Source organism: Silene latifolia, chromosome 1, assembly GCF_048544455.1.
Source record: "Silene latifolia isolate original U9 population chromosome 1, ASM4854445v1, whole genome shotgun sequence".
NCBI lineage: Eukaryota > Viridiplantae > Streptophyta > Magnoliopsida > Caryophyllales > Caryophyllaceae > Silene > Silene latifolia.
This window is the reverse complement of record NC_133526.1, coordinates 68,771,068-68,915,246: the sequence shown is the minus strand read 5'-3', so window position 1 is coordinate 68,915,246 and position 144,179 is coordinate 68,771,068. Positions and strand designations below refer to the sequence as shown.

The following is a 144,179-nucleotide window of genomic DNA, read 5'->3' as shown; positions in this document are numbered from 1 at the left end:
GAGTGAAGAATTCGATCAATGACGAGTTCCTCGAGAATCTCTACCTTATGCATTTTTAGAGTCTCAACATGCTCCATCAACTTGAGCACATGAGGGCTAACTTTTTGGCCCTCCTTAATGTTGAGATCAAAGAATGCGGATGCCGCTTGATATTGAATGATCCTCGAAGCTCGTGAAAACATGGTCACAAGTTTCGTATAGATCTCATGAGCGGTGCTAATCTTTATAGCACTTCTTTGGAGTTCAGCCTCCATTGCAAAGATCAAGACATTTTTGATCGCGGTCGACTCCTTTTGGTAAATCTCATAGGCTTGCCTAGTGGCAGTCGTAGACCTAGCATTAGGTTCGGCGGGAGCGGCCTCGGTAAGGTAACAAAGCTTGTCGTCACCCTCCGCGGCCAAGCGAAGTTGCGCGTCCCAATCGGCGAAATTGGACCCATTCTTTTCTAACTTACAACGATCCATGAAGGATCGGAGCCATGAAACATTGGTGAGCGTGTTGGAGCTAGTGGTCGCGGATGAAACTGGAGTTGCCATTGCAATTGTGAAAACGATTTTGACTACAAAAAATAGTAAGTGAAGGAATTAATAAACATCTATCATTTTAATAATAATACTTGTAAACATTTTAAACAAGTTTTAAGTATTTATATAGTGACCTCTACCCAACTATTATAAATGATCCCGAGATCCAAATTCATATTAATTCGGGCACGGTGAGCCGATTCATCCCTTATTAATATAACTCGGTGGATTAACCTCTTAATCAATTATACTTCTAGAACTCTCGGTCGATAAAAATTACTTTAATATTTATCTTTAGCCCGGAACACATGCGACTACGGTCACGAATACTTCCGTTGAACTCAATCCAAATTTCGATGTAATAACATTTTATTACCCACTTAGCCAACGTAACAAGTTTAGTACCCCGGTGAGCCGAGCCTACTTCCTCATGAAATTGGGACTCATGGTTTCTACTATTTGGTAAGGCTAATTCTCAATTATTATTTAGTGAGAGGTCTTGTCAATTTATTATCTATCACGTTTTAAGTGAACTACGATAATTATAATTGACACGGTCGATAACTCGATATGATATGGATGTGTTGTTATGGCGATTTGGCAATGCATGCAACATATTAAAATAAATGCTAAGCAATAATAATAAATTCCTAGTATGGCCTTCCTAAAATATAAAATTAAATAATCTATTACATATTCGGAAACCAACTCCTTTGGTCCCTTGAATCTTCAAGTGGCACGCCTCCCAAGAACACCGTCTTCATCGGAACACCTTTTCGAATGGCACCGTCTTGAAGAAACTTCATGATTACAAATAATAATAAAAATACAAAGCTATTCCTATTATACATTAGTAATATGAAAAACTAGTAAAAATAAAAGTGATACGAGATCACATTAAATTACAACCGAATCAATATTCCCTTTTATTACGGGTAATATTGATTAAAACGAAGGCCATACTAAGATAAAATTACATAATTCAAAGTTATATAAATAAAAAAACATTCAACAATTGAAATAATCAGCATTATAATATGTATCTATCATGCCAAATTATGTGCCAAATCGCCCTATTTAACTTATATCGTATATATAACCCGGTTTTATGGAAATGCATGATAATAACTTCTTAAAATCACAAATTAATACTTAAAACCAATTTAAGCTCAAATTAATTATCCTAACACTCTTAGGACTCAAAAATTAGTCATCACTCAATTTTTGACAATAATCCAACTTGATTTAATTTTATGCTCATTTTTTACCTTAAAATCATAACATTTATGAAATAAATCCAAGTTAAATTACAATAATTTCAAAATTTGAATTTTAAATTTTTGAACATTCTGGAATAATTCCATGACACTCATAATGTCCAAAATCATGGTTAAAATTTTCGAATTTATTTCGGAAAAATATAGTTGTAATTTATGGGTTTTATCTTATAAAACATCTAAAGTATCCAAAAATTAATCCAATCAATTTTACAACTTTAGATCTGATAAGTGGGATATTTATGCAATCTAAAATAATTTTCTCATGCCATGTAATTCGTTTTAGCTATTTATGCTAAAATAGTCACTATTTATGCCATTTTTACACTAAAATTCATAAATCATGGTAAATGAGATCATTTCTTCTCAAAATTTACATACACTGTGTAAATTATGCATGTGACAACATATTAATGTTTCATGGCGTGGTTCGAAATTTAACTATTTTTAACCATTTTACCTCTTTTAATCCATTTTTCTATCATAAAAATCATAAATCATGCAATATTAATCAAATTAATACGAGATTTTACACATAACTTGTAAAATATGCATGTGAGGTCATATAAAATTTTTAAGGTCAGAAACTAAATTTAGCCATTTTTAGTCATTTAACTTCCATTTATTCCATTTTTATCACATAAAAATCATAAATCATGAAATATTAATCACATTAATAAAAAATTTTACATGCAATACATAAAATATTCATATGAAGTCATACTAAAAGATCACGGTCAGTAGTGATATTTAACTATTTTTAGTGAATAAAATTCCATTTACTCATAAAAATGCAATAAAATCACTAAAAATCATTTAAATGAGCAAGGGCAAGGTGCCGAAAATTGGCATCTTACTTTTCCTTTTGGTCTAATCCATGATATAGGTATGTAAGGCTAGATGTAGGTTGGCATCATTATGCTATTTTATCAAATAAAATAAAACAACCATAATCCATCACTACTCCCTCCATTCGGTCCATATCACATAAAATGGACTACCATTTTATTTTGTCAATTTGTCATTCAACACACAATATGTCACATGTAGTATGTTACATGTTATTAATTAATTTAATGCATATTTATCACATAAATATTATTTTATGAATTAATTAAATTATATACAACAAATTGACTAGTGATACTTGATCGCATAAATAAAATGGGTCATATAATTATAATTCTCAACATCTTGTAATTATAATTAACCATTCATTCTTATCTCTATTGTTTTACAGACAATAAACAATTTCTAGTAACAAAGCATTTTAATTACTAAAATAAATCTTGTTTAATCCCATTACAATAAGATATAAATATTCTCTCTCACAATTGAATTGTTCAATTTTAAGGAATTGATTAACTTGTATCATCATACAATTAATCAATTTGTCTATTAAGGGAATTGTGCTTTAGGTGTGACCTTAAGGGATCAACTGATCACCACCGTCAAACGACAGTAATGTCAAACTCTAGTTAGCCAATCATTACCGATTAATGCTGATCAGTTGACTATATAATGAATCATCCCTTACGTATTCTTAATATGAGATTTAAACATGCGATCGCACTATTGTTGAGGACACATATTCCAACAATGGGGAGTGTTTTTTCTTTCCTTTTTATGACCCAATGAAAGTGTGTCTTGAATAGAATAAAAGTTAATTGGGAAGAACAAAGTTTAGTGGAAGAAAAAGCATGCATGAAAATAACTCATGATCCTTTCACTCCCAACTTTGAAACGTGTAATGTGCCCTCACATGGGTCCATTTCGATTTTACAATTTGTCTCACAAATCGATATAAATCTTTCGTCTTTAGCATCTTTAATGTTAAAAACGTTTCCCAATTATTTCCGTCTTTAGCACTCCGTAAATATGTCTGTACAGCTACACATATATTTACGTACTAATACTAATCACATTAGTCAATTAGTACCAATTTAACAATTAACTGCTTAATCATTAATTCCCGTCTCAAATAATTTATTACTCAATTATCGCATAATTAAATAATAATTTCCACGCCTCGAGTTCACAACTCGATATCTCTCTAAATTAAATAATCGACTAACTCTTAGTCAGTTTATCAAGGGACTAATTAAACTGTATCTCATACAATTAATTAGCTTTCGTGTTGGGGCTCGTTCCTTTAGGTGTGACCGAAAGGGATCAGCTGAACACCGCCGTCTCACGACAGTAACGTCAAACCCTAGTTGGCCCACCGTTACCGATATACGTTGATCAGCTGACTAGTATTGCTAATGAATATCCCATGCATATTCCTTAATGAGATTTAATGTGATCACGCACTATTGTGGAGGACAACTACTCCAACAAATCGATCACTATCTTTGATTAATTTGTTAATTAACTTTTATAAGTCGAGAGGCACGAAAATTTATTAGACTAAGCATGTTTTAGTAGACCGACCTAGTCATAGCGAGAGCTCGCTAGGACCCGTTCTATGGTTGACAATAAGGACGAGAGGTGGTTGTCATAAGACCTAAAACATTGAAAATATTATCTATTCCGAGTTTACCATGAACATCTATATATTTACATGTGTCACACGACTCCCCTAGACTCTTTTATCATATATATTTTACAACATTTTATTTGCAAGTTATCAAACCAAACCAAATAACCAATTGAATCGACCTAGATAGATTTCTACTCATAGCATTTCATAACGCAAATCTCGTCTCCTTGTGTTCGACCCCTACTTTACTACATTAATTTGTTAGCCATGTTTAGGGTATCTTTGATTAGGTTGCGACATCTTATCAATAGCAGAAGGATAGTTTGAAAAACGTCCTAAAACGGCCAATAAATGCCTTTACTTGATCTTTTTTGCAGAGGATATACCTTCTACTTCGGAGCGAGACCCTATGCAGGTGGACTTCAACCCTCTCTCGGCTCTCGTAGTTCACACAGGAGTTGTAGAGGAGATGGAGGAGGAGGAGGAAGAGGCGCCCAGAAGGGCCACTGTGAGGAGGGGGGGCATCAGCTTGTGCCTGTGCCTGACTGGGCGCAGAAATGGGATGGTCGTCATCTCATTTAGGCAGGGGAGAGTCACTTATCGTACCGTACGACAAGGGGTATGGTAAACTTTCAAGATGACCTTGTACCGAGTCATTTCTTTTCACTTCATCTACTTTACTTAGGTTAGAAGCTTAACAAATCTTTCAAAATGCAGGAGGCTGGCAACATGAGTTCGGTTTCTGGATATATGACCATGATGGAGGCTTTCGAGAGGTTGTCGGAGGAGAAGAAGGCAATCATCGAGCGTGGGGCCTTTGGAGATTTGGTGATGGGCTGGCGTGAGATCATGAGGAAGAAGATTCAGTCCAACATGTGCCTGATTCGAGCTTTCTTGGACCGCTTATGGGACACGACCACTACTTTCTATATGCCTTTTGTAGAGGTCGGGGTAACCTTGGAGGACTACGGCATGATCTTCGGCTTGCCTTGTGGAGAGGACTCGGTAGTGTGGCCTGCGATGGCCATGAGAGTGGACTCGGCTGAGGCCAGGGGCTTGATCAGCTGGAACCTTGCTATGGCCACGGCTAGGGTACCCGGCCTAGTTCCGAGTACTTACATCAATGATTACTTTGATGGTAAGGTTCCGGCGAGGGTGCAGATAACTGCGGGTGGTGGCACGGTGCCTCCTTCACCGTGCACGACTGAGCAGCGGGCGCGGTTATGGTTCTGGTGGTTTCTGTCTTCGATTTACTTTGGAGACAAGGGGGGAGGTTGTCGGCAAAGCTTCTTCATTTTCTTGCTGACTTGAGTAGCCTAGGCCATCTTGAGTGGGTTACTCCTAACTTTGTGGTCCTCATTCGGTATATGAGGGCCATGGTTCATTCTGAGTTGTGGAGAAGGGGACTTCTCCTGCTACTATCGGTCCAGGTCTCATTTTGGAGGTAAAAACCTTCCTATAAATTTCTTTATTTTTATGAAATTAGAAATGGATAAAAATGACAGATCATTTATACATGAAGGATCATATGGAATGAATAAAATGAAAGATCATTGTGAAATAAAATGAATTTTTGAAAATAAAATATGAAGTGAATGAAATGTATGATCATTTTAAATAAATAAAATGAAAGATCATTTGAAATAAAATGAAATATCATTTGAAATGAAATGAAGGTTCATTTTAAATAAAATAACTTCTTCTTTTCTAGGCATGTGTGTACTCATACTTCCCCGGATTTGCTCCTACGAGGGTCGCGGACGTGGCAAGAGAGTACCCCGTGGTGAGAGACTAGATCATGTGCTAGCAGAAGAGCCAGCGGCCTTCTTATGACACCTGCAGGAGGGGTGTCAATGTCGTTCAGCTAGATAGTGTAAGTACTCTGCCTTAAATTCACTTTTATTTGTTTTTCCTGATTAATAACGATCGTATGAATGACCCCTGGTATCCATTTCAGTGGGTGCCAAGACCCTAGGAGGACTACTCTGGTGCTCCAGCCTTTGTGGCCGATGTTTTCTGTAATATCTGTCCTTTTAGAGACCTGTTGACCATCATTGACTGACCTTAGACACCTATCTAGACCTTCGGAAACCTTACGAGTTACCCTTGTGACGTAGTAACCCTTTTAGTTCTGGTAACGCGATCTAGCGGACGCTACTCGATCGAGTAGCTTAGTCACTCGATCAAGTAGAGGCCACTCGATCGAGTAAGTTGGATATTCGATCGAGTAACGGGAGTTCAGCGGGGGAATATAAATCGTGATATCGTGAAACCCAAATAATTTCTTTTCCTTTTCTCCTAAACCTAGATGCCGTTATGTCACTTCTCCTTCACCTTGATTCACCTTTTTGTAGCATTAGAGAGTTGAGACACCATGGGGATGTTAAGCATGAGTCGGGTAGCGGTCTTGTTGTCGGAGTGCTATGTATAGGTATGTTGTCATCATCATCATCATCATCATCGTCTTCCTTGGTTTCATTCGTGATTGCGGTAGTATTAATAGATGGTCATGCTGTTTGTTATAGGTGGTTATGGTGGTTGCTTGTCGTCTTATTGTCGTTTGCAGAATCGCTGTGGTTGCTAGAGGTAGGTTATCCTACTCAGTACTGTTGGTTGTCTAGTGTGTCGAGTGTAGTCCTTGATTGTGTTTGATGTTCTGATTGGTTGAGTAGTTGGTTGTGTTTGGTTGGTGTTGTTTGTCTGTGGTTCTCGAACCGTGTCCTCGGCTGAGTGGAGTCACTTGCGGAAGTGGCTTCACGCCCTTGATTTATCCTCTGTGGAATCCGCCACAGGAGGGGATGTGCACATTAAGGAACATGGGTTATCGCTCGGGATTGATGAGCGGGGATTTGGTGGTTACGGCTGCGGTCCCTTATTGGCGGCGTGGATTACTGGTTGCGATTGGTAATCTGGCACGACTGGTTCTTCGGGCAGTCAGAGGAGTGTGGGTGATTGGAGATGGTGTTATGTGTATGTTTGTTGTGTCTGTTTTGTGTGTTCCTTCAGTTACTTACCTTGTGTGGTGTTGTTGTGTTTTCTTCTTGTGTTGTGTCTGCCGTGATCCACTATGGTGAGCAGTCGGTCTTAGCAGGTTGATATCTGGATCATAGCTGGGTGCTTGGAGGGACGAGTCTACCACGAGTCATGACAGAGATAGTCTCACATAGTTGATAGATGTTATGAGTTTTACCTTTTTATTTTGTTTAATCACTTGTAATCTATTTTAATAGTTCTTTTATCGACATTTGATTATTACTATTTCTCGGGCAACCGAGATGGTAACGCCCTTATCTGCCGGGGGAGGTCTTGTTAAGGCTCCTTGGTAGATGGGGGTGTTACAAATGTTGGAGTGTCCCCGACAATAATGCGATCACAATTGTCGATCATGATGATCACATGTTTAAATCTCATTTTAAGAAAACGTAAGGGATGATTCATTTTATAGTCAACTGATCAATATTAATCGGTAACGATTGACTTGCTAGAGTTTGACGTTACTGTCGTGGGACGGTGGTGGTCAGTTGATCCCTTAAGGTCACACCTAAAGGATGATGCCCTAATCTGTAAAGTTGATTAATTGTATGATGATGCAAGTTAATCAAGTCCTTAAAATTGAACAATTCAATTTGTGAGAGTGAATATTGATATCTTATTGTAATGGGATTAAATAAGATTTATTTTAGTAATTGAAATACTTTATTACTAAAATTGTTTATTGTTTGAGAAACAATAGAGATAAGAATGAATGGTTGATTATAATTACAAGATGTTGTGAATTATAATTAAATGACCCATTTAATTTATGTGATCAAGTATCAGTAGTCAATTTGTTGAATATAATTTATTTAATTTATAAAAATGATATTTATGTGATAAATATGCATTAAATTAATTAACATGTAACATACTACATGTGACATATTGTGTGACAATTGACAAAATAAAATAGTAGTCCATTTTATGGAGGATGGACCGAAAAAGGAGAGAGTATTAGTGTGTTTTGGGTGTTTTATTTTAATTGATAAAGTAGCATGATAATGCCTACCTACAACTAGCCTTACACCTACTCTTACACATTTGTCTTGTGAAGACAAAAAGTAATAAGAAAAGATGCCATCCCTTGGCATATTCCCCCCTACCACCGGTTTTCATATAGAAAAAGAGGTGGATTTTCCTCTTTCATTGTATCATTCATTTTTATATACACATGCAACATTTTCACATGTATTCCTCTCTCTACTCTTTCATTTTTCTCTAAAACCTTGAGAAAAGATGATTCAAATTATTCATAAACATTACTAATATTATTAATGTAATATATGAGTATTAGTAATCAATTTTAAGGTAAATTACTAAACATATATCTAGCACATATTATTTAGTGGGGATAAGGGATAATCTTGGGTGCAATCAAGAGGAGTGGCTTCTATACTTGAAGTCTTTGGAGGATCATCCTAACATATTGAAAGCTCAAGAACAAGTGAGGTAGGAGACCTCACTTGTGCCCATAAACCGAAATATTCAATGTAAGGAACCGGTTTTCCTCTACACTTATTTATATGTTTTCCATGCATAAGATCCTTAAATTTTTATGACTAAAACATTAAACTAAAATATGTGATATTTAAAATATGATTTCCAACAAGTGGTATCAGAGCATTATGGTTGTTGCATGCAAGATCGGGATCGTTTTTCGGAGATAATACGATTAACGAATAAAACATGAAATTTGTGTTTTATGTTGATAAATCACGAAATAATTTTGCATGTTCAAGGTTTCTGGTCCTAAATGGATTTTAGGTCATATAGGATAATTTATGGATTTTAGTGTTCATTTTATATATTATTGGCATTAAAATGTGATTTTTATGATAAAAATGTCATTTTTTGGACGAAAAAAAGCTAAACTTTGAATTTTTCAGTGGTTTTTGGATATGTTTTCACATATGTTATCTACTGATGGCCTGTAAATTTTCATGTTAAAATAAGTTGTTTTTCTCGAAATATGAATTTTATAAATTAAAATCGCATTTAAATGCGTAAATAGGTTAATATGAGTTATATTTCGAATCTGGTCATGAAAATTTAGTATGTTGTCACATGCAATTTTACAAGATGTGTGTAAAATATTTGGCTATAGTGAAGTCTTTTTGCATGCTTTATGAATTTTTGATGAAAAATCACATAAATAGTGACTAAAATTAGTAATAATGCTAAAACATACTTGATGACTAAAGGAAATACGTCACATGTTGAATTTTATCATATATTTCAGATCTAAAAGTGAAAAGTTGATGAAAATAATTTTCCTAATATTTTTATGGTCATATTTGTTAAAACCGGTAAACCGCAACATTGTTTTTCTCGATAATTTTTCGAAATTTTTAACCTAAGTTTTGAACATTATGAGTGTCATGGTATTTTTCAAGAATGTTCATGAGTTTAAATTTCAAAATTTGAAATTATTTGAAATTTTTATGATTTAATTTGAAGTTTATAGCATAAATTTTGTATTTTTGGTCCATAATGAACAATATTAAGAAATCAAGTTGAATTATTGTTAAAATGTTAGTGGAGACTAAGTTTTGAGTCCTAAGAATGTTAGGGTAATTAACTTGTACATAAATATGAATTTATGTAATTATTGTGATTTTAACAAGTTATAATCACGCAAATCCATAAAAACCGATAAAATATACTCCTTCCCATTCAAAATAAACCTCCCTATTTCCTTTTCCGTCTATTCACAATAAACTCCCTATTTCCTTTTTTGGTAAGTGTTTGTGTGGTCCAAATTTAATTGTATGGTGGGGTAGTGTATTTGTGTGGTTCAAATTTAATTATATGGTGGGGTAGTGTGTTTCCTTAATATTTGTGCCAAAATGAAATGGGAGGTTTATTGTGAATGGGAGGGAGTACGATATTGGCTCTTTAAAGGCGATTTAGTATTAAGCATGTTCATACATATTATAATGCTGCATTTTATTTATGATTGTCATATTTTAATTTTTAATGTAATTTTTGAAATTATGTAATTTTACTTAGTATGGCTTTTGTTTTTAATTGGTATTACCCGAAATGTATGGGAATATCGATTCGGTTGTAATTATTGTGATCTCGTATCACTGTTTTGTAATTTAATAGATTTATTTTTATTTTTAATTACAAATGTATAATAGGAAATTATGTAATTCATTTTGTAATTTAATTATTCCGGACTTCCTTGAAGACGGTGCTATTCGAGAAGACGGTCCATCAAGAATGTGTTGCCTCGAGATGCGTGCCATGACCGAAGTTCAAGGGACCAAAGGAGTTGGTTTCCGAATTTGTAATAGTTTATTAGATTTATTATTTTAGGAAAGCCATACTAGGATTTTATTTTTTATGCTTTGCCTTTTATTTATATGTTGCATGCATCGCTAAATCGCCATAACTAAACATCCATTTTACTCGAGTTTATCGACCGTGTCAATTACAATTATCGTAGTTCACCGCTTTAGTTCACTTAAAACGTGATAGATAATAAATTGACATGACCTCTCGCTAAAATAAACAATTGAGACTTAGCCTTACCAAAAAGTAGAAACCATGAAAACCTATTTCGTGAGGGAGTGCGCTCGGCCACACCGGGGTACAAACCTTGCTACGTAGGGAAAGTGGGTGATAAATGTCTATCCACCGAATTTATATTGATAAGGGATGAATCGGCTACACCGTGCCCAAGTTAATATGAATTTGGATCATGGACACATTTATTCGAAATTTGGGTTGAACTCAACAAAAGTATTCTCGACCATAGCCGGATGTGTTTTAGGCTAAAGATAAATATTAATGTAATTTTATCGACCAAGAGTTCTAAAAGTAGAATCCATTAAAGAGTTAATCCACCGAGTTATATTGATAAGGGATGAATCGGCTACACCGTGCCCAAGTTAATATGAATTTGGATCTTGGAATCATTTATCAAGTTGGGTAGAGGTCACTAGATAAATTCAATAAAACTTGTTAAATTATTTACAAGTATTATTATAACGATAAATGTTTTGTTTTCATTATTTCGTTAATCATATTGTTCCAATTCTTTACCTCAAATTATATACGATATCATTTCGATTTTAGTTCAAATCTCCATTAAAACATCGTAACTAAAGTCAAAATTTGAATTTTCTTCTAAAAACCTCGTATTATCCATTGTAAGGATCTCTTGTGAAGAGTATAGATAAAAGTTATTCGTGATCAAAAGGGTTTTTGATTCTTGACTAACATGTCTACTTACAATGAATTGTTTCTCATATGCTTAATTGAGTTAAGTACTTTGAAACGTTACATCATTTTGGTAACTAGATTTGTAGGAAATCAAAATTGACCAAAATACCGCAACCACTTCAATGAAAGTTTTAAGACTAAACAAATGAATTGAAGAGTAGTCTTCATGAAATTCAATTTTGCTTCTCTAAGCAAAGACTCATTGAAATGAGTGGGAGCATTCTCTTAACCGTTAAGATAAGGACGAGGTTCAAAGAAGTAAAATTAGAATGGAATTGATACAAGGTAATGTTAAAAGTAAAGTTATTGAGAATAACGATACTAAACCTATCAATCACGACCAATAAAGTTTCCATTGTCGTAATTGTTGGACGCTAGAAAGGAAACTACCCCAAATTATTGAAGAATCAGCAAGTTAGTTGTTGGACATCTAATGGGATCTTCTTCTTTTAATGTTTATTTGATTAACATAAATTTTGCTAGTACTACTTCGTCAATATTAGAAACCGATGGTGGTTTTCATCATTGTATTCGATATATAAGATTATTATAATATGACGACTAGCATCAAATAATGTCGAGAGATAGAGTCATTGTGTAATCAATCTAGTTTTGGGTTTATAGTTGTACCTTAATTATGACTATTAAGTGCATAAACTCTGAATAAGAATATAATCTTTTTAAGATACAAAAGAGATTTCACTTTTGTGACCCTATACACCACGATTTGATGTATGGCTAGCCCATTATCAAGGTGAATATATTCTAAACCAAACTAGAATGATACATCATGTAGATGATACAAGACTCAAATTGGTAACCCAAGATTAAACCTTAAATTTTGGAATGATGAACGCAAAGAGTTATCGAGTACTCTTGGAACCATTTGATTGTTAATCTTATGGTATATGCGTATCTTATATTCAAAGCAAGATGTCTCGTGCCTTTTGGTTGAAAAGGAGATCGAGGTTGTAAATCATTGATCCAAAATAAGTTAATCACTTTCTTTTACCAACGATTAAGTTGACGCTAATGTGTTCACTTAATAAGGTAAATAGAGAAATCTTTGAAGAAGTTCAAAGAGTTCAAAGAATCACGATTTAGTCGTGATGGGATTATCAAAGTGAAGACTTTGATATAAGCCAAAGGAAATGTGATATAGTATCACAAATTAACCTCTCTTAGCACGCATTATGGGATAATATGTGGTTGGATAAAGAAATCAAACGCTATTCGATATGGTTTGGACTTCAATCAAATTACTTTGAGTTACTTGATCCTTTTGGGGATTTTATCATTTTGTCTAAATTATTTTTCCACTAAATCTAAAACGAATCATATGAGATATGAAATGGTAGGGTACCATGTTTGTAAGTTTTCAAAAGAAACAAATGCTCATTTTTCCTTACTATGATCACGAGTACAACGGGTTTGTGGCTCGTGAAGCTGTCTTTCTAGAATAGAAGTTTATTTATAGAAGACAGAGTGGGAGAAATTATTCAAGAGCCACAAAGAGTGTTATGTCGCAATAAACTGGTTTTTCTTGGCTACATGAGACGTTTTGTGTAAGACGTTGTTTCTTCAAAACCTAGGAGGTTAAAGTCATCACTTGTTGAAGATGATGAATTAGTGTTACTCTTAGAAAGTAAAGAGCTTGCAACTTACAAAGAAATTGTTTGATTCAAGTTGATTACTTCTGGAAAGTAATGAAAATATGACTTACATGAGAGTGTTTAAGTCACAACTCAATACAAGGCTTAGAGCCATGAAAATCCGAAATAAATTCCAAGTGAATTGTTAGATATAAAAGCTTGATTAGTTGCAAAGGGTTTTGCACTAGTTGAATTGCTTAAGTCTATTTGGATCTTCTTAGGGATTGTGTTTCATTATGAGATATACATAGCGAGTGAATCAAAAACCCACTTCTTCAATTGGAAGGAATGTATTTGATATGACCATAATTAGAGCATATTTAGTCCCCGAATTAGCCTTGTTCCCATGCTTTTTAGTGCATATTTGGGTCATTTATTGTCTTTAGTTCTTTGTTTTGCATATTATTTGAGGTTTTGTTTCCTTGGTAGGAAAGGAGTGCAAACCTTGCATTTTCATGGCAAAATAGAGCTAAATTGATTGAATTCAATGACCAAGCATCAAAGAGAAGACAAGACTAGAAGGCCTTTGTACATACTATAGTAGATGGGCAATGATGAGAAAAGATCCTTGCATCCCCGAGGAAATCCTCAAGGATTTTATAAAGAAAAAGGAAGAAAAGAAGAAAGAAAGTAGCTGTAAGACAATCTGAGCGGATTGTCCACAAGACGCCCGTCCAGCAAGGGCAACTTGAGCGTCTTCCCCCAGTGGACGCCCGTCCAAAACACCCCCAATTCGCCCGTCTTCCCCAGCTGGACGCCCGTCCAGAATCACCACAATCCGCCCGTCCCGTGCCCTGGACGCTCGGATTGTATGTCAGCCATTTCGTCTTCTTCAAGTTTCAAGGAAGGATGAGCATATTTTTCTAAGACCGGCAAAAAGGAGACCGGAGTCTCCCTTGAGACTGGCGATTCCTCAAGGACTTAATCGTCATTTAAGCCCTTAGTAAACCCTAATTTATGTAACTAATCCCCACTATAAATACCCCATTAGGCTAATTAGAAGAGCATGTTCTTCTTAGCAATCTTTAGGGTAGTTAGTATCAATCAAATCTCTCTTTAATCTTGTAATCAACATTTAATCAAGTTTTAATACAAGTTTCATTTCCTTAATCTCTCTCTTGTTCATCCTTTGTTTTGGGTAATTGAAGATTATTTGGGTTATTATTGGGAGATTGACAACCTTCCAATCAATCATCAAGTACTTCTATTATTCTTTGCTTTATTATTGGAATCATTAGTAGGTATAATTCTCTTAATCCCTTTTTAATTATTATTAATTATCTTCATTTATTCATCATGTTTTACTTTGTTGGTGTGATTGACAACCTTGCTAGCATATTCAACATGATAATGAGTGAGTAGTTCCTTAGCTAGGGTTAATGGATAATTAGGTAAAACCAACATGGGGGATGATTCATGCTTAAATTAATATGTTTTCATAGTTTATTTGCTTGCTTGTTGTGATCTCAACTTATGCACATGTTATGTTTGATGAAATGCGAGCCTATGAATCCTTGCATTTTTTTTTACCCATCACCTATCTTTTTAATGAGACTTGTAAGACATAAAACAACTCGAGTCTCATTAGACCATGCATATAGTCGAGTAGGGAAGATTAAGTCGACTTGTAGGTGTTGTACAATCTAATCGATTCGGCTCCGGGACCCAAACTTTCCTAGGATTGTAAGATATAAACCAACTCGATCCATCACAACAATAATTGCTTGCTTATAATTTGAGAATATGTTTGTATGATCAATTCCCATGAATCCCCTATGACCACATGACACCCTAGTGCCTTTTATCAATTGTTTACACCCCTTTTTAATCATCTTGCTTGTTTACTTTTATTACTATTTAGTTTAGTGATCTTCTACTCCAAACCCCAAATTGTGACACCCTTAGACACCACTAGTTGCAATTGAAAATCTCATCTCAATTCCCGTCCCTTGGGATCCGACCTTTACTTGCCTCTTTAATAATTGTTGAGTTGTTGGTAGAGTTATAAATTGTGTTTTGGTCTAGATGCTCCTAACGACAAGTACCGAAAACTAAACCTCCATCGTGAGTCCGACCAAAAATGGCGCCGTTGCCGGGGACGGTGTTAATTTGATTTAGATTTTCTTATATTATTATTAGTTGTGTCTTTCTTTGTCTTGGGGAAGTAAAACTCCTCAAGGTTTGTTCTAACTATTTTCAAGTTGTTCGATATTTTGCAAGATGGACCTTATAGATTGTTTTGTAGAGGACCACTTAAGTATACCTTTTTTCAAAGACCCCATGCAAGCATTGGAAGCCTTGGAAGCAAGTGAGGCTAAAAATATGTATTGGGAATTGGAGGTAGATGTTTTCGAGGTCGCTCTAGCTAACAAAGAACTTACTCATGCACAATCCGAATTAGTACATAACATCCTTTTGGAAGCATGTCAACCTATAGAAGATGAGCAATCCATCCTAGAAGATATCTTACAAGCTCAAGAGCAAGAGGCATTCGTCATGGAATTCGAGTGTGATGAGATTGGTGAGAACGAAGAACAAGTTGAATATGCAATGAGAATGGAATGTCTAATGGAAATGGAGCAAATTCTCAATGAACCTTCAAAGGAGGAAAGTGAGGTAAAAACCCCTAATTTAAAACCCCTTCCCCCAAATTTGAAACATGCTTACCTTGATGAATCAAAGACCAGACCCGTAATTGTTAATGATAGACTTGATGAAAGCCAATTGGGAAAATTACTTGATGTGTTGAAACAACATGAAAAGGCTATAGGTTATAGTCTAGATGACCTTAAGAGGATAAGTCCCAACTTTTGTATGCATATAATTCATCTAGAAGAGGACCATAGACCTACCATTCAACCTCAAAGGAGATAAACCCCCACATGCAAGAAATTGTCAAGGGAGAGGTTATGAAATTACTTGATGTGGGAATCATATATCCCATGTCGGATTCTTTGTGGGTTAGCCCCGTTCAAGTGGTACCTAAGAAAGGAGGTACCATGGTGGTGACAAACGAAAAGAATGAGTAAATACCCACAAGGAAGATCACCGGTTGGTGTATGTGCATTGACTATCGAAAATTGAATTCCGGAACAAGAAAGGATCATTTCCCCCTACCATTCATTGACCAATTCTTGAGAGGTTAGCCTCCAACAAATTCTTTTGTTACCTTGACGGGTATTCGGGATTCTTTCAAATCCCTATACACCCGGATGACCAACATAAGACCACCTTCACATGCCCTTATGGTACTTTTGCATATAGGAGGATGCCTTTTGGCTTATGTAATGCCCCCGCCACTTTCCAAAGATGCATGATGAGTGTCTTCTCCGACTACCTAGAGACCATAATGGAAGTTTTTATGAATGATTTTAGCGTTTATGGAAAGGACTTTGACTCATGTTTGCATAATCTTTCTCTTGTATTGCAAAAATGTGAAGATGTTAGTCTTGTTTTAAATTGGGAAAAGTGTCACTTCATGGTCAATGAAGGAATTTTTTTGGGTCATTTAATCTCGGAAAAGGGCATCGAGGTCGATAAAGCTAAGGTTGAGGTGATAGAGAAACTCCCACCTCCCGTAAATGTTAGAGGGGTGAGAAGTTTTCTCGGTCAAGCAGGTTTCTATCGCCGTTTCATAAAAGATTTTTCAAAAATAGCGAAACCCCTCACTCAACTCTTGCTTAAAGATGCCCAATTCCATTCCACTGATGAGTGTGTTGAAGCCTTTAATATAATCAAGGAAGCACTAATCTCGGCACCGATCATTCAACCTCCAAATTGGGAACTACCGATCATGCATGATGAGTGTCTTCGCCGTTGGAGTAGTTCTTGGCCAACGGGTTGGAAGAGCTCTTCATGCCATCTATTATATAAGCAAGACTCTTGATCCCTCCCAAGTGAACTATGATACCACCTAGAAAGAGCTTCTTGCCATTGTTTATGCTTTGGACAAATTTCGTTCCTACTTACTTGGATCCAAAGTGATTGTCTTTTCGGATCACCATGCTCTCCGACATCTCTTGATAAAGAAAGAGGCCAAACCAAGGTTGTTAAGATGGATTTTTCTTCTTCAAGAATTTGACTTGGAGATAAGAGACAAGAAAGGAGCCGAAAATGTAGTGGCGGATCACTTGTCAAGGATCCGGTTTCATGATGAAGAAGGAGAAACACCGATCAATGACTCATTTCCCGACGATATCTTGATGGCCATTCAAACACAACTTGAAAGGCACATCACCCCATGGTTTGCCGATTATGCCAACTATATCGTTGGAAGAGTATTTTTGGGATGACCCAAACCTCTACAAAGAGTGTAGTGATGGGCTCTACCGGAGGTGCATCCCTCAATGGGAAGTCCAAGGAATCTTGGAAGGATGTCACTCATCACCCTACGGTGGGCACCATGGAGCAAGGAGAACCATTGCAAAAATTCTTCAATCGGGCTTCTATTGGCCTACAATGTTTCAAGATACAAGGGAGTTCATCATTCATTGTGATGCTTGCCAAAGAACGGGGAATATCTCTTGGAGGAATGAAATGCCACAAAGGGGCATACTAGAGGTAGAGATCTTCGATGTTTGGGGAATCGACTACCAAGGTCCGTTTGTGACATCCAATGGGAATAAGTACATCCTTGTGGCCTTAGATTACGTCTCAAAGTGGGTGGAGGCAATTGCCACTCCAAACGATGATGCAAAAACGGTCACCAAGCTCTTCAAGAAAATAATCTTCCCAAGATTTGGAGTTCCTAGAGCAATCATAAGTGATGGAGGAACGCATTTCCATGAAAAGAAAATCGCATCTCTTTTGACCAAGTATGGTGTTCAACATAGAATCGGCTTGGGATACCATCCTCAAACAAGCGGTCAAGTTGGAGTTCGAATAGAGAGATCAAGCAAATTCTTGAGAAAGTGGTGAATAAGACCCGAAAAGATTGGAGCACAAAGCTTGATGACGCTCTTTGGGCTTATAGGACGGCCTATAAGACTCCCATAGGAGCCTCCCCTTACAAGCTTGTCTATGGAAAAGCATGCCACTTGCCAATCGAATTGGAGTACAAAGCTTTTTGGGCAATCCGAGCCCTTAACCTTGATCTCAAATTAAGTGGTCAAAAGAGGATGATTCAAATTCAAGAGTTGGAAGAATTCTGACTGCAATCTTATGAGAATGCCAAGATTTACAAGGAAAGGACAAGATTGCTTCATGATAAGAGGATTAAGCAAAAAGCCTTGCACAAAAGGGATAAAGTCCTTCTATTCAATTCCCGCTATCGACTCTTTCCGGGAAAATTGAACTCTAGATGGATGGGTCCCTATGTAATCACCGAGGTTGGAAAATATGGGGATTTTAAAAACAAGGCGGAAGATGGAAGCAAATTCAAGGTCAATGGTCAAAGATTGAAGCCATACTACGAGGGAGCATTTATTGGAGAGGTTGAGGTCACCTACCTCGGGCCCCCTCATCCTTGAAGGAATCATCAAAGGGAGAGTTTGGTGGAGTCCTCCCTAAACCACCACTTGTAAATATACTAACCCTCTAACTTGTATTTATAATTTTGTTGCATTCCTTTTAACATAAACATAAATTCTTTCCATGAGAGTAAGTGAGGGAGGGTCACTAATGAATTTTGAATGAAGGAAGGAACCAATTTTCAAGTGTGGGGAAACTTTTATCGGAGTCAAGGAAATCAAAGGGAATCCGCAGCAAGGAACCCGAGCGTCCAGAGAGAGAATCCGCTCGGTTTGTACAAAGACGTCCATATTTTTGAGAATCCGCTCGTCCTGCTCCAGAAAAGACGCTCGTCTTGTGCTCGATCCGCTCGTCTTGGTTGCGTCAAATTTTTGCAAAAATTCGCTGTAACAGAATCCGAGCGTCTTCCCTGGAATCCGCTCGTCCCAGAATGACAGAATCCGAGCGTCTTGTGCCCGAATGCGCTCGTCTTCCTGCGGTCTGCACTCCCGATTTCCCAATTTTAAATTCACCCCACCAGACAATTTGTGACACATCACCCTTCCTTCCACTTGTATTATAAAAACCCACCTCCTTATGACTCCAAAGCATATCCCAAACACCTTTTTATTCTACAAAATCAAAAAGCCCCAAATTTCTAGGGTTTCAAAGGCAACATTCAATCCACAAAGAGCATCTTCATACTTTAACAAATCAAAAATTCCAACCCAACAATCAAAGAATGGCACCAAATGTTGGAATATGTGTCCTCCGACAATAATGCGATCACAACTGTCGATCATGATGATCACATGTTTAAGTCTCATTTTAAGAATACATGTGGGAAGTAATATTTTACTGTCAACTGGTCCACACATATCGGTAATGATTGGCTGACTAGAGTTTGACATTACTGTCGTGCGATGGTGGTGATCAGTTGATCCCCTTAGGTCATACCTAAAGGGTAACACTCTTAATTGAATGTTTAATTGATCGTATGACGATAAGAGTTAATTAAATTACTTAAAATAGACAGACGATTTTGGAAGTAATATTTACGTGTCTCATTGTAATTTGATTAAATAAGATACGGTCTAAGTAATCGAATTGTTTTATTACTTAGATGAAATTATTGTTTACGGAAACAATTGAAACGGAATGAATAATTTATTATAAATACAAGATGTTGTGATTTATAAATTACTATGTGAATTACTATGTTAATTTTTACTATGTTAATTTTTACTATGTAAATTACTATGTGAATTACCTTTTTGGTACAAGTAATTGTGAATTACTATGTTAATTTTTATAAGTGACATATTTTATTAATATGTTGATTTTTAATGGTTAAAAATACATTTTATAAATAAGATGTCATGAAATGTGTCACATGTGACATATTGACAACATCTCAAATAAAATGGACTCATCCATTTTATGTACGTGTACCGAAATGGAGGGAGTATTTAGGATAAAATTGTGTTGATTATTTATAAGTGGAAAACATAATGATAATGCCTACATATAGCCTTGCATACATAGCTTTCTCTTGGGAAGAAAAGGTGAGCATGCATTGGGTTATCTCCTCTCCCCATTTTCGGTTTTCTCATAAGAAAAGAGCAAAATATTTTTGCTTATTTTTCACTCACACATTACATGCAAAAGCTAGTGTGTATTATTCATTCTCACATCATCTAAAATATAGAGTTTTAGAGAGAAAAATTACTCCATCTTCTCCCTTTTCTTAACCGAAAATAAGAGACAAAATTCCATATTTTGGGTCAATTTTATTTAGATTAATATTGTTCTAGTATTGATAATATTAATCTTTTAAGGGGTTACTTTGGGTATAATTCCTTGGGAGAGATTCTACTCTTGAATCTTTATTCATCCATTTTAGGAGAGCTCAAGAACAAGTGAGTAGGAGAACTCATTTGTGCCCAGTAATCCGAAATTATCATTGTAAGGGTTGATGATTTCTTCTCTTTTTAATTTAAGTTTGCATGCATAAGATTTGTAATTTATTTTATGACTAAATAAATTTGAACATATTTGAATATGTTGAGTATAATGAGATTATGTTTTCTAACAAGCGGTATCATGAGCCTTAGGTTGTTTGCATGCAAATCGGTTATAGTTTTTCCGAGTTATACGATTAACATATAAAACTTATAAATTCGTGTTTATTATGATATATCACGAAATCAATCATGTATGTTAAAGTTTCTGGTCCTAAAATGTATCTAGAATATTTTGGTCAATTTATGAATTTTTAATTGTTCATTTTATATAATAATGGCATTAAAATGTGATTTTATGATAAAAATGTCATTTTTGGACTAAAATTAGCTAAACTTCGTTTTTTCCAGTGGTTTTTGGATATGTTTTCACATATATTATATTTTGATGACCTGTAATTTTTCATAATTTTATGAGGTCTTATGCTCGAAATATGGATTTTTAAATATAAAAATTGAATTTAAATGAAAAATAGGTTAATATGAGTAATATTTCGAATCTGGTCATAGAAATTTAGTATGTTGTCAAATGCAATTTTACAAGATGTGTGTAAAATAATTGACTATAATGAAGTCTTTATGCATGATTTATGATTTTTTGATGAAAAATAACATAAATAGTGACTTTAATTAGTGAAAAATTGCTAAAACATACTTTATGACTAAAGAAAAACGTCACATATTGCATTTTATCACCTACTAAAAGTGAAAAGTTAATAAAAATAATTTTTCTCATATTTTATGGTTATAATTGATAAATCCGATAAACCGCAACATAGTTTTTCCTTGATAATTTTCGAAATTTTTTAACCTAAGTTTTTGAACATTATGAGTGTCATGGTATTTTTTCAGAATGTTCATGAGTTTAAAATTTCAAATTTTGAATTTATTTGAAATTTTTATGATTTATTTGAAGTTTAAGGCTTTATATTGTAATTTTAAGTCCTTTTATGAACAATTTTTAGAAATATAAGTTAATTATTGTCAAATAGTTAGTGGAGACTAATTTTGAGTCCTAAGTTGGTTAGGGTAATTAACTTGTACATAAATAAGAATTTCTGTAATTATAGTGATTATTAAGGATTAAATCACGCAAATCCGTAAAAACCGATTAATATACGATATTGGCTCCTTCAAGGCGATTTAGCATAAAATTGGGCATGTTCATACATTTTATAATGCAGCATTTTATTTGTGATTGTCAGAATTTTATTTTATGTAATTTTTGAATTATGTAATTTTACTTAGTATGGCCTTAGTTTTTAATTGGTATTACCCAAAATATATGGGAATATCGATTCGGTTGTAATTTATTGTGATCTCGTATCACCGTTTTGTAATTTAATAGATTTATTTTATTTTAATTACAAATGTATAATAGGAAATTATGTAATTTGTTATGTAATTTAATTTATTCCGGAGATCCTTGAAGACGGTGCCACTTAAGAAGGCGATCCATTAAAGATGGTGTTACCTCGAGATGCGTGCCAAAACCGAAGTTCAAGGGACCAATGGAGTTGGTTTCCGAATTTGTAATAGTTTATTAGATTTACTATTTTAGGAAGGCCATACTAGGATTTAATTTATGCATTGCATTTTATTTATATGTTGCATGCATCGCTAAATCACCATATCTAAAACATGCATTATCATTTAATCGAGTTTATCGACCGTGTCAATTACAATTATCGTAGTTCACCGCTTTAGTTCACTTAAAACGTGATAGATAATAAATTGACATGACCTCTCGCTAAAACAAACAATTGAGACTTAGCCTTAGCAAAAAGTAGAAACCCTGAAAACCTATTTCGTGAGGGAGTGCACTCGGCCACACCGGGGTACAAACCTTGTTACGTAGGGGAAGTGGGTGATAAATGTCTATCCACCGAATTCATGTTGATGAGGGTTTCATCGGCTACACCGTGCCCAAGTTAATGTGGGTTTGGATCATGGACACATTTATTCGACATTTGGATTGAGCTCAACAAAAGTATTGATAAGGGATTTATCGGCCACACCGTGCCCTTGTCGGATGTGTTTTGGGCTAAAGATAAATGTTAATGTAATTTTATCGACCAAGAGTTCTAAAAGTAGAATCGATTAAAGAGTTAATCCACCGAGTTATATTGATAAGGGATTCATCGGCCACACCGTGCCCAAGTTAATATGAATTTGGATCTTGAAATCATTTATCATAGTTGGGTAGAGGTCACTATGTAAATGCTATACTTGTTTACAAGTATTATTATAACGATGAATGTGTTGTTTTCATTATTCCGTTATCGTATTGTTCTATTTCTTTACCTCAAATTATACGATATCATTTTGATTTTTAGTCCAAATCTCCATTAAAACATCGTAACTAAAGACAAAATTTGATTTTTTCTTCTAAAAACCTCGGCTTATCCATTGTAAGGATCTCTTGTGAAGAGTATAGATGAAAGTTATTCGTGATCAAAAGGGCTTTTGATTTTCGACTAACATATCTACTTACAATGAATAGTTTCGCATGTGCTTAATTGAGTTAAGTATTTTGAAACGTTAAATCATTTTGGTGACTATATTTGTTGGAAATTGTAATAGACCAAAATACCGCAACCACTTCAATGAAAGTTTTAAGACTAAACAAACGAATGAAGAGTAGTCTTCATGAATATAATTTTGCTTCTCAAAGCAAAGACTCATTGAAATGAGTGGGAGCATTCTCTTAAACCGTTAAGAAAAGGATAAGGTTTTAAAGAAGTAAAATTAGAATGGAATTGATACAAGGTAATGTTAAAAGTAACGTTATTGAGAATAACAATACTAAACCTATCAATCCCGGTCGATAAAGTTTCCATTGTCTTAATTGTTGGACGCTAGAAAGGAAACTACCCCAAATTATTGAAGGATCAACAAGTTAGTTGTGGGACATCTAATGGGACCTTCTTCTTTAAATGTTTATTTGATTGACATAAATTTTGCTAGTACTACTTCATCAATATTAGAAACCGATGGTGGTTTTCATCATTGTACTTGATACATAGGATGATTAGAATATGACGACTAGCAACAATGATGTTGAGAGATAGAGTCATTGTGTAATCAATCTAGTTTTGGGTTTAGAGTTGTACTTAATTGTGACTGTTAAGTGCATAAACTCTAAATAAGAATATAAACTTGTTAAGATACAAAAGAGGTTTCACTTTTGTGACCCTATACACCATGATTTGATGTATGGCTAGCCCATTATCAAGGTGATTATATTCTAAACCAAATTAGAATGATACATCATGAAGATGATACAAGACTGAAATTGGTATCACAAGATTAAACCGTAAATTCTGGAATGATGAACGCAAAGAGTTATCGAGTACTCTTGAAACCATTAGATTGTTAATCTTATGGTATATGCGTATCTTGTATTCAAAGCAAGATGTCTCGTGCCTTTTGGTTGAAAAGGAGATCGAGGTTGTAAATCATTGATCCAAAATAGGTTGATCATTTTATTTTACCAACGATTTAAGTTGACACTAATGTGTTCACTTAATAAGGTAAATAGAGAAATCTTTGAAGAAGTTCAGAGAGTTCAAAGAATCACGATTTAGTCGTGATGTGATTATCAAAGTGAAGACTTTGATATAAGCCAAAGAAATGTGATATAAGTATCACAAATTAATCTCTCCTAGCACACATTATGGGATAATGTGGGGTTGGATAAAGAAATCAAACGCTATTTGATATGGTTTGGACTTCAATCAAGTTACTTTGAGTTACTTGATCCTTTTGGGGAGTTTATCATTTTGTCTAAATTATTTTTCCACTAAATCTAAAACGAATTATATGAGATATGAAATGGTAGGGTACCATGTATGTAAGTTTTCAAAAGAAACAAATGCTCATTTTTCCTTACTATAATCACGAGTACAACGGGATTGTGGCTCGTGAAGCTGTCTTTCTAGAATACAAGTTTATTTCTAGAAGACAGAGTGGGAGAAATTATTCAAGAGCCACAAAGAATGTTATGTCGCAAGAAACTGGTCTTTCTTGGCTACATGAGACGTTTTGTGTAAGACGTTGTTTCTTCAAAACCTAGGAGGTTAAAGTCATCACTTGTTAAAGACGATGAATTAGTGTTACTTTTAGAAAGTAAAGAGCTTGCAACTTACAAAGAAATTGTTTGATTCAAGTTGATTACTTCTGGAAAGTAATGAACATATGACTTACATGAGAGTGTTTAAGTCACAACTCAATACAAGGCTTAGAGCCATGAAAATCCGAAATTAATTCCAAGTGAATTATTAGATATCAAAGCTTGATTGATAGCAAAGGGTTTTTGCACTAGTTGAAATGCTTAAGTCTATTTGGATCTTCTTAGGGATTGTGTTTCATTATGATGATATACATATAGCAAGTGAATCTAAAACCCACTTCTTCAATTAGAAGGAATGTATTCAATACATGTCTTGAGTTTTGGAGATTCTTGCAATCCTAAGATAATGTGAAACTTAAGAGAGGGTCTTGAGTAGGACATTAATGAGTTGGAATCAATGTATTGATCATATTATAAAACTTTTCTCAATAGGTTGAGAAGTTGTGTTTATACATGGAGTTTAGTGGGAGTTACAGAAATTTTAATTAGTCTTATATGTGGATGACATATTGATCATTGGGAATGATTTAAGACTTGGAGAAATATAGTACATCTTTAATATCCAGATTTATGGAGATAAATCCACATGATATTAGCGTCAAATAAGAAGTCTTATGTTGATAAGATTCATGACTAGTTCAATCAAGTTGAACATATTTGATTGATTCCATTTGCTTGCGCTGCCGAATCAATTAAATAGGAAATGATGTATAACACTTCATATACTTTGAGTATGATGAATTCTTTCGAATCGAATTTAAGTAATAATTACCAAGTAAGCCATAAAGATTACCCGTAAGTGCTTGCAGAAGCAATAAGGATGTAATGCAAAGTGTTTTTTGAAGCAATTTTGTGTAAGGGTGTTACACAAATGACAATTGACAATTGAGATTGCGCATGGTTTCCGACAAAACCATAATCAAAACACATTAGGATGGTTAAGATACCATATTGGCCATGTTATTTAAGAAATGGATTTGTTAGAATCGTTCTAAGCAATAAAGAACAATGAGGATGCTCACAACGGAAATTGAGTACACTTGCAATCATGAGATGTGCGAGAGGGATGGGTCCCGCACACTGTGAAAATAGTGGGAGCTATTCTAAGGCCCTTATGTCTTGATTGGATCTCGACACGTACTCAGAAAGTTTCGTAATGCAAATGTATACATTACAAAGGAAAACGAGTATGTAGTAAGGTTGAGTAAGGTATAAGAAGTTGATAAAACCTACTAACCAAAGCCTTCTCATAGGCTTAACATGATTAGTCATGTCATTTCAATTGAATTGAGATGAACAACTACATTCAAGATCAAACTGGATTATAGAATATGAAGTAGTAATCAAGTATTGACTACTCATATGATAATCACATTTATCGTTCGAGTTTTTTAAATCTGAAAAACTCCTTTATACTTTGTTACATCCAAACGGGTTGTAGAGACAATATTGAACCCCGTTAAAGTAAACCCGGATTAACATGGTATTCGCCCATAGTCACTTATATAAGGTGACGTCTCAAAGTGACTAGAGTGTGATGCGATTGATGGCAAGTTCAAGTGTCATAGGGTCATGTGAGATGACTAGTCGATCACATAGGCAGACTGTTAGGAACATTTTGTCGGGCCTTATGACCGCTTATAGAGTTCTGGCAAATTTATATAGCCTGGTCGTGGCGAGAGCTACTATAGTATTCTAATGAGTCGATTCTTTTGACTAAAGTCTGTTCGCCTAAGGTGGCACAGTTTCAGATTAACTTTGATTTGTGTTACTACAACCTTCGTAAATGGCGTCAAATGGGCATATTTTGGGTTATGATGGCTGTGGCTAGTCGAAGGGAATAAGTGCGATATGAATTGTCCACCCCCTTGTCAGGGTTAAAACAATATCTCAGGGCCACTCGAGGACTAATGAACTGGAAATGCGCGGCCACGCTCGGAAGGTATCTATGGTAGATAAATCCGGTCAATCAGTTATTCTCCAGATCGAGGAAACCACTCTCGATATGATCACTTGCAAGTACGACCTGAAAGACGCCTTACATTGAGTGGGAGATAGTAATAGGACAAGAGAATTGGTGACGCACACTTGTCGAGGACAAGTGGGAGATTGTTGGAATATGTGTCCTCCGACAATAATGCGATCACAACTGTCGATCATGATGATCACATGTTTAAGTCTCATTTTAAGAATACATGTGGGAAGTAATATTTTACTGTCAACTGGTCCACACATATCGATAATGATTGGCTGACTAGAGTTTGACATTACTGTCGTGCGACGGTGGTGATCAGTTGATCCCCTTAGGTCATACCTAAAGGGTAACACTCTTAATTGAATGTTTAGTTGATCGTATGACGATACGAGTTAATTAAATTACTTAAAATTGACGGACGATTTTGGAAGTAATATTTACGTGTCTCATTGTAATTTGATTAAATAATATACGGTCTAAGTAATCGAATTGTTTTATTACTTAGATGAAATTATTGTTTACGGAAACAATTGAAACGGAATGAATAATTTATTATAAATACAAGATGTTGTGATTTATAAATTGGTAAACCTTTTTGGTACAAGTAATTGTAAATTATTATGTTAATTTTTATAAGTGACATATTTTATTAATATGTTGATTTTTAATGGTTAAAAATACATTTTATAAATAAGATGTCATGAAATGTGTCACATGTGACATATTGACAAAATCTCAAATAAAATGGACTCATCCATTTTATGTATGTGTACCGAAATGGAGGGAGTATTTAGGATAAAATTGTGTTGATTATTTATAAGTGGAAAACATAATGATAATGCCTACATATAGCCTTGCATACATAGGTTTCTCTTGGGAAGAAAAGGTGAGCATGCATTGGGTTATCTCCTTTCCCCATTTTTGGTTTTCCCATAAGAAAAGAGCAAAATATTTTTGCTTATTTTTCACTCACACATTACATGCAAAAGCTAGTGTGTATTATTCATTCTCACATCATCTAAAATATAGAGTTTTAGAGAGAAAAATTACTCCATGTTCTCCCTTCTCTTAACCGAAAATAAGAGACAAAATTCCATATTTTGGGTCAATTTTATTTAGATTAATATTGTTCTAGTATTGATAATATTAATATTTTAAGGGGTTACTTTGGGTATAATTCCTTGGGAGAGATTCTACTCTTGAATCTTTATTCATCCATTTTAGGAGAGCTCAAGAACAAGTGAGTAGGAGAACTCATTTGTGCCCAATAATCCGAAATTATCATTGTAAGGGTTGATGATTTCTTCTCTTTTTAATTTAAGTTTGCATGAATAAGATTTGTAATTTATTTTATGACTAAATAAATTTGAACATATTTGAATATGTTGAGTATAATGAGATTATGATTTCTAACACCAAAGGGATCCTCCTTTAGGGATAGAAGAAGACCAGGAGTAAGAGGAAGCTCTTCTACCTCCCATATCAACACCTTAAGGAGGGAGCATGAAGAAATTGTGGATCTTACAAGGCTTGATGATTTCTCAAATGTTGAATTCGTCAATGATGTGCAAAGGCTCATTTTTTCACAGGCTTCTTCGTAAGAACATTCTCCCTACTATGTTTTTATGTCATAGAACTTTAAGGAAACTTGGGATTTATTATCATCAAATGGAAGCTCTTTTTGAGTTGTTTGGTCTCTCTACCCTTTTCCACATGCACGAGCAAACTTACCGATCCCTTGTGCTTGAATTTTTAAGCTTCTTGAAAATCACAACCTTGAATAGAACGATATGCATAGAATTTAGGTTGGAGAGTGTTTCAAGAATGATGACTCTAGTGGAATTTGCTAATATGCTTGGTCTCGATGTCTCGCCTACCCGGACATCAAAACCGAAGAGATATAATGTTGCACCCCTATGGGGGGCCATGACCGGCCGATATTTCATGTACATCAAGGAGTGTCTAGCTTTCCACATTCAAAATCCTATTTTGAGACTTACTTACCGGTTCCTTTCCGGCACTCTACTTGCTCGCCGAGACTCGGCAATAGTGAACGAACTTGACCTTGTGTTCATGGAGTCCTATCTCGATATCCAAAGAAGGGGTGGGTACCACTTTAATGCGCCTCTTGTGCTACTAGAAAAGTGGGAAAAGTTTAGGAACGGTGATGATGATGGGATGAAACACATTGTTAATGGAGGGCTCATTACAAATATTCCAAAGCATTTCAATCCAAAATTTAATGAGAATAATGAGTACACTCCTCTTACCGGGAACACAAGGATAAATGAAGACCTTCTTCATGTACATCATCATTGGATAACCCTTGAGGGAGTTGATAAAAGGGTCAAGTGGATAACAAAAGGAAGTGATCCAATCTACCTACCAATGACCGGACTACCAAGAATCTCACCAAGAAGGGGACCTTTATCACCAATCCCATCCTACCTCATCCCTCCAAACCCAACCCAAGCAAGGCAAGCACCACCACCTCCAAATCCCCAACAACAACAACAAGAGAAACAACCACAAGATGAGAAAATCAAAGTGCCTCCCTACCCTTTCCCATATCAACCGTACAACCACCCCAACCCCTTTATCCTTCCCCGTGATGACTTTGTAATGGGAATTCTTCAAGATTTGAACTTCCGACAATATGAAGCTACCGTGGACAATTATTATGCACTTTACCCTCAATACCACGATATGATTCAAAGGGGGAAGATTAGTGAGGAGGGAGCATTTCCCTCTTGGGCACAAATGGATTTACTCTTCCCCAATTCGGAGAGGGCAAATGAAGGGGCAAACGGGCGACCAGAGGAAGGGAGCGACAAATCTTGCGGTGGGGACACGGTGGAGCTTGGTAGCAAAGAGGATGAGTTCATGGACCCGAATACAAGTGAGGCATCCAAGGAAATATGGGATAGTGATCTAGAGGGAGATGACGGCGATCTCTAGAGGATCTCTTCATAGCTAGATGGAGCGGGCGTGAGGCACCCATCTCAAGCTTAAGTGAAGTTTCCTCATCTCTTCTCTTTATTTTCAATTTTCATGAAAGAAGTTTATATTTTGTTAACTTGTACAATTTTTGACATTGTCTTTGGTTGGAGAGTCCTAGCAACATGAGGACTAACACCTCGGCCCCATTGAGGTGTTCTTATTTTATTGTTCCCATTTGAAAAATCCAAAATGACAATATATAGTTTCATGCATTGCATCTTGTGTGCATGAAATACCCCAATTTTAAGACATTAGAAATAATGTCTATCTCGGTTTGGGGAAGTACATGCATACGCAACGGGAGGTAATCTAAATTACGCTCTCCGTCATAAACAAAAACCCATGCATCATGTAGTGTAGATTAGTGTAGCTTGCATTTAGTATAGAATTCATGCATCATGTTTGCATGATTTCCCATCATTTTGGCCATTGAGGACAATGCCCATATTAGTGTGGGGATGGGAAATTCTAACTTAACTTTTATTCAAAAACCCAAAAAAAATCAAAAAATTCGAGAAAATCAAAAAAATTGAAAATTTGGAAAATCCAAAAACAAGTTCATTTCCTTTGTAGTGTAGACTTGTATATATTATTGTATATATTATGTTTGTTTTATCCTTGTTCACATTGATCGACTACGCCACATCCGAGACATGAGGATATTGAAGACCGCATGGTATGATCTTTCCAATCTCCTTTTTCCTCTTTATGTTAATGACTATGTGGCTTTATTTTGATTGATGTGGTATAACAATGTGAATTTAGGACTTGCATTTAGATTATATGGCATATTAGTTGGTAGAATCATTTGCATTAGGATGTATATATGTTAGTTGCATCATGGCATGTAGTTGCATGTTAGAAAATTTTGCGAAACCATCTACTTGGGAAGCTTGACAAGTGTATATAGGCCCTAGTAGATGCTTTTTCTTCTTAAGACTTTGCTTGTTAGAATACCTGTAAAACACCCTAGGATGTGTCATGCTAGTATCCTTTGACCCATGGATTAAGGCCTAGTCAAGAGTACCTTGTGGTGTGATAACTCCTTGGCTACCGTTTATTCCAAGGTGACCCTTGAAACCATGCATGCATCCATCATCCATGTTCTACCACATTTTTGTCATCAAAGGGAATGGGCACAAAAAAAAATTGATTTGAGTTCAATGAAATGAAAAATAAAAGAAAGTTTGCAAAATGCATCAAATGAAAAGAGGAGCAAAAATAGACTCCTAAAGCTTCAAATATAAGGCACCCTCACTACATATAGGGTGACTTTGAAAATGTTCAAAAAAAGAAATGCAAAAAGTTATAAAGTTGTCAAGTGTTGAAAAGCCAAAATCAAAGAAATGGCAAAAGAAAGTGTTCTCAAATGTTATATGCCACAAGAAATTGGGGGGAAAACAAAAACAAAAGCAAACTCCCAAATGAAACTCAATTATCTATCGATCCCTTTATCCATCGTATCCATTTTTGTGCATGGTAGAGAGGGGACGACCCTTCTTCTTGTCTAGGCAAGAGGGGGAATTCCGCAATCCTCCAGTGTTTCTAACACCATAGGGAGTCTACTCTTGACAAAAGCATTTAACGATTGAGGACAAAAGTATCCTAGCTTGACACAATTTGGAGGTGATTTATTGGTATCCTTCTAGGCTTAGTAGTTTGAAGAAATTGCATCTATGAAGGAGTGTATACCCTTGAATTGCTTTCCTTGTAGATAATTTCCGCCACTTAGATGAGGAAAGTGGCTATTGTTTTGTAGATGCATCCATTACTTGATTTTGTGTGCTTAATGTTTGGATGTGTCGCCATTTTGGCAAGACCCACCTTGCCTTGCAAGAATGCATCCTACCTCATGGTTGTCTTGTTGTGAGACCCGCTAATTGTCTCATATCGGCTATGCTATTAGGTTAGTTTAAATAACGGTCCTAGTCTTTGTCACCTCTTTACTCGGGACGAGCAAAGGTTCGGTTTGGGGATATTTGATGTGACCATAATTAGAGCATATTTAGTCCCCGAATTAGCCTTGTTCCCATGCTTTTTAGTGCTTATTTGGGTCATTTATTGTCTTTAGTTCTTTGTTTTACATATTCTTTGAGGTTTTGTTTCCTTGGTAGGAAAGGAGTGCAAACCTTGCATTTTCATGGCAAAATAGAGCTAAATTGATTGAATTCAATGACCAAGCATCAAAGAGAAGACAAGACTAGAAGGCCTTTGTACATACTATAGTAGATGAGCAATGATGAGAAAAGATCCTTGCATCTCCGAGGAAATCCTCAAGGATTTTATAAAGAAAAAGGAAGAAAAGAAGAAAGAAAGTAGCTGTAAGACAATCTGAGCGGATTGTCCACAAGACGCTCGTCCAGCAAGGGCAACTTGAGCGTCTTCCCCCAGTGGACGCCCGTCCAAAACACCCCCAATCCGCCCGTCTTCCCCAGCTGGACGCCCATCCAGAATCACCACAATCCGCCCGTCCCGTGCCCTGGACGCTCGGATTGTATGTCAGCCATTTCGTCTTCTACAAGTTTCAAGGAAGGATGCGCATATTTTTCTAAGACCGGCAAAAAGGAGACCGGAGTCTCCCTTGAGACCGGCGATTCCTCAAGGACTTAATCGTCATTTAAGCCCTTAGTAAACCCTAATTTATGTAACTAATCCCCACTATAAATACCCCATTAGGCTAATTAGAAGAGCATGTTCTTCTTAGCAATCTTTAGGGTAGTTAGTATCAATCAAATCTCTCTATAATCTTGTAATCAACATTTAATCAAGTTTTAATACAAGTTTCATTTCCTTAATCTCTCTCTTGTTCATCTTTTGTTTTGGGTAATTGAAGATTATTTGGGTTATTATTGGGAGATTGACAACCTTCCAATCAATCATCAAGTACTTCTATTATTCTTTGCTTTATTATTGGAATCATTAGTAGGTATAATTCTCTTAATCCCTTTTTAATTATTGTTAATTATCTTCATTTATTCATCATGTTTTACTTTGTTGGCGTGATTGACAACCTTGCTAGCATATTCAACATGATAATGAGTGAGTAGTTCCTTAGCTAGGGTTAATGGGTAATTAGGGGAAACCAACATGGGGGATGATTCATGCTTAAATTAATATGTTTTCATAGTTTATTTGCTTGCTTGTTGTGATCTCAACTTATGCACATGTTATGTTTGATGAAATACGAGCTTATGAATCCTTGCATTTTTTACCCATCACCTATCTTTTCAATGAGACTTGTAAGACATAAACCACCTCGAGTCTCATTAGACCATGCATATAGTTGAGTAGGGAAGATTAAGTCGACTTGTAGGTGTTGTACAATCTAATCGATTCGGCTCCGGGACCCAAACTTTCCTAGGATTGTAAGATATAAACCAACTCGATCCATCAGAACAATAATTGCTTGCTTATAATTTGAGAATATGTTTGTATGATCAATTCCCATGAATCCCCTATGACCCCATGACACCCTAGTGCCTTTTATCAATTGTTTACACCCCTTTTTAATCATCTTGCTTGTTTACTTTTATTACTATTTAGTTTAGTGATCTTCTACTCCAAACCCCAAATTCTGACAGCCTTAGACACCACTAGTTGCAATTGAAAATCTCATCTCAATTCCCGTCCCTTGGGATCCGACCTTTACTTGCCTCTTTACTAATTGTAGAGTTGTTGGTAGAGTTATAAATTGTGTTTTGGTCTAGGTACTCCTAACGACAAGTACCGAAAACTAAACCTCCATCGTGAGTCCGACCAGTATTCAATACATGTCTTAGGTTTTGTAGATTCTTGCCATCCTAGAATAATGTGAAATTTAAGAGAGGGTCTTAAGTAGGACATCAATGAGTTGGAATCAATGTTTTGATCATGTTATAAAACTTTTCTCGATAGGTCGAGAAGTTGTGTTTATACATAAAGTTTAGTGGGAGTTACGGTAATATGTGGATGACATATTGATCATTGGAAATGATTTAAGACTTGGAGATATATAATACATCTTTAATATCCAGATTTATGGATGTAACACCCCCACACTCCAAGTGCCTTACCAGGACCACTCAGGTATAAGGATGCCACCATCTCGGTTACCCGAGGCATGATATTCATAAGACAATAACGAAACAACTTTAAAAGTAAATAAAGTTTAAAGTGATTACATAGCAATACCAAACTGATAAAAAGAAATACAAGATCCTCGACGGTCTCATTGCTAAAACTATCAAAGCTATAAAACATCGTCGACACGGCGGAAGACTTCTAAGCGCCACGTGATGACTCATCCCGGCTATGCCATACGCATCACATCATACCTGCTCAATAACTGCTCACCACCCCCGAATGGATCACCACAGTTTTTAAAACATTTAAACGGGGTCAGTACTAATCACACAACTCAATATATATATCAACAATAAGATAAACAGACAGCTTAACCGTCACACACACAACCACACCAATTCCAACAATCTCAATCACCGACCGTCCCTTTGGACCAGACCACGCCGATGGGGGACCGCAGCCGTACCCACCAAATCCCCACTCCTCATAATGAGCGATAACCCTGTCCATTAATGTGCACATCCCTTCTGTGGCGGGTTCCACAGAAGGCGAAACTAGGGCGTGAAGCCAATCTCGCAAGTGACCTCACTCAGCAGAGGACACGCCTCGAGAACCAGAGACCACAATCACAATCACAATCACAATCACAATCACAACCGTCACAATACAATTACTATATCAAACAATCAATCTCAACACATCAACAATCATCCCATTATGGGACTAATACTGAGTAGGAAATCCTACCTGGAACAAAGAACACAATCGACGGTCTCAACAATTTGTATAAAAAAGCCTCTTCTACAAATCCTTCTCCTATCATACATACACATAATCACTACCAATCATTATCTACAACAAAACCCCCAATCCCAAAATTAGGGTTTAACGAAACTTGACGAAATACTATAAAATTGGTATGTAGATCTTACCCTCGAGGGAAGGATCACAAAGGTATAAAGAATGATGGAATCCGACCTCTCAAGCTCCGGGATTTGTCAACAACACGGATGAATGCGAAGAACGTAACTTGAATCTCCCTTTTAATGTTATTAGGTTTGTAAAGGTGTATTATGAAAGTGACGGAAAGATTTATATATTAATCCGTGTTATTAACAAAACCCGTCGAATTATCACCTGCTAACCGAGCTACTCGATCGAGTAGCTAAGGTACTCGATCGAGTGCCCCCTTACTCGATCGAGTATCCTAGTTACTCGATCGAGTACCCAACAGGTCAGAAACTATTTTAAAACGCAACTCACCCTTACTCGACAGAGTAAGGCCTACTCGATAGAGTACCCAAAGACTCTTAAATACGGAGTATTACAGTCTTCCCTCCTTAAAAAGAACTTCGTCCCCGAAGTTCAACCCATACATAAAAACAAACATACTAACTCGGTCAAGACGCAACAAAGCTACTAAGAACTCAAAACAAAACCCCAACTTACAGAACATGAAACCATGAACTCTTAACACCAACTCTACCAACTATTCCTACCTCCACACCTCGCTCACGATGTCGTATCAACTACATCATAAACTCTCCCGACACTAACTCCATACATAACCAACTACATAAACATCAAACGGAATGTTACATTCTACCACCCTTAAAAGGAACTTTGTCCTCGAAGTTTACTCACACTCATAACCTCATCATCCAACTGTCAACACTATCGAAGTATTCTCGCATTCCTAACATCGAACTACTACAAGCACGTCCATGACCTTTTAACACTATCAACCACAACATATACAAATCCATATCTTATGCTACACCGACACTCTACTTCCAAATATACTACCATATGTACAACCATCAAAATCTCTTTTATCGCATCCTACTCCTCTTAAGATAAATGTTACGTCCTCGTAACTCACTAATTCTAAATCCTAGATATATCTTTTCATTATCCTCATCACCACCGCATGTCAAAGATAACCACCTAGAATCTAAACACTCGCCATGCACATATCCAAGGCTCTCTTACTTAAACAACTCTCATACTTCACTTCACTCGTCACACCACATAATCTATACCACAAAATCCTTAACTTAATCCAAAATTTCACTTGTTCCCTATTACCGCAACATGACACACCTCTCTATATAAACTACATAAAACTCTTATCGTCAAAAGCATAACTCACGATCCACACTTGTTACGTACACTCACACTAGATCCTCAAGTTTATTTCTTTATTACCGCAAAACTCATACAAAACTTAACATGACACTAATTCCCAACACCCTACACTCACTGTCCCAAAATCTGATTATGAACCACCTGCAGCGTCCAGATCAATACAACACATGTTCCACCAATCACTTACCATGACTATGTCTAAAGCCTCATCTTAAAACAAAATCAAAAAATCAGTAACAACCGACGATGCGTCCCATCATCGAGAATGTCACTATACCATGACAACAACGAAAACATATACAACTCTCTTCATATCATACTCTACTCTCATACCAAAACCGAAATCGGTAAGAAACATCAATAAACAAGACAATGTCTATCTCGCACCAATCGAAACTCGCAGGGAGCAACATCAAACAAAACAACAATCTATGTATAACTGGTATGTACTTTCGAAACTCGAATCATAAACATTCTGCCTACTCCACCACATCCGGTGACGGCATCACAACACCGCCACCAACAGCCACACCGTAGTGCGAAAATACCCGCATCACAACACTAAATATCGTGCCCGGATCACCACCCGAGGCACCACAACCACATCGATAGTCATCACAACTTACACAATCCCATAAGTACTGGCTTAACATAACTTCTCGAACAAGAAAAACTTACTCAAATCCACTTTACTAAATCACAAGCAACATATTATATGAATTAAACAGATAATAACCTCGTGAATATCATCCTCTTACCATATCACTGTTTGACATGTATCATGAATACATACAAGTATAGCCAGTCATGCCAGATCACTCAAATTATTACCTTTTTGAATATCATTCAATTAGATTAGCGTACTCAACATGCATTACAGAACATTCAAATAACAACTTTATGATAATCACACCATACCACGTCTTTTGAGGTCAAAACCTCACACAAACATTTATATATCACGGACCGTAATCACATCCAACCGGTCAATCCCGATCACGTAAGTTACCACTCAACAAAGGTTACCTGTCGCCCGAGCTTAACTCTTTGCCCCTCATCACATTCTTCCATTCGCATCACCCGCACCTTCTGCCATACATAACCATACAGCTAACACTCATTATGAGAAACCACCTCCTAAGACTATGTCTTATACTTCCTGACAACCATACTTTTATCAATTCAGTCTTTACAAAATCAGCCTCTTTAGAATTGTCACTTTTCTAATATACCCTCACCCTTAACCACTAGTCAAAGACCATAACACTACCACTGTCCGGACATCAAACCTCTTCACTCATCTCTAAACATCATGATTTCTTTTCTATCTTTGGTTAACATCCCAAACAACGAACATCGAATCCATGAACAAAATTACCTCAACATTCTTCCCAATATTTTCCTTAATTGAATCATCATCCATTTCTCCACCAAAATCTCATGTCATGCAGATATTCTACTAACTTCTTACTTTCCTTAATTTCTCGAAACTCATTATTAATCATGTTGTCCTGAAGCTCCCATATAACCATTAACTAACATCCTCATGATAATATCACACATTTCGATGATTCCTTACCTTTATATCACATAACTCCGGTGAAAATTTTCCTTAGCTTACTTTTTACTCTCCTCATGCTTTTCTTTTTACACTCGACTAAAGCAATTGACCATTCAACTCCGTATTACTTCTTCCTAACTTTTTAGTGCTCCGATCACCTTCTCAGTGCTCCAAAATTCCAATCCCATTATTTCTTATCGATATTATCTCACTCTTCCTTACCATGTGTCCCCTCTCATCACTCCACTCACTCACACTTGTCGTTAATTTGTCCATAAAAATCAACATTTAAAGTTCAAACAATTACATCTCTAGAAATTTTTACCGTTAATTGCCCAAGGAAATCACACATTAGTTTCGTCTCTCGATAACACAAATTTCCAAACTCAGTCACTATCTGCAAATCCACGTCGCGACATGTCTCCATTAAGTTCACTATAAACCACTCTTCTCAATTCCTCTAAAACAACCTTTCATTACATATATTCTTACTCAACACTATTTCTAACCATCTCCTTCCATAATTCGTTATACATCTCAGGTTGCTACTATCCACATCCTTTCTTTCAATTTTTTTTTCATTCTCACGTTCCTTAAGCTTACATCACTCTTTGCCCACATTCACTTACTCTTACATTACTCAACACACAATCATATCACTCATCCCGTCTCACAAAACATGCTCTATGCCTCAATTAAGCCATACCAATCTCCCTTTTCTTTTTCCACTATCTATCACAACACATAGAACTCATGTCCTCCCACCGAACTCCTACCCACCACAGGTGCCACTCACTACACCATAAGATTGGGTAACTTACGCATCAGGATCAACATACATGTAAAACAATGCTTAAAGAAGTAAAATAACATCTTTGAATTAAACATAATATGCAACGAAGTCAAAAGATAAGCATATGACCCAAAACAGGGGTCACTAGATCGAGTACAGGCCACTCGATCGAGTAAGGGACTTACTCGATCGAGTAGGTGAAGATCAGAAGCACGTAAAACAAATCACCAGGGCTACTCGATCGAGTAACTAACGTACTCGATCGAGTTCCCCATTACTCGATCGAGTACCAAGGCTACTCGATCGAGTACCCCAATTCTCAAGACTTTGTCCAGTTTTTAAAGCCAGTCATAACTCACTCATTACTTGGTCGTTTTGGGCGTGTGACCTATCGTTAGAATCGTAAAAGGACAAGCTATCACCTTCAATTAGAATCACATCAAAATAATTTATGCATCTCAAGTTATAACAGTTTAAAGACAACCTCTTTATAAACGAAAAACACAACTATTGATTTTTACTTCTCAATCGACTTAAACAACAACAAGGTAGACAAAACGACTCAATACTCATAAAACCAGTATTGCTAATCTCATGTTACCATCATCAAAAATCAAACAACAACATCCATCATGCACATATATTATTTAACTCATTAGTCAAGTACTAACCGCATACTTTAAATTTTATAACTTTTCGTAACACAAAACATTCTCATACATTACAAATCCTATTTCCATGTTACTAATACAACAACATTAAAAATACACTTCGTCACCTAAACATATTCATAATCACAAAATTCATATTCTCATGCAATTGCTACTCCATCTTTTCCAATCAATTCATCCATTTCCAACACATTACTCATCATTCTCATACACTTTTCTAACAATTCTAACCAACTATCATGCAACATGCTTTCAATCAACAACATACGAAATCACATCATCACCATCTTTTCTACACATTCCCCACTCTCAACATACATACATCCACTGATTCATGCCACACATCACTACATAGGTACACAATACACAAGTTAAATACATAGCGATCCCGACTCATATCCCATAGTGACCAGTTCAAAATTGTAAGGCGAGTTCGCGACTTTAGGACGTCTCCCAAGTCTTTGCATTAGCTCCTACAACCTTTACCCCGGGTTCATTTTAATTGACTCCCTACATTCATTGGATTCATTGGTTACAGGTTTCAGGATCGTCGCTCTGATACCATTTGTAAAACCCCCACACTCCAAGTGCCTTACCAGGACCACTCAGGTATAAGGATGCCACCATCTCGGTTACCCGAGGCATGATATTCATAAGACAATAACGAAACAACTTTAAAAGTAAATAAAGTTTAAAGTGATTACATAGCAATACCAAACTGATAAAAAGAAATACAAGATCCTCAGACGGTCTACTGCTAAAACTATCAAAGCTATAAAACATCGTCTGACACAGCGGAAGACTTCTAACTGCCACGTGATGACTCATCCCAGTTATCCCATACGCATCACATCATACCGCTCAATAATCGCTCACCACCCCGAATGGATCACCACAGTTTTTAAAACATTTAAACGGGGTCAGTACTAATCACACAACTCAATATATATATCAACAATAAGATAAACAGACAGCTTAACCGTCACACACACAACCACACCAATTCCAACAATCTCAATCACCGACAGTCCACTGGACCAGCCCTGCCAGTGGGGGACCGCAGCCGTACTCACCAAATCCCCGCTCCTCATAATGAGCGATAACCCTGTCCATTAATGTGCACATCCCTTCTGTGGCGGGTTCCACAGAAGGCGAAACTAGGGCGTGAAGCCACTCCCGCAAGTGACCTCACTCAGCCGAGGACACGCCTCGAGAACCAGAGACCACAATCACAATCACAATCACAATCACAACCGTCACAATACAATTACTATATCAAACAATCAATCTCAACACATCAACAATCATCCCATTATGGGACTAATACTGAGTACGAAATCCTACCTGGAACAGCAACACAATCAGACGGTCTTAATAGCTGTATAAAAAAAGCCTCTTCTACAAATCCTTCTCCTATCATACATACACATAATCACTACCAATCATTATCTACAACAAAACCCCCAATCCCAAAATTAGAGTTTAACGAAACTTGACGAAATACTATAAAATTGGTATGTAGATCTTACCCTCGACGCAAGGATCACAAAGGTATAAAGAACGATGTAATCCGACCTCTCAAGCTCCGGGATTTGTCAACAACACGGATGAATGCGAAGAACGTAACTTGAATCTCCCTTTTAATGTTATTAGGTTTGTAAAAGTGTATTATGAAAGTGACGGAAAGATTTATATATTAATCCGTGTTATTAACAAAACCCGTCGAATTATCACCCGCTAACCGAGCTACTCGATCGAGTAGCTAAGGTACTCGATCGAGTGCCCCCTTACTCGATCGAGTATCCTAGTTACTCGATCGAGTACCCAACAGGTCAGAAACTATTTTAAAACGCAACTCACCCTTACTCGACAGAGTAAGGCCTACTCGATAGAGTACCCAAAGACTCTTAAATACGGAGTATTACAATGGATATAAATCCATATGATATTAGCGTCGAATAAGAAGTCTTATGTTGATAAGATTCATGATTAGTTCAATCGAGTTGAACATTTTTGATTGATTCCATTTGCTTCCGCTGTCGGATCAATTAAATGAGTAATGATGTATAACGCTTCATATACTTTGAGTATGATGAATTGTTTCAAATCGAATTTAAGTAATAGTTACCTAGTAGCCATATAGATTATCCTTAAGTGCTTGAGGAAGCATTAAAGATGCAAAGGTAAGTGTTTTTGCAATTCACAAATTTGTGCAAGGGCTTACACGAATGACTGTTAAGATTGTATAAGGTTTCGGACAAAAACCGTATTCGAAACACCTAAAGATGGTTAAGGAACCATTGTGGCTATGTTATTTAAGAAGTGGATTTGCTAGAATTGTTCTAGGCAATAAAGAACATTGAGAGATGCTTACAACGGAAATTGAGTACACTTGCAATCATGAGATGTGCAAGAGGATGGATCCCGCACACTGTGAAAATAGTGGGAGCTATTCTAAGGCTAGAGAGCTTATGTCTAGATTGGATCTAGACACGTACTCAGAAAGTTTTGTAATACAAATGTATACATTACAAAGGAAAACGAGTATGTAGTAAGGTTGAGTAAGGTACAAGAAGTTGATAAAACCTACTAACCAAAGCCTTCTCATAGGCTTAACATGATGAGTCATGTCATATGTTAAAAAAATATGAAGTAGTAATCAGGTATTGACTATTCATATGAGATAATCACATTTGTCGTTCGAGTTTTTAAATCTAAAAACTCCTTTTATACTTTCTTACATCCAAACGGGTTGTAGAGACAATATTGAACCTCGTTAAAGTGAACTCGGATTAACATGGTATTTGCCCATAGTCACTTGTATGAGGTGACGTCTCGAAGTGACTAGAGTGTGATGCGATTGATGGCAAGTTCAAGTGCCATAGAGTCATATGAGATGACTAGTCGATCACATAGGCATACTGTTAGGAACACTTTGTCGGGCAGTGACCGCTTATAGAGTTCTGGCAAATTTATAAAGCCTGGTCGTGGCGAGAGCTACTATAGTATTCTAATGAGTCGATTCTTTTGACTAAAGACTGTTCGCCTAAGGTGGCATGGTTTCAGATTAACTTTGATTTATGTTACTACGACCTTCGTAAATGGGGTCAAATGGGAATATTTTGGGTTATGATGGTTGTGGCTAGTCGAAGGAAATAAGTGCGATAGGAATTGTCCACCCCTTGTCAGGGTTAAAACAATATCTCAGGGCCACTCGAGGAGTAATGAACTGGAAATGTGTGGCCACGCTCGGAAGGTATCTATGGTAGATAATTCCGGTCAATCAGTTATTCTCCAGATCGAGGAAACCACTCTCGATATGATCACTTGCAAGTACGACCTGAAAGACACCTTGCATTGAGTGGGAGATAGTAATAGCACAAGAGAATTGGTGACGCACACTTGTTGAGGACAAGTGGGAGATTGTTAGAGTGTCCCCGACAATAATGCGATCACAATTGTCGATCATGATGATCACATGTTTAAATCTCATTTTAAGAATACGTAAGGGATGATTCATATTATAGTCAGCTGATCAACATTAATCGGTAACGATTGGCGTGCTAGAGTTTGACGTTACTGTCATGAGACGGTGGTGGTCAGTTGATCCCTTAAGGTCACACCTAAAGGATGATGCCCTAATCTGTAAAGTTGATTAATTGTATGATGATGCAAGTTAATCAATTCCTTAAAATTGAACAATTCAATTTTTGAGAGTGAATATTGATATCTTATTGTAATGGGATTAAATAAGATTTATTTTAGTAATTGAAATACTTTATTACTAAAATTGTTTATTGTTTGAGAAACAATAGAGATAAGAATGAATGGTTGATTACAATTACAAGATGTTGTGAATTATAATTAAATGACCCATTTTATTTATGTGATCAAGTATCACTAGTCAATTTGTTGAATATAATTTAATTAATTTATAAAAATGATATTTATGTTATAAATATGCATTAAATTAATTAACAACATGTAACATACTACATGTGACATATTGTGTGACAATTGACAAATTGACAAAATAAAATAGTAGTCCATATTATGGAGGATGGACCGAAAAAGGAGGGAGTATTAGTGTGTTTTGGTTGTTTTATTTTAATTGATAAAGTAGCATGATGATGCCTACCTACAACTAGCCTTACACCTACTCTTACACATTTGTCTTGTGACAAAAAGTAATAAGAAAAGATCTCATCCCTTGGCATATTCCCCCTACCACCGGTTTTCATAAAGAAAAAGAGGTGGATTTTCCTCTTTCATTGTATCATTCATTTTTATATACACATGCAACATTTTCACATGTATTCCTCTCTCTACTCTTTCATTTTTCTCTAAAACCTTGAGAAAAGATGATTCAAATTGTTCATAAATATTACTAATATTATTAATGTAATATATGAGTATTAGTAATCAATTTTAAGGTAAACTACTAAACAAATATCTAGCACATATTATTTAGTGGGGATAAGGGATAATCTTGGGTGCAATCAAGAGGAGTGGCTTTTATACTTGAAGTCTTTGGAGGATCATCCTAACATATTGAAAGCTCAAGAACAAGTGAGGTAGGAGACCTCACTTGTGCCCATAAACCGAAATATTCAATGTAAGGAACCGGTTTTCCTCTACACTTATTTATATGTTTTGCATGCAAAAGATCCTTAAGTTTTTATGACTAAAACTTTAAACTAAAATATGTCATATTTAAAATATGGTTTCCAACAACAAAGTGGTATCAGAGCGACGATTTTGGAACCTGTAACTAATGAGCCTAATGAACGTAGTGAGTCTAAAAAAATGAACCTGGTGTATGTATGTTGGGAGCCCCGGCAGTTGCTTGATTTAGGGTTAGAAGGCGCCCTTATTTCAAAATCCTAGCCCCAATATGCTTAAGCTAGCCACTTCGTATGGGAAATTGAGTCGGGAATTGTATATGTATAGTTGTGTGTGGTTTGTAAAATAGATATGGTGTGTTTGAGTCTGTGGTAATGTCTGGTGCGTGCAAGAGGTAGTCATGGATCGTATAAGTGTGTGAATCGCCGGGATTGTGTATGGATGTGATAGAGAATGGTGAACGTGATAAGCGTTGCATACGAGTATCTGGTAATGTGACGGTAATAATGGGTTGTGGATTCTCATGTGTTTTAGTTAGTATTAATTGACATGTAATGCTGTGGAATTTAATGGATGAATGTGGTTGCGTGCTCTGGTGAATAGGCATAGTTATGTGAGATATCTGGCGATTTTCGGACTGTTGTAATATGTTAAAGCTTTGAGCAAACATGAGTGGTAAGTGATAACTATATTGCTAAATGGAATGTTCATTATAGTGCAATCACATGTTGAACGATTGAATTTGTATATGCGTAAGTGAACGTAGAATAGTGTGTTGATTGTATATATGTTCATGTGAGTGGAAGCTAGACGTAATTGAATTGCTTTATACAGTGTTCGATATAGTATGGAGTAATATGTGCAATGTTCGGATGAGTAATTGAGTTGCATATGAGTTAGTATTAATGGATCTTAATTGGGTGAAATAATCAGTGACGAGTTCCAAATACACCTTGGACTCGGAACGAGTTGTTGTTTTGCATGAACCAATAACCGAACTGGTAAATTTTGACCTCGTTCGTAGCCTTATTCGACCGAGTACGAGTGCCTACACGACCGAGTAGGCCTTACTCGATCTAGTTGCGGGGTTATTAGATCGAGATCGTTTGGACTGTCAGCGAAAACTCGATCGAGTAGCTCCAACTCGATCGAGTAGAGGCCACTCGATCTAGTAGAGGCCACTCGATCGAGTACCCGAGTTACTCGATCGAGTAAGTGCTACAGTACCCGTATTATATCGGGATTCCTATGCTTTCCCTAATTCATTCTTCTTCTTATTTCATCTCACTTCAAACCCTAATTCTCTAAAATCCTCTTTTCTCTCAAAAATCTTGGTGAAGTTTGTGCTTAATTCCCTTGTAATCTTCTTGTTAAATCATTCAATCCCTTTGCAAATCATTCAAGGTAAGAATAGTACTCTTTCTCTTTGTTTTAATAAACTAGAAACATATAAAAGTGTTAGTTTTTATAAAAACAATTCAATTTATACTCATGGATTTTTGTTTATAGTTGTTGTATTTTGGTAAAATTGCTTTAGTCTGTTGATTATTGATGCTAGAAGTTGCAAAATCAAACCAATTTGGGAGTATTTATGGACCGAAATTTCTAGGCTTTGGGTTACAAATTGAATTTTTCTTTGTCTTTTGGGGATGTAAGAGGGAAAATAGAGTATAGTGTTGTTGATCATATTTGGTGTTGATTTTGACTAATTTCACCTAAAATTTCGTCTTAAAACTCCATCTTAAAAGTGCCCCAAACTGAAATTCGCCCCAAATCTTTATGATAAGTACCTTTTTGTGGAGCTTTTTTGAGGGATTAATGCCCCAATTTTTCTGGTTAGTGTTAAAATTTTGTATTTTGATAGCCTTGAGACCGTCTTTTATGAATTATGGGAGTAACATGTTTTGGAAATTGTTGGTTGTTTTGTGAAAACTACTTAAAAATTGTTGTTTCTCTACCCATGAGTATACTTTGAAAAGTTCATTTTGTTTAACAGATGCCAAGAGCTGCTGGTGTGACTCGTCAGAGTAAGAGGGGAAGGGCTTCCGAGCCCGAGGTTGGAGAGGGGAGTCAGGGACCTACCGTCCCACCGGTCCCCGAGTATCCTAGCATTGTCTTTTCTAACTTTTAGCAAAGGGATGCCTTTGTTGAGTTGCAAAAGCGCCGGATGAAACCTACTCGATGTATAGACACCACCATCCTTGAGGACCTGAAAATAGAGACGGACGTGAGGCATATCTTTGAAACCTTGGGTTTGACGGGTTTGTATCGTTTTAGGAAACACTCCTACACTTTCTTGACTTTGGAGTTTATGAGCTCTATTTCTTATGATGTGGTGGCTAAGACCGTAGAGTTTCGCCTTATGAACAACAATTTTCTTTTGTCTATGGACCAGTTTGCTTCTCACGTTGGCCTTGCTCGACCTGAGAAGGGATTCCTTAGGGACATCCCGACTGAGTGTGGGGCTAGTAGTTATATGCCCTGTTTCACTGGTAAGGCTGCTCCTACTTCGAGTAACATGTTGATAAATGACGTTCAACATGTCACTTTGAAGATCTTCCTTCGTGCTTTGACCTGTCTGTTGTACGACCAGAGGGATGTAAGTAAGTTGAACTCACATGAGGTGATGTTGCTGGTTACCTATCTCAACCCCACCCGGATGAAATGTAAAATGACGGTATCGTCTCGAAAAGTGAACACGCGTTGGAATAGTTTCCGCAGCGAAACAAGAGTAGAAATTTTGTAGGGAAACAAAATTTCCGAATTCAACAATTAAATTCCTATACGAATAGGAAATATTAAATCAAACGGGAATAGGAAAGATCCTCCGCATAAATTAGCAGAAAAAAGAGCTGAGGAAGGGGCGCAACAAGAGTTGCGATACTTCTAAGAGGCGCAACTGTTGCTGCGTATTCTTTAGAGCCGGTCTCTTCATGAGCAGAATTAGGAAAGGCCGAATAGTATAAATAGAGGCCTCGGGTTAGCTTCTATTCTCACAATTCTCCCTACTATTAATCTGTAGCTTATAGAATACATAATACCTCTCTCTAAAAATATAATTTTTGCAAAAAATGGATGCCTTTGAATCCCGACTCAAAGAATGGACGAACGAGTTTTCGAACGCAGAGAAACATGACATGGGTATTTTTGGATCGATCATTAGTTTTAAGCAAGTAAAGTGGTAAGATCGTTTCTTGATTCTTGTCTTGAATATTAGGACCCCAATTTTCAAGTATTTGCCTTTCCCGGAGGCAATTCTGTCCTTTTCCCGAGGAATTTGCAGCGATTGGAAGGTGGGATGTAGAAAATCTTCCGGCCTTACCATCTAACTCCCAAGGATATAAAATTAAATTTAGGGACCTTTTAGGACTGACCAAGGCTGAGGTGGATCGACTTGTGACCTCTAAGGGTGTAAGAATGTTTGACTTTGTAAACCGTTTCATAGACAGGGAAGACCCTACGTTTTCCTATGTGGCGAGGCGTAGAGCCTTTTGATTTTGCCTTTTTCACTACTTTGTCTTAAAAGGACGTGTTGACACGGAAATGAGAGGCGGTCGCGATTCTTGGGCAGTATAGAGCAAATGGAACTGCGCAAGAGCCCAGCTTGCCTGGTATTAGGAAAGACCATCTTAGGGTTGGATAACCGAAAGGCGAACCGTGAGCTTCCCTATCTAGGGAGTCCTATCATTTTAGCCGTGAGCTTCTCTTTTTTCTTTTTTCTTTTTGTTTCGTGTTTTCTCTTTCTTTTTTTCGTTCGTTTTCATTTTTTTTTTCGTCGTGGATCATGCTCGTCCCATTTTGCAGATTTGACTGATGGAGAGAGTGCGATTGATCGAGCCCCATGTTGACGCGCTTGGATATCGATCACGATCGATCGTGATGAGGACTAGGCTATACAGGTGGATTTTTCTTGAGTGTGCAACTATTGGGAGAACAAGCTAAAGAGCGAAGGCGGTCCCTTGATTAGGCGGTTCGTCCCTTGGTGGCATCTTCGAGCATTGACGGGTGTATCGTAACTTGACCCTACTCAATCTATTCGTGTCCCCGGCTTGGAATTCATGGTCAGCATATTCCCGGAGAGGTTGATGAGGCAAGTGGGCATGAAGCAGAAAATTATGAAGCTTGACACCGTACCGCAGACCGCACTAGCGCATACCTCCCAGTCTTGTTGCGAATGGGCGCTTTGTTAGGCCCAAAGAAACATATGGTTTATACTTGTCCCAGTTGGTTTGTTGTGGGTATCGGATTCTTACTTGTAGTGCACGAAGGTTGGCACCTCAGAAGAGCGCGAAAAGCTAAGGAAGCATGAGCCGATTGACTATAAGATCCGCGAGGTAGCAAAAGAGAATAAAAAATACTTAACTGAAGAGGAACAAGAGGCTGTATTCCGAGTCGTCTGCCCGAAGAAGAAGCCAAAGAATGCTCCCGTCGAGAAGATGGTTGTGGATCGGGATGGAAAGGCTAGGCCTCGAGAAAGACCGTTGGTGATTAGGTCAGAGATAACGCAAGAGCGCCCCCCTCGAGGCCGAGATAAGAAATAAGACAAATATGACCAAATGTCCTTCTATTTACATTTTTGGATTAGAAATAAATCGGGTTGTATCCTGCGAAGGATTGCGTACGTATTCATTGAAAATGAAATCAAACCAAGAACGTAGTTCGAAAATAGAAAATGTAAATGAATAAATGTTTGAAGCAAGAGCTTGTAATGAACGTAGGGAATAAGCATGGTGCTTTACTTACTCTTAAATGCAATTAAGTTATTCAATGATACCGAGGATAAAGCAAAAATGCCAAAACGCAAGAGCGAGGTGACACACATTTCGAGGCCGACTGGGGCCATGTATAACGTTTCGCAGGAGCGGCACGAGGAGAACCCGTGGCGCATTATAAGGTCTATTCTAAGGGTAATATCGCTTAAGTTGGTCTCGATTAGTTGGATTTGAAAACTCATTCCCGTCTAGGTCTGTAATTCTAACCGCACCCCTTTAAAGTATATACTTTACTAGGTAAGGCCTGGCTCAATTAAGCTTGAACTTTCCCCTTGGGTCGAGTGGCAGAAGAGCTCGGACAGATTTAAGCACTAGGTCTTCTTCTTTAATGTTTCGAGGTTTGACTTTCTTGTTGAAGGCTCTTCTAATTCGTGCTTGATATGTCTGGACATTATGCAAGGCGCGTAATCTTCGTTCGTCCAAGATGACGAGTTCTTGTGGTCGTAGCCACCTGCAAGCCAAGCCAATCTGTGGACATGCAGCGGTCTTTTTGAAAGCCACGCTCGGCAGCGTAAAAATGCTTTCGACCGGATCGTTTTAGATCGGTCGGTTTCGTCTCGGCAAGGGTCTCGAAACGATGCAAGAGATGTTTAGAGTCGCCACCAAGCATTTGTGGGATGCTTGGAACCCGTTCGAATACACTTTATACCTCGGTCAAACGAAGCACAAAGCAGGGTTTGACATAGGTACTAAAGATAAGGAATCGTCGCTCTTTAGCATCCTATCTCTAGAATGACTCTCGTACGCCCTGGATAAGGTCGTCCACTATCCAAAGTTTCTGAGTAGGAGGTGAAGGTACGTATTGGGAAGCCCTTTAATCGGACACCCAATCCCGCCCGCGGTAGCGGCCTCTACTGATCGATCTCGTTGGTTAAATGCAAAAATTGATAAAACGGTTTTAATGCATGAATGCGCATCCAAAAGTTTAACCTAACATGTGAGCTTTCTATGTCGGTTTGTTTAATCCAAGTATCACGTATAAGATGCTGAGTTGGATTTAATCTTGATTTGCATGCAAGACGGAAATTAAACATCCATTTACCGAATTAGGTTTATGGTGCATAACGTGATCCATTTGTCTTAGTAAGGCATTTTGCAAATATGATGTTGAATGGGCAGATTCGTCATCTGATCCGTCCTGTATTCGGGTTAACCGAAGTCGACATCGTCCTGGATAAATGCTGGAAGGGGAATAGACCCTACATCAGACACCTAGAAGAGGCGCGAGCCTGTTGGCGATGCAAGGGGGTCTCCCCTGGTTTGAAAATAGAAGAATGAGAGGCCTGTTTAGGCGCGGGTCAGTAAACGATGGAAGACGCATTCTGACCATTGAAAGGGTTTGTAAAACGTATTGAGAAATAGGTATTTAGACCCGTCTTGGTTTGAAAACACCGTTTAGGCCACTTTTGTGTTGATTTGAAGAACGAGACTTGAATAATCGTCATTGTTTTGCCAATATTCGATGTCAGGTTCGGTTTTGCAAGCTTGACATGAATAGTTTTGAAAATAATTATGAACTAATTGTTTTAAGTTCATTTGTTTGTAATTAGTCAATATTCATCATTGTACTCGGGTTAAAATCCGACATGGTATGTAGAACTAAGGATGACTTTGTGTTGATGACTAATACATTTGTTTTGAAAATGTAAAGAAATGAGAAAGACTTTAAAATACCCTTCAAAATGTAAAGAAATGAAATAAAATGTTTTAAAATACCTTTTATAATGTAATTAACCAAATATTATCACCGAAACACGGATTAAACCGTCATGGTATTAGGAACCAAGGGTGAAAAATGTTTTATGGTTAAAAACTTGTCATAAAAAAAGAAAGATTTGAAAATACTTGAAATAGTAAAAACCGATTACAAATATAAAATAAAAATAAAGGAGATGAAGAGACCAAACACGGTTTGGATTTAAGGTTGGGCAGGCTGCTGTAGGCGCGAGCCTGTTTGCTACGTAAGTAGCCTCTGCCTCAACCAAAAATCTTGTTTTGGTTCATTCTTCCCATGTTTTGGACCATGTTATGCATGATTTAGCATGTTATAGTCATGAAACAAATGAAAACATGATAAAGAAGATTTTTACACCCTCATACTTACATGCTAGGCTTGTGGCGAGAAATCTACGTAAGTGTATCAACTTGTTTGGTCGGAAAACTCGGTTTAAAACCGTTTTAGTAAGTAAAAGAGTGTTTTGTTAAGTTTAGTGTTGGTGTAGTGGTCGAGATGGTTGGTCAAGTGATTTAATGCACAATGACGGTACCAAACAATGTGTAAGGCTTGTGTTTACGATCGGTAGGTCGTAAACACGTGTCGGATTGTGACTTGAGAAGTCGAGTCTAGAATTTTATGGGAGAAATGAGGGGGCGGACACTTGCGAAACTCTCAAATGGTGGCATTTGCGGGGTATTTATTGGAAAATGGGTGGTTGTGTGAGTTTCGAGCGACGTGGCCGCATGGGCTGCTCAAAGAGGCGCAAGCCACGTCGCACGTCTTCGAGTTAACTTGTCACTATCACACGAGGAAGTCATGATTTGTTCTATCCTAGGATTTGGAAGAACTTGATTTGTACTTGACCATGTATGATTCCGGGAAATCTTAACATGGAAGCATTTGAATGGTTTGTTTTTTGTGTTTGACTCGGTTTGACTCGTTGTTGGAGTCGGGATTTGAATTTTGAGTCGGTTTTTGGTCCGGTGTCGGTTTTGACTCTAATAAGTGTCATTGCGACCCCGTCGTCATGCATTAAACACTCCAGGTACTTTTGAAAAGTTTTGAAATGTTTTATTTTCGAAATTGTTTTAAGTTTTTCGACGTAAAGTTGAACACAAACTGTCGATCAAACGCTGCGATTCCAAAGCATGTTGTAGTCCGATAATCATCGGGTGTTTGTTGGAGACTCAACGAATACTGGGTATCTACAGAGCCCCCACTTTGACTGAGGCTTGGACAGGGCGACAGTTAAAGTAGAGCCCCCAGGTCAATCGAAGATCACAACCTCGAGACCCAAGCTAAGTCGGGGCGGCTCGAAAGGATTCGAGCAAAGGACCTGTCGTCGGGAAGGGCGACGCCAAGGCGACTCGAGGGTACGAGTTAAGGACCTGTCGTCGGGAACAGTTTAGAGTCTGTCGAGTGTCCGTGCGGGTCGTTTAAAGTCCGTTAAACTACGTACAAAGGCTCGCTAGCCATAAGAAGGAGTCATACCTGAGGCGTCTTTGGGATATGTCCTTGAGTCGTATCTTGTTTGCGGACAAAGGCTCGCCAGCTGTGATAAGGAGTCGTACCCGAGGCATCTTCAAGATATGTCCTTGAGTTGTATCTCGTTTGCGGACAAAGGCTCGCCAGCCGTGATAAGGAGTCGTACCCAAAGCATCTTCGGGATATGTCCTTGAGTTGTATCTTGTTTGCGGACAAAGGCTCGCCAGCTGTGATAAGGAGTCGTACCCGAGGCATCTTCGGGATATGTCCTTGAGTTGTATCTCATTTGCGGACAAAGCTCACCAGCCGCGGTGCTTATATGAAGGGGCTCGCTAGCCGCGGCACGTATATGAAGGGGCTCGCCAGCCGCAGTGCGTATATGAAAGGGGCTCGCCCACCGCGGTGCGTATATGAAGGGGCTCGCCAGCCACGGTGCATTATAAGGCTCGCCAGCCACGGTGCGTATATGAAGGGGCTCGCCAGCCATGTGCGGTGTAAGGCTCGCCAGCCATGTGCGTTTGTAAGGCCCGCCAGCCTTGTGCGTTTCTAAGGCCCGCCAGCCATGTGCGTTTGTAAGGCCCGCCAGCCATGTGCTTTTGTAAACCCCGCCAGCCATGTGCGTTTATAAGGCCCGCCAGCCATGATGAAGGGTCGATTGATCGACCGTGGAAATAGCCGCGTATGATGGGCTTGTTTCGGGAAGTTTGTTTGAATTACCGGGCTTCGTGAGGAAGCCTTCGATAACCAGTCGGGGAATCTCGGTGTTTGTTTGTGGTGCCGGAAGGGGATAGGTTCGTGAGCCTATCTCCCAGGGTCGGCAGCGATGTTTGAATCTCGAGGAGAGATTGTCGTTCCCTAAAATATGAGGAAACAATGAATTTTGAATTTCACTATTATCATTTTGAAATGACGGTTTTAATTGCTGTCGTTTGAAATTTGAAGAAATAGTGAATTTTGAATTTCACTATTATTTTTTTGAAATGAGGGTTTTAGTTGTCGTCGTTTGAAATTTGAAGAAATAGTGAATTTTGAATTTCACTATTATTTTTTTTAAAAATGACGGTTTCAATTGCCGTCGTTTGAAATTTGAAGAAATAATGAATTTTGAATTTCACTATTATTTTTTTGAAATGACGGTTTTAGTTGTCGTCGTTTGAAATTTGAAGAAATAGTGAATTTTGAATTTCACTATTATTTTTTTTTGAAATGACGGTTTCAATTGCCGTCGTTTGAAATTTGAAGAAATAATGAATTTTGAATTTCACTATTATTATTTTCGAAATGACGGTTTTAATTGCCGTCGCTTGAAATTTGAAGAAATAGTGAATTTTGAATTTCACTATTATTTTTTTGAAATGACGGTTTTAATTGCCGTCGCACTATTATTTTTTTGAAATGACGGTTTTAATTGCCGTCTTTTGAAATTTGAAGAAATAGTGAATTTTGAATTTCACTATTATTTTTTTGAAATGACGGTTTTAATTGCTGTCGTTTGAAATTTGAAGAAACAATGAATTTTGAATTTCACTATTATTTTTTGAAATGACGGTTTTAATTGCCGTCGTTTGAAATTTGAAGAAATAGTGAATTTTGAATTTCACTATTATTTTTTTTGAAATGACGGTTTTAATTGCTGTCGTTTGAAATTTGAAGAAATAGTGAATTTTGAATTTCACTATTTTTTTCTTGAAATGACGGTTTTAATTGCCGTCGTTTGAAATTTGAAGAAATAGTGAATTTTGAATTTCACTATTATTTTTTTGAAATGACGGTTTTAATTGCCATCGTTGAAATTTGAAGAAATAGTGAATTTTGAATTTCACTATTATTTTTTTGAAATGAGCGGTTTTAATTGCCGTCGCACTATTATTTTTTTGAAATGACGGTTTTAATTGCCGTCGTTTGAAATTTGAAGAAATAGTGAATTTTGAATTTCACTATTATTTTTTTGAAATGAGCGGTTTTAATTCTTTGTCGTTTGAAATTTGAAGAAACAATGAATTTTGAATTTCACTATTATTTTTTGAAATGACGGTTTTAATTGCCGTCGTTTGAAATTTGAAGAAATAGTGAATTTTGAATTTCACTATTATTTTTTTTGAAATGACGGTTTTAATTGCTGTCGTTTGAAATTTGAAGAAATAGTGAATTTTGAATTTCACTATTTTTTTCTTGAAATGACGGTTTTAATTGCCGTCGTTTGAAATTTGAAGAAATAGTGAATTTTGAATTTCACTATTATTTTTTTGAAATGACGGTTTTAATTGCCGTCGTTTGAAATTTGAAGAAATAGTGAATTTTGAAGTTCACTATTATTTTTTTGAAATGACGGTTTTAATTGCCGTCGCACTATTATTTTTTTGAAATGACGGTTTTAATTGCCGTCGTTTGAAATTTGAAGAAATAGTGAATTTTGAATTTCACTATTATTTTTTTGAAATGACGGTTTTAATTGCTGTCGTTTGAAATTTGAAGAAACAATGAATTTTGAATTTCACTATTATTTTTTGAAATGACGGTTTTAATTGCCGTCGTTTGAAATTTGAAGAAATAGTGAATTTTGAATTTCACTATTATTTTTTTTGAAATGACGGTTTTAATTGCTGTCGTTTGAAATTTGAAGAAATAGTGAATTTTGAATTTCACTATTTTTTTCTTGAAATGACGGTTTTAATTGCCGTCGTTTGAAATTTGAAGAAATAGTGAATTTTGAATTTCACTATTATTATTTTCGAAATGACGGTTTTAATTGCCGTCGTTTGAAATTTGAAGAAATAGTGAATTTTGAATTTCATTATTATTTTTTTGAAATGACGGTTTTAATTGCCGTCGCACTATTATTTTTTTGAAATGACAGTTTTAATTGCCGTCGTTTGAAATTTGAAGAAATAGTGAATTTTGAATTTCACTATTATTTTTTTTGAAATGACGGTTTTAATTGCTGTCGTTTGAAATTTGAAGAAATAGTGAATTTTGAATTTCACTATTTTTTCAAATGACGGTTTTAATTGCCGTCGTTTGAAATTTGAAGAAATAGTGAATTTTGAATTTCACTATTATTTTTTTGAAATGACGGTTTTAATTGCTGTCGTTTGAAATTTGAAGAAATAGTGAATTTTGAATTTCACTATTATTTTTTTGAAATGACGGTTTTAATTGCCGTCGCACTATTATTTTTTTGAAATGACGGTTTTAATTGCCGTCGTTTGAAATTTGAAGAAATAGTGAATTTTGAATTTCACTATTATTTTTTTGAAATGACGGTTTTAATTGCTGTCGTTTGAAATTTGAAGAAACAATGAATTTTGAATTTCACTATTATTTTTTGAAATGACGGTTTTAATTGCCGTCGTTTGAAATTTGAAGAAATAGTGAATTTTGAATTTCACTATTATTTTTTTTGAAATGACGGTTTTAATTGCTGTCGTTTGAAATTGGAAGAAATAGTGAATTTTGAATTTCACTATTTTTTTCTTGAAATGACGGTTTTAATTGCCGTCGTTTGAAATTTGAAGAAATAGTGAATTTTGAATTTCACTATTATTATTTTCGAAATGACGGTTTTAATTGCCGTCGTTTGAAATTTGAAGAAATAGTGAATTTTGAATTTCACTATTATTTTTTTGAAATGACGGTTTTAATTGCCGTCGCACTATTATTTTTTTGAAATGACGGTTTTAATTGCCGTCGTTTGAAATTTGAAGAAATAGTGAATTTTGAATTTCACTATTATTTTTTTTAAATGACGGTTTTAATTGCTGTCGTTTGAAATTTGAAGAAACAATGAATTTTGAATTTCACTATTATTTTTTGAAATGACGGTTTTAATTGCCGTCGTTTGAAATTTGAAGAAATAGTGAATTTTGAATTTCACTATTATTTTTTTTGAAATGACGGTTTTAATTCTTTGTCGTTTGAAATTTGAAGAAATAGTGAATTTTGAATTTCACTATTTTTTCTTGAAATGCGGTTTTAATTGCCGTCGTTTGAAATTTGAAGAAATAGTGAATTTTGAATTTCACTATTATTTTTTGAAATGACGGTTTTAATTCTTTGTCGTTTGAAATTTGAAGAAATAGTGAATTTTGAAGTTCACTATTATTTTTTTGAAATGACGGTTTTAATTGCCGTCGCACTATTATTTTTTTGAAATGACGGTTTTAATTGCCGTCGTTTGAAATTTGAAGAAATAGTGAATTTTGAATTTCACTATTATTTTTTTGAAATGACGGTTTTAATTGCTGTCGTTTGAAATTTGAAGAAACTATGAATTTTGAATTTCACTATTATTTTTTGAAATGACGGTTTTAATTGCCGTCGTTTGAAATTTGAAGAAATAGTGAATTTTGAATTTCACTATTATTTTTTTTGAAATGACGGTTTTAATTGCTGTCGTTTGAAATTTGAAGAAATAGTGAATTTTGAATTTCACTATTTTTTTCTTGAAATGACGGTTTTAATTGCCGTCGTTTGAAATTTGAAGAAATAGTGAATTTTGAATTTCACTATTATTATTTTCGAAATGACGGTTTTAATTGCCGTCGTTTGAAATTTGAAGAAATAGTGAATTTTGAATTTCACTATTATTTTTTTGAAATGACGGTTTTAATTGCCGTCGCACTATTATTTTTTTGAAATGACGGTTTTAATTGCCGTCGTTTGAAATTTGAAGAAATAGTGAATTTTGAATTTCACTATTATTTTTTTTGAAATGACGGTTTTAATTGCTGTCGTTTGAAATTTGAAGAAATAGTGAATTTTGAATTTCACTATTTTTTTCTTGAAATGACGGTTTTAATTGCCGTCGTTTGAAATTTGAAGAAATAGTGAATTTTGAATTTCACTATTATTTTTTTGAAATGACGTTTTTAATTGCTGTCGTTTGAAATTTGAAGAAATAGTGAATTTTGAATTTCACTATTATTTTTTTGAAATGACGGTTTTAACTGCCATCGTTTGAAATTTGAAGAAATAGTGAATTTTGAATTTCACTATTATTTTTTGAAATGACGGTTTTAATTGACGTCGTTTGAAATTTGATAGTTTGTGTGGGAAATTGGGCCAAAGCCCAAAATTTCGCTGAATGAGTTAGGGAGCGCCTCATTGAGACGTGAGCAGAGCTGCGAAGGAAGGGAGCTTCCCTATTTTTCTGTAAAAAGACGCGAGAATGGGAAGCTCCCCATTCATCACTCCGTCTTCCTCACAAACACGCGACAAACCAGAAAAATCGCCATTGTTGGGTCTCTCGTTTGCTTGAGTTCGCGCCATTGTCATCATGTCATCTCAAGGTATGTAAATCCTCTTGAATCCATTTGTATTTGTTCGCCTTTTGTTGATTGATTTTGGGCGAAATTTTATACCCTCAAAATTGGTTTGGGCGTTTTCGATTGAGCCACTTTCGAGTGAAATTGATGATTGCATTAGGTTAGAAACCTGTATAGCAGTATAGGGGTACTTTTAGTTTGCAATTTGGTCCCCGTTCCCGCTCCCTATGCTCGAAAAACGTGAATGAGGCGAGGAAGCCGTCTCATTTCACAATGTCAAGTTTGTTTGCTTGAGTTGTGTGCCCCACTAGGTTGTATTGTAGTCGGGGTAGACCGTGTTTGCCACTTTGAACCTTTGTCGGGGTATCGTGGGCAAAATTGGAATTTTTGCCTTTTGCGTGATCATATGTCTGACAAAATAAGCATCTGTTTGAGCTCAAATTGAGTCAGTTTGCTTTGAAATGGACCTGATTGGTAGTTTAGGTCGCTTTGAGACGCGATAAAATCACGTTGCTTTGTCGTGGTCGTATTTTAAAATTTTGACCTGTTTGTGCTCGAATTGAGGCAAAACTGCCTTTTTTGAGCTGTGGGAAATACCCCGTTGTGTTGGGAACACTTTTCGGTTATTGGCGGCCCTTGTGTGGGTCTCGAGGTGCCGTTTTTGTTGTTGTTGTTGTTTTTTGACTCGTCTTTTGCTTGAAAAGAAGGGCGAGTCGTTTTTTGTGCGGTTTTTGTGGATTGTTTTGTTTGGTTGGGTTCGGGCGGGATTGCCCTTGTTTTGTTTTGCAGGTTTTTTTCGGATTTGTCCGTTTTGTGCCGTCGTAATGCCGAAATTTCGGCTGACGTTCTTTGATTGCAGGGGAGCGTTCGGGACCTGCTGGGTCCATTGCTGAGACTTTGGAGGATCTGTTTGGGACTGGGCCGGTTAGTACTCCGACTAGTGCAACTGAGGGGATGGTAGAGGACGCTTCCGAGGAGGAGGGGCCCACCGAGGAGGTTGTTATGGCTAAGGGAGCCGTTGAGGTTCGTGAGGGGCCCGTTGTTGGGGCTGTTGGTGCTGAGGGAGCCACTGGGGCTCGGGAGGAGCTTGTTGTCGAGGCTGCTCGTGTTGAGAGAGCTAAGACAAGGTCTGAGGCTGGTACCTCCGGGAGGAGGGTTGTTAGGAGGAGGAGTCCTCGGCCGACCAGACGGGAGTTGCAGAACGTCGTTAGGGTCGTTGAGAGGCCTTCTTCTCGCCGTGTGGTGTCTCCTGGGCAGAAGAGACTGAGAGTGGAGACAGTTGAGGATGACGCTCACGTCGCGGGTTGGGAGGCTAGACGGGTTACATCTCCGCGGGGGCTGAACCTGCGGGCGGCGCCTGCCTGGGACGAGGGTTTTGACAGTATCTAGTTGTTGCTTCGGCTAGACAGGCACATCTCTTACCGTGCGCACGAGGGCATGGTAAACTGTGCCATTTGGTTGAATCTTTGTCATTTTTGACATTTCGGACCTGAATAGGTGTTCTAACGTTGTTTTTTTTTTTTTTCAGGAGATTGGAACCATGAGGACTTTCTCAGGCTTCTCCCCTTGTCTGGGTTTCTACGACGTTCTCTGACCCGGTACGAGGGCGTTGATAGAGAGGTCGGCTTTGGGGCCGCTGGTGGCTGCTTGGCGGGATATTCACAAGGCTTCGATTAGGTCGAACCTGTGTCTTATCCGGGCCATGTTGGACCGTTACTGGGACACGACGTCGTTGTTCAGCATGGAGTTTGGGGAGGTCGGTGTTTGTATGATAGATGTATGTACTAGATCCTGTTTGTATGGTTAGTCGTTTGTATCAAATGTGTGTCGATGTATTTTGCGTGAGGCGGTTTGTATATATGTGTTTTTGGATTGTGGTTTATTTGTGATTTTTGGCTTTTTTTATGTTGTGTTTCGAAGAAGCGATGTCGGCTGTTAATTCCCCTTTGCTTCGCACTAGTTCCGGCATCGTTAGTGTAGAAAACAGGCAACAGGTAGCATATACGCATAAACGTAAAAACGTAAAAAGCATTTGTTTCAAAACAAAATTAACCACGATGACTCAAAGTTAAAATTGAAATTTGAAATGATATTTTGAAAATTCCGCGACAAGTCGTCACGTTTGGACTTCTCAAAAAGAATTGATTTGAAAACTGAGCAAATAACTGGTGTCTTGAATTAAATTGCATCGAAATTTGTTGAAATTGATATGTAACTCGAAAAAATCAAAATTCCGCGAGTGTATTTGGCTTGATTTTTTTGTGAGATCAAGACTCGGATTCCCATGAGATGAGTCATAAGCAAACTTAGCGTTCATTAAGTTGACTCGAGCGAAAAGCTCAGATAGGACAGACATGTCATGGGCAGTCAGAGGTGACACAGCAGAGGAGGTGGCCCCTGGTACAAGCTCCAGGTTGTCACCTTCCATGGGAGTGGGGACGACCCTAGTTGACTCGGCCTCTGAAGCAGCCACAAGTTTGTGATAAAACAGTGGGATGGGGACCCTGACTGGGGCATCAGGGGTGCTAGGAGCTAAGACAGACTCAGACTCCGACTCAGACTCAAATTCCTCTTCACTTCCCTCTTTGGGGCCTTCTCCAGTTGTAATCTTGAGAATGCGGCCTTGACAATCGGTCCACTTGACAGTTTTCCTCCAGCCCTGGAGAGTCTTCCCTGGGTCAATATCAGAGATTAAGGTTGTAACACCCCGTATTTTATTACCCCGTATTTTATTAAGTTGGATAAAATTCGGGGTGTTACAAAGGCGGTGGGGTCAAACTGGTTGTCCTTTAGGGCAATGTTGATGATGTCCTCATAGCCGAGGTGCTTGATGTTATCTTCTCCGAAGAGGAGAGTGATAGCTTGTCCTTCGAGGCATGGGGTCGACTCAGACTTGGTTGATGCAGCTTCGGTGTTGTCGGGGATGAAGTAGCAGTCTTGGAAGACTTCTACACCCGGGTGCCTAACCTTAGTCACAGAGTCATAGATCGGCTCAAGAAAGCCGTGGTAGAGTTCGGACTCTCCCTCTGGGACGATGTATCCATTAAGGGTCAAATGATAGGGACTGAGGATAACTCCGTGCTTCGTGCGCTTCCGTATTAGGAGGTCCATCTCTTGGATGTCTTCATCGGTAGGCTCGTAGCCTAGCCCAAAGGGGATGTTGCGGACCTTAGCCTGTTTCAATTGAGGTAAGGTGTTCTTCAGTGGATTGAGGGGTAAACCTGATACGGTTGTTTCTGTACCAAAAATACATACCTAAATATACTAACAGAAGCTAGTGATAAGTAGGGTCGATCTCCACAGGGAGGCAAGGTATCTATCTGAAAGTCCGTCTATCTAAGTCACAAATGGGGGTTTTGTAATTGATTTTCTAAACTACTAAAGGTTTAAGGGAAAGAAAAATAGGAAAAGAGAAATAAGGCAGAAAAATAGTAGACAAGTGATCAGATAAAAGAGGTATGTCAGGATTTTGGTTCACCATGGTAGTCTATCGACTCAGCTGCAAATGGCCTAGACAATCTATTGTGAGAAGGATACAGGAAAGGTCCTTCCGGTCCACTTTCTATCCTAGATTTCCGCTAACATAACTTCCGTCCTCATTAGGATAGTCTACTGTTCATAGCAGGTTTGTTCATTCCAATCTTCCGATCCAGGAACGAAATTAACCAGATTAATGTAATTTAGAAGCATGCATTCAACTAAATTGGTGTACAGTTATATTGCTATGGGGACAGATTCTCACAAGTAAACCATCTAGTCTATTCGCTACATCGTCGCAATCCTACCATTGATTCCCTAGACCTAACATAAGAGAAATTAGCTACTCATATTACTAATATTGTCAATATTAATAACAGTGAATGAACTAATTGAAAGCATGATGAAATAACAATAAAATTGCATAAATGAAATTAGGGCAGAAATTAGTGATAAGAGAAACAAGGGATTATTGCAATTAATAACAAGATTAAGATTAATAAAGAAAAGAGGAATTACAATCACAAGAATTCCGGTGTAAAGAACAACCCAACTCCGAGCAAAGAAATCCAAGAGCAAAATTACAGTAGAAAGTTTAAGGGAAAGATTAAGAGAGTAAAGTGTATTAAGAGATGTCCTAAAAGGTAAAAGAAGAAGTGTCCATTAACCTAGTTACGACTCCCTTATATAGGGAAGTGAAAATTAACAAAACTAAACCTATCACGGGATAAAAATCTCGAGTATAATAGCTAAATACTCGATCGAGGACTTTTATATCACTCGATCGAGCAAATCCAAGCTAAACCTCTTGATCGAGTACTTTAGGTACTCGATCGAACACTTAGAATCACCTGAAAATATGTTGCAGAACTCGAGATATGACTCTTCAAAGTAGGCACTAGTAATTTAAAGTTCTTCCTTTGCTCGCCTAGCTAACTTGCTTCTTTGCGCAGCTCAAAATAGTAGTCTTAAGGCTTCGACTCAACTAATATCCTAAATGCATGCATAAGGACAGGTATTAAGCTTGATTATGCTCCTATTTGGTTCATTCCTGCAAATAAGACAAGAGAAACCAAAGTAAACAATTCGGGGGACATTTGTAGCTAAACACTACACAAAATGCATAGAAATGCGTGCAAATAAAGTACGAAATACCTATATAAAATGCACGCATCAAATCTCCCCAAACCAAACATTTGCTTGTCCTTAAGCAAATTAAATGCAAACTAATGGAACGGAAATGAAAACTCAGAGCTAGCTATAACCTGTCTACTTGAACCAAATTAATGCAATCAAAAATTAACAATCATAGCTACAGTAGTCAATACGCAAACGAGTTATAAGATGTCCATAAACAAGGCTGACCTATCAACCTTGCAAGACCAACAAAATCGGACTCTCACGTGGTCACTCTTCTTTCATGAAGCAAAGGGTGAATAATTATGTGTAAGAGGGAAAGAGAATACAGTCACTCATCTAAACTGCGACCTACATAACATGCATGCAACAAAAATGATAGACGATTCAAGTACTACGCATACACTCCAACCAACAATGTCCGTCACAGCCGAGGGCTTACAAATAGTATGGGAAAGTGAGGTTTAGGTGAGAAAAGGCAAAATAATTTATGGAAATCTGAAGGTAAAGCGTCAAGCTAGTTCCTAAACAAGGCCATATAAGACCATCCGAATCTCAACTGACTGTAAAATAAAGTACAAGTGCCCTTCATTGGCACTCAACTCACTGTCCAAATACACTATCTCCTCAAAAAAAATGTATAAATAAGAACAAGGAGTAGACCGTCACAAGATAAAAGTAAACATAGACGGTCTCTTAATCAAACCAGCTCAATATTTTCAACTTTTCTTACTCTGCTTGTCACTGCATTACGTATGATTTCATTTTTTTCAATTTTGTTTTGCTTTTTTTTTTTTCTTCACACGTTTTCTCTTTTCTTCTTTTTCATGTCTTTTTTTTTCATTTTTTTTTCATTTTTCATCCTTCCTCCTTTTTCACCAAGTCCAAACAAAAAAAACGAGCCAAACTCGCAACATGGATCAAAATACCACAACAGTCACACTAAACTAGCTTGACAAGGCAGGCTATTTATGGATGTAGGTAATGGGTCAAAAAGGCTAAATTTGGCTTAAGTGGAGCTAGATGGGTGAAAAATGTAAGAAAAGGAAATTTGCAAGCACCTCCTTGCATGTGACACCGACCACAAACCCGAATGTATGCATTTGACAAGAAATCGAATGTCATAAATGTGGAAAATTGATAAACATGCTATGCAAGGAGTACTACTCACAATCCTACATGAAACTGGTCATAAACGACACCAGTTTATTAAGCTCTAGATCCTTAGAATTTATAAAGTAGGTTGCCAATTTATCAGGTCAAGTCTACACAGTCAGCTAAATTTGAACAAAAACGCGTAGATATGCGCAAGACTCAACGAATAACTATCAATTAGATCCAAGGCTTAAGTAAAAATGACAAGTTAAAGTGCAATATCATCAGGGAAATCTACCGTTCCGACTCAACCTATATGCAAAATGAAACTTGAATATTTTTTTGATTTTAATAAAAAATTTTAATTTTTATGAGATTTTTGATTTTATTAAAAATAAACAACAATGCATACAGAAATTAAACGTGATAACAGAAATGCAATAAAAACGTAAATGCAGACACAGATATGGATGCATAACCTCCCCAAACTAAACCGTACCATTCTCTCATTGTACCCAAAAATAGGGAAAGGAAATACAAACTAAAAAGGAGAGAGTGGAGATGTGGAAAACTCACAAGAATACGCGAAGTAAGGACCTCCCCAAACCAGCCAGCAACATGGGAGGTCACAAACAACTTCACAGTGGCGTCACAGGAAGTGAATCAAAGCAGAAGTACTAGATCGAAAGGACACAATGATCGATTGAGTGAAATGGGCGTCTAAGCAGTTCGATCGACGAAACAGGGCTCTCGATCGAAAGACCTTCTTTTGCAGGCACTCGATCGAGGAGAAGATATGTTCGATCGAGTGAAATCAGCAACAAAAAGGGTACGATCGAGTATAAAAAACACTCGATCGAGCCATCCACGTTAGATTCCTGCAAAGATGCAATAAACAGCCCGCGAAACTAACAAAACAAGCTAAATGTTCCAGTCTATGGTTTAAAAACCAATTATTACACACGCAACAAAAACTTAAAAGCAAATCAACTAAAAATTTAAACTCCGGGTTGCCTCCCGGACAACGCTAGTTTCAGACAAGTCCCAGCTCAACCATCTTTTCTTCATCCAACCATTTCAATTAAGCCCAGTCAAAACAGCTCAAAGCACGCAGCAGCCGATCAAATAATTGTGCATGTGCTACACAAAACTGTAAGTAGCACCATAAAATAGCAATAACATAGGAAATTAAAATGAAATAGCATTTAAGTCTAACAAATTTCCTATGACAGCTCCTAAAAACATCCAAAAAATTATTCCCCCCTCCAGCTAAGGGCGGAATATAGAAGCTCAAATTAACCGCGAGTGGAAAATAGGAGAGCGCATGAGCATTTGACTCAAAAATAACGCGAGTATAATCCAGAGGCACTGACGGGTTAGTATTGTGAGGTGGAGGAATCTGGTCTGATAAAGGAGAAGGTGGGTATTCATCCCAAATGCAAGGGACGGTAAAGTCAATTGGGTCAATTGGTTCCTCAATAATAGGTTCATCCATAGTATCGTCATAACTATCCCATTTAACCTCAAGACTGTCAAAACTTTTCTCCTCACTCTCCTTATAGCTAGACTCGTCAATAGGGAAGTTCTCAAAGACACATTCCCAGTCGTCCTCACTGTCTGTGCAAGAATCATAGAGGGGTTCTAAATTATCCTTATAAAAGGGATTATCAACCACGCTAATGGTCTCCTCTATTTCTCCGTCAGTATTTCCTAAAACGGTTTCTAAGGTCTCACCCACCCCCTCATCTGAGTCAACATGAAGAGAGAAATTGGGTTTAAGAGTTTCAGTAGCAAACCATTCAAAAAATTCTAATACCTCTTTTACGGGGATTCCTTCGAAATCCCACTTACCATTGCCTCGAGGTATGCTCGTGTAGGGGCATTAATTCCCCGGATGATAGATTGGCACATTTGGAGTCCTGAAAGCATTCATCGTCTTGGTTCGAGCCACTCCTCCCACCTGCCTATATAAGAACCAAAACTTTCGTTCTCTCTCTGCGGAAAGTCAAGAACGAGAGACATGAGAATGGTCTCAAGGAACCGAGGTTCCTTGAGACAAGAAATAGACTAAATAAAAACAGATAAAACTACGCTGCCTCCCCGGCAACGGCGCCAAAATTTGATACGGTCGTTTCTGTACCAAAAATAAATACCTAAATATACTAACAGAAGCTAGTGATAAGTAGGGTCGATCTCCACAGGGAGGCAAGGTATCTATCTGAAAGTCCGTCTATCTAAGTCACAAATGGGGGTTTTGTAATTGATTTTCTAAACTACTAAAGATTTAAGGGAAAGAGAAATAGGGAAAGAGCAATAAGGCAGAAAAATAGTAGACAAGTGATCAGATAAAAGAGCTATGTTAAGATTTCGGTTCACCATGGTAGTCTATCGACTCAGCTGCAAATAGCCTAGACAATCTACTGTGAGAAGGATACAGGAAAGGTCCTTCCGATCCACTTTCTATCCTAGATTTCCGCTAACTTAACTTCCGTCCTCATTAGGGTAGTCTACTGTTCATAGCAGGTCTGTTCATTCCAATCTTCCGATCCAGGAACGAAATTAACCAGATTAATGTAATTTAGAAGCATGCATTCAACTAAATTGGTGTACAGTTATATTGCTATGGGGACAGATTCTCACATGTAAACCATCTAGTCTATTCGCTACATCGCCGCAATCCTACCATGGATTCCCTAGTCCTAACATAAGAGAAATTAGCTACTCATATTACTAATGTTCTCAATATTAATAACAGTGAATGAACTAATTGAAAGCATGATGAAATAACAATAAAATTGCATAAATGAAATTAGGGCAGAAATTAATGATAAGAGAAACAAGGGATTAAAGCAATTAATAACAAGATTAAGATTAATAAAGAGAAGAGGGATTACAATCACAAGAATTCCGGCGTAAAGAAAAACCCAAATCCGAGCAAAGAAATCCAAGAGCAAAGTTACAGTAGAATGTTTAAGGGAAAGATTAAGAGAGTAAAGTGTATTAAGAGAAGTCTTAAAAGGTAAAAGAAGAAGTGTCCATTAACCTAGTTACGACTCCCTTATATAGGGAAGTGAAAATTAACAAAACTAAACCTATCACGAGATAAAAATCCCGAGTATAATAGCTAAATACTCGATCGAGGACTTTTATATCACTCGATCGAGCAATTCTAAGCTAAAACCTCTCGATCGAGTACTTTAGGTACTCGATCGAACACTTATTAAATAGGCACTACTCGATCGAGTAGGAAAAGGAGTCGATCGAACACAATTGTACTCGATCGAGTACTTTTCAGCGCACAATTCCTACTTCGCGCACTGAAGTTCAAACGGCTGCCATTTCTTCGTCACTTGGTCAAACAGGGAGTTTACGGTGGCGTTGGAAAGCTAAGAGGACTGGATTTCATATCCAATTAGAATCACCTGAAAATATGTTGTAGAACTCGAGATATGACTCTTCAAAGTAGGCACTAGTAATTTAAAGTTCTTCTTTTGCTCGCCTAGCTAACTTACTTCTTTGCGCATCTCAAAATAGTAGTCTTAAGGCTTCGACTCAACTAATCTCCTAAATGCATGCATAAGGACAGGTATTAAGCTTGATTATGCTCCTATTTGGTTCATTCCTGCAAATAAGACAAGAGAAACCAAAGTAGACAAGTCGGGGGACATTTGTAGCTAAACACTACACAAAATGCATAGAAATGCGTGCAAATGAAGTACGAAATACCTATATAAAATGCACGCCTCAAAACCCGGGAAATAACCCTGGCGCATTAGAATGCGGTTGACTGTGAGGTTGGCAAACGGGTCACAATGAAAGGGTGTTGAGTCATCGGTTAGGGCATTCACGGCTTGGAATCCCCACATTGCACTGTCGTCCTCCTCAATGGCGTGGGAGGCTATTCCCTTTTTCATGACGGTTTTGATCGGGGAAGCGGGAATTGTGATAGTCTTCCCGTTGAAAGGGACCCTGATTTTCTGATAAAGGGTTGAGGTAACTGCTTTGACGGCGTGAATCCAGGGGCGTCCCAGATGCATGTTGAAGGAGGCGTCGATATCGGCTACCTGAAAACTGGTTTGCCTTTCCAGAGGTCCGGTTGCAACGGTTAGGGGGATAAGCCTCGCAACCTTATGACGAGTGTCATCATAAGTGCGTACTCCTTTATTGGTTGGGACCAAATCAGTTTTCTTGATACCCAGTTTGTGAGCTGTTTTGAGGGGAATGACATTAACCGCAGATCCGTCATCCACAAGAACCGTAGGCACATTCTTTTTTAGGCACTGCACGGTGATGTATAGGGCCAGGATATGGTTGGCTCTGAAGGGAGGGATATCCTCATCAGAGAAGATGACCGGGTTGTTCAGGTCGGGGACATCCCTTGTCATGTGTGCCACCACTTCTTCAGGGGAGAAGGTAGAGGGCACAGTCAGTTTTCCCAAGGCTTGCAGTAGAGCTTGCCGATGCTCGAAAGATGTAGCGATCAGTTGCCAAATTAAGATTTCGGCTTTTGCTTTTTGAAGCTGTTTGACGATCGAATTCTCGGGAACCTTTGGTTGAGTGTCCACATCTGGGACAACTTGGTCATTCGTTGCTGGAACGGCTGTTGAATTGTTCGGATTTTGATAGGGACGTCCAGACCGGGTAAGATGACCGATCTCTTTTGCCTGTTTCTCTTTTCCCGGGATCACATAAACGTCCTAAGCGTCATCTCTCCAGATACCATTGACTTCGGGATCTCGAGGGTACCTTGGGAGGGTATTTCTTGGTGGGCAGTTTTTGTGAGAGAAGTTTTTGTGAGGGTAATTTTTATGAGGGTGATTATTGTGAGGGTGATTATTGTGGGGTGCGTGCCAGAATGGTTGCGGGAGCAATCCTTCCTAGTGAGGGTAGTTTTGGGTACTTGGGGGACCCACCCTTGGGCGCGGTGTTGGAGGATTGAAAATCAATCGTCGGTAGGCATCGTCAAGTCGAGTAATCCATTCGGAGAGACTGGCTATAGCCTCCTCAACCTGTTGGAACATGGCAAGCATGGTTGCGGTGCTGAATACGAATACCCCGTCCGAGGCATCCTTCTCCAAGGCATTCACCTCATGATCAATTGGTAAGATGACGTGTGAGCAATCCAAGGTTGGCTCGTCATAGGAGATAACATGGATTCCCAAAGGGTTTGTCTTGTTATTTGGTTTAGGTGGTGGAGGTAAAGGTAATTCCCCTTTCTCGATCATGTCCTGAATGATGTGTTTGAGCTTAAAACATGTTTCCGTGTCATGACCTTTCCCTTGGTGGTACTGGCAGTAGGCATTAGGGTTCCAGAAACGGGATTTATTAGCATTAGACGGATCCGGAGTGGGTCCGATCGGTCGTAATTTCCCTTGGTCCATAAGCCCGTTTAGGGTGCTTGCATAAGTTGACCCTAGGTTGGTGAACACTCTTTGAGGGCCCTCAGCTCTTTTTGCGGTTGGCTCGAGGAGGTTGACCTCGTCAATTTTGTTCGTTTGGCCATAGGGGCGAGATCCGGTTGATGTAGATCCCCGGTAGCCTCTGCCATTGGTTTTGGCTAGGACACCCTTTCGGAGGTCGTCTTCAATGCGGGTTCCAAGGATTTGTAGATCCTGGAATGTCTTGATGTTTTGGTATCTCAGTAAGTTGGCATATACCGGGCGGAGGTTGTTGACAAATTTCTACACCAAAGTTGACTCGCTTGGCTTGCTAACAACCTGAGTGCTTACTCTCCTCCAACGGGTTAGGAATTCCGTGAATCCCTCCTTATCATTTTGAGTCAGGAACTCAAGAGTGCGGGTGTTGGCTTGAATCTCGACATTATCGGCATATTGCTTAGCAAATTCAACTGCAACCTCATCCCATGTATTGAGGTTCTTTGGGTCAAGGGAGTAGTACCATTGGCGAGGGATCGATTCCAGGGATGATGGAAAAATCCAGGTGAAGATTTCTTGTTTGACCCCTTTTATGGCCATGTAGTCGTTGAAGGCTCGAATGTGATTGAGTGGGTCCTCCACTCCCTTGAATTTGGGCACATCGGTCAAGGTAAAGTTGTCAGGTAGTTGATCCCCAACGGGTTCGAATCTCCGATTGTTCTCAAGGTGGATGTTGTTACCCCGGGCTAGGAGTTGTTCTTCCAAGAGTTTGAGCCTATTCTCAGTTTCAGTCAAAGGCGGAGTGTTGTGTTCTCGAGTTTCCTTTTTTTCCAGGGTGTCGATACGGGTCTCGACACGGTCCAGGGTGACTTTAAGAGCAGTGAGTAGGCTGGCTAGCTGAGCAGTTGTAACATCTTTGTTGTCATTGTTGTTGATGGACGAAGTTGAAGACGGGGCCATGGTTCTGAGGCAGAAAAACGGCTCACATTACAATTCAATCCGACATGGTTCAAAGACTAAACGCAGACAACACAAAGGACAAAACAAAGATCAGACTTAACAAGACGAGGATGACCGTGTGTGGTACCTCGGTGTTGACTCGTTTTATGACGTGACGGTGTCAACTGAACTTTGACTTGCGTCCAATGTAGTGGCGTGACGCCGTTGGACGAGTCTCGTGGTGAGACGACTCATAAGTAAAGACCCATAAGTATGTTTGCTTCGACTCGATAGACACGTGGCGGAATTGAATGGTGGACCGAAGAATAGGGATCTCCGCAAGTCGGTCGGTTGAAAGGTTGTCTTAAGTTTGTTTGCAAAAGATGGTTTGAGTTTGAGTCGGCTCAGAAAACAATGTATTGTTTCCAGAGGCAGTTTTTGAAATTCAAAATTATATGTTTTGGAGATAGAGTTTTGAAATGTTTGAAAAGGTGTCGGGGATGGTGTATGGTCCTCGGGGTCTCGAAAATGTCTCGAGAAAAGGGTGTGTGCTTTTCTCGAGTTTTGAAAAGCCATTGTCGGCGCGAGATCGGTTAAAGTCCGTGTCTTGACGCGGCGATTATAACGGCGTAAAAAGGTGTTTTGAAATGGTTGTAGAAAACCGAGTTTGAAAATCGTCATTACGACGGCCTAGAAAGGCGTGTTGATATGGTTATAGAAAACCGGGTTTGAAAATCGTCATTACGACGGCCTAGAAAAGCATGTTGAAATGGTTATAGAAAACCGTGTTTAAAAATCGTTATTACGACGGCCTAAAAAGGCGTGTTGAAATGGTTATAGAAAACCGGGTTTGAAAATCGACATTACGACGGCCTAGAAAGGCGTGTTGAAATGGTTATAGAAAACCGGGTTTGAAAATTGTCATTACGACGGCCTAGAAAGCCGTGTTAAAATGGTCATAGAAAACTGGGTTTGAAAATAGTCATTACGACGGCCTAAAAAGGCGTGTTGAATTGGTTATAGAAAACCGGGTTTGAAAATCGTCATTACGACGGCCTAAAAAGGCGTGTTGTTTGAAATGCAACGGTCTGCGACAGACCGAGGTTTGAAATGGCCATTATAACGGCGCAAAAAGGTGTTTTTGAAAATGACACGGAAGGACTTATGATCACATAACACATAAGCACTCGCAGTTTCATTATATTATGCATAATGCTGACACGGGTTTTGGCTTAAAAGGTGGGTTACACACCAAGCAATCAAACCCCGATTTTCGAGAGGAATACCAATCCAAACAAAATGTGTAAGGAGGGTGCCCTAGCCTCGTGCTCGAAGGTGATGAAAGCTCTTTGACGAAACAGAAATATGTATCGTCAACGGTATGCTTGACTCAATCAAGATTCAAAACGCGGGGATGAGAAAACTCACGCTGACGGGACGAGCCAATTGGTTGAAAAGGGTTAAGTTATGGGCCCGGACAAGGAACCCGACCGTGACCGTAATATCAATTAATGCATTTCAACCAAGACCTCGTTCGAGTCTCACCATCTAGGGATCACAAAGACACAAGTGTCCTAATTTTCCCAAGCGGAGTCGCCAATCTGTGGACGTAGCCACCTGCACGGCAAACCAATCTGTGGACATGCAGCGGTCTTTTTGAAAGCCACGCTCGGCGGCGTAAGAATGCTTTCGACCGGATCGTTTTAGATCGGTCGGTTTCGTCTCGGCAAGGGTCTCGAAATGATGAAAGATATGTTCGGAGTCGCCACCAAGCATTTGTGGGATGCTTGGAACCCGTTCGAATCCACTTTATACCTCGGTCAAACGAAGCACAAAGCAGGGTTTGACATAGGTACTAAAGATAAGGAATCATCCCTCTTTAGCATCCTATCTCTAGAATAACTCTCGTACGCCTTGGATAAGGTCGTCCACTATCCATAGTTTCTGAGTGAGAGGTGAAGGTACGTATTGGGAAGCCCTTTAATCAGACACCCAATCCCGCCCGCGGTAGCGGCCTCTACTGATCGTTCTTGGTTGGTTAAATGCAAAAATTGATAAAACGGTTTAAATGCATGAATGTGCATCCAAAAGTTTAACCTAACATGTGAGCTTTTTATGTCGGTTTGTTTAATCCAAGTATCAAGTATAAGATGTCGAGTTGGATTTAATGTTGATTTGCATGCTAGACGGAAATTAAACATCCATTTACCGAATTAGGTTTATGGTGCATAACGTGATCCATTTGTCTTAGTAAGGCGTTTTGCAAATATGATGTTGAATGGGCAGATTCGTCATCTGATCCGTCCTGTATTCGGGTTAACCGAAGTCGGGATCGTCCTGGACAAATGCTGGAAGGGGAACAGACCCTGCATCAGACTGCGAAAAGAGGCGCGAGCCTGCGGGCGATGCAAGGGGGTCTCCCCTGGTTTGAAAATAGAAAAATGAGAGGCCTCTTTAGGCGCGGGTTAGTAAATGATGGAAGACGCATTCTGACCATTGAAAGGGTTTGTAAAACGTATTGAGAAATGGGTATTTAGGCCCGTCTTTATTTGAAAAGACCGTTTAGGCCACTTTTGTGTTGATTTGAAGAACGAGACTTGAATAATCGTCATTGTTTTGACAATATTTGATGTCGGGTTCGGTTTTGCATACTTGACTTGAATAGTTTTGAAAATAATTATGAACTAATTGTTTTAATTTCATTTATTTGTAATTAGTCAATATTCATCATCGTACTCGGGTTAAAATCAGACATGGTATGTAGAACCAAGGATGACTTTGTGTTGATGACTAATACATTTGTTTTGAAAATGGAAAGAAATGAGAAAGGCTTTAAAATACACTTCAAAATGTAAAGAAATGAAATAAAAGGTTGTAAAATACCTTTTATAATGTAATTAACCAAATATTATCACCGAAACAAGGATTAAACCGTCATGGTATTAGGAACAAAGGGTGAAAAATGTTTTATGGTTAAAAACTTGTCATAAAAAAATGAAAGATTTGAAAATACTTGAAATGGTAAAAACCGATTACAAATATGAAATAAAAATAAAGGAGATGAAGAGACCAAACACGGTTTGGATTAAAGGTTGGGCAGGCTGCTTTAGGCGCGAGCCTGTTTGCTACGTAAGTAGCCTCTGCCTCAACCAAAAAGCCGGTTTTGGCTCATTCTTCCCATCTTTTGAACCATGTTATGCACGATTTAGCATGTTATATTCATGAAACAAATGAAAACATGATAAAAGAAGATTTTTACACTCTCATACTTACATGCTAGGCTTGTGGCGAGAAATCGACGTAAGTGTATCAACTTGTTTGGTCGGAACACTCGGTTTAAAACCGTTTTAGTAAGTAAAAGAGTGTTTTGTTAAGTTTAGTGATGGTGTAGTGGTCGAGATGGTCGGTCAAGTGATTTAATGCACGATGAAGGTACCAAACAATGTGTAAGGCTTGTGTTTACGATCGGTAGGTCGTAAACACGTGTCGGATTGTGACTTGAGAAGTCGAGTCTAGAATTTTAAGGGAGAAATGAGGGGGCGGACACTCGCGTAACTCTCAAATGGTGGCATTTGAGGGGTATTTATAGGAAAATTGGTGGTTGTGTATGTTTTGAGCGACGTGGCCGCATGGGCTGCTCAAAGAGGCGCGAGCCACGTCGCACGTCTTCGAGGTGTCTTGTCACTATCACACGAGGAAGTCATGAGTTGTTCTATCCTAGGATTTGGAAGAACTTGATTTGTACTTGACCATGTATGATTCCGGGAAATCTTAACATGGAAGCATTTGAATGGTTTGCTTTTTGTGTTTGACTCGGTTTGACTCATTGTTGGAGTCGGGATTTGAATTTTGAGTCGATGTTTGGTCCGGTGTCGGTTTTGACTCTAATTAGTGTCATTGCGACCCCGTCGTCATGCATTAAACACTCTAGGTACTTTTGTAAAGTTTTGAAATGTTTTATTTTCGAAATCGTTTTAAGTTTTCCGACGTAAAGTTGTACACAAACTGTCGATCAAACGCTGTGATTCCTAAGCATGTTGTAGTCCGATAATCATCGGGTGTTTGTTGGAGACTCAACAGATAGTGGGTATCTACAATCTTCATACCTATCCCTATTCTATTCTGCTTCAGGGATTTGTCTTTGGAGTAGAATTCGTAGAGACGGGATTTCCAGCTCTATTGGTTGTACGGCTTCCATACCATATGTTAAATAGAAAGGAGAGGCCCTACTGGGGCTCCTGACTGAGGTTCGATATCCCCATAATGCGAAGGGTATCTTGCTAGGCCAGTTACGATAGTTGTCGATCATTTTCTTGAGGATCATGACAACATTTTTATTTGCTGCTTCCACCGCACCATTAGTCTAAGGTCGATAGGGTGAAGAGTGATGATGCTTAATTTTATACTTGGCCATTAACTGTTCAGTTTCAGCTTGAAAATGGAACCCGTTGTCACTGATTATCTCATGTGGACACCCATATGGATAGATGATATTGGCTTGTATGAACTTAGCCACATGTTTGGACGTTAGAGCGCTATAGAACACTGCTTCTACCCATTTTGTGAAGTAATCGATGGCCACCAAAATGTAACAATGACCTCCCAGACCAGCTCGAGTGATTTTACTGATAATGTCGACTCCCCAAGTAGAAAATGACCAAGGAGATGTCATCGTGTATAGTAGAGATGGTGGGACATGTTGCACATTCCCTAAGATCGGGCAACTGTGGCAATGTCTTATGTATTTGATGCAATCTATTTCCATTGTCGTCCAGTAGTAGCCTAGACTCATGATTTTCTTTGCCATCATGGGTCCACTCATATGAGGACCGTATTCTCCATCATGGACTTCTTTCATAACTTTCTTTGCTTTTGAATGATCAAGACAAAGCAAAAAGACGCCTTGTGGCGTTGTGAGATCCCTGAAAAAATCTCCTTTTTCGAAATAAGTAATTAATATGGAGTCGCCAGTAGGTTTTATAAAAAAACATACAAAAACAATTTTAACGGAAAAGGCCCCTTTTGATCCCTGGAATGGGGACTGATCCGTCACTCCGGTCTAAACCAAAGATTGCGGATTCGGGGGTAAAGGTATGGTCAGGGAAGGTGTTAGGCACCCGGACCGCCCATCAAACTGACGGCCTCTACTATTTATTTATAATATTATATATTTGACAAAATTTATCAAAAGAATAGGAAAAACGATACAAATTATACACAAAGAGAAAAAACTATGTTAGTCAATATAATAAATAGAGAAAATAAATAAAAGACAATAAAAGAATTAGATAAAAAGAAAGAGTAAAGAAAAACTTATTTGAATCTGGTACCCTCAGGCCTATGTGGATGTTGACTATTAATGAATTTCGACTTTGTCGTAAATTAACGGCTCTTATGCGCTTATATGGAACTGGGACAATTTATTTGTGGAGTTTGATTTGAAACTGGGATTATATATTTGAGACGGAGGATGAGACTAGAGAATTATGGTATTGAATTTGAACTCGTATATTTTCGTGTGGCTTCTTGTATGTTGTCCTCATGGAATTATTTCTGTCCGGCCTCTCTTTTTGCTGATTGTTAGCTTCTTTTATAGTTTAATTCCCATATGATAATTTGATCTCTTATACACTTTGAATCATAGTCAAAGAGAACTCCTTTCTGTTTTGATAAGCAAATACGCGTATAATCTCTTGGCTCTTTTTTTTTCATATTGTATTTGACATATACTAGTATTTATTGTTGACTTACGGGCATAATCTCCAACTCATGGTAGGTTGAAAATATTTCAAAGACCGGGACTCCTATTTCTCTTACTCTGATAGGAAATATCAAAATATATTAACATTACCGGATTCCAAATGGGCTTAGAAGCATGAATATTTCTTCTCCATTTTATATTGGTGTTGGGCCAATAATACGTCACTTGGTTTATTTTCCGCAAGTATAATTCATTCCCGGATTTTGTCAATGGTTAATATTATGAAATGGATTAAGGTGGAGCAAATGGGAGTATAGGATTTCTAGCAATTTTGAGTCACTTTGAGTAATTTATGGGAAATAAGCGTAAAGAGCCGTAAATTATAACATTGTCAATTTTCATTTAGTCATTTAATTTGAGCCTCATCATCGGGTACCCGTAAGGCTAGGTAGACATTTTGAGGTGTCTACATGCGTTCTCTTCACTACGCCAAATAAGACATCTAATAACGGTCAAATAATGCAGTTATCGTTATTAAATAGAAACACGGAACCGTTATTGCAACGACTGTTGTTAAATATATACCACGGTTGTATGACCGTTATATAACATCAATAACGGATCTATAATACCGTTATCACTACTCAAGAACCATTATAAAACTGTTGTTAATTATGTTTATGGCAACGGGTATACTTTTAAGAAACCGTTATTAGATATTAATAACTGTTTCAAACCCGCTGTCCTAGTTTACTATTGACAACGGTTTAGTGGTTCCAAAATCGTTGTTAAATAATATCTATGGTAACGGTTTATTTCGTTATCTTATTTAATTAAATGTCAATATTTAACAACGGTTTTATTGCGTGATAAACCGTTGTTATATTTAGCAATTGATGAATGTTTGACAACGGTTATTCTTAAATAAACCGTTGTTAAAATTTTGAAGTCGACAACGGTTATCGTTCGTTGTCTTATATTTTTGGCGGTTTGAATGGGGAGGGAAAAGATGTCAACGGTTTTTTTATCTAAATAAAACCGTTGTCAAATAATTGTTTGCAACGGGTTATTTTTAACCGTTTTCGTTATTATTTTTTTTTTTTTAAATTTAGCTTGTTCTAGCAGCTGCTGGAATGCTATTTTTCAGCTGCTGCTGAAAATAGCATTCCAGCAGCTGTACACTGCAAAAATTCAATCCTACATCAAAATATTACACCCCGTGATCAATTAAACCCAGTTTCAAAACAGTACAAACAGGATGATAAAAAGCCAAAACACAACTTCCTCAAAAAAACAAAAGAAGCCAATACACAATGGCTCTATATATATATACACACACACACACGTACATAAAGCATGAGCAAACTATTGAGACTCCGTTGATGAAACAACATAACTGGCCCACATATTTCTCATCCGATTGATGTCCTCTGGCGAATATTCTGGGGCTTTGTTGAGTATTAGTGGAAAATACAATTCAAAAAATATATAATCAAAATAGATATACTACATGGAAGTATACAGAATTGAACTCAATTTACATCTGAAATAGTTTTTAAATCACACTAACCCGTATCGGAATGGAAGAAAATTTTCCGTCGATAACCTTCCACATGGAGTGACAAACGTAAAAGGCGCATTGTTTGTCGTCTGGTGTTCTAGGAGACTATTATATTAATCACACACAAATCAGCTGAATTAGATAATCAACCTCTCGCATAAACATTAATTAAATGGTACGAGTAATTATTAAGAATACACTTACTATTGGCATGATAAAATTAAGATCAGTGTTGCTTTCATATTTCCCAAATGGACATAATCTTTTTTTTGCTTCAAAAACACTAATTCATAAATATACACACATTCCATTATTATTTGCATATATATGGCTCATGTCATACAATAACAAATGACATTATTGAAGGTTGTAAACTTACTCAGTTATCATCCTTACACAACTGTCAGAGGTTTGCCTTCGCGAGAGTCAATCCAGTACACTATTTTTGTGTCCACTTGGATTGCCAGTAGCACCCAATTCTTCCTATTCATTTTGAGACATTGAACTGTTAGTTCATTTACACACATTTACGCATGTTAATAATAAATTTATAGAAGCATGATTGATTACAATAATCATGTACTATACATACATATTCTCAATGTAGGGGGCAAGCCATAGTTTTTTGGACGACATCAACCGACGAGCGATACTATTGATTTGTTCTTCGTATGAAATTCTGTTAACATAGAACGCCTTAGGACTCAAGAATCCGTAGGCGTGACTAGGGACCTTCCACTCAGCGAACTGATTATTGAGGTACCTATTACGCCACATGGAACGAAGATTGTTATTGTAATTGATAATTTTAACAAACATCATTATTCGTAAATGAAAATGACTTAATAGTTATATTAATAAAATTTACTTCATCCAAATCAAAATGTGAACAACATCTAATTTGTCAAGGTCGACAAATTCCATCGATTAACCGGGTCCAAGATGGCTATATCAGCTGCGCCCATAACTTCCTTTTCAATGCTAATCATGACTACATCACCTGTAGGTGACCACTTTACAGCCAGGTTGTGTAAAGCCTTCAGCGAAGGAGTTTTCATCTTTTTCTTATATTCACACGATTCATAATAAGAATCATAAGCAGGCTTGCCTGCAACAACTTTCGTTAACGTAGTAGTAATTGCGTTAGCTGCCATCATGGCTTTGCTTAAGTTCTGCAAATGTAAATATTAAATTAGTTACGATATGTTAATATTTGTACCCTAATATATTTAAAAAACAAGTGACCCCCTCAGTAGAGATTAACGTCTGCATATAGGTACCTCGGAGATGACAACATTTATGAGTTTGTCAGGCCATTGCACATAAGAGTTTAGGGCTTCTTTCAAATAAGTGACCCCCTCAGTAGGAAATGGTACTTGTACTTCCCCATACTCGTCTTTATATAATTGGGACGCTTCCAAATTGCTACAATTGTGACGAAGGGTAATACCATGAACCTTAACTTGCTGAAGCCGGTCGTAATTGAACACGTATCCCCTTACAACAACAACTTTCTGTTTCCCCTGTAAATAGGACAGACGACAACCCACCTTGCAATCGCCCTTCACGTCAGCTTTAATTAATTAGTACACATACATTCACTACCTTTAATAAATTTTCTAAGTAAAAAATGTGTATGATATGAATAATTATAAACTAGCAGCTATTACCTTTTTCGGTGTTGAGAAGAACATCTGATCATCAACTACCTCCACTTCATCCTGTGTCACGGCCTTCCTGACATCCTCTTCCTCTTGAACTGCCTGATATCGATCCTCGGCTCCCACTTCAGTCTCCTTTCCCATTTCCTTCTCCCTTGTCATGTCATCCTCGGCTTTCTTCTGTACATTAACACCTGTCCATATAACACAAACTGATTTTCCAAATCATATTACACACTGTATATAAGACAAATATTATTACCTCTTTTTCCTCCTCCTCCTCCTCCTCATTCTCCTTCTTCTCCTCCTCCTCCTCCTCCTCCTCCTTCTCCTCCTCCCTCTACTCCTCATCCTCCTCCTCCTCCTGCTCCTCCTTCTCCTCTTCACCTGCTTCCTTTATGACCTCTTGAACCATATCCCTCTCTTTTTCTGATGGATTTTCCCCAGTTTCCAACATTCTCATCATCAACCTGGCTATTTTATGTAGTTGTGTAGTAGAAATTAATGTCAGCATATATAGTTGTAAATTAATTACGTTGGTTCAAATACAGTATTTATAGATTACCTTCTTAGAAGCATCACCACGTCGAGTAGTTTTCCCAAAATACTTAGTGATACCAACATGCGTTCCTACCCCTCTCACACGACCTGGATGCTCTGCTTTACCGATTGCCCTAGCAAGAATGTCATCACGTCCTTCAGGCTTCCATTTTCCTTCCTCTACCTCCTTCTCACAGATCTTCTACATACACATAAAACCATTAAGCAACACACAATTATATAACTCCGACTACCAGTGGTAGGAGTGACATATTTATTCAAACTTACAATTTTCTCTTTGATGTCCTTATCATATTCAGTTTCCGTCTTTCCATTTTTAGGAGTGTGACCTTCCACCGAACCGCCGTGATGACTGAATTTTCCAAGCTTTGCCTACAATTCATTCATCACATTGATATCCTCTCAAAATATGTATGATTACGATGAACATATATAACATCCGACTATAACACCTAATAGTCTAATACTATAAGAATTTTGTAGTACTTACAAGTTTCTTCTTAATCAATCTATAACCACCTCGAGAGCCGTAAAAGACGGTCTTTTTCTTTGAAATGTTCACCTTGTTCCTCTCACTCATAGCCTTCATCAAATAAATTGTATCAAGAAACGTAAGCATGACCAAACACTAAACTAATTATACTTCTTTAGTTATTATTATTATTAAGTTACCTTAAACTTGCAGACTGCCTATAAGTGATATAGCTATCCAAATGGTCCTGACTGACATACGGATACTTTTTTTTTGGTGGGTTCTTGTTCATCTCCCCGGTTTCCTTGTTGAACAAGTGGTTCTCAGCCAACTTTAACTTCCAAGATCTGAGGGCTTCCCCTGTCTTTTATTTTAGGTACGTATCATACATTTCGGGGACAACGTAAGCTAACTACATATATGATGAGCATAGTTGGTACAAGTGTTTCGGCTAATACACATATCAAGTAGTAACTTAATTTCAGCTAAAACATTTATTATTGTATATACATACCTTTATTCTGTTTATTAGCATGGTGTTCCGTATTTGACTCAGTTCACGGATACGCGGCGTACCGAGATACACATATTGTCTTACACAACAACCAATCCAACTCGCAAAATACCCGGCATAGTCACCATATGGCAGCCCCGTATCTTTATCCCATTGTAAAGGATTAGGTATCTTTGAATTTATTGCTTGTAGGGAAACCCTGTGGCGCATTCGACCCGCAGTGTGTTGCAAATTATTCTCCTCACCTGAGTCGTCGCCTGACGCATTTTCATCGTTTCTTTTGCGCTTTTGGACCATATCTAAAGCAGAAATTAATAAAAGAATAATAACAATGCATACTTATAATAACAAATAAATCTCTAGAGAGGAGGGTTTATTACTTCTTTAAAGAGGAAAATCCAGATTGATCTGGTGGCGGCAATGGCGACGATGACGATGACTGCGACGGTGATGGGGTAGGCTGGTGGTAGAGGGGAAGCTCAATGTTTGAGAATATTATGTGGGGGAGGGGAAGCTCAGAGTATATATGTGTAAATAATACAACACTTCTTGCAAGACCTTGTTTATTGGAATGTAATAAACACGGTGTAAGAAAAACCGTTATATTTTGTTTCCAAACAGACTACGGTTTTGTGTGAAACCGTAATTGATTAGTACTATCTACAACGGGTTAGAAATAACTGTTGTCTGAAATATTTTCATTTTGTTTGATTTTCCCACAATGAAATAAAGCAACATTTTTATAAACATAACAACGGCCTCAACCGTTATAACTGTACACGTCCAGAACAACGGTTTGGGTATATCCGTTTTAATTTATATTTCATTTTGTTTGATTTTACCGCCAAGAAATAAAGCATCATTTTCATATATACAAAACATCATTTTGTTTGATACAATTTTTCCTTAACCCGCCCGCTGTAATAGCAGAAAAAGTTTACAACAGCAGTTTGATATATATAACAGCAAGACAATAATTACACATGACGTAAGATAACTCTATTGGATTGCTGATATTTTCACGGCTGCCGGGAACGTTTTTTGGATTTGCTAGTCTCTTCATTAACCCAAATACCTTCATCATGATCTATTGGAGTAAGTGTCCCCGACAATAATGCGATCACAATTGTCGATCATGATGATCACATGTTTAAATCTCATATTTAAGAATGCATGAGGGATAGTAATTTTTTACAGTCAACTGGTCCACACATATCGGTAATGATTGGCTGACTAGAGTTTGACATTACTGTCGTGCGACGGTGGTGATCAGTTGATACCCAGAGGTCATACCTATAGGGAAATACTCTTAATTGATCATTTAATTAATCGTATGCCGATACGAGTTAATTAAATTGCTTAAAATTGAAGGATTATTTTGTGACTAATATTAACGTATCTCATTGTATTTCGATTAAATAAGATACGGTCTAAGTAATCAAATTGTTTTATTACTTAGATTGAATTATTGTTACGAAACAATTGAAACAGAATGAATAATTTATTATAAATACAAGTTGTTGTAATTTATAATTTCATAAACCATATTGGTACAAGTAATCAAGAATTACTAGTTAAATTTTGTATGTGACATATTTTATTAATATGTTGATTTTTAATATGTTAAAAATACACTATTGTGTAACATGTCATGTAACATGTGACACATGACAAAATAAAATGGACTACCCATTTTATCCTAGTGTACCGAAATCATAGAGGGGTTTAGGGTTAATATTGTGTTTTATTTTTAAATAGAAACATAATGATTAAAGCCTAATATCTAGACTTGCATGCCTAGTCTCATCTTGAGAAGAACAAGACCATGCATTGGCTCCCCTTATAGACCCCCCCCCCCCCCCACCGGTTTTTCTATGAAGATGAACCAAATGGATTCCTCTATTATTCATTGACTACTCTACTATTTTTCTAGTGTAAGAAAAATCCTCTCTTCTCTACCTTTTGTGAAAAAACCTCACAAAATACTCTTCTATTGACCGAAATACAAGAGAACAAACACCATTTTTGTGTCAAATTTTAAGCTTGTTTTAATTAATACTAGTCTCATATTAATTAAAATTGTGAAGGGTATTCCTTGGGTATAACTCCTTAGGAGAGATTCTAAACTTTAATCTTATTCTTCCATTTTGGAAAGCTCAAGATCTAGTAAGAAGGAGAACTTACTAGTGCCCATTTATCCGAAATAATCAATGTAAGAATTGATTTTTCTTCTTATACTTTGTATTAGTTTTGCATGCATAAGATCCATTTTAATTTTATGACTAAATTAAACTATCATACTATGAATATGTAAAAATATGAGATTAATGAATCCCAACAAGTGGTATCAGAGCATCACGGTTGTTGCATGCAAAATCGGTTTTGTTTTTCCGAGTTAATTAGTTAACATATAAAACTTGTTATTTAGGATTTATGAAGATAAATCACGAAATAATTTTGCATATTAAAAGTTTCTGGTCCTAAATGGATTTTAGGTCATAAGGGACGATTTATGGATTTTATTCTTCATTTTTATATATTATTGGCATTAAAATGTGATTTTTATGAGAAAAATGTCATTTTTGGACGAAAAATAACTAAACTTCGATTTTTGCAGTGGTTTTTAGATATGTTTTTACATATATTATCTACTGATGGCATGTTAAATCTCGTGATAAACTAAGTTATTTTGCATGAAATATGGATTTTATAAGCTTAAATCGAATTTAAAGGGTTTATTAGGTTAATATGAGTTATATTTCGAATATGGTCATGGAAGTTTTATATGTTGTCACACACATTTTTACTCAGTGTGAATAAAAATCTTAGATGAATTGAACGTTTTATGCATGATTTATGAATTTTTGAGTAAACATTCGATAAATAGTGACTTAAATTAGCCAATAATGTTAAAACATATTTCATGACTAAAGAAAAATATCATATGTTGCATTTTATCCCACATTTCAGATCTAAAAGTGAAAAGTTGGTTAAAATTAATTTGCTCATATTTTTATTGTCATAATTGATGAAACCGATAAATCGCAACGACGTTTTTCCTTGAGAAATTTTCGAAATTTTTAACCTAAGTTTTGAACATTATGAGTGTCATGGTATTTTTTTCCAGAATGTTCATGAGTTTGAATTTCAAATTTTGAAATTATTTAGAATTTTTTTAATTTAATTTGAAGTTTATAGTATAATATTGTATTGTTTTGGTCCATAATGAACAATATTAAGAAATCAAGTTGAATTTTTTTCAAAATGTTAGTGAAGACTAAGTTTTGAGTCCTATAGATGGTTAGGGTAATTAACTTGAACATAAATATGAATTTATGTAACTTGTTGTGATCTTAACAAGTTTATAATCACGTAAATCCATAAAAACCGATAAAATATACGATATTGGCTCTCAAAAGGCGATTTAGCATAAAATTAAGCATGTTCATACATATTATAATGCTGCATTTTATTTATGATTGTCATATTTTAATTTTATATAATTTTTGAATTATGTAATTTTACTTAGTATGGCCTTAGTTTTAAATTGATATTACCCGAAATGCATGGGAATATCGATTTGGTTGTAATTATTGTGATCTCTTATCACCGTTTTGTAATTTAATAGTTTTATTTTTATTACAAATGTATAATAGGAAATTATGTAATTTTTTATTTATTATTTGTAATTTCCCGGAGTTTCCATGAAGACAGTGTTACCTCGAGATGCGTGCCAAGACCGAAGTTCAAGGGACCAAAGGAGTTGGTTTCCGAATTTGTAATAGTTTATTAGATTTACTATTTTAGGAAGGCCACACTAAGACTTTATTTTTTTGCTTTGCATTTTATTTATATGTTTGCGCATCGCTAAATCGCCATAACTAAACATGCATTTTTTTTAATCGAGTTTATCGACCGTATCAATTACAATTATCATAGTTCACCGCTTTAGTTCACTTAAAACGTGATAGATAATAAATTGACATGAGCTCTCGCTAAATAAACAATTGAGACTTAGCCTTACCAAAAATTAGAAACCATGAAAACCTATTTCGTGAGGGAGTACGCTCGGCCAAACCGGGGTACAAACCTTGTTACGTAGGGGAAGTGGGTGATAAATGTCTATCCACCGAATTCATGTTGATGAGGGATGTATCGCCAAAGCGTGCCCAAGTTAATGTGAATTTGGATCATGGACACATTTATTCGAAATTTGGGTTGTACTCAACAAAAGTATTCTCGACCATAGCCGGATGTGTTTTGGGCTAAAGATAAAAATTAATGTAATTTTATCGACCAAGAGTTCTAAAAGTAGAATCGATTAATGGGTTAATCCACTGAGTTATATTGATAAGGGATGTATCGCCAAAGCGTGCCCAAGTTGATATGAATTTGGGTCTTGGAATCATTTATCATAGTAGGGTAGAGGTCACTATGTAAATGCTTTACTTGTTAAATTATTTACAAGTATTATTATAACGATAAAGGTTTTAGTTTTCAGTATTCCGTTATCATATTGTTCTATTTCTTTACCTCAATTTATACGATATCATTTCGATTTTAGTTCAAATCTCCATTAAAACATCGTAACTAAAGACAAAGTATGAATTTTTCTTCTAAAACCTCGTGTTATCCATTACAAGGATCTCTTGTGAAGAGTATAGATAAAAGTTATTCGTGAGCAATAGGGTTTTTGATTCTTAACTAAAATATCTACTTACAATGGATTATTTTTTATGTGCTTAATCGAATTAAGTACTTTGAAACGTTAAATCATTTGGTAATTAGATTTGTTAGAAGTCGTAATTGACCAAAATAAAGCAACCACTTCAATGAAAGTTTTAAGACTAAACGATTGAATTGAAGAGTAGTCTTCATAAGATTCAACTTTGCTTCTCTAAGCAAAGATTCATTAAAATGAGTGGGAGCATTCTCTTAACCGTTAAGAAAAGGACGCAGTTCAAAGAAGTAAAATTAGAATGGAATTGATACAAGGTAATGGTAAAAGTTAAGTTATTGAGAATAACGATACTAAACCTATCAATCCCGACCGATAAAGTTTCCATTTTGGATGTGTTGGACACCATAGAGGAAACTACCCCAAATTATTGAAAGAATAAGCAAATTAGTTGTGGCACATCTAATGAGACCTTCTTCTCTAAATGTTTATTTGATTGACATAAGTTTTGCTAGTACTACTTCAACATCATTAGAAACCGATGGTGATTTTCATCATTGTATTTGATACATAGGATGATTAGAATATGACGACTAGCAATAAATGATGTCGAGAGATAAAGTCATTATGTACTCAATCTAGTTTTGGATTTATAGTTGTACCTTAATTATGACTATTAAGTGCATAAACTCTAAATAAGAATATAATCTTGTTATGATTCCAAAGGGGTTTCACTTTTGTGACCCTTTACACCACGATTTGATGTATGGCTAGCCCATTATCAAGGTAATTATATTCTAAACCAAACTAGAACGATATATCATGTAGATGATGCAAGACTCAAATTGGTAACCCAAGATTAAACCTTAAATTCTGGAATGATGAACGCAAAGAGTTATCGAGTACTATTGAAACTAATAGATTGTTAATCTTATGGTATATGCGTATCTTGTATTCAAAGCAAGATGTCTCCTGCCTTTTGGTTGAAAAGGAGATCGAGGTTGTAAAATCATTGATCCAGAATAGGTTGATCATTTTCTTTTACCAACGATTTAAGTTGACACTAATGTGTTCACTTAATAAGGTAAATAGAGAAATCTTTGAAGAAGTTCAAAGAGTTCCAGGAATCACGATTTAGTCGTGATGGGATTATCAAAGTGAAGACTTTGATATAAGCCAAAGGAAATGTGATATAGTATCACAAGTTAATCTCTCCTAGCACGCATTATGGAATAATGTGTGGTTGGATAAAGAAATCAAACCCTATTCGATATGGTCTGGACTTTAATCAAGTTACTTTGAGTTACTTGATCCTTTTGAAGATTTTATCATATTGTCTAAATTATTTTTTCCACTAAATCTAAAACGATTCATATGAGATATGAAATGGTAAGGTACCATGCTTGTAAGTTTTCACAAGAAACAAATGCTCATTTTTCCTTACAATAATCATGAGTACAACGGGTTTGTGGTTCATGAAGCTATCTTTCTAGAATACAAGTTTATTTCTAGAAGACAGAGTGGGAGAAAATATTCAAGAGCCACAAATGAATTGTATGTTGCAAGAAACTGGTCTTTCTTAGCTGCATGAGACGTTCGCCGCAAAAAGAATTGTATGTCGCAAGAAACTGGTCTTTCTTGGCTACATGAGAAGTTCTGTGTAAAACATTGTTTCTTCGAAACCTAGGAGGTTAAACTCGTCACTTGTTGAAGATGATGAATTAGTGTTACTTTTAAAAGGTAAATAGCTTGCAACTTACAAATAAATTGGTTGATTCAAGTTACTTCTGGAAAGTAATGAACATATGACTTACATGAGAGTGTTTAAGTCACAACTCAATACAAGGCTTAGAGCCATGAAAATCCGAATTAAATTCCAAGTGGGATTGTTGGATATCAAAGAGATATATCAAAGCTTGATGATATATATATATATATATATATATATATATATATATATATATAGCGAGTGAATCTAAAACCCACTTCTTCAATTAGAAGGATGTATTCAATACATGTTATGAGTTTTATAGATTCTTACAATCCTAAGACAATGTGCAACTTAAGAGATCGTATTAAGTAGGACATCAATGAGTTGGAGTCAATGTTTTTATCATGTTGTAAAACTTTTCTCGATGGGTCGAGAAGTTGTGTTTATACATGAAGTTTAGTGGGAGTTACGGAAATTTTAATTAGTCTTATATGTGGATGACATATTGATCATTGGGAATGATTTAAGACTTTTGGAGTAATATAATACATCTTTAATATCCATATTTATGGAGATAAATCCACATGATATTAGCGCCAAATAAGAAGTCTTATGTTGATAATGATTCATGATTAGTTCAATCGAGTTGAACATATTTGATTGATTCCATTTGCTTCCTCTGCTGGATCAATTAAATGAGTAATGATGTATAACACTTCATATACTTTGAGTATGATGAATTGGAATTGTTTCAAATCGAATTTAAGTAATAGTTACCTAGTAGCCATATAGATTATCCTTAAGTGCTTGAGGAAGCGTTAAGGATGTAAAGTTAACTGTTCTTGATGCAATTCACAAATTTGTGTAAGGGCTTACACTAATGACTGTTGAGATTGTATAAGGTTTCGGACAAAAACCATATTCAAAACACCTAAAGATGGTTAAGGAACCATTATGGCTATGTTATTTAAGAAATGGATTTGTTAGAATCGTTCTAGGCAATAAAGAACAATGAGAGATGCTTATAATGGAAATTGAGTACACTTGCAATCATGAGATGTACGAGAGGGATGGGTCCCGCACACTGTGAAAACAGTGGGAGCTGTTCTATGACTAGAGAGCTTATGTCTAAATTGGATCTAGACATGTACTCAGAAAGTTTTGTAATGCAAATATATACATTACAAAGGAAAACGAGTATGTAGTAAGGTTGAGTAAGGTACAAGAAGTTGATAAAACCTACTAACCAAAGCTTTCTCATAGGCTTAACATGATGAGTCATGTCATATGTCATTTCAATTGCATTGAGATGAACAACTACATATAAGATGAAAATGGATTATAAAAAAAAAATATATGAAGTAGTAATCAGGTATTGACTATTCATATGTGATAATCACATTTGTCGTTCGAGTTTTTAAATCTAAAAACTCCTTTTATACTTTGTTACATCCAAACGGGTTGTAGAGACAATATTGAACCCTGTTAAAGTGAAGTCGGATTAACATGGTATTTGCCCTTAGTCACTTGTATGTGGTGACGTCTCGAAGTGACTAGAGTGTGATGCGATTGATGGCAAGTTCAAGTGCCATAGAGTCATGTGAGATGACTAGTCGATCACATAGGCAGACTGTTTGGATCACTTTGTCTGGCCTAATGACCGCTTATAGAGTTCTGGAAAATTTTTATAGCCTGGTCGTGGCAAGAGCTACTATAAAATTCTAATGAGTCGATTCTTTTGACTAAAGACTGTTCGCCCAAGGTGGCACAATTTCAGAGTAACTTTGATTTATGATCCTACGACCTTCGTAAATGGGGTTAAAGGGCTTATTTTGGGTTATGATGAGCTGTGGCTAGTCGAAGGAAACAGTGCGATAGGAATTGTCCACCCCTTTGTCAGAGTTAAAACAATATCTCAGGGCCACTCGAGGAGTAATGAACTGGAAATGCGTGGCCACGCTCGGAAAGTATCTATGGTAGATAATTCCGGTCAATCAGTTATTCTCCAGATCGAGGAAACCACTCTCGATATGATCACTTGCAAGTACGACCCGAAAGACACCTTGCATTGAGTGAGAGATAGTAATAGGACAAGAGAATTGGTGACGCACACTTGTCGAGGACAAGTGGGAGATTGTTGGAGTAAGTGTCCCCGACAATAATGCGATCACAATTGTCGATCATGATGATCACATGTTTAAATCTCATATTTAAGAATGCATGAGGGATAGTAATTTTTTACAGTCAACTGGTCCACACATATCGATAATGATTGGCTGACTAGAGTTTGACATTACTGTCGTGCGACGGTGGTGATCAGTTGATACCCTGAGGTCATACCTATAGGGAAATACTCTTAATTGATCATTTAATTAATCGTATGCCGATACGAGTTAATTAAATTGCTTAAAATTGATGGATGATTTTGTGAGTAATATTAACGTATCTCATTGTAATTCGATTAAATAAGATACCTTCTAAGTAATCAAATTGTTTTATTACTTAGATTGAATTATTGTTACGAAACAATTGAAACAGAATGAATAATTTATTATAAATACAAGTTGTTGTAATTTATAATTTGATAAACCATTTTGGTACAAGTAATCAAGAATTACTAGTTAAATTTTGTATGTGACATATTTAATTAATATATTGATTTTTAATATGTTAAAAATACACTATAGTGTAACATGTCATGTAACATGTGACACATGACAAAATTGACAAATAACAAAATAAAATGGACTACCCATTTTATCCTAGTGTACCGAAATCATGGAGGGGTTTAGGGTTAATATTGTGTTTTATTTTTAAATAGAAACATAATGATTAAAGCCTAATATCTAGTCTTGCATGCCTAGTCTCATCTTGAGAAGAAGAAGACCATGCATTGGCTCCCCTTATAGACCCCCCCCCCCCCCCACCGGTTTTTCTATGAGGATGAACCAAATGGATTCCTCTATTATTCATTGACTACTCAACTATTTTTCTAGTGTAAGAAAAATCCTCTCTTCTCTACCTTTTGTGAAAAAACCTTGGAGAAAAAAAACCTCACAAAATACTCTTCTCTTGACCGAAATACAAGAGAACAAACACCATTTTTGTGTCAAATTTTAAGCTTGTTTTAATTAATACTAGTCTCATATTAATTAAAATTATTAAGGGTATTCCTTGGGTATAACTCCTTAGGAGAGATTCTAAACTTGAATCTTATTCTTCCATTTTGGAAAGCTCAAGATCTAGTAAGAAGGAGAACTTACTAGTGCCCATTTATCCGAAATAATGAATGTAAGAATTGATTTTTCTTCTTATACTTTGTAATAGTTTTGCATGCATAAGATCCATTTTAATTTTATGACTAAATTAAACTATCATACTATGAATATGTAAAAATATGAGATTAATGAATCCCAACATGATCATCCCGTGTATATATATTTGGAATGTTAACATTTTCAACATCATTACCAAATTGCGATATAACACTGTGATCAAGTCCTTCAAATTCGACGTCTTATCATTTGGAATTCGGCGACGACAAGATAGAACAACTGACCACTTCTTATCCATACGATCGGTAACATAAAAAACTTGTTTTGCTTGTGACGCTAATATAAAAGGATCGTCCTTGTTTCCAACCTTGTCAAAATTTACTAATGTGAATCCTAAATCATCCTTTCTAACACCATTGTTGTTGTCAAACCACTTGCACCGAAATAGAGGTATCTCAAAATCCATGTAGTCTAAAATCAATATCTCTTCAATAACTTCATAATATTGCATTGTACCCAAAATAGGATTTTTATCCTTTGAACTAGCAAAGTATATAGCCTGAGAATCTACGCAAACTCCACTGTTTTGCATTGTGCTCGCCTCATCTTGAATGCGGGTGTAGAAAGTGTACCCATTGATCGCATACCCACTATAAAAAGTTGCACAAGCATCAGGACCGAAAGCGAGATGTCGTAGGCTGGTTGAGCTATCATCAATTGGGTTGTCATCATCGTAAATAATATCCTTAAACCAGTTACTAAATTTCTTGTAATGCTCATTTGCATACCACCTTTCGTTCTTATGAGGGTGTTTTCCCTTAAGGTAACTCTGGTGTTCTGCTATGTAAGACTGGACATGATCATCGTTAAATAGAACGTATGTATGAGCTCTATGTCGCATGTCAGATGACATATCCTTGGAAACACGACCCCTTACACCTTTTCCATTCATCCAGTCACTATGGCGATTCGTAGGAGCTCCAATTAACTCATCCAAGGAGAGGTACGCGTAACAATACGAAAGAGCTTCATCGATAATTGCTCGCTCAACAATACACCCATATGGACGATACCTATTAGATGTGTAATCCTTGTAAACTTTCATCAATCGTTCGAATGGGTACTGATATCTCAAATAAACTGGCCCGAGATTCAAAACCTCCTGGACTAGGTGGACAGTCAAATGAACCATGATAGTGAAAAATGAGGGAGGAAAATACATTTCAAACTAACAAAGACTCGTGACGAGGATCTCCTGCAAAGTTTCCACTTCATCGGGATCAATGACTTTACTGTAGATTGATTTGAAGAAATAGCAAAATCTAATTATAGCATGTCGAACCTTTGGAGGTAGAATGGAACGAACTGCCACATCGAGTAGTTGTTACATTAATGTATGACAGTCATGTGACTTTAAACCAGTAAGTTTTAGGCCCTGCAACGAAACAAGGCTTCTAATATTAGATGAATAGCCCTCTGGCACCTTAATACCATGCAAGCATTCGCAAAACTATTTTTTCTCCTTTTTTGAAAGAGTATGAGCTGCAGGCGGCAAAAAAGTCCTATTTCCTTTTAATTAAGCTGCCAGCTCGGGCCTAATACCCATCTCAACCATATCATCCCTAGCTGCCTTGTTGTCTTTTATCCTACCCGGGACATTTAGCAGAGTATTGATTATATTATCACAAACGTTCTTTTCAATGTGTATAAAATCTAGGCAATGTCTAACCGAGAGGTCACGCCAGTACGAAAGTTTGGTAAAAAATATGGTTTTTTTTATAACCACGAATAGACAACTTAGGTCCCTTCCTCCCATACGTTATCTCAATATCTTTCTCTTTATCATACACTTCATGACGATTCAAAATCTGAGGACTCCCACGTTGCTCAGGACACCCATTAAACGCCTTGTGAAGCTTATGATAATGATGATCAGGGCATAACCATCGACGATTTCCCCTGTAAACATGTTTGCGAGAATGCTTCAAATATTATGATTCAACATCCCCCCCCCCCCCCCACACACACACACAATGGGCAAGCCACTTTCCCATGTATAGTATGTCCAGAAAGATCGCCGTACGCCGAAAAGTCAGTTATTGTACACAATAACATAGCTCTCAGATTGAAACTTTCCTTATTATAACCATCAAACACCGATATCCCTCTTTCCCACTGAATCTTCAGATCATCTAGAAGTGGTTCCAAATACACATCTATGTCATTTCCAGCTTGTCGAGGGCCAGATATCAACAAAGACAACATCAGATACATCTGTTTCATGCAAACCCATGGGGGCAAATTATAGATGGCCAACACAACTGGCCAAGTACTGTGTTGGGTACTCATGTTTCCATGAAGGTTCATTCCATCTGTGGAGAGCGCTAGACACAAGTTCCTTGCTTCTTTGGCGAAGTCAGGATATTTAGCGTTAAACACTTTCCACTGTTGACCATCCGCTGGGTGTCTTAACTTTCCATCTTCAATCCTTCCACTACTATGCCAAGTCAACATTCTTGCATCTTCTTCATTCAAATAAATCCTTATGAATCTTGGTATTATTGTTCGGTTTATATACCTCTTATTAGACTTCTCTAGAGTGAACTAATTAACATTTTAATTATTTGTTCTTTAGATCTAGTGCATGCATAACAAAATAAGAGACTTATGAGGAAAAACAATGTCCCTTACATTGTTGGTTGGGTCGAAAAATATGGGCACAAGTAAAGTCACCTTCCTTCACTTGTTCTTGAGCTTAAGGTGTTGGATGATCCTCCAAAAATCCCAATGTAGAGATTCTCCTCTTGATTGTACCCAAGATTAGCCCTTATCTCTACTAAATAATATTTGCTAGATATTTGTTTAGTAGTGTACCTTAAAATTGATTACTAATACTCATATATTACACTAATAATATTAGTAATTTGATTGAACAATTTGGATCATGATTTCTTTAATTTTGGAGAAAGATGAAAGAGTAGAGGGAAAAATGCATGTGAATGTATTGAACATGCATGAAGAGAATGAAATAAAAACAAAAGTCCCCTATGAATAAGAAGGGTGTACCGGTTATGGGGAGGGAGGAGGACCAATATATGGTCTTTCACTTTTTCCCTTTTGTTCTTATCTAAACATTAGGTGTAAGACTAGGTTAGTGTACTCATCACATATGTTATACACTATGAACAAATGCAAACAAACAAAAGCCATTTGATACTACCCAAAACCGATTTCTCCTCATAAAATGGACTACCATTTTATTTTGTCAATTTGTCATTTGTCACACAATATGTCACATGTAGTATGTTACATGTTATTAATTAATTTAATGCATATTTATCACATAAATATCATTTTATAAATTAATTAAGTTACATTCAACAAATTGACTAGTAATACTTGATCACATAAATAAAATGGGTCATTTAATTATAATTCACAACATCTTGTAATTATAATAAACCATTCATTCTTTTCTCAATTGTTTCACAAACAATAAACAATTTTAGTAATAAAGTATTTCAATTACTAAAATAAATCTTATTTCATCCCATTACAATAAGATATCAATATTCTCTCTCACAAATAAATTGTTCAATTTTAAGGAATTGATTAGCTTATATCGTCATACAATTAATCAACTTTACAGATAAGGGCATCATCCTTTAGGTGTGACCTTAAGGGATCAACTGATCACCACCGTCCTACGACAGTAACGTCAAACTCTAGCAAGCCAATCGTTACCGATTAATGTTGATCAGTTGACTATATAAATGAATCATCCCTTAGGTATTCTTATTATGAGATTTAATTATGATATTAAATCATGTGATAGCACTATTGCTAAGAACACATTTTCCAACAATCTCCCACTTGTCCGAGACAAGTGTGCGTCACCAATTATCTTGTCCTATTACAATATCCCACTCAATGCAAGGTGTCTTGCAGGTCGTACTTGCAATTGATCATATCTTGAGCAGTTTCCTCGATCTGGAGTGTAACTGTCTTACCGGAATTATCTACCGTAGATACCTTCCGAGCGTGGCCACGCATTTCCAGTTTACTACTCCTCGAGTGGCCTTGAGATTTCAAACAACCCTGACAAGGGGTGGACAATTCCTATCGCACTATTCCCTTTGTTCAGCCACAGTTCATCATAACCCAAAATATACCCATTTGACCTCATTTACGACAGTCATACAGCATAAATCAAAGCTAATCTGAAATTTGTGCCAACTTGGGCGAATAGTCTCTAGTAAAAAGAATTGACTCATAGGAATACTGTAGTAGCTCTTGCCACGACCAGGCTTTATGAATTACTAGAACTCTATAAGCGGTCACTGCCCGACAGCGTGTCCCATACAGTCTGCATATGTGATCGACTAGTCATCCCATATGACTCTATGGCACTTGAACTTGCCATCAATCGCATCACACTCTAGTCACTTCGAGACGTCACCTCATACAAGTAACTCGGAGTGAATACCATGTCAATCCAGTTCACTTTAATGGGGTTCAATTTGTCTCTACAACCCATTTGGATACGACAAGGTAACAGGTGAGTTTAATGAAACTCAAACGATAAATGCGATGATAATATATGAATAGTCAATACACTATTACTACTTCATATCTCATCATCTATAGTGTACAATTAATACTAGTTAAAATGCAATAAAAGCTTGGCAAGTGGATATACCCTATATCCATATATTCCAACTTTTTCAATTATTATTTCCTTCTATTCAATGTTATTTCTAATAACTTGAATTTATCTCTAAGTATTTGTCTAGTCTTCTTGCTAGACTTGGGCTCTTTAACTTGAAAGATGCTCCCACTGTTATCGCATAACTTGTGATAAAGTCATTTGTGGAGGGATTCACCCTTAATCCTTACGTTGACCATTTTATCCCAATTTACTTAGATTCCTTTTTTAGAATTTGCAATGCTTGAAACTAAAACACTTTTCTAGTCTCTTACTCCTAAGTCAATAAGACATCCTAGGATTTCAACAAATCCTTTTCGGTTGGGAAACTAAAGTTTGTGCAACCCTTCAACAGATAACTTAGTTTATCATCCTACCATATGAACGGATCCTTAATTCTTCCCAAGAATCTCAAGGATGTTCTTTAAGGCTCTCACAAGCCATATCATGGGAATTATCTTGTTATTGACTTATTACGCTCTTAGCATATATTACATCATGGCATGTGCGTCTGTTGGCATACATGATCATTCTAATGGCAGAAACATTATCAATCGATTTCATGTAATCAACAACTTAATAGGTTCAGTGAACGACTATGACTTCATCATAGTAATTCCACTTCCATCAACATGAATAGCCCATTCAACCTCGTTGATGTACAACAGATACGAAAGATCTTATCCTCATAAGACTCTCAATTCTATGCCAATATTCTCTCACATAGATTCAAAATCTAGAATACTTTGCATCCCTTTCCAAGACTCCAATCACTCTTTCACAGAAGAGAGCATTGGTACATTATTCACAATAAGTAATATGTTATCAACATATAAGACATGGAAAAAACAATTCTAGCTCCCACTTAACTTCATGTATAATCATGATTCTTCAATCATGTGAATGAAACTATTCACTATTATCACATGAACGAAAAGTATAATCCTTTAATGCTTGCTTAAGACCATTCTAGAATCACTTAAGAAAGCTACGCATAATATGTTAGGATTCTGAGATCTTTATCTAAGGTTGTGTTCCAAACACACCCTTTTTTAAATTCCCATTTTAGAAAAGCGAATTTTTATTTTCCATTCTTCATTAAAATGAAATGCGGGGATTCCTAACATAATTTATCATGATCAACATCTTTATGTCAATCTTATGCATTTGAGTACTCTAAAGCTCTATTCACCTTTAAGGAGACCCTCGCCTTAAAGTAAACCGCCACTATATGGTTATCTCTATGCCGGCCACATCGTCACCTACAACAATAATCAACAACTACACATCATAATCTGATTTCTATCCAAAAACCCCAAATCACCCAAATTAGGGTTTAAGCAAACTTAGCAAATCAATAAAAGAACAACATAGAGATCTTACCCAAAATCTGAGGATTGCGAGGATGTAAAAATTCCCAAAAGCTATATATGAACCCTAGCGTTAGATTTGATTGTAAAAGATGGAGAGGAGTGAACGTCGTTTGAATTTTATGAAAGTCCTTTTGAGAATAAAAGAAAAAATGAGAAGAACTGATGAAAAAACTAATAAATACCCCCTCCACTTTTACGATCAAACCGCGTCAAAAACTCGTAAATAAACCGACACTCGATCGAGTAACTCACGTACTCGATCGAGTACACCCTACGCGATCGAGTTGCCTCCACTGGATTGAGTACACTCAGATCTGAACGTACTCTAGAACCCACATACAACTTACTAGATGGAGTACCCCCTACGTGATAGAGTACCCTAAGACCAGAATACCCGAGGTATTATAATAAAAGAGTCGGATTGGACCCTGACTAATCAAGGTGTTTGCGCATACGATGGGACGCGGCGTAAAGTAATAGGCCTTATCAATCTCTCTATAGCCATTGGGCCAGTTGAAAGCAAGGTCAATTTCTAGATCTTAGACATCGAGCCATCCTTAATCATACTTTTAGGCAGGCAATGGATTCACGCTTCCAAAGCTGTGACATTCACGCTCCACCAGATGATCAAGATCCCTTTATATGGCGAGTAGTGATGATGACTTCGTCACCCATTAAGGCCGTAATCGAGAAAATGTCCAATAATCAAGTTGTGTCGGATCCAGTGCACGAGCTAGAAGGAATCCAGATGATCAATCTAATAGAAAGTAAATTGGCTCCTCTATAATTCAACCCATACTTTAACCTAGTGGTCAACCACATTCTCAAATCCTAGGGATACTTCCCGGGAATGCCACTAAACCCAATCAGGAATAGTACTTTCCCATCTTTCAAGGAGGGTCACTCTCAGAAGATACCATTAGGATTGGGATACAAGCCTACAAAAGCAGAGGTTTTCAAACTGTCGCTCAAGTTCATGTTCGCTAACATCAAGGAGTCAAAATGCGGCCATATTACCCTACATTGAATGGGTACTTCGTCAAAAAAGGAGACCATGAATCTTTTTATGGGTTTCCTGAACCTTGGATGTCCAAAGGCAACAAGCTAGCCGGAATCAAAGTGTTCCATGATTGCTACTTCATTCCTCAAGAAACGGTCCCTACCGTAAGAGCTCGTCAGACACCTTGTCTCGACGAACAAGCCATTAGCCTTTTGTTCGGAGAGGATCGATTCGTCAGGACAGCCCAAGATGAAATTATTACCATGATACTACGAGATGACCATTTCAACCCTGCAACACTCATTACAGATGCAGATCCAACCACTCAGCTGAAAGGATGGATAAAATCGATAAAATGGACCAATAATCAAGGAAGGCTCTTCAAACTCACAACTAGAGAAGGAGAGATGTTCAAAGTAGAACCAGAAGACGACGAGTTCGAGTCTTAGTGGGAGTGGGATTCAGAACCTGAGTCTATGTTTCGAGAAGTCGCTAAAGAGTCTCTTCCTGTTGTCACTCCCCATCCCATCATTTCTCTTAACATAGCGTCATCTAGTAATAGTAACCTGGGAAATGTACTAGAAACTGTCCCTCTGCCACCATTGACTACTGCGCAGATGACCTCTTTGTTTCAGCTATTTTCAAACATTAATATAAATAAATCTGATTATGGAGAATGCAAGTAAAAGGCTGTGCGTAACAATTAGGGTTTGCCTCAACCATGAAGAATTTGCCTCAACCACCAAAAATTAGGGTTTAAACCCTTTCCATTCCCATCATAACAAACCGGGAGATTATGGAAAATGCAAGTAAAAGGGTGTGCGTAACGATTACGTGATTGTAGCTCCGATACACCAGCCATATTTTTTTTAGAGAGAAATTAAAAGAGAAATTAAAGAGTAAATGATTGATAATTTAGATTTTAACATTATGAAGAAATATTTATAGAATTATTTTGGTCAAATTGAAAACGGTTGGTCAAACTGAATATTTATTAAAGTTCTGAAAAAGTTTTGAATGCAGTGGTCAAACTGAGAAATCTAATCAAATAGTGACAACGCTTGAATTGAAAAACCGTTCTTTCATAATAGCAAATGATAACGGTTATAAGAAACCCGTATCTATAACATAACAACGGGTAACACAAACCGTTACTTGTGCTAATTTAGTAACGGTTTTCGAAATGCCGTTTTCTTTAACTAGTAACGGTTGTCTAACAACCGTTGATAAGAGAAATTTTATAAAGCGCTTTTGGAAACCGTTAAACGTTTTCGATAATGGTTTGTTAAACAAGCGTTGTCACATTATAATAAGAACGGTTTTCGATGAAAGCCGTTATTCTTATTAGCGTGGTCTAGGTTATTGATTACGAGAATTGGCGTAGTGCTTGTACAACTTCCCTTCATTTAGGAAATACTGAGATGCTAGTAAACGTATGGCTCGCTGTCCCCTCTTATTCATATCTGGTGGGTATTCTACGTTAAACTTGTAATTCAAAATGGCTTGGTACCAAGGCTCCTCTTGATTTTCGTTTTCATCGGTAAGAAAGTGGATATAAGCTGGTTCGGACCGTCGCACGATGCATAGTGGCATTTCTACCATGTTGTCGGGTATGTTGATCAAGGATTCAAGTCTCGCAAGAGCGTCTGCAAACTGATTTTCTTCTCGAGGCAGATGCAAATAGACGACTTGGTCGAAGAATTGAGCGACTTGATCTATCCTGGCTTGATATGGCGCAAGGCTTTCACTTCGGATTTTTCAAGATCCGGTAATTTGGTTAATGATTAAAGATGAGTCGTCATGAACTCGGAGTCTCTTAATGCCTAAGCTGACCACTGTTTGTAAACCAATGAGGCAGGCCTCATATTCTGCCGCGTTTATTAGTTACTTAGTTGTCGAGTTTGACAGAAATTGATGTATGGTCGCCATCAGGAGAAATGAGTAACACTCATATACCGTATCCTCTGAGATTGGAAGCCCCATCGAAATAGAGATCCCATGATTCTGTATTTGTGTGTAGATTGTCTTCATCTGGAAATGACCATGTATCTATTACTTGGGTTATCATGGATTGGGTTGTCTGCGAAGAATTCGGCTACTGCTCGTCCTTTAATGACCTTCAAAGGTACATATTTGAGATAGAACTCCGAGAGAATCAAAGTCCATCTTGCTAAACGTCCATTTAGGATGGGTTTTCCGAAAATGTACTTTATAGGGCCCATCTTTGAGTACACCCTGACGGACTAGCTAAGCATATAATAACGTAGCTTCTTGGTTGCCCACACAAAAGCGAGGCATGTCTTTTCAAGAGGTGTATATTTATTCTCATATTCCAAGAACTTTTTTCTAAGGTAGTAGATAGCTCTTTCTTCTTTCCCGACGGTCTGCACGAGGATAGGCCACACGGCTGTTTCTGTGATTGTAAGGTACAGAGATAAAGGTTGGTCTTTCTGTCATGGCATGGTGACAAGTGTCTTAGCCAAGATCTCCTTGATTTTGTCAAATGAGTTTTGACAATCATCGTCCCACATAGTGTGGTCCGTGTTCTTGGGCTTCTTAAATATGGGTTCGCAGATCATAGTGAGCCTTGAAATGAGGCGACTTATATATTGCACCTTGCCCAGGAAACCTCAAAATTTCTTTTCTGTCTGCGGTTGTGGCATCTAGATTAGAGCATTGATCTTGGATGGATCAATCTTTATCCCTCTTTGACTGACTACATCTCCCAACAGTTTGCCGGACGTACCCCGAATGCGCACTTCTGAGGATTAAATCTCATGTTGTACTTGCGTAATCTGAGAAAGAACTTACGAAGGTTGGCGATGTGACCTTGCAATAGGGTAGTTGTGGTGCGTTGATATGTTGCTCCAGTATTGATTCATCTGAATGGCATAACGGTGGAGCAATAGGTACCCCATTGAGTGACGAACGCCATTTTATGCATATCTTCTTCAGCCATCTTGATCTGATTGTATCTTGCATACCCATCCATGAAAGAAAGGAGCGCGTGATATGCTGTATTATCTACTAGTATGTCGATGTATGTTAGTGGAAGTCGTCTTTCCGACTGGCCTTATTCAAATCTCTGAAATCAACACAAATCCGGATTCGACCATCCTTTTTGGGTACGGGGACTATGTTAGCCACCTAGTCTGAGTAATCGGAAACTTTGATGAATCTGGCTTTGAATTGCTTGTCTACTTCTTCCTTAATTGTAAGAGCCTATTCTGTTCTCATTCGGCAAAGCTTATGCTTTACAGGCTTGAAACCTGGCTTGATTGCGATTCGATGCTCTGCAATATGTCTATCTATTCCTGGCATATCCTTGTAAGACCAAGAGAAGACGTCTTTGAACTCGTGGAGAATGTCGATGAAGCGAGCCCTTTCAATTGGGTCTAGGGTTGTCCATATCCTAAGTTCTTAGGGTTCTAAATTCGTCCCTACGTTAATAAGTTCAATGTTCTCTATAACCGGTGCCTCTTCCCCCTCTTCTAATATTTCTTTGATTATATAGGGAGGTAACTCGATTGAGTCTGGGTCATGATCATCCTCAGTACCATCATAAGCAGAATCAGATTTATTTATATTAATGTTTGAAAATAGCTGAAACAAAGAGGTCATCTGCGCAGTAGTCAATGGCGGCAGAGGGACAGTTTCTAGTACATTTCCCAGGTTACTGTTACTAGATGATGCTATGTTAGGAGAAATGATGGGATGGGGAGTGACAACAGGAAGAGACTCTTTAGCGACTTCTCGAAACATAGACTCAGGTTCTGAATCCCACTCCCACTAAGACTCGAACTTGTCGTCTTCTGGTTCTACTTTGAACATCTCTCCTTCTCCAGTTGTGAGTTTGAAGAGCCTTCCTTGATTATTGGTCCATTTGATCGATTTTATCCATCCTTTCTGCTGACTGGTTGGATCTGCATCTGTAATGAGTGTTGCAGGGTTGAAATGGTCATCTCGTAGTATCATGGTAATAATGTCATCTTGGGCTATCCTGACGAATCGATCCTCTCCGAACAAAAGGCTAATGTCCTGTTCCTTGAGACAAGGTGTCTGACGAGCTCTTACGGTAGGGACCGTTTCTTGAGGAATGAAGTAGCAATCATGGAACACTTCGTTTCCGGCTAGCTTGTTGCCTTTGGACATCCAAGGTTCAGGAAACCCATAAAGAGATTCATGGTCTCCTTTTTTGATGAAGTACCCATTCAATGTAGGGTGATATGGCCGCATTTTGACTCCTTGATGTTAGCGAACATGAACTTGAGCGACATTTCGAAAACCTCTGCTTTTGTAGGCTTGTATCCCAATCCTAATGGTATCTTCTGGGAGTGACTCTCCTTGAAAGATGGGAAAGTACTATTCCTGATTGGGTTTAGTGGCATTCCCGGGAAGTATCCCTAGGATTTCAGAATGTGGTTGACCACTAGGTTAAAATATGGGTTGAATTATAGAGGAGCCAATTTACTTTCTATTAGATTGATCATCTGGAATCCTCCTAGCTCGTGCACTGGATCCGACGCAACTTGATTATTGGACATTTTCTCGATTACGGCCTTAATGGGTGACGAAGTCATCATCACTACTCGCCATCTAAAGGGATCTTGATCTTCTGGTGGAGCATGGATCTCACAGCTTTGGAACCGTGAATTCATTGCCTGCCTAAAAGTATGATTAAGGATGGCTCGATGTCTAAGATCTGGAAATTGACCTTGCTTTCAACTGGTCCAGTGGCTATAGAAAGATTGATAAGGCCTATTACTTTACGCCGCGTCCCATCGTATGCGCAAACACCTTGATTAGTCAGGGTCCAATCCGACTCTTTTATTAGAATACCTCGGGTATTCTGGTCTTAGGGTACTCTATCAAGTAGGGGGTACTCCATCTAGTAAGTTGTATGTGGGTTCTAGAGTACGTTCAAATCTGAGTGTACTCAATCCAGTGGAGCCTACTCGATCGAGTAGGGTGTACTCGATCGAGTACGTGAGTTACTCGATCGAGTGTCGGTTTATTTAAGAGTTTTTGACGAGGTTTGATCGTAAAAGTGGAGGGGGTATTTATTAGTTTTTTCATCAGTTCTTCTCATTTTTTCTTTTATTCTCAAAAGGACTTTCATAAAATTCAAACGACGTTCACTCCTCTCCATCTTTTACAATCAAATCTAACGCTAGGGTTCATATATAGCTTTTGGGAATTTTTACATCCTTGCAATCCTCGGATTTTGGGTAAGATCTCTATGTTGTTCTTTTATTGTTTTGCTAAGTTTGTTTAAACCCTAATTTGGGTGATTTGGGGTTTTTGGATAGAAATCAGATTATGATGTGTAGTTGTTGATTATTGTTGTAGGTGACGATGTGGCCACATATAGGGTTATCTCTATGCCGGCCACATATAGGGTAAGATCTCTATGTTGTTCTTTTATTGATTTACTAGTAGAATTATACCCTACGGTGACGGTTGTAATAACCCTATAGTGGCGGTTTCCTAGCGACGTGATTGCTGGGGTCATATTTTTTCCGTGTCGGTTGTAAAACCGCCACCATAGATAAGCTACGATGGCGGTTGCAATTCCAGAACCGCCACTATAGGGTTACCTATGGTGTCAGTTTTAATTCCAAAACCGCCATTATACGCTTATCTATGGTGTCGGTTTTAAAGTAAGAATCGACATATTAAGAGTAAGCTATGGTGTCGGTTCCAATTTAAGAACCGCCATCATATTTATTTTTTTTTTAAAAAAATAGCGAGCGAAATTGTATTTTGACAGCACCTTAGAAATTTGACAATATCCGAATATAAATATTATAGCAACAATACCTCCATTATATTGCAATCAACTACCCAACATAAGGTTACATATAATGTTATAGAAACAACCTTACATCTCATCTAAGAGAACAATAGTATCAATGTTTACCAATATATATATCCTCGTCAACAACCTCAAGCTATGTAAGCAACAATTCAGATCCAATAATCTAATCTACGTTGCATGTTCTCTAAACATTTTGTAGCCCACACCGCTTTAACTTCATTCATATCCTCAAGTGACTTGGTTGTCGAATCTTTAATAATCTACATTTAACAAAATCGATTAAAAGAAAATATTGTCAAAAAGAAAATAAATAAACTATTACAAGAATATCAAGAATAGAATCAAACTGTACAAGATAATGCTTTGTACCTTTCGCCATTCTCAGCCCACCAGTCTACAACTCATCTTCAGTTTATTGCATCGTAGTGCGCTGAAATTTGGGACTGATGGTGAAAATTAATAAAACGGTCACAGGTTTGCTTCAAGATGATTATTAGATAAATACTAGGAGATATTGTAACATAAATGGAAGTGGAGACTAGAAAATTACAACAATCTTGTAGCCGCATCTGAACTCTATTGCAATTCGTAAAATATGATTCTGTTCCTATGTTGTTTTAATAATCTCCTTCTCATCTTGTAAAATACTGGCTCACTATCAACTACACGACATGGTTATCATCATATCCATACATTAATAATTGATGTAAGAAGACGTATATAAACTACTCCTAAATAGATAACTGGAGCAAATAAAGCAGTAACTCGATAAACCATAGCAACTAGATTCCTAGAAAGTGTGTCCTTGTATGTTGGATACAACATCCCTACCCCAGTAAATGTAGATAAGTGGTTGTTGCCTAGTTGACCCAATATATAGACCTCCAATGGCACCCTAGAGCTAAGATTTTTTTGTATTGGTAGTTTCAGACTTTCAGGACGCAATTTTCGGTTCATTCAGTTGTGAAATGCTGATGCCTCTAAAAAAACGACAAAATTTTCCTTTGAAATCTAACATATAACTTGTCCAATAAAAATAAAATCTACTTTGCTGCTAAAAACACCAAAATATTGTTTCGAAATTAAACATAACAAAATCGCATCGAGATTGTTTCAACCAATTAGTACTACCCACAATAAAAGAGACAGCAAAAGCTAGGGGATTTGGATTTATATTAATCAGATTTCATAACCAAATATTCGAGTCTTTGCCTCTGTGTATAAATTTCTGATGCTGGATTAAATATCATAAGTTTTAATTTACAAAGAAGAATTATAGGAGCGTGTGAAAATATGATGTACCTGATTCGATGCCTTTGCATCTGCTGTATTAGTGATACTAATCCACCGAGAATGACCAAAAATCACAACCTCTCCATGGATACTGAAATTGAATAAATAAATCTCGCACAATTAATCGACGACCCAGTCACTCATTAAATTCAAACTAAGAAAACATTACGAAAAGAAGAAGATACCCAGAATGAAGGGACATAAACAGAGGCAATCTAGCAAGAGCTTGACATGATTTGGTATTTGCAGGATGCACAAAATATGCATCTCTACAAATTGCAACTGGCATATTCGCCAATGACTAAAGCAGATACTGGTACAATATCACAATTAATTAAGATTGAAAAAATCTCAAGAAGTTAAGAAACCGGTTTTAGATACAACCGGGTATTTAGCTTATTTTAAGAAACAAGATTTACAAAATCACCGGTTTCTTATGTTGAGAGACCGGTTTCAGAATTTAACAGGTTTCTTATTAGTGATCTCTTTGCTATTTTTTGTAGTAGTGACATGCCATTACCTTTCTTTTACGAAGTGTGACCATTATTATGAACACCAAAATAAAAAGGATTGGGCTTCTGCTGTTGTGAATATGTGCCAGACTGAGAACCAGTTCCAAAGGCATTGAATTTCTGTTGTTGCTTATGCAAGCATAAACTAACAAGTAGATGAACATTAGAGAAGGATACTTCTCTATAACAAACGCTTTTCTGAAGTGATATAAGCAATTGATCAATCTAACCATGACCATTAATGAATAAAATAATCTGAAAAACACAGTCAAAACATGAACATATGTCCACATAATGTCAAAACAAATCACTGATTATGAACTTAAACAAATTTTATTAAAACCCCCCAATTTAATCACAAACCCTAATTTGAAAATATCAAGATCTAACTCTAAATTTGTTTCTAAAGACTACCCACTTAAATTTTCATAAGCCATAAAGTACAAGGTTTAAAACTGAATTACTTATAACTAGACAATAATCAAGCTTTAAAAGGAAAAAAGGAAAACCAAAAGCAAGCAATTTCGGGATTGAAATAGATGGGTGGGGACACTTCCTGATTATAGAAAAGATGTACGCTCGTGCATTAGTCGGCGAGCTCAGTGGTGGGAGGGTATGGCAAGCGCTTGTGGTGGGCGGCGTAGGTGTGAAGGTTGAGGGTATTGAAAGTGAAGGAGAGAGTTTCATGTGCGTCGTTTAGAAGCCGTGTAACACAATAAGAATTGTTTTGATATGTCGATTAAAATATGTCGATTGTAATTAAAACCGCCACAAAATTTCTATAGTGGCGGTTTTTTATGAAGAAGCGTTGCTATTTATCATTGTCTTTAGTGTCAATATTAATGTCGGTTGTATAAATAACCGCCACAAATGACCTATGGTGGCGGTTCTGACTTAGAAACGCCACGAATAATTATTTTTTTCGTGACGGTTCTTTATTAAAACCGTCACAATAGACTTCCTATAGCTTAAAAAATTCGTTCCCGCCAATTTATTTTGCCTTTTATGTCGTTTTCTATTAGAACCGCCATGATAGTAGCGACACGATAGGGGTTTTTTCTACTAGTCTTGTACAATTGTATGTTTGGCTGCAGTTATAGCGGATTGCGAAAAGATAGGGTTTCCCTACTCAGTTGACTGTGTAACTAAGTATAAAATGGCGGTGTGATTATTTTACTAGCATGATTACTATTATCGCTACTTTGGATTTGGCATGTTTATATTGGTATTGTGGTTTGGTTGTAATTATATGTGGTTTGCGAGGTGCGCCATCGGCTGAGTGGAGTAATTTTCGAGAATGACTTCACGCCCTTGATTCGCCCCTTGTGGTTCTCGTCACAAGGGGTATGTGCACATTAATGGACATGGATTATTCGCTCTATGGTTTTGAGCGGGGCTTAGGTGGTATGGCTGCGGTCCCCATGGCGGAGTGGAATATCTCTTGCGATGGGTATTCTGGCGGAGTGGAATATCTGTGGTGATTGGTGATGAACTGGTGTTGGAGGAATGTGTTTATGTAATTGTATGTTATTGGTTGTGTGGAGATGGCCCACCTGCGTATGCCCAGCCGATCTGTGGACAATGGCAGCGGTCTTTTTGAAAGCCACGCTCGGCAGCGTAAGGGTGCTTTCGACCGGATCGTTTTAGATCGGTCGGTTTCGTCTCGGTAAGGGTCTCGAAACGATTAGAGATGTTCGGAGTCGCCACCAAGCATTTGTGGGATGCCTAGAACCTGTTCGAATTCCACTTTATACCTCGGTCAAATCGAAGCACAAAGCAGCGTTTTGACCTAGGTACTAAAGATAAGGAAATCGTCCCTCTTTAGCATCCTATCTCTAGAATGACTCTCGTACGCCCTGGATAAGGTCGTCCACTATCCAAAGATTCTGAGTAAGAGGTGAAGGTACGTATTGGGAAGCCCTTTAATCAGACAACCAATCCCGCCCGCGTTTAGCGGCCTCTCCTGATCGATCCTTGTTGGTTGAATGCAAAAGTTGATAAAACGGTTTAAATGCATGAATGCGCATCCAATGTTTAAAACCTAACATGTGAGCTTTCTAAGTCGGTCGATTTAATCCAAGTATCAAGTATAAGATGTCGAGTTGGATTAATGATTGATTTGCATGCAAGACGGAAATTAAACATCCATTTACCGTATTACGTTTAGGGTGAATAACATGATCCATTTGTCTTAGTAAGGCATTTTGCAAATATGATTTGAGTAGTCATCTTATCCGTCCTATATCCTGGTTAACCGGAGTCGGGATTGTCCTAGACTAATGCTGGAAGGGAACAGGCCCTGTACCAGACGGCTATAAGAGGCGCGAGCCAGCCGGCGGTGAAAGGGGCCTCCCTCTGGTTTTGAAAATGAGAAAGAAAAGGCCTGCTTGAGGCGCGGGTTAGCCAACGGCTGTATGCCGTGTTCTGACTGTTTAGAAAACGTTGTGAAACGTGTTGAAAATGGGTATTTGAACCCGGTTTGATTTTGAAATGGTCGTTTAGACCGCATTTGTAGATTTGAAGGACTAGACTCGAATAATCATCATTATTTGATAATATTCGGTGCCGGGTCCGATTTGATAAGCTTGACATGAATAGTTTTGAAAATGATTATGGACTAATTGTTTTAAGTCCATTTTGAATGTAATTAGTCGGTACTCATCATCGTACCCGGGTTAAAATCCGGCATGGTATATAGAACCAAGGATGATTTCGTGTTGGTGACTAATATGTTTGTTTGAAAATGTAAAGAAATGAAATAAAAGGCTTTAAAATACCTGTTAAATGTCATTAACCAAATGTTATCACCTAAACACGGATTTAACCGTCATGGTATGAAGAACCAAGGGTGAAAAATGCTTTATGGTTAAAACATGTGAAATGAAACAAAAAGGTTTCGAAAATACTTGAAATGGTAAAAACCGATTACAAATATAAAAATGGATTAAGGGAAATGACGAGAACAAACACGGTTGATCTCTGGTCTGAGTACCCCATTTAGGCGCGAGCCAGTAGGCGACCTAAGGGGCTTCTGCGTCAGACCAAAAATCAGTTTTGGCTCGTTTATTCCATGTGTTTGGTTCATGTTATGCATGTTTTAGCATGTTAAAGTTATGAAACGAATGAAAACATAATAAAAGAGGATTTTTACACCCTCATACTTACATGTTTGGTTATGGCGAGTGACCGACGTAAGTGTAACAACTTATTTGATCAGAAAAAACTCGGTTTAAAACCGTTTTGGTAAGTAAAAGAGTTTTTTAAGAGTTTAGTGATGGTGTAGTGGTCAAAGTGGTCGGACAAGTGGTTTAATGCACGATGACGGTACCAAACAATGTGTAAGGCTTGTGTTTACGATCGGTAGGTCGTAAAGACGCGTCGGATTGTGACTATAGAAGTCGAGTCGAGAATTTTAAGGGAGAAAAGAAGGGGCGGACACTCGCGTACATCTCAAATGGGTGGCATTTGAGGGGTATGTATAGGAGAATGTGTGGTTGTGTGAGTTTTGACCGACGTGGCCACCTGGGCTGCTCAAAGAGGCGTGAGCCACGTCGCGGCACTTCGAGTCGTGTTGTCACTATCACAACAAACGCAATCATGATTTGTTCTATCCTAGGTTTTGTAGTCACATGTTTGGTACTTGACCAACATGAATCCGGGAAAACTTAGCATAGAAGGTTTGAGATATTTTTGGTTTTTGTGTTTGACTCGGTTTGACTCGTTGTTGGAGTCGGGTTTTGAATTTTTGAGTTGGTTTTTGGTCCGGTGTCGGTTTTGACTCTAGTTAGTGTCATTGCGACCCCGTCGTCGTGCATTAAACACTCCAGGTATTTTTGAAATGTTTTGAAATGTTTTGTTTTCGAAATCGTTTTAAGTTTTCCGACGTAAAGTTGTACACAAACTGTCGATCAAACGCTGCGATCCCAAAACATGTTGTAGTCCGATAATCATCGGGTGTTTGTTGGAGTCTCGGCAGATACCGGGTATCTCTGAGCCCCCACTTTGACTGAGGCTTGGACGGGCGAAAGTCAAAGTAGAGTCCCAGTCAATCGAAGATTACAACACGAAGACCAAGCGACGTCGAGGCGGCTCGAAAGGATTCGGGCCAAGGACCTGCCGTCGGGAACAGTTTAGAGTCTGTCGACTGTCCGTGCGGGTCGTTTAAAGTCCGTTAGACTACGTGCAAAGGCTCGCCAGCCATAAGAAGGAGTCATACCTGAGGAATATTCGGATATGTCCTTGCATGGTTACGGATAAATGCTCGCCAGCTGTGGTGCGTACGTGAGGAGGGCTCGCCAGCCGCGGTGGGTTGTAAGGCTCGCCAGTCGCGGCAAGGAAATGTACCCGAGGCATCTTCGGGATGTATCCTTGAAAAGCTTGCGGACAAATGCTCGCCAGCTGTGGTGCGTTGTAAGGCTCGCCAGCTGCGGCAAGGAAATGTACCCGAGGCATCTTCGGGATGTATCCTTGAAAAGGTTGCGGACAAAGGCTCGCCAGCCATGGTTCGGTCGGTTAATGGACCATGGGAGTAGCCGTGTCAGATGGGCTTGCTTTGAAAGTAGCGAACTCATGATGCCGCTGTGGAAATAGTGAGTATGGATCCCCACCATCACCGTTTTTTGGAAAGAGGGGTTCCGCGAGGAAGCCCCCTGCTGGTGTTTGAAGGAATAGTGAATTTGGAATCTTCACCATTCGGTTTGAATTTGCAGCGACGGTTTTGATCGCCGTTTGTTCTTAATTTTGAAGGAAATAATGAATTTGGAATCTTCACTATCGATTGAAGTGACGGTTTATGTGCCGCCGTTGACTTTTGAAATAAATTGTGAATTTGGAATCTTCATTATTAATTGAAGTGACGGTTTATGTGCCGCCGTTGACATTTTGAAAGAAATAGTGAATTTGGAATTTTCACTATTAATTGAAATGACGGTTTATGTGCCGCCGTTTGAAATAGCGGTTTTTGAATTTTCGCCATTATTTTGGAAAATTTGAAGGAAAATGGTGAATTTTGATTTCGCAATTGTTTTTGAAATTGGCGGTTTTGATCGTCGTTTGCTTGAAAATAGCGAGTTTTAAATTTTCACTATTTGTTTTTATTTGTTTTCGAGGAAATGACAATATTTAATATTGTCAACGAAAATTTTAAAGTCTGTTGTGGGAAATTGGGCCAAAGCCCAAATTTCGCTGGAAAAGAAAAGGGGAGGCCTGGTTTAGGCGCGAGCCACTTGGCGATGCAAGCCGGCTTCCCTATTTTTTGTTAGAAAGATGCGAGGATGAGTTGCGGATGAATATTCATCCTCAACCTCGAAATCTCGAAAAATCGCCATTAAAGGACCTTCAAGCTTGCTTTCATCCGTGCCATTGTCAACAAATGTCATCTCAAGGTAAGTATTTCCTCTTGAACCCTTTCAAATTTGTTGATTGTTAGCTAGATTGAATTAGGGCGGATTTTGCCCTAAAAATCGAATTGGCCGTTTTTGATTGAGCCAATTTCGAGTGAAATTGATGTTTGCATTAGGTTAGAAACCTGTTTAGGAGTATAGGGGTGCTTTTAGTTTGCATTTTGGTCCCCGTTCCCGCTCCCTATGCTCGAAAAACGTGAATGAGACGAGAAACCGTCTCATTTCACAATGCCAAGTTTATTTGCTTGGGTAGTGGGTCCCACTAGGTTGCATTGTAGTTTGGGAAACCCGTGTTTGCCATTTAAGGACCTTTATTAGATGTTTGTGGGCAAAATTGAATTTTTGCCTTTTGCGACGGTCTTACGTCTGACAAAATAAGCGCTTGTTTGGGCTTGAATTGAGTCAGTCTGCCTTGAAATGGACCTTATTGGTATTTTAGGTCACCTTGAGGCGTGATAAAATCTCGTTTGCCGTTTTGCGGTCGTTTTTGAATTTTGACCGGTTTGGGCTCAAATTAGCGTATGAATTGCCCTTTTGAACCGTAGAAAAATCCCATTGTGTCGGGAATGTATTTTGGGTTGTTGGCAGACCTTGTATGGGTCTTGAAATGCTGTTTTTGTGGTTTTGACTCGTCTTTTGCTTGAAAAGAGGGGCGAGTCGTTTTTGTTTGGTTTGTTGTGAATGGTTTGGGGCGGGATTGCCCCTTGTTTTGTTTTGCAGGTTGTTTTTGTTTTTATCCATTTCATGCCGTCATATTGCCGAAATTTCGGCTGACGTTTTTTGTTGTTTTTGATTGCAGGATATCGTTTGAGACCGATGGGGTCCGTTGTTAAGGCTTTGGAGGAGGAAGTCGATCCCGGAAGGGATGTGGCGGCCGAGGAGGCTGCCGTATTCGAGGCGGTGGTGGAGGATGCTTCCGTAGAGGAAGATAGGCGGCTGATATGGCCGGTTTGTCCTTTTCGTTGTGGCTCATGGGCAGGATGGCTGATGATTGGGGGTCAGCACCGAAGTGGTGCATCGCATCATGGTTCTTGGCCTCCTCATCAACCAAAATCTGCCAGGCATTGTGTTCTTTTTTGTCATGGATCAGGAACCAGGTGTTACCGTCATGGTAACCACCTCTGCTTTCGCTGTTGCTCCTGTGTTTCCCCTGTTACTCCCTTTCCTTTCTGTTTGAGACGATAGAGGTGCTTAGTTCGGTAGGTGGCGGATAGCCCCCAGTTCGTTGTCCTAGGCCAGTGTATGTATGATAGACGTTTGTTTTAGGCCAGTGTATATATGATAGACGTTTGTTGATGTATTTTGCGTAAGGCGGTTTGTATATATGTGTGTTTTTGGATTGTGGTTTGTTTTGTGATTTTGGCTTTTTGTGTTGTGTTTCGGAGGAGCGATATTCGGCTGTTGATTCTGTTTTTGTTTTGTACCAGCTCCTGCATCGTTAGCGTAGAAAACAGGCAACAGATAGCAGGTAGGCATAAACGTAAACACGTAGAAGCATTTGACCACGTAAAGCATTTGAAATCAAAATTAACCAAGATGACTTGAAGTTAAAATTGAAATTTTGAAAATTCCGTGACAAATCGTCGCGTTTGGAATTCAAAAGGAATTGATTGAAAATTTGAGCAATTAACTCGTGTCGTGAATTAAATTGCATCAAAAATTTTGAAAATTGACTCGAAAAATCAAACTCAAACCGTCAGGAAAGAATTTTGGAAATGATTTTTTTGCGAGTGCATTTGGCTTTTGAGGTCAAGACTCGAATTTGTGAGTGCTTGAATTTTGGAGGAAAATTGATGTCGTGTTATCAATTTTCGATTTTGATTTTTTTTTTTGCGAAAAAGCGAAAAAAATTTCGGAATTTCGACTAACATGGAAACGATCCGTCGCGGATCGGGGCGACTAGCCCTTCCCCCTTTTAAAAAAAGAAAGAAAAATCCATATGTTTAAAGCTGCGTCATGGAAACCGTGTCGGATTTCGTAAAACGCGAAAACAAGGAAATGTGAGTGTGAAGAAACACAAAATTTCCCGGATCATCCTGAAGAGGCGCGAGGTTCCTGGCGGGAGGTTTGAGGTGTCAGGAGAAAACACATGTTGAAAGAGACAAGTCAACAGCGGGAATCCTGGAGGAAGCCTCAAAGAGGCGCGAGCTGCTCGGCGATGGAAGCCGACTCTCCTCTTTTTCTGAAAAACGCGATGATCATTTTGTATAAATAGGGACGTTTGTGCTTCATTGTTTCAGCATCCGAAACACAAAAACATCTCCACAAAACCTCTTCTTCTTCCACAAAAATATTTCATGGATGCTTTCGAGAACACATTGCGACAATGGTGCCGGGATTTGTCGCCTCCCGAGAAGTATCAACTCGATTGCATGGGAGTTGGTCAATTGTTGGTGCTTCGTCAAGTCAAGGTGCAACCTTCGTTTCTTGAAGCGTGCTCTCGGTTTTGGGATTCGAAACATCACGTTTTCGTTTTCCCGAAGGGCGAGATTTGTCCTCTTGCCGAAGAAGTTGGAGTCATTGGTGGGTGGCCGGGTTGTGCTCCGGTGCTTCCTCCGACTCGGTTGTGCTACAAGGAGAAATTCCGTTCCATGTTGGGCTTATCAACAAGCCAAGTCAACTTTCTTCTTGCTCCACATGGTGTGGATATGTTGGCTCTTATCAACATCTTCTCAAATCGGTTAGATGCTAATGTCTCTGAGGTGGCTAGGAGAAGGGCTCTTGCATTTTGCCTTGTCCATGTGTACCTCTTTGTTGATGTCTTGAATAAGGAGGGGCCGAAATGCCATGGTATCATGACCCTTATCCATGTGATTGAGCAAATGGAGCATGGTAGAGATCCACCATGGTTGGTGCTTGGAGAGATTATCCAAGCTTTGGACAAGGAAGGCTCTTGTGGAGAAGCTCCCTCTTTTGGATCGCCAAGGATCCTTCAAGTGTGGCTATCGGAGAGGCTAAGGTGTGTAGAGCCTCCGGTTAATCCTTCTTCTTACTCCTTCCGTCACCTCACCATGAGGAAGAAGTTGTACCCGGATAGTTTTGCTTCCACCGAGGCCTATTGGGCCGCAAGACAGGCGGAGGAGGGTGGTCCTCATATCCGTTGGGTGGTGCCGTGGTGGCACTTAAGGTCCTTCACGGGGTTGCCCGCTTCGGGTTCTAGTCCTCGTTATTTTATGGTGGTGGGCTTGAAAGTTGTTTCCTTCATTTATCCCGAAAGGTTCATGAGGCAAATGGGGCGTTAACAAAAGGTGCCCGCTCAAGATACTCTTGTCCAAGAGAATGTTTTCCGGAACTCCGAGCTTGTGGAATTCTTCGAAAGGTGGTGGGCCACTCGGCCACTTTGGGAGGTGCCAAACCCCGTTGCCACGACATGGGTGACTCCCGCTTATGTCAAATGGTCACGTGCTACGTCCTTGGAAGAGAGATCCAAATTCCGTAAGGACGAGGTTGTTGACTTGAAGTATCGAGAGGTTGGCAAGGCCAACCGTGCCTTCTTTGAAGAGTATGTTGATGGAGCTACTCCCGATGTGATGAGACCACCGAAGAGGAGGAGTTCCGGCTCCAAGAGTATGGTGGGCCGTGCATTGGCTTGTCTTGGGTAAAATATGGGGTCTTGTGCTAGACCGGAGGCCGTCGCCGTCTTAGATCCGTTTAGGATCCGTTCCGAGGAAGAAGTCCATGCTAGGCGGGCCAACATGAAGAACAAGGGGAAGATGTACCCCGAGGGAAAAGGCAAGGGTAGAATGGAAGAGTGAAGACCTCCATTACCCACTTTATTATTATGTTATATTATTGTTGTGAGTTTGTATTATGTTGTACTAGCTAGTTGTTGTGTGTTTTGTGCTAGTTTTACTATGTGAGGTGTGTTAGTTGACACCTTAGCTTTGACAAGTTGTAGACTTGTCGAGCTTTGTTTGTTGTTGAAATTGTAATCCCTCCCATTATTAATTAAATAAGAGTATTGCTCGTGTCGAAAATTGTGAACACTTGTTTCTTCCATCCATTTTGCGAAGGCAATTCGATTTGAATCGTCCTAAACAATTGCACTTGGGAAAGTGGTATTTTGTGGAAAGGGAGAAAGGCTCATTTTTGTGTTTTTGTGGGAAAGGGAATGGTTTTCCCTTTCTCTTTTTTTTTAATGGGGATGTTTTTTTGATTGTGGGAATGGTTGTATCCTTCTCGTGTAAGAAAGGACTGCCTACGTATCCACCTGAAGAGGTGAAATCAAACCATGATCGTAGTTCGAAATGTTTTGGGAATTTGAATTGGGTTTTGTGGTTGTATCCCTCAAGCATAAGAGGGACTGCCTACGTATTCACCTGAAGAGGTGAAATCAAACTATGCTCGTAGTTCAGGGTTTGTTTTTGTAGTGCAAATGGACGTCGCCTTTGACGGATCAAAGGACATTTGAAACGGGCAAGGTGCCACAGCTTAGACTCGATAAAACATGCAATTTCAAATCAGAACATATTGAGGAATTTGACTTGAAAAGGGTTGATGTCGGTGCTAGTCGCAAGACTAGGCTAGGTTGTTGGTTGATAGGGTTCAAGGGTAGTATTTCTTGAGTTGGTCTAGGTTGGTCGGGTTTGTAAAGTCCTCCCCATCTAGGTCACTCAGTCTCACTGCACCCCGCGAAAGTATTTTCTTGACCAGGTATGGCCCAGCCCAGTTGGGTTTGAATTTTCCCCTCGGATCGACGGGTAATAGTGCTCGGACTGACTTGAGGATCAAGTCGCCCTCCTGGATGTTTCGGGGTTTGACCTTCTTGTTGAATGCCCGTTGTATACGTCGTTGGTATAGCTGGACGTTGTGCAAGGCGTTGAGTCGCCGCTCGTCTAGAAGAGTGAGTTGTTCGTACCTTCGACGGGTCCATTCCGCCTCAGGGACTTGACTCTCCAGTAGGATGCATAGAGATGGGACATCTAACTCTACCGGTTGAACCGCCTCCATACCGTATGCTAGGTAGAAGGGTGTTGCGCCTGTCGGTGTTCGAATGGAGGTTCAGTATCCCCAGAGTGCGAATGGGAGTTTGCTCGGCCAATCGCGGTAGTTGTCTTGCATTTTCTTGATAATGGTAACAAGAGTCTTGTTCGCTGCCTCCACCGCTCCGTTTGTTTGGGGACGGTAGGGGGATGATCGATGTCGTTTGATCTTGTATTTGTCCAGCAAAGCCTGAGTTTCCGCCCGGAAGTGAGAGCCGTGATCGCTGATGATTTCATGGGGTACCCCATATCGGCAGATGTTGTTGTTTTGAATGAACTTGGCCACTTGTTTGGCGGTCAAGACTACATATGACTGCGCTTCCACCCATTTGGTGAAGTAGTCGATGGCGACGAGGACGAAGCAATGCCCCTTGGTGCCTATCGGGTTGACTTTCCCGATGATTTCGATGCCCCAGGTTGAGAAAGGCCAGGGTGATATCATGGTGTACAGGAACAATGTTGGCCACCCAATCCGAGTATTCAGACACTTTGATGAACCCAGCCTTGAACTGTTTGTCCACTTCTTCCTTGATTTTTAGGGCCCACTCAGGACGCATCCGGCGTAGCTTCATTTCTGAGGTTTAGCCCGGGTTTAATGGGTATCCGGTGCTCTGCAATTTGTCTGTCAATCCCAGGCATATCTCTGTAAGACCAGGCGAACACGTCCTTGTATTCGTGGAGGAGGTCAATGAACCGTTGTCTTTCCGAGGTGTCCAGGGTTGTCCCTATCCTAAGTTCTTGAGGTGTATTGTCGGTTCCTACGTTAATAGGCTCGGTTTCCTCAATGATGGGGGTTCTGGTTTCCCGCTTGTCAAGTTCTTTAGCTAAGTGAGGTGGGTAGTCACTCAAGTCAAATTCCTCATAATTATTCAGAATTGCATTGCAGTTAAAATGAGACGAGTCATAAGAAAACTTAGCGTTCATTATGTTGACACGAGCGAAAAGCTCGGAAAGGACAGACATCTTGTGGTCAGTCAGAGACGACACGACAGAAGGAGTGGCCCCTGGAACAGGCTCCAGGTTGTCACCTTTCATTGGAGTGGGGGTGACCTTAGTAGACTCAGCCTCTGAATCAGCCACGACTTTGTGATAAAACAGTGGGAATGGGACCTTGACTGGGACTTCCGGAGTGTTAGGAGCTATAACAGACTCTGACTCCGACTCAGACTCAGACTCGGATCCTTCAGCACTTTCCTCCTTGAACATAGGGCCTTCTCCAGTTGTTATCTAGAGAATGCGGCCTTGGCGATCGGTCCATTTGATGGTCTTCCTCCAGCCCTGGTTGGCTTTCTCCGGGTCAGTATCGGAGATCAAGGCGGTTGGATCAAACTGATTGTCTTTCAGGGCGATGTTGATGATGTCCTCATAGTCGAGGCGTTTGATGTTATCTTCCCCAAAGAGTAGTGTGACAGCTTGTCCGTCGAGGCATGGTGACGGTTTGGACTCGGTTGATGCAGCTTCGATGTTGTCGGGAATAAAGTAGAAGTCCTGGAAGACTTCCACTCCCGGGTATCTAGCCTTCGCCACAGAGTCATAGATAGGCTCCGGAAAGCCGTGGTAGAGTTCGGACTCTCCCTCGGAGACACAGTATCCGTTGAGAGTCAGGTGGTAGGGATGGAGGATGACTCCGTGCTTCTTGCGTTTTCAGATTAGGAGGTTCATCTCCTGGATATCTTTGTCAGTGGGTTCGTATCCCAGTCCAAAGGGAATGTTGGGGACCTTAGCCTATTTTAAGGGAGGCAATGGGTCCTTCAGCGGATTGAGCGGCAAACCCGGGAAATAACCCTGGCGCATCATGATACGATTAATCGTGAGGCTGGCGAACGGGTCGCATTTAGTGGTTGTTAGTTCATCGGTTATGGTGTTCACGGCCTGGAAACCCCACATTTCATTGTCGTCCTCCTCAATGGCTTGGGAGGCTACCCCTCTTCTCATGACTGCTTTGATTGGGGAAGCGGGGATCGTGATTGTTTTCCCGTTGAAGGGGACCCTGATCTTTTGGTAGAGCGTTGAGGTGACCGCCTTGACGGCGTGAATCCAGGGACGTCCCAGGAGCATGTTGAAGGATGCGTCGATGTCGACCACTTGGAAACTGGTTTGTCTTTCTAGTGGCCCGGTTGCGACGGCTAGAGTGATAAGCCCATCGACCTTACGACGAGTGCCGTCGTAGGCGCGTACTCCTTGATTCGTTGGGATTAAATCAGATTCCTTAATACCCAGCCTGTGGGCAGTTTTGAGAGGAATGACATTCACGGCGGATCCGTCATCCACGAGGACCATTGGTATGTTCTTTTGGAGGCATTGCACAGTGATGTACAGGGCCAGGTTATGGTTGGCTCCGAACAGGGGGATATCCTCGTCGGAGAAGACGACCGGGTTGCTCAGATCAGGGGCGTCTCTTATCATGTGTGCCACTATTTCTTCTGGGGAAGAGGTGGAGGGCACGGTTAATTTTCCCAAGGCCTGCAGCAATGCCTGTCGATGCTCAAAGGACGTTGCGATCAGTTGCCAAATTGAGATCTCGGCCTTTGCTTTCGGGAGCTGTTTCAGGATTGAGTTCTCGGGAGCGTTTGGTTGAGTGTCCACCTCTGGGACGATTTGGTCATTCGTCGTTGGAACAACCGCTGGGTTGCTCGGATTCTGATAGGGACGTCCGGACCGGGTGAGATGTCCGATTTCCTTCGTCCGCTTCTTCTTTCCTGGGACGACATAGACATCCTCAACATCATCCCGCAATATGGCGTTAATTTCAGGGTCTCGAGGATACCTCGGAAGGGTATTCCTTGGTGGGTAGTTCTTGTGGGGGATATTTTTGTGAGGGCGATTTTTGTGGGGTTAATTATTTTGAGGGTAGTTATTTTGAGGGTAATTCTCATGAAGGTGGTTATTTTGAAGGTGATTTTCGTGGGGCCTATGCCAGAATGGTTGCGGGAGCAATCCATCCTGGGGTGGGTAGTTTTGAATGCTTGGGGAATTCTCCCTCGGACGCGGTACCGGGGGATTGAAGATGAGTCGACGGTAGGCGTCGTCGAGTCGGGTGATTCTCTCAGAAAGGCTGGCAATGGCCTCCTCAACTTGCTGAAACATAGTGAGTATAGTGGCAGCCACTGAATACGAACACTCCATCTGAAGGGTCCTTTTCCAGAACGTTCACCTCATCGTCAACTGGCAAGATTAGATGAGAGCAGTCTAGGGTCGGCTCATCGTCAGAGATGGCGTGAATTCCCAGAGGGTTCGTCTTGTTGTTTGGCTTAGTTGGTGGGGGTATAGGCAAATCTCCCTTCTCATTCATGTCTTGAATGAGGTGGTTGAGTTTGAAGCAATTTTCGATATCATACCCTTTCCCTCGATGATACTGGCAGTAGGCGTTGGGGTTCCAAAATCGGGATTTCTTGGCGTCGTCCGGGTCTGGGGTGGGCCCGATTGGTTGTAGCTTCCCTTGGTCCATGAGCCTTTTCAAGGCACTTGCATAAGTTCACCCTATGTTGGTGAACACTCTCTGGGGGCGTTCAATTTTTTTGGCAGATGGTTCGACGAGGTTGACCTCATCAATCTTGTTTGTCTGACCGTAAGGGCGATATCCGGTTGAGGTGGATCCTTGATAACCCCAGCCTGTGGTCTTTGCTAAGACACCCTTTCGGAGGTCGTCCTCAATACGTGTCCCCAGAATCTGCAGATTTTGAAAAGTTTTGATATTCTGATACCTCAGCAGGTTGGCATAAACCGGGCGGAGGTTGTTGACAAAATGTTCCACCAGAGTTGATTCACTCGGCTTACTAACCAACTGAGTACTCACCCTCCTCCAACGGGTTAGGAACTCAGTGAACCCCTCCTTGTCGTTTTGGGTTAACACCTCGAGAGTGCGGGTGTTGGCCTGGATCTCGACGTTGTCGGCATACTGTTTGGCAAACTCAACTGCGATTTCATCCTAGGTGGTAAGGTTTTTCGGGTCCAAGAAGTAGTACCATTGGCGAGGGATTGGCTCCAAAGAGGATGGGAAGATCCTGGTAAAAAGTTCCTGTTTGACACCCTTAATGGCCATGTAGTCTTTGAAAGCACGGATGTGGTTGAGTGGGTCCTCCACTCCCTTGAACTTAGGCACATCAGTCAGGGTGAAGTTTTCGGGTAACTGGTCCCCAACAGGTTCGAACCTTCGGTTATTTTCAAGGTGGATGTTGTTACCCCGGGCTAGGAGTTGTTCTTCCAAGAGTTTCAGCCTCTTCTCAGTCTAAGTCAGAGGTGGGGTATTATGTTCCCCAATTTCCTTGTTCTCCAGGGCGTCGATACGGGTCTCGACGCGATCCAGGGTGACCTTATGAGCGGTAAGCAGGCTGTCTAGCTGATCAGTTGTGACATCTCTGTTGTTATCATTGTTGTTGTGGTTGACAGACGAAGTTGAAGACGGGGCCATGGCTCTGAGGCAGAAAAAACGGCTCACATTAAAACTCAGTCCGACACGGTTCCAAGACTGAACGCAGATAACACAGAGAACGAGACCAAGATCTACTCAACAAGACGGGGTGACCGTGTGTGGTCCCTCGGTGCTGACTCGATTTATGACGTGACGGTGTTTGACCGAACCTTTGACACGAGTCCAAACATGACGGCGTGACTTCATTGGACGGGTCTCGTGGCGAGACGACTCATAACTAAAGACCCATAAGTACGTTTGCTTTGACTCGATAGACGCGAGGCGGAATTGGAATGGTGGACTGAAGTTTTCGAAAATAGAAATTTTCAAAAGATTCATTTGTCGCTTTAATGGGCGGCTTCCGAAGATAGAAATCCCCGCAAGTCGATCAGTTGAAAAGGGTGGTCTTATGTTTATTTGCAAAAGACGGTTTGAGTTTGGGTCGGCTCGGAAAACAGTGTGTTGCTTCCCAAGACGGTTTTGAAATTCAATATTGTATGTTTTGAAAATCGAGTTTGAAATGTTTGAAGAGGTCTCGGGGACGGTGTATGGTCCTCGGGATCCCGAAAGTGTCTCGAGAAAAAGGGCGTGTGCTTTTCTCGGATTTTGAAAGAGCCATTGTCGGCGCGAAACGGGTTAAAATCCGTGTCTAGACGCGGCGATTATAACGGCGTAAAAAGGTGATTTGAAATGGTTATACAAAACCGGGTTTGAAAATTGTCATTACGACGGCCTAGAAATGCGTGTTGAAATGGTTATACAAAACCGAGTTTGAAAATCGTCATTACGACGGCCTAGAAAGGCGTGTTGAAATGGTTATACAAAACCGAGTTTGAAAATCGTCATTACGACGGCCTAAAAAGGCGTGTTGAAATGGTTATACAAAACCGAGTTTGAAAATCGTCATTACGACGGCCTAAAAAGGCGTGTTGAAATGGTTATACAAAACCGAGTTTGGAAATCGTCATTACGACGGCCTAGAATGGCGTGTTGAAATGGTTATACAAAACCGAGTTTGAAAATCGTCATTACGACGGCCTAGAAAGGCGTGTTGAAATGGTTATACAAAACCAAGTTTGAAAATCGTCATTACGACGGCCTAGAAAGGCGTGTTGAAATGGTTATATAAAACCGAGTTTGAAAATCGTCATTACGACGGCCTAGAAAGGCGTGTATCGGTCGGCGAAAGACCGAGGTTTGAAATGGCCATTATAACGGCGCAAAAAGGTGTTTTGAAAGTTTGTAAAATGACACGGAAAGACTTATGATCAAGTAGCACATAAGCACTCACAGTTTCATTATATTATGCATCATGCTGACACGGGTTTTGGCTTAAAAGGGTGGGTTACACACCAAGCAATCAAACCCCGATTTGCGAGAGGGATACCAATCCAAACAAAATGTGTAAGGAGGGTGCCCTAGCCTCGTGCTCGAAAGTGATGAAAGCTCTTTGACGAAACAAAAATGTGTAACGTCAATGGTATGCTTGACTCAATCGGTATTTGAAACGCGGGGATGAGATAACTCACGCCGACGAAGCGAGCCAATTGGTCGATAAGGGTTAGGTTGTGGGCCCGGACAAGGAACCCGACCGTGACCGTAATATCAATTAATGCATTTCAACCAAGACCTCGTTCGAGTCTCACCATCTAGGGATCACAAAGACGTAAGTGTCCTAGTTTTCCCCAGCGGAGTCGCCAATCTGTGGACATGGCCCAATTGTGTATGCCCAGTCGATCTGTGGACAATGACAGCGGTCTTTTTGAAAGCCATGCTCGGCGGCGTAAGGGTGCTATCGACCGGATCGTTTTAGCTCGGTCGGTTTCGTCTCGGTAAGGGTCTCGAAACGATTAGAGATGTTCGGAGTCGCCACCAAGCATTTGTGGGATGCCTAGAACCCGTTCGAATTCCACTTTATACCTCGGTCAAATCGAAGCACAAAGCAGCGTTTTGACATAGGTACTAAAGATAAGGAAATCGTCCCTCTTTAGCATCCTATCTCTAGAATGACTCTCGTACGCCCTGGATAAGGTCGTCCACTATCCAAAGTTTCTGAGTAAGAGGTGAAGGTACGTATTGGGAAGCTCTTTAATCAGACACCCAATCCCGCCCGCGTTTAGCGGCCTCTACTGATCGATCTTGGTTGGTTGAATGCAAAAGTTGATAAAACGGTTTAAATGCATGAATGCGCATCCAATGTTTTAAACCTAACATGTGAGCTTTCTAAGTCAATCGATTTAATCCAAGTATCAAGTATAAGATATCGAGTTGGATTAATGATTGATTTGCATGCAAGACGGAAATTAAACATCCATTTACCGTATTAGGTTTAGGGTGCATAACATGATCCATTTGTCTTAGTAAGGCATTTTGCAAATATGATTTGAGTAGTCATCTGATCCGTCCTATATCCGGGTTAACCGGAGTTGGAATCGTCCTAGACTAATGCTGGAAGGGAACAGGCCCTGTACCAGACGGCTATAAGAGGCGCGAGCCAGCCGGCGGTGTAAGGGGCCTCCCTCTGGTTTTGAAAATGAGAAAGAAAAGGCCTGCTTGAGGCGCGGGTTAGCCAACGGCTGTATGCCGTGTTCTGACTGTTTAGAAAACGTTATGAAACGTGTTGAAAATGGGTATTTGAACCTGGTTTGATTTTGAAAGGATCGTTTAGACCGCATTTGTTGATTTGAAGGACTAGACTCGAATAATCATCATTATTTGATAATATTCGGTGCCGGGTCCGATTTGATAAGCTTGACATGAATAGTTTTGAAAATGATTATGGACTAATTGTTTTAAGTCCATTTTGAATGTAATTAGTCGGTACTCATCATCGTACCCGGGTTAAAATCCGGTATGGAATATAGAACCAAGGATGATTTCGTGTTGGTGACTAATATGTTTGTTTGAAAATTTAAAGAAATGAAATAAAAGGCTTTAAAATACCTCTTAAATGTCATTAACCAAATGTTATCACCGAAACACGGATTTAACCGTCATGGTATGAAGAACCAAGGGTGAAAAATGCTTTATGGTTAAAACATGTGAAATAAAACAAAAAGGTTTCGAAAATACTTGAAATGGTAAAAACCGATTACAAATATGAAAATGGATTAAGGGAAATGACGAGAACAAACACGGTTGATCTCTGGTCTGAGTACCCCATTTAGGCGCGAGCCAGTAGGCGACCTAACGGGCTTCTGCCTCAGACCAAAAAACAGTTTTGGCTCGTTTATTCCATGTTTTGGTTCATGTTATGCATGTTTTAGCATGTTAAAGTCATGAAACGAATGAAAACATAATAAAAGAGGATTTTTACACCCTCATACTTACATGTTTGGTTATGGCGAGTGACCGACGTAAGTGTAACAACTTATTTGATCGGAAAAAACTCGGTTTAAAACCGTTTTGGTAAGTAAAAGAGTTTTTTAAGAGTTTAGTGATGGTGTAGTGGTCAAAGTGGTCGGACAAGTGGTTTAATGCACGATGACGGTACCAAACAATGTGTAAGGCTTGTGTTTACGATCGGTAGGTCGTAAACACACCTTGGATTGTGACTTTAGAAGTCGAGTCGAGAATTTTAAGGGAGAAAAGAGGGGGCGGACACTCGCGTAAATCTCAAATGGGTGGCATTTGAGGGGTATTTATAGGAGAATGAGTGGTTGTGTGAGTTTTGAGCGACGTGGCCACCTGGGTAGCTCAAAGAGGCGTGAGCCACGTCGCGGCACTTCGAGTCGTGTTGTCACTATCACAACAAACGCAATCATGATTTGTTCTATCCTAGGTTTTATAGTCACATGTTTGGTACTTGACCAACATGAATCCGGGAAAACTTAGCATAGAAGGTTTGAGATATTTTTGGTTTTTGTGTTTTACTCAGTTTGACTCGTTGTTGGAGTCGGGATTTGAATTTTTGAGTTGGTTTTTGGTCCGGTGTCGGTTTTGACTCTAGTTAGTGTCATTGCGACCCCGTCGTCATGCATTAAACACTCCAGGTATTTTTGAAATGTTTTGAAATGTTTTGTTTTCGAAATCGTTTTAAGTTTTCCGACGTAAAGTTGTACACAAACTGTCGATCAAACGCTGCGATCCCAAAACATGTTGTAGTCCGATAATCATCGGGTGTTTGTTGGAGTCTCAGCAGATACCGGGTATCTACAGGTTTCTTATCTTGATTATTCAGTAACTGACGCCGGTTAAATGTTTTGAAAATTGTGGTGATCCATTCGGGGATGGTGAGCAGTTGTTGACCAGGTAATCATATGGATCGCTCGCGGGATCTGGCTGGGATGGAATCATCACTAGTCTTGAGTTTAGTCTTCCGCTGTAGTTCTATGACAGTTTCTTTTCTTGTTGATTTGGTTTGAGACAGTTTGTATCGTACGTTAAGTTTTGGTATTTAGGTTATACACAGTTTAAACAATTGAACTTTAAAGTATGTTTCTTTATGGTCACTTTTGATATATTGTACCTCGGGCAACCGAGATGTTAGCATCTCCATATGATAAGGTGGTCTAGGTAAGGCACCTTGGTGTTTGGGGGTGTTACAAAGTGGTATCAGAGCGACGATTTTGGAACCTGTAACCAATGAACCCAATCAACCTAGAGAGTCTAATTAAAATGAACCCGGGAAGGATTTGTTAGGAGCTAATGCAAAGGCTTGGGAGACGTCCTAAAGTCGTGAACTTGCCCTTGCAACTTTGAACCGGTCACTATGGATGTGTCGTGGGATCGCTAATTGTTTATTGTCTTTAAAGTATATGTGTTGGATGAATTATGTGGTTGAATTAGATGGAATGATAGAAGTATGTGAAGTATGTGTTAGAAATTATTAATCTCATTAATTTACGTATTCATATATGAAGTGATTTATTTAGTCATGAAATAAATTCTAGATCTTATGCATGCAAACATAAATAGAAATAGAGAAGAAATCGTCTTTCTTACTATGTGATTTCGGTTTTATGGGCACCAACAAGATCTCCTTCTTGTTAGTTCTTGAGCTTTCCAACAATGGATGAACAAGATTCAAGTTTAGAATCTCTCCCAAAAGCATATACCCAAAGAAACCTCTTAAAGACTAAAAATAATATGATATAGTATTAGGATTAGTCTTACTTCAAATTTTGACACAAAATGTTAATTTGTTGTCCTCTATTTTCGGTTAAGAGAAGAAGAGATTAGTGAGTTTTATTTCTCTAGGATTTTCACAAATAGTAGAGAGTTTTTGTCTATATCTTTCTTACTCTCGAAATTATAGATTTTTGAATGAATAATATTTAAAGAGAAAACTCCTTCTCTTTTTCTTTTGTTTTGGCCGAAAAAGGCCTTGGGTAGGTTGCCCAATAATTTTTATTTTTGCTCTTCACAAGAGACTAGGCATGCAACCCTAGTTTTAGGTTAGTTCTTCTCAAGATGTATAGCCTTGAATGCCTACAACCTAGGGTTATGATTGTGTCTCCATATAAATATAAACAACACAATATAAACTATACACTCCCACCCTTATTTTCGGTACATGCATAAAATGGAGAATCCATTTTATTTTGTCATTTGTCAAATTGTGACATATGTGACATGTTACTTGACATGTGAATTTGTAATGTATTTTTAACATATTAAAAATCAACATACTCATAAAATATGTCATTTACAAAATTGACTAGTAATTCGTAATTACTTGTACCAAAACGGTTTATCAAATTATAAATTACAACGTCTTGTATTTATAATAAATTATTCATTCAATTTCAATTCCAAATTGTTACGTAAACAATAATTTTATCTAAGTAATAAAACAATTCAATTACTTAGACCGTATCTAATATAATCGAATTACAATAAGACACGTTAATTTTACTCACAAAATCATCCGTCAATTTTAAGCAATTTAATTAACTCGTATCGGCATACGATTAATTAAATAATCAATTAAGAGTATTTCCCTATAGGTATGACTTAAGGGGATCAACTGATCACCACCGTCGCACGACAGTAATGTCAAACTCTAGTCAGCCAATCATTACCGATATGTGTGGACCAGTTGACTGTAAAATATTACATCCCATATGTATTCTCAAAATGAGATTTAAACATGTGATCATCATGATCAACAGTTGTGATCGCATTATTGTCGGAGGACACATATTCCAACAATCTCCCACTTGTCCTCGACAAGTGTGCGCCACCAATTCTCTTGTCCTATTACTATCTCCCACTCAATGCAAGGTGTCTTTCAGGTCGTACTTGTAAGTGATCATATCGAGAGTGGTTTCCTCGATCTGGAGAATAACTGATTGACCTGATTTATCTACCATAGATACCTTCCGAGCGTGGCCACGTATTTCCAGTTCTTTACTCCTCGAGTGGCCCTGAGATATTGTTATAACCCTGACAAGGGGTGGACAATTCCTATCGCACTTATTCCCTTCGACTAGCCACATCTATCATAACCCAAAATATGCCCATTTGACCCCATTTACGAAGGTCGTAGTAACATAAATCAAAGTTAATCTGTAACTGTACTACCTTAGGCAAATAGTCTTTAGTCAAAAGAATTGACTCATTAGAATACTACAGTAGCTCTCGCCACGACCAGGCTATATAAATTTCCTAGAACTCTATAAGCGGTCATTAGCCCGACAAAGTGTTCCTAACAGTCTGCCAATGTGATCGACTAGTCATCTCACATGACTGTATGGCATTGATCTTGCCATCAATCGCATCGCACTCTAGTCACTTCTAGACGTCACCTCATACAAGTGACTGTGGGCGAATACTATGTTTATCCGGGTTCACTTTAACGGGGTTCAATATCGTCATACAACCCGTTTGGATATAACAAAGTATAATAAAAGAGTTTTAAAGTGAAACTCAAACGACAAATGCGATTATCACATATGAATAGTCAATGCCTGATTATTATTTCATATTCTATAATCTAATTTGATCTTGTATGTAGTTGTTCATCTCAATCCAATTGAAATGACATGACTCATCATGTTAAGCCTATGAATAGGCATTGTAAGTAGGTCTTAGCAACTCCCTGCTCAACCTTGCTACATACTTGTTTTCCTTTCGTAATGTATACATTTGCATTCCAAAACTTTCTGAGTACGTGTCTAGATCCAATCTAGACATAGGCTTTCTTGCCTTAAAATAGCTCCCATTGTTTTCACAGTGTGCGGGACTCATCTCTCTTGCACATCCCATGATTGCAAGTGTACTCGATTTCCGTTGTAAATATCTCTCATCGTTCTTTATTGCCTAGAACGATTCTAGCAAATCCATTTCTTAAATGACATAGCCACAATTGTTCCTTAACCATCTTCACGTGTTTTGAATATGGTTTTGTCTGAAACCTTCCGCAATCTCAATTTTCATTTGTGTAACACCCTTACACAAATTAGTTGATTGCATCAAAAACACTTAATATTCCATCCTTAATGCTTCTTCAAGCACGTAAGATTAATCTATATGGCTACTAGGTAACTATTACCTGAATTCGATTTTGAAACGATTCATCATACACAAAGTATATGAAGTGTTATACATCATTATTCATTTAATTGATCCGGCAGTGGAAGGAAATGGAATCAATCAAATATGTTCAACTCGATTGAACTAATCATCATGAATCTTATCAACATAAGATTTCTTATTTGACGCTAATATCATGTGGATTTATCTCCATAAATCTGGATATTAAAGATTTATTATATATCTCCAAGTCTTAAATCATTCCCAATGATCAATATGTCATCCACATATTAGACTAATTAAAATCACCGTAACTTCCACTAAACTTCATGTATAAACACAACTTCTCGATTTATCGAGAAAAGTTTTATAGCATGATCAAAACATTGATTCCAACTCATTGATGTCCTACTTAAGACCCTCTCTTAAGTTTCACATTATCTTAGGATTACAAGAATCTACAAAACTCAAGACATGTATTGAATACATTCCTTCTAATTGAAGAAGTGGGTTTTAGATTCACTCGCTATATGTATATCATCATAATGAAATACAATCCCTAAGAAGATCCGAATAGTGCAAAACACTTTGCAACTAATCAAGCTATGATATCTCTCTTTGATATCCAACAATTCCACTCGGAATTTATTTCGGATTTTCATGGCTCTAAGCCTTGTATTGAGTTGTGACTTAAACACTCTCATGTAAGTCATATGTTCATTAATTTCCAGAAGTAATCAACTTGAATCAAACAATTACTTTGTAAGTTGCAAACTCTTTAATTTCTAAAAGTAACACTAATTCATCATCTTCAACAAGTGATGACTTTAACCTCCTAGGTTTTGAAGAAACAACGTCTTACACAAAACGTCTCATGTAGCCAAGAAAGACCAGTTTCTCGTGACATAACATCCTTTGTGGCTCTTTGTATAATTTCTCCCACTCTGTTGGAATATGTGTCCTCCGACAATGATGCGATCTCAACTGTTTATCATGATGATCACAAGTTTAAGTCTCATTATAAAGAATACAATTGGGAAGTAATATTTTACTGTCAACTGGTCCACACATATCGGTAATGATTGGCTGACTATAGTTTGACATTACTGTCGTGCGACGGTGGTGATCAGTTGATCCCCTAGGTCATACCTAAAGGGCAACACTCTTAATTGATCATTTAATTGATCGTATAACGTTACGAGTCAATTAAATTATTTAAAATTGACGGACGATTTTGGAAGTAATATTTACGTGTCTCATTGAAATTTGATTAAATGAGATACGGTATGAGTAATCGAATTGTGTCATTACTCAGATGAAATTATTTTTTAAAGAAACAACTGAAATTGAATGAATTATTATAAATACAAATTATTGTGATTTATAATTGGTAAAATATTTTGGTACAAGTAATTATGAATTACTAAGTCGATTTTTGTATATGACGTATTTTTATTAGTACGTTGATTTTTAATATGTTAAAAATGCATAACAAATTTATGTAACATATGACATGTGACATAAGACAAATTGACATTTTGACAAAGATAATATGGAGTCCATATTATCTAAGTGTACCGAAATTAAGGGTGGATTTAGGATAATATTGTGTTTATTATTTGAGTGGTAAACATAATGATTACCCTAATTGTCTAGCCATGCACACCTAGTTGTCATTGTGAAGACCAACTCTTGCATGCATTGCCTCCCTCTAATCCCCCTTCCACCCGGTTTTTTGAGAGGAAAAACCACTTTGGTTTTTCCTCTTATTTTACCTAATATACACAAAATGTAGTGGTTGTAGAATTCATTCATTCATCAAAATATTTTAGAGAGATAAAAAAACATTTCTCCTTCCTTCCTCACCTTCTCCTAACTGGTTTTAGGAGATAAAAACCAAATATTTTTGGGTCAATTTTTCTACAAAATTAATATTGTACTAGTATTCATAATATTAATTTTATTAAGAGTGTGCTTTGGGTATTAAACTTTGGGAGAGATCCTATACTTGGATCTTTGTTCATCCATTGAGGAAAGCACAAGAACAAGAGAGAAGGAGATCTCTCTTGTGCCCTAATAAACCAATATTCCAATGTAAGATAAAGATTTCTTCTTTATATTGTTTAATAGTTTGCATGCATAAGATCACCAATTAATTTTATGACAAATTAGCTTAAAACATTTATGAATATGTTAGTATATAGATCTATTTTTTCCTTCAATCGGTATCAAGTGCCATGGTTGTTTGCATGCAAATCGGTTAAAAGTTTTTCCGAGTTATACGATTAACATATAAAACTTGTTAAATTTGTGTTATTATGATATATCACGAAAATCATTATGCATGTTAAAATTTCTGGTCCTAAAATATTTTTAGGATATTTTGGTTAATTTATGGATTTTTATTGTTCATATTATATAATAATGGCATTAAAAATATGATTTTATGAATAAAATGTCATTTTCGGACTAAAATTAGCTAAACTTCGAATTTTCCAGTGATTTTTGGATATGTTGTCACATATATTATTTTGAGATGACCTGTTAATTTTCCTAATTGTTGGACTTCTTATGCTCGAAAAATGGATTTTTCATTATTAAAATCGAATTTAAGTGAAAAATAGGTTAATATGAGATATTTCGAATCTGGTCATAGAAATTTAGTATGTTGTCACATGCAATTTTACAAGATGTTTGTAAAATAATAGGCTATATTGAAGTTTTTATGCATGATTTATGATTTTTTGAAGAAAAATAGCATAAATAGTGACTTAATTAGTAAAATATTAATAAAGCATACTCCATGACTAAGGAAAAAGATCACATGTTGCATTTTATTATATTTTTAAGATCTAAAATTGAAAAGTTGATGAATATAATTTTTCTTATGTTTTTATGATTATTTTGTTAAAACCGATAAACCGCAACATTGTTTTTCCGGATAAATTTCGAAATTTTAAACCTAAGTTTTTGAACATTATGAGTGTCATGGTATTTTTCCAGAATATTCATGAGTTTAAATTTCAAATTTTGAATTTATTTGAAATTTTGTGATTTATTTGAAGTTTATAGCTTATTTTTATAATTTTAGGTCCAATAATGAACAAATTTTAGAAATATGAGTTAATTATGGTCATAATTATATTATAATGCTGCAATTTCTTTATGATTGTCATAATTTTATTTATGTAATTTTGAATTATGTAATTTTTACTTAGTATGGCCTTAGTTTTTTAATTGATATTACCCGAAATGTATGGGAATATCGATTCGGTTGTAATTTATTGTGATCTCGTATCACCGTTTTGTAATTTAATAGATTTATTTTATTTTAGTTACAAATGTATAATAGGAAATTATGTAATTTGTTATGTAATTTTATTTATTTCGGAGTTCTCAAAGACGGATTTCTTCAAGATGGCGATACATAAAGACGGTGTTACCTCGAGATGCGTGCCACAACCGAAGTTCAAGGGACCAATGGAGTTGGTTTCCGAATATGTAATAGTTAAATAGTTTTTCTATTTTAGGAAGGCCATACTAGGATTTATTTTATGTTTGCATTTTATTTATATGTCGCATGCATCGCTAAATCGCCATAACTAAAACATGCATTGTCATTTTATCGAGTTTATCGACCGTGTCAATTAAAATTATCGTAGTTCACCGCTTTAGTTCACTTAAAACGTGATAGATAATAAATTGACATGACCTCTCGCTAAAATAATCAATTGAGACATAGCCTTACCAAATAGTAGAAACCATGAAAACCTATTTCGTGAGGGAGTGCACTCGGCCACACCGGGGTACAAACCTTGTTACGTAGGGGAAGTGGGTGATAAATGTCTATCCACTGAATTCATGTTGATGAGGGTTTTATCGGCCACACCGTGCCCAAGTTAATGTGGGTTTGGATCATGGACACATTTATTCGAAGTTTGGATTGAACTCAACAAAAGTTTTTCGATAAGGGTTTTATCAGCCACACCGTGCCCTTGTTGAATGTGTTTTGGGCTAAAGATAAATGTTAATGTAATATTATCGACCAAGATTTCTAAAAGTAGAATCGATTAAAGCGTTAATCCACCGAGTTATATTGATAATGGTTTTATCGGCCACACCGTGCCCAAGTTAATATGAATTTGGGTCTTGGAATCATTTATCTAGTTGGGTAGAGGTCACTAGAAAAATGCATATAACTTGTTTAAATTATAAATTTTTACGAGTATTATTATTAAAACGACATTTGTTTTACTCCTTCTATTTTGTTTTGTAGACCACTTCTTTTCTCATAACAAATGGCAACACCAACCCCTAACGCCACGCCTCTCGCTAATTCATCATGGCTCCGATCCTTCATGGATCGATGTAAACTTGAAAAGAATGGGTCAAATTTCTCCGATTGGGATGCCTAACTCAAATTAGCCGCCCAAGGTGACGACAAGCTTCGTTACCTAACCGAGGCCTCTCCACCCGAACCTAATACTAGGTCGACCGCCGCTACTAGGGAAGCATATGAGGCTTACCATAAGGAGTCCGCCGCAATGAAAAACGTGTTGATATTTGCGATGGAAGCGGATCTCCAAAGGAGAGCCTTTAAAATGGGCACCGCTAATGAGATTTACTCCAAGCTTGTGACAATGTTTTCACAAACTCCGCGGATCGTCCAATATGAGGCGGCCGCGGCATTCTTTGATCTCGACTTCAAAGAGGGCCATAAGGTTAGCCCTCATGTGCTCAAACTTATGGAGCTAGTCGAGACCTTGAAGATTCAAAAGGTTGAAATCCCCAAAGAACTCATTGTAGATAGGATTCTACACTCTTATCCAAAGTCAAAGCGTATGTTCAATTCCGGGTGAATTTAACATGCAAGACAAGGATGTGTCTCGTGAAGAATTGCACAAGTTTCTTGTGCAAGCCGAGAGGGACATGGGGATAAATGTGAACCCACCAAAGGATGTGCTTAACATAAGCACTAAGAGCAAGGGGAAGTTCAAGAAGAATGGGAGGAAGGGTAAGAAACAAGCTCCCACTTTCACCAAGACTAAGACTAATGAAGCTAGCACTTCAAAAATCAAGAAGGGTCCTCTTGATAAATGCCATTATTGTAATGGTGTTGGACATTGGAAAAGAAATTGTTCCAAATACCTTGGTGATATTAAGGCTGGAAAGATCACTCCAGTAGGTAAATGACTATCCTTTCTTTTATGTTTCTAATTCAACTATGGTATTGTGATACAAAGTTGTGATAATGTATCTCCCTTTTTATTGTAAATAGGGCCTCCACCAAGCAAAGACAAGGGAAAAGAAAAGCAAGCATGAGAAACCATCAAGAAGCTAGGAATAGCTTTCATGGAGCTTTGCTTTTTATTGTCTTATTTTATTCATATTTTGTATTTTAGAACCTTTAAGTTTCCGTGTTCGACATGGAAAGGTATTTTGGATAATTGGTTGTATTTTGGATAATGGTGGCTTGGTTTGCAACCCAAGTCACCCGTTTTATCATTTTATCCTTTGTTCTAAAATTCGTATTTAAATGCTTGCTCTTAGAAACATATGATTATTCACTTAAAGTGATCTAATAGACAAATATAATGACGGGATTCATTATATGTCCACATGCTTAAGGGTTGTGTATGATCATTTACAAAGTGATTTTGAGTATATGAACTCTTTTAAAGGAATGTCAATCACCAAGTACACTTACGAAATCTAAAACTATTAGTCAACCTATGAGATAGTTCTCCTTATACTTCAAATTCATTATTTGTGTCTCATATGCTATCTTTGAATCTATAGTGTATTTATTCTAAAGATAGAGTGGTAGAAAATGAGAACAAAACACACGAGGCAAGATAAATTTGTGTACTTGTGTAAATGAGATCTACGCAAGGTAGAATGATTTGAATGAAGGTATATCTATTTATATAGTATACCCAATAAATGAGATCTATGGTCTCAAGTAAGTTCTATATGACTAAAGAGACCAAGTGAAGTAATCATAAGAGTATGTTCTCAAGATAACTACACGAGGAGACCAAAAGAAAGTTTTGGAACAAGAATGACTAATGTAAAGTCTTAATTGACTAGTTTATGATAAAATTTTGACCAATAGTTTCAAACTTTACTTAAGAGCCTAAATGATTCAAAGTAACATACTAGTAATAAACGAGTTGCAAGGATTGATATACCGATATCTTCAATAGCTAAGTTTTTAACCTCGCAAAAGTCATTACTTAACCACATTATGAAAATGAATTGGTTAAACCTCCTTCTGAAAGGGATATTTTGAAGGACGTGTATTAGATATTATTTATATTTAAACAATGACATTGCTACGTATCATTATGATATGAACGAATTAGAGATTAAAATCTCTTTCCATAAGGTTAAGATGAGACCTCTTCAAAATAGGAATTTTGAAAGGATATGATGGGAACATATATGGCTTCATCTTAATAACTTTGCAAAGCAACATACATTCCAATTTTGAAATGTTTTCGATTGAGTAATCAATTTCGAAACATGTGGAATTAAGTGGGAGTTTAGAAATTATCATGTGAAGACATGTAATTTAGTGGGAGCTATCATCCTTTGAATGTTTACAACTCATTACTCATTAGGAATGACGAGCTAATATCTTCTTTCACAAAGAAGTATTTGAGTTTTCAATTCTGGATGAATATGGACTATGATGAATCCAATTACATCAAGAAATATTGGATTAGTATTAAGAAATACACATCGTATCAACATACACATAGGTTATTCATGTAAATGAAAATGGAATTGCCATTAGTAGTCATGGTCGTTCATTGAACCTAAGAACGGTTGATCTCATGATCATTAGTAACTAATGTTTCCGCCATTAGAATAATCATGCACATGTCCAATGGTGAATCATATGCATAAGAACATGATGATTCATTGGTAAGCCATAATAGAAACGTCATGAATTCTCGAGTAGAATCCGATGAGCGATTTCGGTGTTTGATAGAATGCTCTGTTATGTGACAAGAGGTTGCACATATTAATGAAAATCCGAGCACATGTAAGGATTTATGAGAATCCTAAGCCTTTCAAGCTAAAAGGAGAAATAAGAAGTTTGGAAAGATACTTAGTTGAATAAGAAGTTGCTCAAAACTAATCCTTCCTAATATGCTAGGACTTGTGAGAAGTGCTAGACTAATCATCTTGACAAATTGTTGCAAGACTCTACAAAACATATACCTAGTGCATTGTGTGTGGATGGAGCACTTGATCAGTACAAGTTATATCATTCACCACAAATTCGTTCGTTATGTGATAATCAATAAGGAAGTTCTTTCAAGATAAAGAACCGAAACCAAGGTCGGGAACCTTGATGTGTACTTGGTAAGGTTCATGCTATGAGTGATAACATGAATGTAAAGGATAATACGATTAAGAAGTTTGAACACATGGACACGTAACATGTTAAACTTCTATTGAAATCAACAAGTGTTTACACACTTACGATTTGCATCACAAGGTTGTAATCTTGTATTGACTACCCGAGTGTGATGTCGACATTTGTCGTTTGAGTTATTATTAACTCACCTTATACTTTGTTACATCCAACGGGTTGTAGAGACAATTGAACCCCGTTTAGGTGAACACGGATTAGCATTGTATTTGCCCATAGTTACTTACATGAGGTGACGTCTCGAAGTGACTAGAGTGTGATGCGATTGATGGCAAGTTCAAGTGCCATAAAGTCATATGAGAATGACTAGTCGATCACATAGGCGGACTGTTAGGAACATTTTGTCGGGCCTTATGACCGCTTATAGAGTTCTGGCAAATTTATATAGCCTGGTCGTGGCGAGAGCTACTATAGTATTCAAATGAGTCGATTCTTTTGACGAAAGACTATTCACCTAAGATGGCACAGTTTCAGATTAACTTTGATTTATGTTACTACGACCTTCGTAAATGGGGTCAAATGGGCATATTTTGGGTTATGATGGCTGTGGCTAGTTGAAGGGAATGAGTGCGATAGGAATTGTCCACCCCTAGTCAGGGTTATAACAATATCTCAGTGCCACTCGAGGAGTAATGAACTGGAAATGCGTGGCCACGCTCGGAATGTATCCATGGTGGATAAATCCGGTCAATCAGTTATTCTCCAGATCGAGGAAACCACTCTCGATATGATCACTTGCAAGTACGACCTGAAAGACACCTTGCATTGAGTGGGAGATAGTCATAGGACAAGAGAATTGGTGACGCACACTTGTCGAGGACAAGTGGGAGATTGTTGGAATATGTGTCCTCCGACAATGATGCGATCACAACTGTTGATCATGATGATCACAAGTTTAAGTCTCATTATAAAGAATACAATTGGGAAGTAATATTTTACTGTCAACTGGTCCACACATATCGGTAATGATTGGCTGACTATAGTTTGACATTACTATCGTGCGACGGTGGTGATCAGTTGATCCCATAGGTCATACCTAAAGGGCAACACTCTTAATTGATCATTTAATTGATCGTATAACGTTACGAGTCAATTAAATTATTTAAAATTGACGGACGATTTTGGAAGTAATATTTACGTGTCTCATTGAAATTTGATTAAATGAGATACGGTCTGAGTAATCGAATTGTTTCATTACTCAGATGAAATTATTGTTTAAAGAAACAATTGAAATTGAATGAATTATTATAAATACAAATTATTGTGATTTATAATTGGTAAAATATTTTGGTACAAGTAATTATGAATTACTTAGTCGATTTTTGTATATGACTTATTTTTATTAGTACGTTGATTTTTAATATGTTAAAAATGCATAACAAATTTATGTAACATATGACATGTGACGTAAGACAAATTGACATTTTGACAAAGATAATATGGAGTCCATATTATCTAAGTGTACCGAAATTAAGGGTGAATTTTGGATAATATTGTGTTTATTATTTGAGTGGTAAGCATAATGATTACCCTAATTGTCTAGCCATGCACACCTAGTTGTCATTGTGAAGACCAACTCTTGCATGCATTGGCTCCCTCTAATCCCCCTTCCACCCGGTTTTTTGAGAGGAAAAACCACTTTGGTTTTTCCTTTTATTTTACCTAATATACACAAAATGTAGTGTTTGTAGAATTCATTCATTCATCAAAATATTTTAGAGAGATAAAAAAACATTTCTCCTTCCTTCCTCACCTTCTCCTAACCGGTTTTAGGAGATAAAAACCAAATATTTTTGGGTCAATTTTTCTACAAAATTAATATTGTACTAGTATTCATAATATTAATTTTATTAAGAGTGTGCTTTGGGAATTAAACTTTGGGAGAGATTCTATACTTGGATCTTTGTTCATCCATTGAGGAAAGCACAAGAACAAGAGAGAAGGAGATCTCTCTTGTGCCCTAATAAACCAATATTCCAATGTAAGATAAAGATTTCTTCTTTATATTGTTTAATAGTTTGCATGCATAAGATCACCAATTAATTTTATGACAAATTAGCTTAAAACATATATGAATATGTTAGTATATAGATCTATTTTTTCCTTCAGAAACAGAGGCATGGGTTGTTCAAGGAAGGAAGAAGGGAACCCCAAAGCTGACGACCATAGTTGAGGAACCTGAAGGTATGTTATAATTCTCTGAATCTGAGGTGCAAAAGGAGTTGGATTTTTGGAAGAATTCAGTGATTTGTTTCATACTTGGTGCTAACCCTCCCTGGGACGTTGTGGAAGAGTTTATTTTCGGAATTTGGGATGAGTATGAAGTTGATAGAATTTCCTTCCTGCTTTTTGGTGTTTTTATTGTTAGATTTAAGAACTCAAAGGATCAGGAAGTTGTCTTACAACATGGTCACTTTTTATTTGAGAATAAGCCATTGATTGTTCGCCCTTGGAATTCTCAGGATCCTTTAACAAAACCTGAGGTTAAGGTAGTCCATGTATGGGTTAGATTGTTGAATCTGCCTTTAAAGTTTTGGGGGCAGGGTATTCCTAAAATTTCAGGTTTAATTGGAGACTATATTAAAAGTGATGAACCAACAGCGGCTAGAACGAGGCTTGGATATGCTAGAGTGTTGATTGATGCACCCTTTGATCAACCACCCCCGAAAGAGGTTAAGTTCCTAGATGAAGCAGGGAAAATGGTTGTTATTAATGTTGAGTTTGAATGGATTCCAATCCTTTGTAAAGCTTGTGGTGGCATAGGGCACATTGATAATGCCTGTAAAAAACCCAAACCCATCCATAAGCCTAACCAAAGGGTTGTTCAGAGGTGGCAACCAAAGGTTCCAGTGGCCAAACCCATGCCTAAGGTGCCTGTGGCAAAAGTTTCTTCTCCTAAGGCTCCTGTGCATAGGGCATCCACTAGTCCAAGGACTGTCACTCATTATGTCTCTACGCCTAGAGTTCCAGGGACCAGTACTGGGAATAATCAGTTGGCCATACCTGCTAGAGCTATTATCAGATTAAGTAGACAAGAATTATTGGACCAGGGTAGTAATGCTTCTATGTTTGGACAGTATACTTTCATGGATGCTCTCAACAATGCTACCCCTAAAGTTGGTATTAGGACTGGTCATATACCCCCTGCAGAGGGGGGGGGGGGGGGGGTCACAATGATAGGCTTTTGGAATGTGAGGGGGTTGAATAGTCCAGCAAAGCAGAAATATATTAAATGGTTCTTACATCATCATCAAGTTGGATTATTTGGCCTCCTTGAGACGAAGGTTAAGCCTTCATCTCTAAATAAAATTAGCTCTAATATTTGTACTGGATGGTGCCTTTCTACTAATTCTTCTTATCATAAAGGTGGAAGGGTATGGTTATTATGGAAGCCTAACCTTTTTAGTCTACAATTTATTGAATATAGTGCTCAGTTCATACATGTTCTTGTGCATGAGCTGGCCACTGGATCTTACATCTATCTTACAATGGTGTATGCTTTTAATGGTGTGCATGAGAGGAAAGTTTTATGGAGTAGACTTCAGGATATGTGTGGAATAATTCAGTGTCCCTGGCTCATTTGTGGGGACTTTAATACTGTTTTGGCTCCTTGTGAATTGTTAAGTGGGAATACCACTGAGGAAGAAATGGAGGATTTTCAAAGATGTATTGATTACTGCCATATGGTTGATATGCCAGCTACTGGATCATTGTTCACTTGGAATAACAAACAAGAAGCTGCTACCATGGTATTTAGTAGGCTTGATAGAGCTCTTGTTAATCACGAGTGGCTTGATCAGAGGAAGGAGTTTTATGCCCATTTTCATGTGGAGGGATGTTTTGATCACACTCCATGCCTCATTCAGAGAGTGTGTGATATGGGGCAGAGGAAGGGAAGCTCCAAATACTTCAATATGTGGACTGCTGCTGAACAATTTCTACCCTTTGTTACTCAGGCTTGGGGGAGCAGAGTTGCTGGCACTCCCATGTTTAGGTTTGTGAGAAAGCTTAAACAACTTAAGCAACCTCTTAAGCAGCTGAATAGAGAGCTCTATGCTGATGTGGAGAACAATGCTATGAGAGCATGAAAGCACTTAGAATTCATTCAGTCTCAACTCAGGTCTGATCCTACTAATGCAGACTTGATTGGGACTGAAATCGCAGCTGCTAAGGATTATCAGGAGCTTCAGAAGGCCTGTGACAGCTTTCTGTTACAGAAATCTAAGGCAACTTGGATTAGTGAAGGGGACAATAACTCTAAAGTTATTCATAGTTATATGAAGAATAGACAGGCTAGAAACAAAGTACTGAGGATTGGTACTGAGCAGGGGATGTGGCTTACTGATCCTGGGCAAATTCAATAAGCTTTCTTATCCTTTTACCAAACTCTGTTGGGGGAGACACAGACTATGAAAGCTGTTAATGCAAAAGTTGTACAAAGAGGGTCAGTTTGCACTGAGGAGCACTGGGCTTTGTTAAGTATGCCTGTAACTAATGATGAAATTAAAGAGGCATTGTTCCAAATCCCTAACCATAAAGCTCCTGGCCCTGATGGGTACTCTAGTGCCTTCTTTAAAGATGCCTGGAGTGTGGTGGGAGAGGAGCTATGTGAGGTGGTGAAGGACTTTTTCATTCATGGAAGATTACTAAAGCAGATTAATCACACCCTGGTCACTCTTGTTCCAAAAGTGGACTTGCCATAGAATGTGACTCAATTTAGACCAATATCCTGTTGTAATGTGATATACAAGATATTTTCTAAGTTACTCTGTTCCAGATTGACCAAGGTTCTCCCTCATATTATCAGCTCTACTCAAGGGGGATTTATTAAAGGACGAAATATTATTGAAAACATTCTGGTTTGCCAGGATGTAATCAGACTCTACAATAGAGTTGTTGTGTTCCCTCGTTGTTTGATCAAGGTTGATCTCAAAAAGGCATATGACTCAGTGAACTGGTTATTTTTGAAGCAGATGTTGGATGCACTTTGTTGCCCTGATCATTTCAAGCACCTTTTTATGGAGTGTGTCTTCACTACTTCTTACTCTTTGGTGTTAAATGGTGAGACATTTGGATATTTCCATGGGAAGAAGGGGCTAAGGCAGGGGGACCCTTTGTCCCCTCTTTTGTTCACTATTGCTATGGAGTACCTTACTAGGGTACTTAACTTCACCACTAAAGTAATGGATTTTAGATATCATTCCCTCTGTGGGAAACTGAAGCTGCATCATCTAATATTTGCAGATGATTTACTTATGTTTTCCAGAGGGGATCAACAGTCTGTGATGCTACTCTTAAGGTCCTTTGCTTCTTTTTCTGCTGCATCAGGCCTGGAAATGAATAAGAGTAAATCAAATATTTACTTTAATGGGATTCCTAAAGGGGTGAATGATCAAATCATTGCTAAATCTGGTTGTGTTGAAGGACAGCTTCCCTTCAAGTATTTTGGTGTTCCTATAACTGCAGGCAAGCTGGGGAAGAAGGAGTGTCGGTGTTAGTGGAGAAAATTGTTGAGAGTATCGAATGTTTGGAGCTAGGAAAATTTCATATGCGGGAAGATTAATATTGGTTCAGTTTGTCCTAACTTCACTTTACTCCTAATGGGCTAATATTTTCTTACTTCCTAAAGGGGTGCTGCAAAAAAATTGATAGTATTTGTCGTAACTACTTGTGGGATGGGACGAGTACTTATGTTAGAGTGCCTCTGGTTGGCTGGGAGCAGATCTGTACCCCAAAAGTTGAAGGTGGCTTGGGTATTAGGAACAGTTTTCATTGGAATTTAGCCACCATAGGTAAATTGGTTTGGTGGATTTATAGCAAGCCTGACAGTCTTTGGGTGAAGTTGGTGCACCAGCTATACTTAAAAGGGAGTCCCTGATCTACCTATCTTCCTAAATCCCATTTGAGTGGTAATTGGAAGGCAATTTGTAGGACTAGGGATACTCTCTCTAATGGTTACATCAATGGAATTTGGCTTGCTGACCCTCATGGATATAATGTTCATTCTGGTTATCAATGGATTCGTCATAAAGAACCTAAAGTAGGTTAGGCTAAGCTAGTTATGAGTAACTGGGCTATACCTAAGCACTGTTTCCTAAACTGGCTGCTCATGAGGAATGCTTTTAATACTAAAGATCGACTGTACAAGATTGGCATCTGCCCAGATGAGCTCTGATGTATTTGTGGTGCTGATAAGGAAACAGTCATTCATCTGTTCCAGCATTGTAGGTATGTTGCTGAAGTTATGAACTCCCTCTGCCACTGGCTGAATATTCCGATGCCTCGTGGGAATGGGCTCATCTGGCTAGGAAGGAGGAAGTGGTCGCCTGTTATGAAGTCTGTTTGTGTAGCTGTATTCATGTGTGTCTACTATGTAGTTTGGCAACAACGAAATGCTGCAAGGATTGAAGGAGTTATTTTGAGACCTACAATTCTGTTCTCTCAATGTAAAGCTCTGATGAAAATCAGATTATTAGGGCAGTTGAGTAGGGCAAAAAACATTAGTGATAGAGAATGGATTAAACACCTCTTGATGTAATATGGTTTAACTTATGATGTAACTTCTAACATTGGTTTGTGCTTAATGAGAAGACTTACATTTCACAAAAAAAAGGAAAGAAACCCAAAACAAAGTCCAAAAGACCAAGTCAAACTTGCAAACTTAGGATGCCAAATGATGTTCTAACTCGGGTTATTAACAAGTTTAATGACAGAGCATAGGATGCCTTGTGTTTATTAATCGAGGAATTAAGGCCATAAATCAGAAATCACACGACTCTGATCGGCCTGGCCTGTCCCCGATCGGGGTTACCATGGTCTATGATCGGGGATATCTTTTTACACTTTTTTACATCCTTCATATACTCTAAGCACACAATTCTCTTAGTTTTCATTAGTTTACATTTTGTTAAGCAATCTTTCCTCTGTTATAAACAATTTCCATAAAGCATTTGTTTAACACCTCCATTTATTTAAGAGCCTTTAGCTAGACATTTCCAAATAAATAAAGGTGTCACCATCTCAGTTGCCTGAGGTAGTAAGTATAAATGACAAACAATACAAAAGTACTTTAAGACGAAATATTATTAAAGTGCCTCAAAAGAGTTTATTACAAATATCCAACTTGATAAATAATTATTATAGAGTACTTAAACAACTCGCAGCGGAATTAAAATAAATAGTATCTGAATATTAATAAGGCGATCTCTAGACTCGAGTGATCTCGTCCCAAAGCTCCCCTCTAAGCATCCAGCACTTCTCACAAGCTAACCTGAAATCAATCTGCTCCCCATTATGGTTAATCACAGGTGTTCACGAATACACAGTCAACCACGAGGTTGAGTAGGATAACCAAACAACAATAACAATAATGATAATACGTTAGCCTCCAACACAATCAACGAACCAAACCAAGGGCATCGTGCTCATACACGCACGACTCACACACGACACACACACACGGCACACACACGGCTTGAACGTGCCACACACACGCACCATACGGTGAATTCCAATTTGACATCACACATGGTGTACTGCTCAGGTCCATGGCCCACTCCTAACGCCACCATGCATGACCGACCATCATACGTACAGGACCACGGCACTTACACATCCCCGTGCCTGACCGACCAAACAATCTCACCAACAATGTCAATCTCAATGCCAATCTCTTTCACAATCAATCAACAACAACTATCCAACCAACAAGATAATAATAATATGATCATAAGACAACAATGATATCAATATGCTTAAGACAACAATTACGACGATGTGCTCAAGACAACAATTTCAACAATAATTCATCTTCCAACAATTCTCCAATTACCAATATCGTAAAGTTGAGTAGTTAACCTACCTCTTAGCAAATCTTCTTAATTAAGCAAATAAATCAAAAAGCCTCTTTAATAAATTCACCACCTAACAATAATTGAATTATGTATAAGTATTAACTAATCTTATTAATAAATTTAAGAAGTAAACTACCCGAAACAAATCTCGCAAAACGCCACAAACAACCCCCAATCACATGGCCAAACAGACGGTGGTCAACCCGCCGGTCAACAGCCACACGGCCTCGGTCCTCACGGTCAATGGTCACGGTCAACGGCCTTAATACGGGTTAAGGTCAAACGTAAACAATTGATATTAGATGATTAGGTATCTTACCGAAATTAATTATCGCAAGGTGCAAAGCTCCGTCTTAAAGTTGTCTCACAAAAGCTCTCCTCACAATTGTATTTGAGTTTTTGATGAATAATAATTATAATTGTGAGGCATATGGTTGGTATTTGTATAAGTTGATAGGAGAAGTAGGAAGGTTCTAAGAAAGTCCCTTTAATAATAAAATAATGAAAATATCTTAGAGCATAGGTAATACCCAAACTAAATACCACCTTCCTTCCTCTTGGTCCCCCACTGTGGCCCTACACGGCTCACCACACGGTCCAATGTGGTCCCCACTCCGTCTTATTTGCTTATTTTATTTTACTTCTTTTCTATTACGACTACAACTTATTATTTATTATTCCACTTAATATTTATTCATCTTATTATTTATTTACGACTACCCACATAAATATAAATATAAACATAAACTATTAATTAAAATACGGAGTATTACAGTCTTCCCTCCTTAAAAAGAACTTCGTCCCGAAGTTCACCGCTTCCTACTACTCAGCCAACCAATAAATTTATGATCGAGCACACATTTAGATAAATTACTAACAGAAATGATCACAAACTAACGCGGTGTTATATCCTACCCTCGTAAAAAACAGTTACGTCCTAGTAACTAGCATACCTTATACGAACAAAAGAGGATACTTCTCCTTCATCTCATCTTCAACCTCCCATGTAGCTTCCTCAACATTATGATTAGACCATTAAACTTTCACCAAAACGACCTCACTATTTCTAGTTTTCCGAACCTTTTTGTCTAAAATCTCCTTAGCCACCTCCTCATAAGACAAATTCTCATCTAATTCGGCTGTCTCAACTTCTAACACATGAGTAGGATAACTTACATACTTCCTTAACTGTGAAACATGAAAAACGTTATGAACTCTTGCCAATGATGGTGGAAGTGCAAGACGATAAGCCACTTCACCAATTCTATCTAAAATCTCATAAGATACAATGTACTTCTGACTCGACTTCCCACTCTTACCAAACCTCATCACCCCCTTCATCGGTGATACTTTTAACAACACCATGTCTCCTATAGCAAACTCAATCTCACTCCTCTTTAAGTCAGCATAACTCTTTTGTCGATCTTGTGCAGCTCTCATCTTTTCTCTAATCACATGCACTTGCTCAATCATCTGTTGAATCAATTCAGGTCCCAATGTCATAGCTTCAGTGACATCGTCCCAACAAACTGGACTCCTATACTGCCTCCCATACAAAGCTTCAAACAGTGCCATACCAATACTAGCGTGACAACTATTGTTATAAGAAAATTCTATTAGATCCAACCTTTCTTCCCATGATCCTCCAAATTCCAAAACACAAGCTCTTGACATGTCTTCTAAAGTCTAAATAGTTCTTTCCGTCTGTCCATCTGTAGCTGGATGAAATGCAGTGCTCATTTTCAAAGTCTTACCCATACACTCCTGCAATTCTTGCCAAAACTTAGAGATAAACCTCGAATCACGATCAGAAACAATATCCTTAGGAATTCTGAGTAACCTCACGACATTCTTAACATATGCTCTAGCTAACTCAACCTTACTCTAAGTATCCTTCATTGGAATAAAGTGCGATGTCTTAGTCAAACGATCTACTATTACCTAAATCATATTATTCCCTTTCTGAGTACGAGGTAAACCAACGATAAAATCCATAGAAATACTCTCCCACTTCCATTCAGGTACATCCAAAGACTGTATTTTCCCTTGTGGTCTCTTATGTTCACCTTTCACCCTTTGTCAAACCAAACATCTAGAAACAAACTCAGCAATTTCCTTTTTCATTCCTGGCCACCAAAACGTCTTCTTTAAATCCTTGTACAACTTATCTCCTCCAGGATGCACAAAATATGGTGTAGAATGTGCTTCAGCTAAAATCTTTCTTTTCAATTCCTCGTCATCAGGTACGCACCATCTTCTATCGAATCTCAGACCTCCATCTACCCCTACAACAAATCATGATGAAATGCCTTCCTCCACGGCCGCACGCCACCTCTCCAACTTCGGATCTCCTTTCTATTTCTCTCGGATTTCCGCATATAGTTCTGGTTCAATCGTCAGATCTCCAACTGAATCCCTTTTCCTTATTACACAAATTTCCATTTCCTTTAATTCATCTTGCAACCTAACCCGCGACATAGCTAAACATAAGGCATGAACCGACTTCCTACTCAAAGCATCTTCTACTACATTAGCCTTTCCCTCATGGTAAATTATCTCCATATCATAATCCCCAATCAATTCTATCCACCTCCTTTGTCTCATATTAAGCTCCTTTTGAGTGTAAATATACTTAAGGCTCTTATGGACAGAAAATACCTTTAAAGTAGCTCCATATAAATAATGCCTCCATAACTTAAGAGCAAACACGACCGCCCCTAACTCCAGATCGTGCGTTGGGTAATTTTCTTCATATGGTCTCAGCTGTCTCGATGCATAGGCGATTACTCTCCCTCTTTGAATTAGCACACATCCCGATCCATTTTTCGAAGCATCGGTATACACCTCAAAAACCTCACTCCCTTCTGGTAAAGTTAATAT

At 38.0% G+C, this 144,179-nt stretch overlaps 1 protein-coding gene across 1 annotated transcript; it reads left to right on the top strand.

Moving 5' to 3' along the window:
- Positions 1-56,884: 56,884 nt before the first annotated feature.
- Positions 56,885-137,810, top strand: LOC141648482 (uncharacterized). The gene is made up of 5 exons (XM_074457181.1): positions 56,885-56,897; positions 57,733-58,254; positions 135,556-135,630; positions 135,739-137,440; positions 137,567-137,810. Exons 1-5 carry the CDS (start codon positions 56,885-56,887, stop codon positions 137,808-137,810), a joined length of 2,556 nt encoding a protein of 851 aa, XP_074313282.1.
- The last annotated feature ends 6,369 nt before the right edge of the window (positions 137,811-144,179 follow it).

Coding starts and splice junctions, on each gene's coding strand:
- LOC141648482 (XM_074457181.1), top strand. Junction 58,255..135,555: donor CTGGGACGAGGGTTTTGACA/GTATCTAGTTGT, acceptor TTTTTCCTTCAG/AAACAGAGGCATGGGTTGTT. Junction 135,631..135,738: donor CATAGTTGAGGAACCTGAAG/GTATGTTATAAT, acceptor ACGTTGTGGAAG/AGTTTATTTTCGGAATTTGG.